Source organism: Perca fluviatilis, chromosome 20, assembly GCF_010015445.1.
Source record: "Perca fluviatilis chromosome 20, GENO_Pfluv_1.0, whole genome shotgun sequence".
Taxonomy (NCBI): domain Eukaryota; kingdom Metazoa; phylum Chordata; class Actinopteri; order Perciformes; family Percidae; genus Perca; species Perca fluviatilis.
Window position 1 is genome coordinate 8,882,113 of NC_053131.1, and position 121,896 is coordinate 9,004,008.

At 40.0% G+C, this 121,896-nt stretch overlaps 8 protein-coding genes across 14 annotated transcripts; 5 read left to right on the top strand and 3 right to left on the bottom strand.

Moving 5' to 3' along the window:
• Positions 1-33,384: 33,384 nt before the first annotated feature.
• LOC120548768 (G-protein coupled receptor 151) lies at positions 33,385-35,156 on the top strand. The gene has a single exon (XM_039785229.1). It carries the CDS (start codon positions 33,669-33,671, stop codon positions 34,797-34,799), a length of 1,131 nt encoding a protein of 376 aa, XP_039641163.1. The 5' UTR covers positions 33,385-33,668; the 3' UTR covers positions 34,800-35,156.
• An 8,046-nt stretch (positions 35,157-43,202) lies between these two features.
• Positions 43,203-51,891, top strand: LOC120549336 (mitochondrial antiviral-signaling protein-like). Its single transcript, XM_039786193.1, has 5 exons — positions 43,203-43,307; positions 44,354-44,476; positions 46,416-46,596; positions 47,805-48,559; positions 48,855-51,891. The coding sequence occupies exons 2-5, from the start codon at positions 44,354-44,356 to the stop codon at positions 49,605-49,607; spliced, it is 1,812 nt and encodes a 603-aa protein (XP_039642127.1). The 5' UTR covers positions 43,203-43,307; the 3' UTR covers positions 49,608-51,891.
• Positions 51,892-54,146: 2,255 nt separating this feature from the next.
• On the top strand, positions 54,147-63,024 carry mavs (mitochondrial antiviral signaling protein). The gene is made up of 5 exons (XM_039786194.1): positions 54,147-54,232; positions 56,038-56,160; positions 57,048-57,228; positions 59,427-60,181; positions 61,484-63,024. Exons 2-5 carry the CDS (start codon positions 56,038-56,040, stop codon positions 62,234-62,236), a joined length of 1,812 nt encoding a protein of 603 aa, XP_039642128.1. The 5' UTR covers positions 54,147-54,232; the 3' UTR covers positions 62,237-63,024.
• Positions 63,025-64,154: 1,130 nt separating this feature from the next.
• Positions 64,155-73,691, top strand: pank2 (pantothenate kinase 2). Of its 3 annotated transcripts, none has more exons than XM_039786353.1 (7): positions 64,155-64,556; positions 65,060-65,412; positions 65,883-66,136; positions 68,118-68,261; positions 69,816-69,939; positions 71,228-71,353; positions 71,457-73,691. In XM_039786353.1, the coding sequence occupies exons 1-7, from the start codon at positions 64,343-64,345 to the stop codon at positions 71,505-71,507; spliced, it is 1,266 nt and encodes a 421-aa protein (XP_039642287.1). In that variant the 5' UTR covers positions 64,155-64,342; the 3' UTR covers positions 71,508-73,691. The 3 variants fall into 3 exon arrangements, with proteins under 3 accessions (XP_039642287.1, XP_039642285.1, XP_039642288.1); XM_039786351.1 differs by having other exon boundaries at positions 64,156-64,556; positions 68,118-68,294; XM_039786354.1 differs by lacking the exon at positions 64,155-64,556 and having other exon boundaries at positions 65,308-65,412; positions 65,808-66,136; positions 68,118-68,294.
• Positions 73,692-75,074: 1,383 nt separating this feature from the next.
• On the top strand, positions 75,075-107,027 carry loxl3b (lysyl oxidase-like 3b). Of its 5 annotated transcripts, none has more exons than XM_039785200.1 (16): positions 75,075-75,467; positions 81,839-82,165; positions 82,670-82,833; positions 86,117-86,334; positions 89,254-89,319; positions 92,617-92,673; positions 93,870-94,077; positions 94,242-94,422; positions 96,975-97,129; positions 98,693-98,848; positions 100,255-100,414; positions 101,198-101,441; positions 102,565-102,680; positions 103,071-103,207; positions 105,889-106,000; positions 106,098-107,027. In XM_039785200.1, exons 2-16 carry the CDS (start codon positions 81,847-81,849, stop codon positions 106,169-106,171), a joined length of 2,367 nt encoding a protein of 788 aa, XP_039641134.1. In that variant the 5' UTR covers positions 75,075-75,467; positions 81,839-81,846; the 3' UTR covers positions 106,172-107,027. The 5 variants fall into 5 exon arrangements, with proteins under 5 accessions (XP_039641134.1, XP_039641133.1, XP_039641135.1 ...); XM_039785199.1 differs by lacking the exon at positions 98,693-98,848 and adding an exon at positions 97,928-98,098 and having other exon boundaries at positions 75,084-75,467; XM_039785201.1 differs by lacking the exons at positions 92,617-92,673; positions 98,693-98,848 and adding an exon at positions 97,928-98,098 and having other exon boundaries at positions 75,085-75,467.
• Positions 107,028-107,997: 970 nt separating this feature from the next.
• On the bottom strand, positions 107,998-110,626 carry mrps26 (mitochondrial ribosomal protein S26). The gene is made up of 4 exons (XM_039785209.1): positions 110,225-110,626; positions 108,934-109,080; positions 108,656-108,779; positions 107,998-108,453 (listed from the first exon to the last, which is right to left on the bottom strand). Exons 1-4 carry the CDS (start codon positions 110,443-110,445, stop codon positions 108,322-108,324), a joined length of 624 nt encoding a protein of 207 aa, XP_039641143.1. The 5' UTR covers positions 110,446-110,626; the 3' UTR covers positions 107,998-108,321.
• A 1,616-nt stretch (positions 110,627-112,242) lies between these two features.
• si:dkey-33c12.3 (uncharacterized protein LOC335380 homolog) lies at positions 112,243-115,548 on the bottom strand. Its single transcript, XM_039785206.1, has 3 exons — positions 114,371-115,548; positions 113,629-113,753; positions 112,243-113,393 (listed from the first exon to the last, which is right to left on the bottom strand). The coding sequence occupies exons 1-3, from the start codon at positions 115,376-115,378 to the stop codon at positions 113,333-113,335; spliced, it is 1,194 nt and encodes a 397-aa protein (XP_039641140.1). The 5' UTR covers positions 115,379-115,548; the 3' UTR covers positions 112,243-113,332.
• Positions 115,549-118,772: 3,224 nt separating this feature from the next.
• LOC120548757 (nanos homolog 1-like) lies at positions 118,773-120,552 on the bottom strand. The gene has a single exon (XM_039785208.1). The coding sequence runs from the start codon at positions 120,426-120,428 to the stop codon at positions 119,745-119,747; it is 684 nt and encodes a 227-aa protein (XP_039641142.1). The 5' UTR covers positions 120,429-120,552; the 3' UTR covers positions 118,773-119,744.
• Positions 120,553-121,896: the final 1,344 nt, after the last annotated feature.

The following is a 121,896-nucleotide window of genomic DNA, read 5'->3' on the forward strand; positions in this document are numbered from 1 at the left end:
TGAGTCTCTGTCTGTCAACAAGACTATATAAGGAGGAAATGGCTTGAAAACTGTCAGTTTTGTTTTACAAACCATTCCCAACTTAGGGTCCACTTGATAGCTTTTCCGTGAGCTTTCAACCACATGATCTATTAGTATCAGTGGATGGTGTTTGCTCAGCTGTCATGGAAATGGATCGGTTGACATGCATGCCTGGTAACTGCACTTTTAGGACTTATTTTCTATGCGGGCTTAGAGTTAGGCATGCATGTTCATTCTTGACAAAACAACCTTAACTCAAGGTCCACTTACTAGCTTTTAACTGTATGGTCTTCTTCCGCAGTTTCACTGCCTCTTCATCTGGATATTTTAGTAAGACCATTACAACCTTTTATGATCCTGATCCATCAACTTTAGAGGTTAAATTGCCCTTTTTAAAGCCATCACACAGTTTCACCTGGAATCGGTGCAGTCCTTGTTAGAGTGAACTAACATTTAAGTACTACTTAAACTGGTGTATATGTGGAGATTGAATCTGCCAAATGAATACTATAAATGCAAAAATGTAAACCAGATAGCAGAATGTGGAGTTACAAGTCTGCATTAGCTGTTATAAGGAGCAGTCAGTTGTTTTCTTGCCTTGCTTTCACACTTTTATGTGACATTTTTAACCATGCATCACTCATCATGGATGGCAAGTTCGGTCTGTCGGTCCACCATTTTAGTCCAGACTGAAATATTTCACTACTACTATTTGATGGATTGTTATAATATTTTGTGCAGACATTCATGGTTCCCAGAGGATGAATCCTAATGACTCTAGTGATCCCCTGATATTTCCTCGCGCCACCGCAAGTTTCATATTTGTGGCTTTGAATGAAATGTCTTGCCAACTATTGGATGAATTGACATAAAATCTGGTACAGGCATTCATGTTTCCCTCAGGATGAACTGTAATAACTTTGGTCAACCTTGAACTTTTCCTCTAGTGCCACCATTAGTTCGACATATTATTTTTGTCAAATACTTTGGTTTATGATCCACACTATCCAACTATCACAACTAATGAAACTCCCATCAGCCTCAGTAATAGTGCTAATAGTGCTAGTTACCAAATGTTAGCATGCTAACAGTGTAAACTAAAATGGTGAACATTATACCTGCTAAACATTGTCATTGTGGGCATGCTAGCATGCTAATATTAGCATTTAGTTCAAACCACCGCTGTGATGACCCTCCCACTCTGTGAATGGCTCTTGACATTTTCTCTGTGAGCTGCTTAGGAGGCAGTCCGAGTGTCAGAGGTGTGGCAGGAGGATGAGCCACACCTGAGTCCTCTCGTCCTGATTGCCCTTCTCTTCCTACTTAAAGATTTAGTCATCCGTTGCATTCAAGCCATTTCCAAAAAGTTGATACAAAGCTACAGTAATTAAGACTATCAGCTCCACAATCTCTCTCTCTATTTCTCAGTATGGCTATGTTCAGAAACTGGTGTCGTTTTTGAGGGAAGAAAATTACCTTAAGAGTCCATCATGTTTTTTTAATCCTCCGTGTCCTCCTTGGCTACTAGCAACTTGTGGAGGAGGAGTGTGTGTGTGTGGGGGGGGGGGGGTTTGTTGTCATTAGAATTCCTCATGGGGGACACAGAAACTACGAACTTTAAGGGCTTGATTTGCAGTACGATCTCTATGTCCACACACTCACCTTCACGCATGCACTCACTACACTACTGATACTACTGAAATACATGTTTTATTTTTACTAAAACACTATTTTATAGTAATATTTAATTTGGCATAAATACATTGGTTTTAATTTAATCCTTAAAGTGATGGTTCGGAGTAATTTCACCCTAAGGTCCTTTGTAATATGACCTGGAAGTAAAAACATTTCAGAGAAAGTTATGTAGGCTGAATAGCTTAGCGCAGGGGCTAACGGACCCACGTTTGTATCTTGTAAATGACCCCACTAATAATGCCCGAAATGATATCAAACTTCTACACTAGTACAAATAGTTTATTTACTCATAAAACGATGGATTGGAAAGTTTGTAAGTACACCAGAAGTTTATGTAAATAACACTTGCCTGTTGGCTTCTCGTCTATGCTGCTGCTGCTGCAGCTGCTGCTGCTGCTACCTAAGGGGCAGTAAGAGTGCTTAGGGCCGTCTACAAATTACAACACCGAAAAGAGATGCAACAAAAATATTTATTAATTTAACTTTTTTTTTTAAGTAAGTGCTGTAGCAGGAGACAAGTTATAATTGAGGTAAGTTTGGAGACATACCTTATTTAATCATTAAATTAATAAATATTTTTGTTGCATCTCTTTTCGGCCCTAAGCACTCGTCTAACTGCCGGCAGCAGCAACAACAACAACAGCAGAGAGCAGAAGCCAGCAGGCAAGTGTTATTTACATAAACTTCTGGTGTACTTACAAACTTTCCAATCCATCGTTTTATGAGTAAATAAACTATTTGTACTAGTGTAGAAGTTTGGTATCATTTCAGGCATTATTAATGGGGTCATTTACGAGCTACATCACTGGATCCATTAGCCCCTGCGCTAAGCTATTCAGCTGATAACGCTACTCTACGCTAACTCTCCCAATGTTCGACCCAGGTGAAAAAAGCTTCTGGGGGGGTGTTTGGCTCGAGGTCATGGTGCAAAGGACCCTAGGGTGAAATTACTCTGAACCATCACTTTAACTATGTGTGGTCTCCCTTTTTTGTTGTGAATTTGAGCTGGTTCATGACAGTAACCAGACTGATCTCATAAAGTGGCGTATGTATGACACGCCAATTTGTATGCCATTTTGGCGTGTTATCAAGACGCATAATCGCTTTTTAGCGTGTTTATCAACGCCATTCGGGCGCCGTTGACCGACATTAGGTGTGAATTTTCGCCGTAGTGAGTAGTATGAAGGGACATAAGTCCTCAGAGGGGGTGGTGGATGGGTAAAACACAGGACTTACACCCAGGAGAGCTGGGATCATGTCCCGCGTGTGGTGTTTTTCAGCCGTTTTCTTTTTTTTTGTTTACATTATTTTTTTTTTATGCCTTCCCCAATGTTTCTTTCCTAAACCCAACCGTTTATTGTTTTCCTAAGCATGTGACGTTGGTCACCGTTGTGTTTTTGTCGTTTTTTTTGTGTTTTTGTCGGGGGGGTTTTGTGTTACTAAAGCCTTTCCCAATGTTCTTTTCCTAAACCCAACCTTTTTTTTTTTTCTTTTTCTTTTTTTACAAGCGTGTGACTCGCGATAGTACGTCACGTTCTCGCAATAACACTCAACGTGGCGACGCCACATGGTGTGTATGTTTACATCCGCTGTATACAGCGTAGACATACACGTGGATAGCTTAAAATGCGTACAGATAACACGCCATTTGGCCAAGTGGCGTGTATGTTTATGCAAAGTCATGATGCCATGTTGCAATATTGTATAGCCTATTAATCATTTTCCTTTGTGAAGCACTGTAGAAAGAGCCCTACAGTTTGATATTCTATTATTATTATATAGGCTAATGTTTATGATCTATATGGTGCAGGGGGTTTAATGGGAATCTGTGAAGCCTAATAAGATAACCATTTGCACCAATTTCTAAGTCAGCACTGCAGGCAGGACTTTCCAAACCAAAGCACCAAAGGTCGTGACATTAAGTCGACCACATTTGACATATACCCGGCTGATATTTTTGGCACATCCTGCTAGTGTTTTCGCACGACGGTTTCACTAAATGTTTGCAGGACATTATAGCAAAACACCATGATTGCAGATTATCACATATTGTAGGATGTTTTTAAATATTCATGTACCGGAACAGATGCTGCTGTTTTTCTGAAAATTGAGTTCTCTGTTAGTGCTTCCTTATGTTCGTTACATGTTTTATTTGCTTGTAGTGTCCTTGTGGCTGCTCATGTCATTTGTAAAGCAGGTTTCTTCTTATCTTTGGCTTACTAGTAGCATTCTTCCTCTTTGTTTTGGTTTCATCCCTTGTTTCCCTCTTCCAAGCTGTCATTGTAAAGACGATTGTGTTCCCAGTTGGCTTTCTTCAGTCTGTCTGAACTGACTTGACATGCTGCTGTGAAAGGCCTGGTACGACCCGGGGCGCGTGAGGTTACGTCTGCCTGAGAGTGACTGATGGGAGGACTGGGCCAGATAATGTTGCTGCCGGTGTTGGTGATGTAGTGCCGAACTGTGCACAGTTTACATGTGAGAAAATCCATAAATGAAGTGAAGAATTTACCACTGCCTGGCCTGAGGCAAGTGGATGATGGCCTTCGCTGTACGTCATATCCCCGCTTATTTATTGACCAGAAAGTGAAAGGGATCATTCATTTAGGTTAGAAGTATTTATTTGTTAATTCATACGCCTTAAAAGGTGTTTGTATCCTTTCTACAGAAGCTGTGATTCACATCATCATTGTCCCACAGGCTTCTTCATAGGGGTTGTGAGGCTCTGAAGACATTGCTACATTCATTAAGCAACTGTAAGAAATATAAATTATTTTATCTTTTGTAAAAAAACAAAAACTGATATCCAGTCTATTATAGTATATAGAGTTCATTCAATTATCTTTTTTCATGTGAAATTAGACAATTAATGAATTCATGAGTCTGTTTTCTTGACTACATTTTGGTAGTCCCCAAAGGTCGTTCCCAAAGGGAGCCAAAATTAGATAGGGTTAGTCCTTACTTGTATGAAGATGACTTGTCAACACTAAAATACTGATAATTCCTTCGAAAAACAAGAATAATTCCCCCTACACAAGTTTAAAAAATAACCAGGGTTGGGTAGTAATGTACAAATATAATAAATAAATAATAAAAATATAACTCTCTGAAAGGGACTATTCTGCCCAACAAATACTTTTACTTTAATACTTTACGCAGGGCTACATTTAGCTGTTTTTGTACTTTTACGTCAAATCTTGAATGCAGGACTGTTACTCGTAACAGAGTAGGCTATTTTTACTGAGCGGTATTGTTACTTTTACTTAAAGGGCAACAACATCTCAATTAAGAATTCCATTATGTTATTCCCATGGCCTAGGGAATAGCTACTTTTTCTCCAGAAATCAGAGAGGCTTAAACTTGTGATGTCATCAAGTATTTAGTCTGGAGACAGAGAAAATAATTGGGAGAGAGATTTTATGGACCCACAGACAGTTTTTTTTAAAGGTGCACAGGCATTCATTCTCCCTTGTGGGGGGAGGGGCTTAGGAGACCGTTTTGGGCTATAGCGGAAAGGGGGGAGGGACTGAGAAGTTGTCGATGTTCACATTTTTTGACTAAGTCCTGGATCTTCGCAATCCTACCTACGGCACCTTTAACCCAAATGAGCACTATCTTATTGTAGTGTTCTCAGGTGTGAAACCGATAATGTACCCATGTTCTCAGAACATTCCCCTGGGTGCTCTCTGTGTCATCTATAACATTTATCCAAATTCATTGTCTACGGCAGTGTCTCCCAAAGTGGGGTCCGGGGACCCCCAGGGGTCCTTGAGGGACTTCCAGGGGGTACACAGCAAAAAACAAGAATCATTCATAATCACTATAATTATATAGTGACATCTGAAAGCAAAACTCGGGTGGGGGTCTGTGGTCTAATTTGTGTCCCTTTAGGGGTCCTCAACGTGAAAATGTTTAGGATCCACTGGTCTATGCGGCGGCTCCAGACTTTATACTTGATGACAACACAATTTGAGATTTGAATTTTAGCACTTTAGTTTTGGGATGTTTTCTAATATAGACCATAGGAATAGCATGTATGAATTTTGAATATGGGAATAGTTAAAAGGTGAGGCCCTGCTTCCTCCACTGTCGATGAATGCTTGTTGTGATGTTTTCTTTATGTAACTTGTTCTCAGGTTTCTTGTGCAAAATGAGTCGTCCTATATAGATCAAACTTAACCACAACTACATCAAACAGTTACACATTTTCGTACCTAAAAGCTTCCTGCATGTCACTGCGCAGCTCCATTAAAGCAGCTGTAGACAAAGTCCCTACTGGTAACTGCCGCCCACATATGAAATATGACATTATGGGCCAATTTGTGCTGACAGGAAGAGGATTTTCTTTCTTTGAGGGTATTTTGACAGAAGCACTTGAGATTTTCCACTCAGGTAAAGACCGAGTAAACAGACTGTTCTCTGAAGTAGCAACCATGGCCTGGGAGGCACTTAACAAATCTTTGTGTCCATGAAATTTCAAGTGCAGGGAGAGTTTTTAGTCCAAAAATGTGGGTGATACAGCAGCCGGCATTTGGGCATATCTGACTAAAACTCCTCCTTCCCACTCCTTCCTCCTGTCATTTATTTCCATCCACAAACCTCCGCAAATACTCGTCCTTTCTGTCTTCTCATTGGCTTATTTCCACCTCCAACAAGTATTTAATATTTGCTTTACAAAGAGGGACTGTGCCAAATACAGTAAAACCATAAGAAAGTTTTATGTGGGAGAACCTTTTTGAATTTTTATATTCAAGCATGTTCTGACTCCCACACGTCCATCATATCGTCTCCCTCAGAGTTTCCTTTGTCCACTGTGGTCACATTATTTCAGATAGCAGGAATCTGTCCGTGATGTTTCACGGGAAGTTCATTTCAGTGGAAGCAGTAATGAGGTTTGAGAATAAATAAGTTCTGAAATGGTGTATTCAAATGTGGAGGGAACAGCTCTCTTATTTATGGTCCAATCTGAGTTATGAGTTGGAAGATGTCACAGGAATATTTTGGCGTTGACAAGATGGCGTTTTGGCTGTGGAAAGATGTGATTTTGGGCAAAAGTGATGAGGCAGGCTAGGTTGGTAGAAGTCCAGATATGTGAGGGCAGCAGGCAGCCGTCATGGTCGCTACGTCCAGACTCGCATCAAACAGCTTTAGCACATACATCTTAATGTTGTGGTTTTTTTACCTCACTCGTCTCGGACTAACATTTGGAAGGGAAGGAAAATGTGGGACATTTTTAAAGATTTTTTTTTAGTGTGTGTATTTGTGTATGCCTTTTGTGTCTAAACTGTAAAAACTAAACTTAAAAAAAAAACCTAATATGCAAAAGTGTGTGGCCTCAGTGTGACTACATCATATAAATCCCTGTGCTGTATCCATGCAAATCAAAACGCAGTCAATGTGCAGGGATGGCTGACACGCTTTGCATGAATTATGAGGGCTTGCTTAGGTTTTACCCACACAGCCGAGAGATTTGATAGACACTTGGAAGAAAACACCCAAATTACTTTATTCTTCTTTATCTTTCTTTCACTGCTGCATTCCCAATCCTGTAAACACAAGTTCTGTAGTTTGCAGTCAGAAGTGGGTTGCCCAGACCCCAGCTGAGGCGTACAGCGCCCTCTGTTGGGCATCACCGGCCACAACAGTTCAGAAATTTCACTCAAACGCTCCTGTTTGGCAGTGTGGACATTATTGTCTTCAGGGCTGCAAATAACCATGTTTTTTTTTTTTTTTTTTTTTTACTCTCGATTAATTAGTTTTCAAAATCAATTAATTAAAGAATGCTCTTTGTTTCTGATATGGTTATGGTTTCCACACGCACAAAAAACAATGAACTAATTAAAAATGACAAACTAAAAATCACATCTACTCATTCTCCCTTATTGAAAAAAATAAAATCAATCGCATTTAAAAAGTTTTACTGCTGGACATACCATGTCTCTCACTTAACTAAAAAGTTGAGTGTGTGTGTGTGTGTGTGTGTGTGTGTGTTGCATACTGGACCATTACGATGTTCAAACTGGGTGTGGTGAACTTACACGCCTTTAACTCTAAATGAAAGGCTAGCGCAGAGACACTTTCAGCCTCTGTGGTGTCAAACTCTGCACGTATACATCGTTCTGCACAGTAAGGGTCAAACATCCAACTCGAGTAACAAGAAGTAAATATATGTTTTTGAGTGGAGGGGGACTCAAATAATTGACAACATCAATGTCAGAAACTTAGTCCATCACAATATTTTAGAACCTAAAAGTGACCTATTGAAACTTTTTGTTTTGTCCGACTAACCCTCTACAGTAAAACCCAAAGATATTCAGTTTATTCTTTACACAAGACAAAGAAAAACAGCAAAACCAAACATTTGAGAAGCTGGAACCAGACAATGTTTTGCATTTTAATAATAGTAACCAAAATATTTTTTACTATACACTCATAGTATACTGTATTATATTTCATATTCTATTGTTGTACTATACTATATATTATACTATATTACATTTGACCTTTTATCATATTGTACATCCCATATATAGGTCATATATTTCTATATAAACACAAACTACAAGCTCCAAATGTTTAATTAATTAATCAATTAATATGGTTTTCATAGATCTTGTTTATGTCAGCTGTATTTCAAAGGTCAAGAATGAACTTTCAGTCTTAATTCTTAAGCCAACGTAGACAGGAAGTCCTGAAAGTGCTCTGAAAATTTTGAAATTCCAGCATCTATACAAATCCATCGCTGATGGGTTAAGGTTAGATGGTGTGACACAGAACAGCTAATAACGGACCCTGTGAAAAGATTGTATCTTTTTCCATGATAAAGTGCCAAATTGCCTATTATTTCCTAATGCAACACAGGCCAACATGAGGGTTTTAAGGCCACCTAGCATCCCTCGGCGTCCTCTAATCACACTATTTGAGAGCCATAAAGGCATCTAACAGGCTCTAAATGAGGGGCTGAAATGTTTAGCAATATTGTTTTACAAACTAATCTGTCTAATTAAGATATTATCCCCGCCAATCATGGAGACGACAGAGAGATCTCTATAGAAAGCCCCGTGAAGAGCTCAGGGCCTCATCAAAGAGAGATTCCTCATCTATTCTGGGAGCCGAGCTGCCAATCATCCCCTCATCAGGCTCACAGATTCATATCACAACAGCTGTTACATAACCACAGCTAATCCACAAGTAAGATGAATATACACACACACACATATATAAACACTCTGGTAGACAATAAAGGTCAGCAGCTGCCATACACACACACACACACACACTTTCTGTGGAGCCAAGAGAAACGGATAGACCAGGCCCTGAGATGGATCCAGTTCAAGCACCGGAGTGCAAATGGCCTACTTAGAGTTTAAACTGGGTAATTAGAAACCTAATCAGGGCTCACTTTCTCACCCCTGATGAAGATAATGAAATGCTCCTGTCCTCGTACGTGACACTCACACCGACACTGATTCACGGGGCCCAAAACAGCTGTCACCGCCTGTAAACACACCGCGCTATATCGGCAATATATCGTGACATACGAGAATAGATACGCTGACGCCAACTATCGATATTTTAATAAATAAAATAAAGCGCTCTGAATAGATTTCCCTGCTCCCAGCGTGGCTGCTTCATGGACGACGGAAACTTGAAGATGAGTTAACGAAGAGGAAGAGGTTCTTAGACAGCAGTTTGAGGATAATAACAGATGGCCCAGCTACATTTAAGTCCAAAGTGTGGACCCATAGTTGCTCTATAATTGCGTCATTTTAATTTACAGACTAAAAATCTTGTGCTGCAAACTATGTTTTCTAACAGTTTGGGCTTGCAGTGAATGAAGAGAAAACCTGCACTTAACCTTTTCACAGGCGTTTTGTATTCAGAGTTAAAGCGATATTGTGATGTATCATCCTAGGATTGTCTAGCAATATATTGATTATCGCAGAATTGCTGTATCGTGATATTATCAGTATTGTGAGCCATGTATCGTGTGTGACATATCGTAGTGTGAGATAGTCCCACACCTATTAATAAACATGTACAAACTTCCTCACATCCGCAAACCATCTAATAAATGTTTACTTTTTGCTTATAAATGCCAAACATGGTGACTTCACGTAAAGTTATACCGTTTAAAGAAACAAGTGTGTATTGTACATGACTATGTGTATGCACAGACACACACACTCGGTTGCCAGTTTATTAGGCAGGTGTGATTGCATCGCCTCCTGTCTGTCATGTCCCACTGCTGGAGAGCAGCAGCTGTTACTGAGCAGTGAGTAGTGGCGATACCGGTGTTACTGGGCTTTATGTAAATCCAAATATTTAGACTGTGTGCAGGAGATCAGGTATCTGCAGGACCATAATGAGTTTGTATCTGGACTGAACAGGAGATCATGGAGCGAGGACTCTGATGAAGAATGACTCAAACTGAACTAAACTCCTCCAAAAGCTTCTGAATGACACGTTCAGTCATTTCTTTTCACGTGGCCTCTTTTGAAATTGGCTCAGTGAAATATCAGCAGCTAAACATGGTGGTGGAGAAAGAAGATCTGTTTCTGATGTATATCGTCTTCTGCACACAAAGCATACATAAAGTCTCAGTCACAGTGAAAAAGAGACGCGCCCAAACATTTGAAAATTCTCACCGTTAAGCTTCGTTGATGCTGCAAGTTGTCGTTTAGTTCACCTCTGTGGTGCTAATGTTCACCTACTGATGAATTATTTGATCAACCAGGGACACAGGAAGGGATTTGGGCTGTCAAAATAAAGGTAGCTAATTGTTAACCAGCTAACCAATCAAAATAAAAAGACTTACCTTTACACAGAGACAAGTCACTTCTGCATGGAAAACAGCATCCACAGTATCCTTTTTTCACAGGGATAGCAAATGTGTCACATGCTGTACTTTGAGGAGTGTACTAATGCATGTTCATGTTTCAGTAAACAAGACAGAAATGTCCTATGTTTTTTTTTCTCCATGAGGCTATTATTCAGTACTGTCAGGAAAGAAAATCAGATCAGAAATCAGAATCTGCTTTAATGGCCAAGTAAGTGTGAAATCTGACATTCAGATCAGCTCTGTGTTTCACTCAGTGAAGGCAAAGGAGTGTTATCCTTTCTAAACAGCACAGGAGAGATTAATTCAGCGCCAAAAGCCATGTAGCCCCACAGAGCAGACAGACCCCCCCCAGCCCGCCCTGCACGCTGCTGCGTTCAGGTGCAGTCATTCAATTTAAAACAAAATGTACCTTCCAAGGTACAGTTGAGGCTGGATGCAATGAGGGAAACCTTGTGGACGTACGTTTTTGGTAACGTCCAGAAGCAGTTTCCGCAGCAGAGAGTACAAGGAGAATACATGTGCATGAGTTGCAGGATGGTTTGACTATATATTTTCCAAATATCACCATATTGCATTCAGTTTAACCTATACAAGAATACCTTTGTGGTTTTTGCACATTAGCGGCTATAATGGCATTGACAGGAAACCCTGTAACAAGACACTGCATCACAAAAGAAAGCAGCTATGACGTTGCAACTATTTTTGTCAGCATTTCATCAAAACAATCACTTCAAACATATCTGCAAAATCTTCCCTGGCAAAATTTTGGACTTTAATGTTTTTGTATTGTTTCTATTTTTACTTCTATTCTTATTTTTATTTTCATTTTTGTTGTATACATGCTACTTCTATGTATTAGTCTAGCTATCTGTCTGGATTTAACCTGCAGAGAATCTGAGAACACAAAGAACACAAAGAAAGCTGAAGGTGACGGACATCCGGCCAAAAATGAGGGACATCCGGCGGATCATCCGACGGCACCTGAACAATCCCCTAAATGAATTGTCGATATAGACTAATCTTCCTGTGACTTGCTCTGTGTGTTGACAGCAACATAAAACCGGAGTCAAGTTTCTTGTAGGCCTATGCGTTCACATAATTGGCCAGTAAAGCTGGTTCTGATTCATGTGTAGTAAACAGGAGGAAACTCATATTTCCGAGAGCCCCTGGACGCAGCGCGCCTCCCGCGGCCGGCAGACAGTTCCGCGGCCCGACACAGCAACATCACGGCGGACAGCTGGCAGAGAGCGGCGTGTTTTTTCTATGCGCTCTCAATAATACGGTGTTGGTTTACCAGCTCTGGGGGAATGTGGGCTCTCCCTTTGTAACGCTTAACCAGCGACTTAGTGCTCTTTGTCCGATTTATATTTTAATTATCTGCTAAACTGCGGCTGAGGGCCATGTGGGAAAGAGACGAGAAGTGACCCCAGCAGCTGTCAATCACCCAGCAAGGAGGGGGCCTTCATATTCATACACACGGTATTTAATGCAGCCTATAGGCTACACACACAATAAAAAAAAATTAAAAATCAGTTGTTACAGGCTTTTATTTCATTTGAAAACTACTTGGCCTACTACTGTGTAAAAATACTTAGTTACAAGTTAAAGTCCTGCATTCAAAATCTTACTCAAAGCATCAAAATATAATTTTTTTAGAATCATGTGGCCTATATTATTGGATTATAGTAGTGATGCATTAATGTGTTCATCACTTTAATATTGCAGCTGGTAAAGGTGGGGCTCATTTTAATTACTTTATATCCTGCTGGGTAGGCTACATCTATCCTATAATAGGCTACGTCATCATTTATTAGTTGATTTATATTTTGTAGCAATAATCTGAATCTGAAAAGTAACTAAAGCTGTCAGATGAATGTAGTAAGGTAGAGAGTACAATATTAACCTCGGCGATGTGGAGTTGAAGTGGGCCTATAAAGAAGCAGAAAATGGAAATACTCAAGTAGTGTACAAGTACCTCAAAATTGTACTTAAGTACAGTATTGAGTAAATGTACTTAGTTACATTCCACCACTAAATAATACTGGGTTTTCCCCCAAATCAGTAAAGTGGTGATAAAGTGAAGATAAGTCTAAATAAGTTTGCTTTTGACGCCATCTGTTGGTCAGGAAACCCAGCTGTGCAGAACACACTCCTGATACATGTTCTTCATTTTCTCACCTCTCATAATACCTTTTTAAGAAATGAATTCATAATAATATATTCATAATAATTCATGAATATATCTTACATTATGAATTCTTTTCTTGTTGTGACAAAGGACAATCTCCTCAGACAGGTCAAATTGGCTGTCTGAGAAGCAGCCAATCAGAAACGGTGCTCAAATGCTCTCGATTTGTCCATTCTACATGTTTGACAAAGTGTCTTATGTTGCTCCAAATCATATTTCCTCCTAAGAAAAAGATATACAAATCCTCCTTTTCCACTTAGTAATTGTACAATAATTCAGCTTGGAAAAATATTTATGTTTTTATATATATATATATATAATAAAGTGATTTCCAACATAAAAACAATACTGGCAGCTACAGTGGTGTAGTCTAATGTATTGTAGTGGGTATACTGTACTGTATATAAATATTGGCCAGAATCTGCATTTGGGGGAGTGGGGGGGAGGGCCATATCATAGTGGGGTGTCTGGGTGTCCTCCCCCAGGGAAGTTTTGAGCATCAACGACTTCATTTCCTTTATTCGGATACACTTTTATGCACTAATTCAGTGGTTCCCAACCTGGGGTCTGGGCACCCCCAGGGGGGGCGGCAAAGATCACAGGGAGGGCGTAAGTCTTTATCTGGTTTGAGTTTGAGGTAAAAAAAAATATTTGCACATGCTAAACAAATTATGATAATACACTAGAATATATAATGTATACAAAAGTCTGTATGAAAACTATATATTTTGTTGTATCCTCGTTTTTCCAGCTGCCACGGCATCACTATTTTATGAATGAAACATGGCGGAGAAAAGTAACAGTGCTGATAACTCCTCTGTATCAAAAAAGAAAGTAAGGCTCTATCTTGAGAGTTACCTCAACTTCGGTTTCGGGGGGGCTCAGCTTTTCTTAGACATGAGTGGGGGGGGGGCGCCAAGGAAAAAAGGTTGGGAACTACTGCACAAATTTACGGTGGAAATCCCTTTATTTAGCCTATGTGAAGAAGAAAAACACAGATGACTATTCAAAATATATCAAAAATATAATGGAAAGTATGTTGTTGCGTGTTCATTGGGCATTTTTAAGAGGGAATATGGAAATCCTGGAGCTTTCTCAGTGGGTATACTGCGTATACCTGCGTATCACATAGACTACACCACTGGGGAGCTACTTATGAACAAAAGTTATATGGTTGAAGTGCAAAATAGAAGTGGTCCCTTTCCTACTCATGTATATGGGAATCTATTTCAGCCATTCTGGCTCAGAGTTATGGAAGTTGTGGAAGTCCTGGGTGGATTTTTGGGTTCAGTTAGTCTCACATTGCCAGATCTATCTCCACAGCGCACAATTATCCCTTTGGCTCCTGATTTATGGTTCTTTACAACAAATCCAAATGGGCCTGGTACCTGTTATGATGGTGTGATAACAGCCTCCAGACATATTCTGAGGCATCGGAAAATAATGAAAGCTCCAGATTTGAACGATTGGGTAAAGACAACATCATTTATGACATATATTAAAGCTGATGGAGTGCCAGATATACCTGATGATTTGTTTTATTTTTATTTTATTGAGGACAGGGTCTGTCACTATCTATTTTATACTTATGATCCTGACTTTTGAAGATTTATTTTCTCTTACTTTTTCAATGTGACCATTACGCACCAAACTCCTAAGTCAAATTCCTTATGTGTCGAAACAGGTTTATTTGAGAAATAAATCTGTTTCTGATTAATTTTTTTTTATTTCCTACATCATGTCCTGTCATAGTGTCCACTCCTGAAAGATTTTATTGTTGCCATTCAAACCACATCCTTAAAATGTATAAAACCTCAATGTAAAACAAACAACAAGACATTTGTCATTCCCCATCCCCTCCTTTGCTGTTACATAATACATCTCAGCCTCCACAGACGTTCCAACAATCATCTCAGTAGCAGCTAATAAGAGATCAAAATGTGGGGGGGAACAAAGACGGGAAGAAATGGAAATCTCAGCCTTCAGCTCGGAGGAAGCCCTCTCCTGCTGTCTGCTTGTCTGTGCTGAATATTAAGTGACGGGCGGATGATTTGTCCTTGTGTTTGCCCTCCTCTGATACTTCCTCTCTGGGCGTGACGCCCCATGAAGAGGCTAATCTGCTCCCAGCGGGGGCTCCTCCCAATGAAGAGCTGAGAAAAAAACACTCAGACATACGAGCTATTGTCCCCCGAGTCAATACAGAGTAGACCAGTCAGCCTTTTACATCGGCAGGGAGCAGCACAGTTCTCACTATATTTAACATTTAAGCTCATAACTTGTTCTGATATTTAGTGCTAGTTTGGCGTTATCATAACAACAGTACTGTACCTTCATTTGTGTTGTTGTATGGCTCCATTTACAGGTCACATGTGTACTCGAGCAGGCAGGAAAAATAGCTAATCACAGCAAGATGAGGGAAGGAAGTCATACAAAACATGGGAATATGTTGCTTTATTTGACCATTTCATGCCAAAAAAAGCCTTTACCAAATACATGCATATTCATATTTTGTACATTGGAGAAACAAAAATGGCCTTTATTCACAGTTGAAACCACGCTGAAGACGTTCTCTGTTTAAACAGCAGATTTATGATGGAAAACCCCAAAACATCTGTCCACAGTTAGAGAAATAGGCTGTTGAAAATGTAGTTTTAAGTCTATTGTTGCGTTTGATATGTTGCTAAATTTGACCATTTCATGCAGGCTGGAGAAACAAAATGGACCCAAAAACTGAAAAAAACATTGGTGCACAGTAAGAAGCATGTCTGTTGATGGTGTTTCTTATTGTAACTGATAACTGGGAAATATAAACAACATGAGTTTACACTGAGAAATGTCATAATTCAGCTACAGAGGGGTTTCTATACATTCACTATTTTTGAGTTTTAAGGAGAAAGTCCATTTTAGACGAGGAAACCCAACTAATTTCAGCACCAATAGCAGCCTCAAAAGACCAGAATGCAATACAGCTACAATAAAGATTTTTTTTAGAAAAGTAAGCAACATTTCCTGGATTGGAAAAGCTCTCAGCCCTCTCCTAAACACCCAGGATTATTGTATATATTATTATTACATTCGTTCTGTGGGCAAAAGGCAACCTGGGAGATGTAGTAAATGTGAACTAGTACATGAGGTAGAAAGTACGTACACTTCACCATGAAATAACATCTTATACAGACACTTAATAGCATCAACAACACACCCATTAACAGGCTTGGATCTGCAGCTATTCTAGATTTATTTCTGAATTGTCTTTTACCCTTCAAATTGTTGTTTTTTTTTACCCACGTGAGCAACAGACCAGTCCTTTAGTCTATCAGCTGAGTCTGTGGTCACCAACAAGCCCAAGAAGATGTCATTTTTAAAACAGCTTTATCAACAGAAGGGAAAAGAAAACATGTAGAGAGCGAGCAGCCTCCTTGCAGTCTTTAGGGGATTGAACTAATACAGTGGAACAAAAGAGAGGAGCAGATCTAAAGTGGAGCGAGCAGGGCGAGTTTAACGGAGCCCGGCTCACTGTTTGATGTCCCCGGGGAACGCAGGAATCATGTAAGCCCCCTGTAATTTACTGTTTGGGGTTGCCTGGGTAGGGTTAATTCCCACGAGGGCCTTGTCCCAGTGTGTTTATAAAGTCTGGATTTGTAAAGCTGCTCTCGTTGACCCCCTGCAGGTCAGGAGGGCAGAAGAGCAGCGTGACCCTCCTTAGGACTGAGGACGAGTGTGTGTGTGTGTGCATGAGATAAATGCCTGGAGAAAGAGACAGATTGCTGGAAATACTTCACATAGAGGGAATAACAATTATTTTAGCAAAAATGTAAGGAAGAGTTTGTGACATTTTCATGTACGTTAATGTCTTTTCATGTACATAAATGTCTCTTCATATAAGTAAATGTCTCTTCATGTACGTAAATGTCTCTTCATGTACGTAAATGTCTCTTCATGTACGTAAATGTCTCTTCATATAAGTAAATGTCTCTTCATGTACGTAAATGTCTCTTCATATAAGTAAATGTCTCTTCATATAAGTAAATGTCTCTTCATGTACGTAAATGTCTCTTCATATAAGTAAATGTCTCTTCATATAAGTAAATGTCTCTTCATGTACGTAAATGTCTCTTCATATAAGTAAATGTCTCTTCATGTACGTAAATGTCTCTTCATATAAGTAAATGTCTCTTCATATAAGTAAATGTCTCTTCATATAAGTAAATGTCTCTTCATGTACGTAAATGTCTCTTCATGTACGTAAATGTCTCTTCATATAAGTAAATGTCTCTTCATGTACGTAAATGTCTCTTCATATAAGTAAATGTCTCTTCATATAAGTAAATGTCTCTTCATATAAGTAAATGTCTCTTCATGTACGTAAATGTCTCTTCATATAAGTAAATGTCTCTTCATGTACGTAAATGTCTCTTCATGTACGTAAATGTCTCTTCATATAAGTAAATGTCTCTTCATATAAGTAAATGTCTCTTCATATAAGTAAATGTCTCTTCATGTAGGTAAATGTCTCTTCATATAAGTAAATGTCTCTTCATATAAGTAAATGTCTCTTCATATAAGTAAATGTCTCTTCATGTAGGTAAATGTCTCTTCATATAAGTAAATGTCTCTTCATATAAATAAATGTCTCTTCATATAAGTAAATGTCTCTTCATATAAGTAAATGTCTCTATTTGTAATTCTCTTCATATAAGTAAATGTCTCTTCATGTAGGTAAATGTCTCTTCATATAAGTAAATGTCTCTTCATATAAGTAAATGTCTCTTCATATACATAAATGTCTCTTCATATAAGTAAATGTCTCTTCATGTACGTAAATGTCTCTTCATGTACGTAAATGTCTCTTCATATAAGTAAATGTCTCTTCATATAAGTAAATGTCTCTTCATGTACGTAAATGTCTCTTCATATAAGTAAATGTCTCTTCATGTACGTAAATGTCTCTTCATATAAGTAAATGTCTCTTCATATAAGTAAATGTCTCTTCATATAAGTAAATGTCTCTTCATGTACGTAAATGTCTCTTCATATAAGTAAATGTCTCTTCATGTACGTAAATGTCTCTTCATATAAGTAAATGTCTCTTTCATAACAAAACAAACTCAAGTTGTCACAAAGCATTGTTGCTGTTAAGTATCTGCCTGTAAGTAATGTAATTGACTTCACAGCAGCCGAAATTGGAACATATGGACGATGAGCTGGGTAGTGGCAGCCTTTAAGTTCATCGAGAGAAAAATCAAAGGATAAGATGTCACAGTTCTGTCAACGCTGTTTAATTGACAGGTGATCTCTGCAGGGCAGAAAAATAGACAATAAATCAAATAAACATATGTAGAAATGACACCACCATAAGCCCATCAGACACGTCTCTCCCCAGCACAAAGCTTCTAAGGAGCCCTCCAGAGAGCTCAGGTACTGTCCCCATTTTCAAACGTCGCCACCGTAGCCATCTCACAAGCCCTCCCCTGCAGCACCCCTTCATTCCTCCATCCTCTTAAAATAGTCTGTCTGGCTATCATTAAACTAGTCTGGACCCAGCTTCTTATGTGCTTATCTATTCCGCTTAGAATCGGTCCATCTCCCAGAACAAATCATCTCGGGCTGTATGGAACCTGGGTCTCTGTAGTCCGACATAGGTTATCATGGTCCAAAATTCCTGGACCTTATCACAGGACCATAGGACATGAAGTAACTGGCCGCCCTCTGTCTTACATTGTACGTTGCTTCTTATTGATAACCACTTGTCCTAGGCGCCGTCGTGCTACCCTGCATATTTCCCATTATCCTTCACGGCAGGCCCGTCTGTCTCTGTCCCATCCCCTCGACTTTGAGGGGGCGTCCAGACGTGCCAGAGGAGTCACGGCGGTTCTTAACTTTCACGGTCAACTCCTCGGCGCAGGAGAAAAGGGAAGGTCAGGATTACGAGGGACTGTTTGCTCTCTGAGGCCCTCCGTAGCCTTCAACCTGCCCTCCACACTGACACACTGACCGCTGCTATTCATGCCACCTTTATATCACACATTCAGAGTATTATGATCTCTCTCTCTTTTATCGCCGTAGAAGTGGAGATGTTTATTTGTAACATTAGCATGAGCAAACAGCAGCATTTGGTCCAATTTACCCTCATCTGTTGCACTTTTTCACAACAGAAGCATGCAGTTTCTCGTTTCGTTTGCAGATTCATGACCCAGTGGCTGCATCTGATGCTGTATTTCATAGATGCAACAAACGTATCATTTTGATATATCTCTCTATATTTGATATATCTACACTTGCTGCAGTTGTATCTCTAAAACCGTCAACATTTCAGCATTAAGAATTCATTGACAACAGTGTTATGCAATGTGATGTCAAAGCATTTGAAGTTTCTTATTATCAGATTTTTATACCACTATGTCCTTTAATTAATGTGTTTTCTTATCTTTTGAGTTCATGGTTCATGTGGTTTATTGAATTGTTTTTAGTACATTTTTATTAAAAGAGAAGTGAGTTTACTATTATTGTTATTATTATTTCATTTTATTGATTTATCTATTTATTTTAATGCAATGGTCATCTGCAATGTGAAAAATACTTTATTATTTACCAAATGTAGTATATGTAGGTATATATAGGTGGTATTGCTGAGCCTTACCTGACATGTATTATGGTTAGGATGAAAGATATCTATGGACTTTTATCCTTTCTGTAGACTTACCCGTGGCACCTTACTGTATCATCAAAAATATTTGTTGTGACATACTGTATGACTGCACTTGATAAAAGGAAAAAAAAAAGTAAAAAAAAAAAAAAGAGAAGTGAGTTTAGTGAGAAATCACTTGAACTCACTTTATTTACAACAGTTTGGTTCTTAAACCTTACTCATTAAGCCAAACAACACCAGTACCGTGTGTGTGTGTGTGTGTGTGTGTGTGTGTGTGTGTGTGTGTGTGTGTGTGTGTGTGTGTGTGTGTGTGTGGACATCAATGTAACACAAACAATACTGCAGAAACAATATAGAACCAACATCAGATATTTGACCCATGCACAAAAATTCCTGTTTGAGAACATTTCTCTTCGTCTTCATTTCTCACTTCTCGTCAATGATACGACAACATAGAGGAGAGAACATTTCACATAAATAACACAGCAAATATCCTTCTTTTTTTTATAGCTGCCAGTGAACCTATTTCTTCAATCGTTTTACGTTTTATAACACCGCAGTGTCTACTTTAACATTACATGTAGTTGTATGGATGAAACTTGTGTGTATCCACCTGATAAAACAATAAGATATGACAGATAAACATACATTTTGAGTTCATTTTGAGTCATAAACATGAGTTTATGAAGGACACGAAAAGCTAAATTGTTTTCATTCATAGGTATCTAAGAGTGTCTGTGTAACCTGCATATGAATAAAAATGTCATGCAAATGTTTTGGTTTTGTTTTCTTACCAGTCTTGGATTAATTACAGCAGCCCAAAATAATCCTTCAATTCTTAAGTCACTCATTTAAAGCGTGTTCAGTCTTATCATCTGACAGTTTGAAAGAGTTCCAGGTGGTTTATAATTCCTGCCTCACAGTGCGTGTTCATGGTCTTTGTAAAGCTGCGCCTGTAGCTCATTATGTGTTCATTTGTTGTGTCCAGTTCATGAAAACACATTTCCTCAACATTTAATACTGTACATATTTTCTAAGTGAGATTGTTTTCCTTATGCTCGCGCAATTATGACATTATTAGAAAATGTACAAATCGGGTCTGTGAAGACATTCATTTTCCCCCAAAAAATTGATTTGTTGACAAAAGCAACCTGAAAGCTTACAAGGACATAATTGGTCGTGCAGGAGCTTAATGCAGCTGAAAAGACAACAGAGATGATTGAGCAGACATAAACACGCTAATCGTGTGATGAGATGGACTCTAATCTGAATTTCAGCAGTGGCCAGTGTCAAAGCCAAAGGCGTTTGTCCGTGTGCATTCATTGACGGGCTCTCTGAGGTTATTTGTCAACACGGCTCGTACAGCTTTGGTAATCTCCCCTCCTCGCCTATACGCTGATTGATAATTGATCCCTGTTCAAACAGGCCTCTCTTTGGGCCACAGTTGCCTTTGAATGCCAAACGAGTCATTGTGCCTCGTCCTCTCACAGCCGCCTATAATCCCATAAAGGAATGGGAATGAGTGTCGTCCTCTGCTGATGGCAACCTTTCACTCTGCCATTTATCTCATACTGTTTGCTGATGAGGCCCTCAGAATGGAGCGCCGGGGCCACTCACTGAGGCCTGCTGCTGCTGCTATCAATAGAAGAAAGACTTACATAAAAACACGGCGGCTACATTCATTTTCAGTGCTGGAAGAAGTACTCTGATCCGTACAACTTTTGGTTGTTTTTGTTTTGTTTCTGTTGCCTTAGAAAGAAGCAGTTTTGGTTTCATGTCAAACAAAAAGGATCTTACTCTTTCATAAAAAGGTCTCTGCAGGGAATGGGATCCTTTTCATTATGTTGTCGGACACTTCTGAGCATGTCAGTGGCACAAACAGCCAATAACTTACATTGTAGCTTGTAGCTTAAGTAAAAGTAGGAATATCATAGTCCAAAAATACTCCATTACAAGTTAAAGGCCTGAATTGAAAATGTTAGTAAGTAAAGTATCAAAAGTAAAAGTACTCATTGTGCAGAATGGCCCATTTCACAGTGTTATTACATTATTAACATTGTTCTGTTTTTATCACTAACAAATACATGTAAGAGTATTTTAATGTTGTAGTTCTTTAGATACTTCATACTACTGGATAAATTAGTATCGTACTGCATCACATCATATAAGCATATCATAGGTTTTTCATCTAGTAACTATAAGTGTCACATAAATGTAGGGGAGTAAAAAATACATTATCCTCTGAAATGTAGTGGAGTAGAAGTGTAAAATAGCATAAAATGACGTACCTCAAAGTTTACTTTCCTGCAGATCCTGCAAACTTCATATTTGTGCTGACAAAATGCAAATATTTCATAAACTATTCTGTTATCTGTTACCATGAACGTTTGTACAGACATGCATGATGGGTTGACATTTGTGGATTTGAATGAAATACTTCAACACATGTTAAATGGATTGCCATGACATTTGTCCCCCTTTAGGATGAATTGTTATAACTTTGGTGAACCCTAAACCTCTCATCTAGGACCACCATCACGTCAACATTTCAATCTGTCCACTAGCCTACTTTGGTTTCAAACTAATGACACAGCTTGTGTTTAGTGCTAATTACTAAATGTTAGCATGCTAACACGCTAAACTAAGATGGTAAACATTATACCCGCTAAACATCAGCGTGTTAGCACTGTCATCGGGAGCATGTTAGCATGTTACTGTTAGCATTTAGCTCAAGGCACCACTGGCAAAAGTACAGCCTCACATGATGTTTCCAGGTGTTTTTTTCATTCGTTTGACGTATAAAACTCAACTTGACTGTGCGGGTTAGCTAAGTTGGTGGAGGGGGCGCGCATAGATAGAGGTTAACTCCTCGACGCAGCAGCCGCGGGTTCGACTCCGACCTGTGGCCCTTTGCTGCATGTCGTTCCTCCTCTCTCTCCCCTTTCATTTCTTAATCTGTCCTGTGGAACTAAAGGCCTAAAATGCCCAAAAACAATAACTCAACTTGACTTGGAACTTGTGTGAGTTAGTTGTATTAGTTAGTTGAGTTTAGTTGTGTGAGTGTGTGTTATATTATTATTGGGCAGTAATTCAGGTGTCAGTGAGTGCATGTTGCTTTTAAAGATTCTGACTATAATTACAATGCAAAAATAACATACCTTACAGGGTTTTTTTTAGGTGCGCATATTTGGCAGGGGGTTTAGGCAGCCTTCCTCAACAAAGTCTTAGGTTTTTCAATAAAAAAGAGAAGCAATTTCCCTGTACATTTTGTCTCTTCGTGGGATTTTGTGTCTCTTTCGTAGTCGTGTGACGGTGTGGTGCATCTTTTTGGTCATTTTTGTTTTGTCTTTAGACCGTTATTATCACCATATCTGTGTCTAAAACGTTGGAAAAGCTAGAGCACATAATAAATGAATGACTCTTAAAAAGCATAAAGACAAAACGTAAAGCTAAAGAAGTCCAACTACAGTCATTAGAACTGAGAAAAGTCTTTTAGTTACATTCATTTGGCTTTGGTGCTGTACCAAAACGGCTCAGGTGCTGCAACCAAAACCCTGCTATCATACAGCTATATAATAATAGTGGACATGAAGCATAATTTCTCCATAATTTCATTTTAATACTGTGTAGAAATTCAGTGAGAAAACAAGGACCGGTAAGTGGCTGTTCTAAGCTTTCAATCGTATCACAAAGACTGACTTAAATATAGAACAACTTTCCACGCAGTAAGAGCTGCAGGAGAGGTCGAAAAAAAAGACATATAGCTATAACTCCTATAACATGGATATTTACACGTTGCAGAGGACTTCATGTTTTGGAAGCTGCATCCCCCCTCTTGCCTGTGTTAAATTTCTACTCTACCTCCACAGCGAAGAGGATAGGTCAGTCAGTGATCAGCTCAGGCCCTGAGCAACACTCTTTTTTTTTTTGTAATGTGCGACACAGGGAATGACATTTAACTTGTTATTATTTCCCAGAGAAGATTAATGATAAATTGTCCATTATTTTTCCTTAAAAGTGAAAGATAAGACCACAGTCATTTGCCCTAAAGCCAGAGTGCCACCACTATGCAAAATGACAGCCAATTATCGGAGCCTAGTTTGGGATAATGACTTTACAATGAATCTTTTGATTGAAATGTAACTCAGTTGGCCCTGGGCAAAGTGCAAAAAAAAAAAAAATTAATAGAAAAGTTACAGAAACAATGAGCACTATATAACTGTGTTCATCTCTTTCTCTAGGTCTCTCTCTCTCTCTCTCTCTCTCTCTCTCTCTCTCTCTCTCTCTCCACGCTCCTCTTAAGAAATAGCTATAGGAGAAAGCCAGAGATATGCATACATTGATGGAAAAATTATTAAGTCACAGAGGGCTTGCAGCAAACATAAATTAGCATATTCAGGGTAAATATGCAGACTATTTACGATAATAAGACCGGATTATTCAATTCAATGAATGTTAAATAGATGAGGAAATGGCATGTGTCTTATCTAGTCAAAGCTTCTATTCATTTTAATCGCTTCCCAATTGAACTCTTCATTTTATTCTCTCTGAGTTATTGTTCCCATTCCAGCCAACGATGGCACCTATGGGTCCTGGGAGATTTCCGCCGGTCACGTGGTTTAAGTGGCGTTCACCTTATTCTCGGCGGAAATGGAGAAAGTCGACGTCACCCCGAGGCCAGCATCACGATAAGCCCCTTTTCATTATGCACAGGGGCCGATGGAGAACAAGATTAGCGGGGCCTTGTGTACATAAAGGCAGGAACATACAAGCCATCTAGATTAAATAAAAACAGCACAGGGCCATAAACAAAACACATTTGCTTTCTTATTGTCTGCATTAAAACTTTAACTTTAAACAGTGTGACATTTGTGTGTGTGTGTGTGTGTGTGTGTGTGTGTGTGTGTGTGTTATTATAATATTGTCTTTCTTGATACACAGACTGCCAGTGCTGCAGGCTTCTCTTCTCTTTCACCATTTCATAAAAACATCATGAAAGACACATCTGAACTAATTATTAATCCGCCTACATGTGGAACAGACTGAATATAAGCCTTTTCAGGTCTCGAAGGGGTTTCAGGTGGTCTTTTTGTGCCCAAATGAAGTGTAATTTGGTTGTTATGTATTGCGCTCACTCCACAAAAAAGGGATTGAAGTTATACACAGAGCAAGACACTGAACCCCAATTTGCTTCCAATGATTAGGGTGTGTGTGTGTATGCGTGTGTGTGTGTGTGTGTGTGTGTGTGTGTGTGTGTGTGTGTGTGTGTGTGTGTGTGTGTGTGTGTGTGCGTGTGTGTGTGCGTGCCGGCGTGTGTGTGTGTGTGTGTGTGTACAAGAAGCAAATTGGATAAAAGTGCTATATAAATACAGTCCAGTCTATTTTATCTTCTCAGATATTCAGACGAACAATAAATCAGTATTGATTTGACATTTTAAAAAAAAAAAAAAATTTTTGGGAATGTTTTTCATTTGAATGATTTAGATAAGCAACTTTTGCTGTATACGGCAGCACGTATTGTTTTCGTTTAAATTCATCATATAAGAGTAAAACTGGTTTATAAATGGAGTCTACTTCACCCCACACAGACAGTGTGCCATCTCCTTCACTGCTGCCATTGAATTCATCCTCTGCACATCCATCACCGTTTGGTTTTGGGGCAGCCACAAAACAGGACAAACGCAGATTACAACACACAATTCGGATCAGCTGAAAAAAATCATTGGTGCCCCCCCCCCGGCCTCCCTCCAGGACTTGTACACGGGTAGGACCAGGAAACGGGCAGAGAACATCGCCAAAGACCCCAACCATCCTGCACACACTCACTTTAACCTTGTCCCGTCTGGCAGGCGCTACAGATACTTGCGCACAAAAACAAGCAGACACAAGAACAGCTTCTTTCCCACTGCCATCACTCTCCTGAACACTGATAAGTGGGGTCATCCCCACTTTGGCCACTCACCCACTTCTCTACACATTACATACTTATTATTCCAATATGCATCTTGCACACTACTTTGCACTATTACTTTTTGCACTCTACATCCCACTCCATGTGTACTTGTCTTGATATTATGTTTTAATTGTATATTTGTATTTTTGTATATTATGTTAATATGTGCCTATATGTATATTGTTGTTTCTATTGTACAGTATGTGTCTATATTACTATTTGTCTATGTATAGGGAGTTAACACCTACCGAAGTCAAATTCCTTGTGTATGTAAGCATACTTGGCCAATAAATCTGATTCTGAGTCTTATTCTGATTCTGACAGTCAAATGTTCTGACAGCTCACTCATATGTCAAAGTCTCCATCTAGTGGCTGAGAGGCTACACTACTTTTGTTGTTATTTATACAAACAGTCATCTGCCGCCACCTACTGTTGATATCAAGATACTGACATTTTCATGAGGAAAACAAATGCTGTTTTTTAACATATAAAATGTGTTACACATGCAAAAATGAAAGTAGTCTAGCAGTATGTCGAACTAAAATGGGGAAGTGGAAAGTCTTGTATGGTCATTTATTATAATTATTATAATATAATAGGCCTACAAAAATGTTAAGAAACTGTGTTGTTGGGGATAAAAAGAACAAAATTAATGTTCTTTATTTTCGCATTTCTATTCTGCTGCATGTTGTTATTTTTCCAAGATATCAAATATTAAAATTGGAGAGAAGAAACCTCTGGTATAACTGCGGTGGTGTAGGTTTTGTGTTTCCCTCCTCTGGCACATGGTGGCACTCTTTTATTAGTATTTCTGCAGATCACACATTGGTGATGATTGTTGACATGAAGCCTGAAACCCTCACAGTATTCAGTATTCTTCATACTAAAATAAAGACATTTTAACACCCTAAAACTGTAGGATATGATGCACATAGCCTTTATTTTGGAAATCAAATGTTGCTTCCAGTAGTATTTGATTTCAATCTCATGGTTTCCAGGTTAAATGATATGTTTTCCCTGGACTGTGTCAAACGGTGTGTAGTCATGTGTGTAGTCCATGGATGTATTAAAGTGATCATATTGTGCTCATTTTCAGGTTCATAATTGTATTTAGAGGTTACATCAGAATAGGTTTACATGGTTTAATTTTCAAAAAATACCATCTTTTTGTTGTACTGCACATTGCTGCAGCTCCTCTTTTCACCCTGTGTGTTGAGCATGGACAGTAAAATTAATGGACAAAGCGACGCCGTAGACTTGCAACGGAGACCAGTAAAGGATATTAGAAGCACTTTTCCGGTGATGGCTGAGCATGCTGCGCAGCCTCAAACTGAGCTTGACGACGTAGATGTGATGTGAGCAACCTGTCTGAAAGTTGGAAGTCTTCTGGTAGCTGTGCCAAGAGAAATCTCAATCATTCCCAATCTTACAGAGACGGAGAGCGTAGGTATATGTAAGGAGATAACATGGGCACAGGCTAATTATTGCTAACTAAAATGCTAGTTAACATTAGTAATTATTAGTAAACTAATACAGCTAATGTAAGTCGAAACTGCCTGTGAGCTTCTCCTGTACTATACAGTAATTCCTCTACTCTGCGACAGTAAGTCGCTTGGTTATGACACAATCGTTAGCCTATTTTTACAAAAACGTCTGCGACGAAGCCATAACGTGAGGTACAAGGTAATGGAGCCTTTTATACATTGTCGTGTTTCTTTAGAAATAAACAATGGACAAATAGAGTCTTTAAACGCTTCAGATGTAAAGTTATTCGCTGTCAAAGTGACGTCAAAATGAATGGCAGTCAATGGAATGCTAACGGCAGGTGATGGCTTGATAGCATCAAAATGGCGCCATAGAAGGTACACTTTGTGGAGGCTCGCTTGCCTCCTGTATGTTGAGCTCTCTGTTTTAGCTACAGAGTGAGGCATCACACTTCTGTTCCATCTTTGTTGGGAGTCGCACATGCGCAGTAGCTAGGTAAGCACTGTTAGCCAGTCAGAAGCAGAGTATGAGGGCGTGCCTTGACAGTAGCTAGGTAAGGACTACTAGCCAGTCAGAAGCAGAGTATGAGGGCGTGCCTTGACAGTAGCTAGGTAAGGACTACTAGCCAGTCAGAAGCAGAGTATGAGGGTGTGCCATGCTAGCAGCTAGGCGAGCATTATAACGTGTGTTACAGAGTGACCACGTTTGTCTCTGAAGTAAAGGCTGGACTACAACAGAGCTGTTTGGAGCAGTTGGTGAACAGTGTTTTCTGTTGGAGATGGTAAGTCCCTTTGGGGGGGACTTTGGGCTTTTTTACTTTGTAAACCTATAACGTGCACAAAAAAGATACATAACACAATAAAGGAAAGGGGGAAAGCCAAAAAGCATAATAGGAGCACTTTAAGAGTGTAGTCTCGCTTTGCCAGGGACACGTTCAGCCCCGACAATACGTAGCAACACGTTTTTATAAACTGACACTGGGGTGCATTGAACACCCTGTTTGGTGCGCAAGCGCTCTGCCTTTTTATTACCACGAGTTTACAGACCCGTCTCTGCTGATGGGTATCACCTGTGACACAGCCAATAAACCAGAGACACACCCACCAAACGAGAGAAAACATATCTCAGTGCCGTTGCACATCGTTTCACACCATTACGAGGAAACTTGTCGTTCAACCAGGAAACTGTAGTAAAACGGTGCACACCGTTTTGAAATTGAATGTACCCCAGACCTTCCTCCACAGCGCTGCGGAGGAGGGTCTGGCTAGTCCACACAGCATGCCGGGATGGGAGAAAAAAGCGCTCTGGTTGATTGGCATTTCTTTAAACCAATCACAATCGCCATGGGTGGCGCTAAGCTCCAGACAGAGCCACGGTGCTGCTGCAAAATAGCCTCGGGAGGAAACTTGTTTTGGTGGAACATGTGTACGTTCAAAAGGTTGTTTTAGTCGTGTAACAGAAAACTCAGATTGGACAGATAGTCTAGCTAGCTGTCTGGATTTACCCTGCAGAGATCTGAGGAGCAGTTAACCATAGTCCTCAGAAATCCACCGGAGGTTAGAATGCCAACACAATGAAAGTGTAAGGTAACGGCGTCGGGTCGAAATGAGTGTCGTGCGGCGGAATTTCCAGCGGCAATGGAGGTTTTGTGGCTTTGTCACAGGTGATACGCAATACGCAGAGATGTGTATGTAGCATTTATGCACGCAAAAGTGTGTTCAACGCACCCCTCATTTCAGCTTAAATCATTGCGTTGCTACGTTGTTTTTGGGGCTGAACGTGGCCTGGGTGTTTGGTGGTGTTTCTTTTGTCACACTACTGCACATGGTTCTTCAACAAAGGGCCAAAAAGACCTCTGCCCAAGCTCTTCCCCAATTAAAAGGTCAGCATGACACAAGTACTTCATAATTGTTGTTGAGTAAATGTACTTAGTTAGCTTTCACCACTGGTTTTTGTTGTTGTGCATCACTTTGGTTTAAAAGAAAACCTGCTTAACTAAATGTGACACTTATTAAGCTATCATGCCATGATCAGTCAAGATAGCAAACAGCAGGCAGGCGCAGTGGGTAGCAGCATAATGGGGACATTTATCTGCATAAAAAAAAACAGGAAAGAAAAAATGAATTATTAAAAAACAGGCGATGGGAATAATATCCACTAAACCCATACTCTCTACAGTATCTGCTAATACCATGTTTCCAGTTGCATGTGTCTTGGCTTTTTTGATTAAAAAAGAAAATCCCCTCCCCCTCCCAACACACTATAAAAAAAAAAGCCTGACATTAATTATTTGCTATTGTGCAGGCGGGAGTCTGCCCTTTTGCTAAAGGGAGTCATTTATCTCTTTGCATGATGCCTGAAACTAACGAACAAAACAATGATGAAGATGACGATGTGTCCTGCAGCTCATCACAAATCCAACACAGGCGTATTCACACGGGCAGGGAAATAAAAACTGATACAAATTATGAATTTCTTCATGCTTTCCGAAACTCGAAGCCAGTCAAAAGTAGCTTTGCAAGTCAAGTGGTTTCCGGGCCACAGGTTGTCGTGGTAACTGTCATTCTTCTCCACCTCTTGGAGAATCTTGATGTCAGCAGCCATCACTCTTCATCTTGAGTTCCGTTTGATGATGGGGGAGAACTTGAAAGCGGACAGTTTTTATGTAAAACAGGGTCGCAACATCATCAATATCAAATTGCTAATCGCTTCTCCACTTCTGGGCAATAACAACATTTGTTTTATGTCTGCGGTTGCTCGGGAAGACCCCTTTACCTTTGATGTCTCTGAATGACGCCAATGACAAAAACCTGCATTTGTTTTCTTTGATACTGTAAAAGCTTTTCTGCATCAAGGGATTCGGGACGGAAATGTAATATGGCAAGGTCTGCTTGGCAGACATCCCTGTGGTCGAAAAGGTACTTCATCTTTCTTTCTAGTCTGGAAATCTCCAAATGGAACGTTGCTGGAGTTCATTTAGACTCTTACCCAGCTCTGGGTTTTTGTTCATGTCCTCCCCTCCTTTTTAATCACTTTCTTTTTCTGTTATTTTGTCCTTCTCTGGCTTTGAAAAAGCCTCGGGGGGATGTGAGGGCTCCAACTCTCACACAATACTGATTCAGTCTCGGCTGTGTGAGTGGTGGATACAGAGATGAAAAGAAAACATATCTCATGGGCTTTTGCTCTTGTATCTTTGTTGGTCTGGGCTGTTTCCTAAGAAAATGCCCCACAATTGCAATCTAAGTACCAGAAACTACACATAGGCGTACACATGATTAAAAAAAAAGTCTTTTATCCTTTCAAGACCCCGCTGAGAAACTCTTTTGTTCAAGATGAGACTGCTGCCATTTAAAAACGGACTTATTTTCTCCAATAACAGAAAATTACAGCCAAAGCCAGCAATTACTTGACAAACATACTTGAATCCTACTAAATCCTACTGATTTTGGTGATTCCCTGACCTTTTCGCTATAGCCACCATTCAAAACATTCAAAGTGCATCTCTGCTTAAAGAAATGCAGATTTGAGTGCTACATTTGTGCTACACCGATAGTTTTCCAGAAGTGAAATCAGTTGGAGCTTGCACAGTCCATAACATCAATTATCCCTGATTACAGAAAGCAGCAAGGGTAGTATAGCTCGTGCTATTATATCATACCTCTAAACACCACCAGCTCCTTTTCCCCCTCTGCAATCACACCGCTGTAACTAGTCATTCATTACAGCTGAAGCTCACTTTAAAGCCTCTCTATCCATCCATTTTTCGCACTACTTCATGGTGCCTCACATCTTCCTAACCCCATACTGTGATGGTGGCTCTGGTATCCTAGCAACCAGCCCTCTTAGAGGAGGTGACAGCATTTGAGTGGGCACCCTCACCTCTCCAAATAACCCCCCCACCCCCTGCCAACTATCACCCTCCCTCCCCTTCATCATCCTGAAGTCAAGTAAACACACCTCACTCCGTGGTGCAGTCTGCTTCATGCACTTATGTATTAGGGTCATTAGACTGATAATGAGTCTGAAATGCCATTTCATCTCACTTCATCCATAAATATTTAAATCAGTAAAAACCTCTAGTAAAACAGGAAAAACAAATGTTCATAAATTATTCATTTGGGACACCAATATTGACTTTATTGACAATATTGACAGGTCATTGGCCATGAGGCGGCATTATCCACATTACTACAGTTTCTTTGTCAATGTCATAATTACATTTTTTTTTTTTTCATTATCAGTTACAATATAGGTCATAGCAGACATCTAACTTAGTGCCACAACAGCCCCTCAAATTACTTTACATCATAATGATTTCTTTTCTTGATTTATTCTAATGAGATACATACAGAAATATACATTTGGGAGTGAACTTTTATAAGATCTGTATCAGCAGATATCCCCAGTTGAGGTTTCAGAATCAGTATATTGGGAGGGAAAAAGCTGGAGCCCGACTTTCTGTTTGGTAATAAAGCACTTATAAATGTTGGTATTCCATCAATAAATACTCAGTAGTTTCTCACTTTCTAATAAGCTGTCAAATCTGCAGTTGTTTAAATGTTGTTGAGACACACACAGATGTCCACAGCTGTTTTTCAGAAGGTTAGGCAGTTAAACAGTTGAGGTCTGAAAAGACAGAACAATCACCATGTTGGAAGTGGATTTCCCACAACGTGCCAATAGAGTCTGACTAATACTGGATGTCAGAAACAGATACTAATATCAGTATTTAAGAGTTTTAAAATCTAATAACAATATATCATATTCATATATTCATTTTTTTTTTACATATAAAATAAAGATAAACTGACATTTTTAATGAGAGATTTTTAAGGATCCCTTACATTTGGTTTATTAAAGAACTGTGTTTAACCAGATCATTTCACATTTGAAAACGGAACTTGTCAGTGCTCTCTGCTGGACACAATTCCTACTGTAATGGAGATACTGTTATTAAATAGCCTCAAACATTTATTTTACTGATATATCTGCAGTAAGCCAATATCAGCCGATGTATCAGCCATGCTGATTTATTGATCTATCTAGTGTCGACTCAAACATTGTTCTTATTATAGCCAGTGGTGGCCTTATGGTTAAAGTGATCAGGGCGTTCCTGCAAAAGAGAGGTTGCCTCTCAGTGAACCTTCCCTAAATAAATTAAGGTTAATAATGGCTTTTAACTGATCTATAACGTAGTGGTAACAGACTTATCAATGATTAGTTGTATAAAGGGTGCCTTATTGGAAAGTGATACCAACAAATCTTCTTGATGCAATTCTTAATTAAGTCATTAAAGTAAACAATAACTTAAAGTGATGGTTCGGAGTAATTCACCCTAGGGTCCTTTGCACCATGACCTCGAGCCAAACACCCCCCCAGAAGCTTTTTTCACCTGGGTCTAACATTGGGAGAGTTAGCTAGAGTAGCGTTATCAGCTGAATAGCTTAGCGCAGGGGCTAATGGACCCACGTTTGTATCTCGTAAGTTACCCCACTAATAATGCCCGAAATGATACCAAACATCTACAAGTAGTACAAATAGGTTATGCTCTCATAAAACGATGGATTGGAAAGTTTGTAAGTACACCAGAAGTTTATGTAAATAACACTTGCCTGCTGGCTTCTGCTCTCTGCTGTTGTTGTTGCTGCAGTAAGACAAGTGCTTAGGGCCGTCTACAAATTACAACACCGAAAAGAGATGCAACAGCTGATAACGCTACTCTAGCTAACTCTCCCAATGTTAGACCCAGGTGAAAAAAGCTTCTGGGGGGGGGGGGTGTTTGGCTCGAGGTCATGGTGCAAAGGACCCTAGGGTGAATTACTCCGAACCATCACTTTAAGGGAAGCCTGTCACTTGCTGAAGCCGCAAGTGGAGCGTGTAGGGTAATTAAAAGAGCTACCATTAGCTGTTGGTCATACCAGACCAAGTCAAGCTGGAAAAAGCAAAACTCTTGAGTCATTGAATTCAGAAAAAAAATTAGTTTTTTCTTCTTCCAAAAGTAACTTTAAATGTTTTATAAATGGACTAATAAGTAAATTAAAGGGCCACAAATACAGAATTGGATCCTCAATGGCCCAAGTGTAGCCCTAAATGCTGGTATTATTCTTAATGTTCTTTGCCCTAAAATGGTTGTCTTGATCAGTGCTTTGTCTTTACTGAACTTGAGATCGTTTTTTTAAAGGACATTTCTGTCAGTTTGCAAAGTTAGAGACACTGGAGCCATTATATAGCGATTTAAAAGAAATGTTGGTAGTGTGCATCTTTTACGAAGACATTTGGCAGTAGTATTGCTTTCAGATATTCAGTGTTTTGCAGCATGATTGATGATTGTTAATTCAAACTTTTCATAGGGCAGCCATGTATTTGTCAGTGATCCCAGCATAAATCAGAGCTCTTGTTGCCTGTTTTCATTTTAATCTAAAGAGATGGCTAACATTCAGGTCATTTTGTTACTTTGACATATCTCTGACACGCCACACCAGCCGTGACCCCACAGAGGTTCTGAATGAATGTAAATCACGTCACGCTGCGCTCACATTTGGGCTGGCTGCAGCCTGGAGCCACACTGATAAAAATGACGCGAGTGGTTGGCGATGCTAAATGGCAGCGCTTGAAATAGCCTACCTGCCAGCCTGCTCACCCACTTGCTGATGCGATCACGACCCCGTCAGCAGCGTTTCAGCACCGCGGCGCCCTGGACAGCTCCTCCGCCTTCATTCCCCTCCGGGACGTTTAAATCTGCGGAGAGAAGTGGAACTCAAAAAAAAAAAACACAACAACATTTAGTTTCGTTTGTTGACTGCGATTTTTCTTTCACTTAAAATCTTAGCGGAGGAGATGGATATTGATCGACCAGCCAATGTCTCCTTTTTTGATTTCGTTGGCGGAGTCCAACTTCTCCAGGGGGAGGACACCAGGACAGCCCTGCCGGTCATCCTCATCGGGATCTGCGTGTCCGGAGCAGTTGGGAATTTGCTCGTTTTGCTGATTTTCCTCCGTGACTTTAGAAACGGAAAGGGCTCCGAGGTGAAAGCGCTCCTCGCCTCTCTGGCCTCCGCGGACTTGGTGATCCTGCTGCTGTGCGCGCCCGTGCGCGCCATCACCTACTACAAGCAGACCTGGACCCTAGGGAGTTTTGTCTGCAGCACCACGGACTGGTTCCAGCACTCGTGCGTGGTTGCAAAAACTTTAATCCTTGCAGTCACCACCAGAGCCAAACACACGCTGGTCCCCAGCGCCGCTGGGCCCCTGTACTGCCCGACGTGGATCCACGGAGCTCTGGCGTCCATTTGGATTGTGTCGATGATGTTTCCCATTCCCCAGATGCTTTTCGCTTCTTTGGTGCCCCATGGCCGCGACACTATTTGCGTCTCTGAAATGCCAGCGTGTGCGTCTGTCTTCATGAGGTTGTTCTACAAGATTTATCCAACTGCAACCTTTGTGGTGCCGGTCATCTTCACCCTTGCCTACTACACCAAAGCGCTGCACGCCGCGGTGAACCACGCACCCAGCCCGCAGCATCAGAGCAAGGTTACCCTGGTGTTACTGTGTCTCAGCGGCGCCCTCGGGCTCATGCTGCTGCCGGAGTGGGGGACTTTCACCTGGATCAGGCTCGGGTACAACAAACCTCCCGTTGGTTTAATCATCTTTGCGCAAGTCCTCCTTTACGCATGCAGCTCCCTCTCTCCGGTGATCTTGATGACAATGTACGACGACGTGCGCCAAGGACTGATGACCATCTGGTTCTCCGCGACCTGCAGAGGCTCAAAGCACCCCCACAGCAACAAGTGTCCCCAAACGGAGGGGAACGGAGCAGAAGTGGGTGCCAACGCAGTCCCCAACGCGGTCTCACAAGAGAGGGAGAAGACCTTCCCAGATGTGGAGCACTTTTGGACAGGGCGCAGGAATACGCACGTCGAGGAGGCGCAGGATCCGGTTCCGTGGGAGAGAGAGGAGAAAATGTTGTAGTGAATAAGATGTGAAAGTGTCTCTTTTTTATTCTTCTTTTTTTTTTGTGCAGAAGAGTGCAACTTGTTCTCAGCTGGTTTCTAGTGTGTTGACCCACAGTGCAGACCCTCGTGGAACGGCTGTTTGCTGTCGTGAGCTTGATTAGATGTGAAATATACACTCTCACGTTTTGATGTAACACATGTTTTTATCTATTTTGAGTATCTGTTCTCGCCTGCAGCATTGCTGCACTGTCAAGTAGAACACCTTTATTAGAGAAGGTTTGTACAAACATGAAGCCAGTGTAAATAGCCAGGACACACTGTGATCGTGTACGTGTGATGCAAACCATGGATATTAAAACATTCACAAATATGAGGACTGCTCTGGTTGTTGTTGTTTTCTCTCCAAAGGCTATACAATCACTCAGCCTACCTTAATCACGGATAAAACACAATGCGACCATCAAATCTCTTCATTTAATTCAGACGGTTATTAGAGGGCACGCAGAGATCATTTCTCCATATTAAAATCACAACTAATCCAGCTGCATGTTTTAGGTCAAACATCATATTTCAGCGAAAGCAGCATTTTGTGCAAGTAGTGGCTTAAAAGCTGGTCAGTAGTGAATGAATGACTGCAGAGTCTCAGTCACACAACAGTCACACTAACAGCCAGATTCAGTAAGTGGGCATACAAGTGCACAGTGCAGTAGTGTTGTCACACTTTAGATGTTAAAGAACCCTCAGGAAGTTTACCCCCCCCCAACACAACAGGACCTTGAAAAATAAAGATGTGATTTCTTGTGATTTTGACTTTTATGTAGATTTCAACTTTGGAGCTTTTTCCTTTCTTTCATTCTCTAATATATTTGTTGTTGAGCTGTACATGATTCCTAAAGAACTGAAAATGCAGAACGTTTTGAACAATACAGGAGAATAATAACTTTCTATATATAAAGAAAGAAATTTGAGCCGATGTTGAAACAAAACCTACGCCCTTGGTTTAAACAAACTCAGGATGTACAGTGAAAAAGCCTCTGATCTTTAATGCCACATTGTAGAAATACTCTGTTACAGATAAAAGTCTGCACTCAAAATCTTACTTCAGTAAAAGTACAAAAGTATAAATACCAAAATATACTTCAAGTACCAATAAGTAACTAATTGTGCAAAATAATAATTCCAGGATCATATGTATATATATATTAGGCTTTATTGTTGGATTATAATTACGGATGCATGAATGTGTTAATCACTTGAATGTAGCAGCTGGTAAAGGTGGGGCTCATTATAATGACTCTATATCCTGCTGGGTAGCTTGTGGATTTCCCCCGGGGATTAATATAGTTTTACCTTATCTTAACCTATGATACGTCATCATCATTTATGTGTTGATTTTTTTTTCAAGATTAGCCTACATGGGGCGCATCCTCCCTGTTGATTATATTTTGTATTATTATTTGGAATCTGCAAAAAAAAACTGAAAAAAATACATACATTGCAGTAAAAAGTGCAATATTTGCCTCTGAGATGTATGGAGTAGAAGTATGAAGTAGCAGAAAATGGAAATACTCAAGTGAAGTACCTTGACACTGAATTTAAGTACAGTACTTAAGTAAATGTACTTAGTTACCTTCTCACTACTGCGTATACTCATGTAATAAAGGGTTTTATAACACAATATAATGTAGCTGTAGGCAGCTGGACATTTTCAAGAGCATTACATTATCTGTCAACAATTTGAACTTCTCCTACGACAAACACGTTAATAAACACTTATATCTGTGTACAACCACATTATATGTGTTATTATGACACATTTCTTAAATGTTAATATGCTGCAACATTTCTGCTTTTAACTACATTATAATGTGCTACAAACATATTGTTAATTAACTGCTTATAGATGATAAATAGGGAGGGTTGTTGTTTTTCATTTGTCACATTATTAAATTAATAAGTATTTGGTCACTTACAACCTGATAATTAAGGCAGATAAAGTAAATAAAAGTACAAATAAAGTAATATAAATGTCTCGGAGTCATCACTGAAGCCTTTATTAGACAACATGAGCTTGCAATTTGAGTATGTTTATGAGCTTATCCACATGTGACACAGTTAAGATGTACAATAATGTTGAATTTCTTTTGGTCTGAGATAGAGTGGATGGCCCAGCAGCCTGCGTTAGCAGTCTACCCTTTCAGCGGTGGTGAAAGGAAACCTGCTTTTAGTCGTCTGTGTGTTTACCAGTGAAGCAGCGGCCGCCTGTGGCTCCGACGCCCCATATGACATTTTAGTCTGCTTGAGTGAAAAGAAAGGTTACAGGTCGAAGAGAATGAAAAAAAAAAAAAAAACAAGCTTCCAAAGCTCTTCATCATAATTGTGCTCCGGATTTATTCATTGACAATAGACCGTGTCTCCAAATGTCTGCCCTTGGGTCGCTTTCCGGGTTTTTTCATTTTATTATTCTCTTTATTTATAGAGTTCTCCCCCCCTTATAGGAGGAAACTACACTGAATAACAGACATGGTTTATTTCTTCTCAGCCAATCAAGAAGTCTATTTAATAGATAAATCTACTAAATTAACTCTCCCACATTTCTCCTACTACACTAATTAAAGATAGAGACATTGTCGCGGAGAATAATGTGCTCATAAGCTTTCAGGGAATAAATTATTACGTAAGAAATGTAAAATAGAAAAGAAAACCGCTGACTGACTTGAAAAGTGTAAAAGTAAGCTGACTGACACGACAAACCTTCCAGAGCAGTAACCTGTTATTTACAGTTTGATAAGATCAGATACATGTCTTTCTCCCATGCAGGGAAATTAAATGCTGTTACATCAGCAGAGAAGTACAAACAGTGTCTGATTAGCATGGTTTATAGAAAACATACTATAAGGATAGATGGATAGATGATATGTATACACTGCAAACATTGCTTTATACAAAAAAAGAATAACTGTAGTTCAAGTGGAAATACAATTTATAAAGATAAAGATCAGCGCCCTGATCAGCATACAGCCAAACACTATGAACAGGATAAAACTTAATCAAAGGCTTAGGGGCAACGTTTTCAGCCATCTTTTAAAAGAGGTCAGCCTTCTGGCAGGTGATTGCAACAACTCTGAAGGTAAAATCAGCTTCAGCAGCTTTCAATTTAATCCTTGAAAAAGACTTTTCGAAGGATCTGACAGGCTTCTAATAACCAGGCCATTTATAGCTTTGCAGACAAGCAGCAGGAAAGTTCACTGCAAAGATCACCAGATCCCCTGTATAGCTGTTTAATTTACTTCTCAGTTCATGTCCAAAAGTAATAAAACAGAAATATTGCTAACTACCCTGACAGATGATCTCTCTCTGTATGCTGGGGAAATTATCAGACAGAAATCCAGATTCTCAAGAAGATAACTACACCTTTAAGACGGATCAACCTGATTCTGAAGCCTTCATTTTTCTGTAGACATCGCTGTTGTTACTTCTGTTTGTTCCCTTGTTCACATTTACGTCTATATTTTTAATGTTAGGGTTAATATCCAGTTTTTATTACAAAAGCAAGAATTTGCTCTGCAGAGGGAAGTCATAACTAAACTAAGTAAATTTAAAAAAAAAAAAGTGTGGAAAAGAAGCTCACATGAAGGTTTGCAATACAGTCAGCATTGTGCATTGTACGTGCAGTGGAGTGTATGTACAAGGGCCCCGAGTGGACCCTGAATGTTCATGTAGGTGTACAGCACGGCCATTTTAACATGGCACTTAACACTGCTACCCTGCTGATACACTCATCCCTCCACCACCCTATATCCTCCTCCTTATGTGCTAGATTTTTGGTATTGTTGATTTGATTAGGATTTAACGTCTATGCATCTTTATTTTTTTGTCATTCACATTTTTATTTATTTTTTTAAGATATTTTTTGGGGCATTTTAGGCCCAAAAAAGAGAAAAGAACAACTGAGCAGAAGAAATGGAAAAAGAAGAACAAAAAAAATAGAACAGACAAATAGAAATATATACACAAGGTAAGCATTGGTCTAACTCATTACCATACTACCTTTCGTGTATCATCACATGATAAGTATACTGTTATTATCGTGCTGATTGTAAAGATGTGGGTAAGTCTTGATGAGCTCCTGACTGCTATTCACATATGCAATATGCAGTCATCACATCACTTTGTTGTAATAATGGCACCTACAGTATATGCGTAAACAACATCGTCCTTGCATCTTTCTTAAAGGGAATTAGTTCAACAGCACAATTATGTGCCAGTGACATAATCGGCCAATTCCTTGATGAAAGTGCTTTTGACTGAAATATTTGCCTTTACTTTTCTCCACTTCTGTTTGTGTACTGCTGCTGTTGTTGGTTTGAAACCCCTATAGAGTTCCAACCTTTAACCTTTTATTGTGTTAGTGCATGTGTGAGCTATCCGGGACCCAGCTCAAATGCACTTAACAGCAGAGAATCAGGGACCAGGTTGATACACTTTCTCATAACCCAGAGCGATCTGAAACAAGTCTCCCTGCGGAGTCCTCATCCATGTCACTGAAAGATACAGCTTTCCTCACCAAACATCCCCCACTATCACATAAAGGAGACTGTTCTCAGAGATACATTAAGTGGTAACATCACAGTGTCTAAGAAGCAATAATCAAGCCTGTTATGTAATGGTGTGTATGCAGCCACAATGCTTGGTTCACTAGGCTATTTAAACATGATGCTGGCATCAAAGCAATCAAACTGCCTTTGGGGGATAAAGTCAATAAGGTCCCATTAATACTCTATATGTAAGCTTTAAAGAGGAGGAGGAAGAGCTTCTTTTAGTGTGCGCGCATAAATATATCCATGAAAGCTGTCTCATTCATCATTTATACAGGCCAGCGAGCTTCTTCATACAGTATGCTAAGGTTGGCAGTTTCTGCTGAAAACTGAACTGATGATCTTTAACCGAGATTGGAACTCGCGCAAAATGAAAAAGCAGTCGGTTTTATTTTGACATTAGCAGACGGGAAAGAATCAGGGTGTGAGTTGATCACACTGTGAGAAATCATGTTTTGATCCCACAAGCTCAGGTTTGTGTTAATGTACAGTACATATACGCTGGGTTGTATAAGAGCTAAAAAAGAAATGTTTCTCACCCTCACCGACCTGCAGGGGTGGAATGGGACTATGCTTACTCGAGTACTCTGTACTAAAGTCCAGTTTTGAGGTACTTATACTTCACTTGAATATTTTCTTTTCATGCCACTTTTTACTTCTACTCCACTACTTCTCAGAGGCAAATGCTTCTTACTTTTAGTTACTTTACAAATGAAGACATATGCAAAATATGAGTTTATAAAATGTGATGTTTTGTTATACCAACCGTGGATGTAAGTACAACTGAAGCGATTAAGCGATTGACACATAATTAATTGCCAACTATTTCGATAATTGTTATTAATATTTCATGTTTACAGCTTCTCAAATGGGAAGATTGGCGGCTTTTCCTTTTATTTTATTTTTTTTATACTGTTGGTTGGACCAAACAAACATTGTGAAGGTGTCCCTCTGGGCTCTGGTAAGTTGTTACAGCATTTCTCACTATTTTATGATTTTTTACAAACCAAACAATCATTCGACTAATGGAGAAAATAATCAGCAGATTAAGCCACAATAAAAATAGTCATCAGTTAAAGTTCAAAATAAGCTCCACCTCGCCTACAACAGTAAAATCCTGCTTTTACATTAATGCATGAGTAATAATAATCTAACGCTATAATATACAATATAATAATCTAACAGTCACAGGGGACATTTTTCTGCATTGAGTACTTTTACTTAAATTACTTTAATGAATCACCTCTAAAGCTTGAGTTGAACTATCTGTGCCGAGGTACATTAGAATCTAGCATGTCACTTTTTCTTACCAGTGTGCTGTAGTTTTAAAGCTAAAGGCCTCTGAAAAGAGTAAACTCCTGCTCTTTTATGGAGATGTACATGGTATTTTTTTCTCCCCGCTCAACCGTGAAGGATTGTTGAAACTGCCTCAGGCTCTCGCTGTGGCTTTAGTTGTATCCTTCGTCTTGCAAAGGAAGGATTGCCCTCCAAGATATGAAAGGTTTGAAGCAGACTTGAGTCAAAATAGGACTTACTAATAGTTTAAGCATTTGTTCAGAGCTGCATGGAGAGTTACAGGGAAGAGATTTCACCATATGAAGATGGTTTAGTGTTGTTTAATGTCAGGTTTGTTCTAAACTGACTTTCATATTCTCTAATATTTTTCTGCTCACTATGTTGCTGCATGTATTAAACCCATTTAATCATTTGCATTTAAGTCATTAAAAGCTGATTCAGCTACACTTCATGTTTGTACATTCAGTGACAGACACAAAAAAGAACTACTATAACCCTGATAAGTAACTGTCCACTCTGATGTCTAGCCTGCAGGTCAAATGTGAACAGTGCTGTGGCTGGGTTGGCTCAGTGGGTAGAGCAGGTGCACGTATACTTCGAGGCTTATGCTTGACGCAGAGGTCCAGGGTTTGAGTCCAACCTGTGACAATTTCCTGCATGTCTTCCCCCTCTTTCTCACCTAGCTGTCCTATCCATTAAAGGTGGAAAAGTCCCAAAAAATAATCTTTAAAAAAAATGTGAGCAGTGCCTTCATAGAATATCTTAAACGCAGTAATTGTCATGATAACAACCACATTTTCATGCAAACACATTGGTAGTTTCCTACTTATATAGGGATGCAACCTGTGTCTAGTTGACATTTGCTTTTCTAACCACCCACTGTCTCTTCTGACACTCTTCTGAAAAATTCATCTGCCAGTGACATGCTTTATATGTATAGTTCAGTTCAAAAATAAACACAAGAAGTTGAACAGTAATGTAGAAAAATGATAAAGAAAAGAGCACCAGAGAGAGCAAGACCTCTCACGCAGGACCCAAACTGTTTGAACGTCCCCCTCACTTTCTGGCATGAAGCTGAGATCCATCACAACCAAAACCTCATGCCATAACAACAGCTTCTTTCTGACAGCAGCTGGCTTTATCAACATGGCCCAGTGACCCCCACTGACATGGACTCTTATGTACACGGGGGTGCGAAGGAGATCTGTCATGCGTTAAATGAACGCACCTCTGGGACTATTCTCCCTGTAGGCCTACATTGCACAAATTCTCTACACTGTGAGGTTTGGCATATAAATCATGGACAAAACTGTACAGCTTTCTAACTCTCAAACTGTTCTATTTTTACATATTAGGTAATAGTATTGTTATGGTATTTTAATAGTAGGCCTACCTTTTTCATATTTTTATTGTCATTTTCTATTCTATTATGTTCTTGACTGTTGCAGTACTTTGCTTTTATTTTTCACTGCCTCTTACGTGTTTGTTGTACCCACCAAACACCAAGGCACCTTCCTTGTATGTATAAACCTACTTGGTAATGAATCTGGCTCTGATTCTGACAAAAAGAAATGATGGAAGAGGATGTCAGACTAGAACCACCCACATGGTTTGATTGACAGGTGCAGTGCAACCACAGTAGTCCAGTTTGTAAGGCTATTTGTGATGTCCTAAGGCACTTTGGGAGATGTAGTTTTACTTTAGGGAATGCATTTACAGTAACATGAATAAATGCAATCAAATGTAAAAGACACAATTGCAGGATAAAGAGCATTTAAGCATAAAAAAAACCTTTCTATTTAAGCAGTGCACGTTCAAGCCCTGTTTAACAGACCTGCGGTATAATGAACTAACATCCTGCCTGATGTCATTATCCTTCCCATAATCATCCAGTAATTCAGATCACTGGATCCTGTTCATGTTGTTGACCTACCTTCTGCACTAAATAAGATTATTGTCACGCCAAAGACGGATCTCCTGTTAAGATCCTTGGAGGCATGTTCATTTCACTCAGGAGGATTTTTTGTGTGAATGCATAGCCTACTGTGTATAACTGCACAAAGGTCACTGCAACTGACTCAGTGAGTGAGTGGCGCCACCTTCTGTTATGATATGAGCATACCATAAGCAATGATTTCACTTGACTCAGTCATATTCCTGCTCTGGTGTTATAAACTTGTGTTTAAAGTCATGTCACTTTTTTGTTTATAAAGCAGATCACGGGGGGAAATACAGACTATAGCAGGTCTGTTTGTTGCCTTACTTATTGTTTTGTCCCTTTACAGACTTTATTTTACACACTTAATTACACACTTTTCCCTGCATGGGATCAATACATTTAATCTTATATTGTTTTTAGGGAGGTCTGCGGGGGTGCGCTACCTCAGAACCATAGACTGCTCATTTTACAGTCAATGCTCAGAACAAGAAGGTTAGGAACAAGTTACGACCCAAATTCTCAATCCTATTGGTCCACTCTTTGATTGACGGTGGTTTCGTCCAATAGGGATAGAGAACAGGGAGGTCAGCTCAAAACCACTGCGCAGATGTGTGCGCAGGTTTTTAGTAAGATAGCTAGATATTACTTTTGAGACGGAGACGCGAACGGCTTCGGCACCAAAACACGAAAGGTGAGCGCTATATTATGTAACATTACGATAATTGAACCTTAATTCATTGTGTTATTAAATATAATTTGTGTTTCATTTAATGTTTTTGTCAATAATAGAGTGCCAACACAGGAAACATGGGCTAAGTTAGCTAACGTTAGGTTGTGCCGTAAAAATCGATTTAAGCTAATTTTTAATGCTAATTATTGTTCTTATTTTCACGATATATTTCAATTATTTACAGGCATGCATCAGTCTTTATAGTCCTTTTTATTAGTGTGCAGCCTTTTGGAAGCCTTGTTTTAACGTTACTCCAAAACTTCCTTAATGAGTTACTTCCTTATGCCTTGTCAACTCTCGCAAGCGTGTCCTTCCTTGCAAGCTTGCTGAGACTAAAAGACTTCAAGAAGTAGTTGTGAGATTTTTTATGAAATGTTCTGCGTGAAATTTCCCCCAGAGTCTAGGAAAGTCAGGGAAACTGGCAGAAAGAAATAAAAGAAAATATTTATATTTGATCCTGAAAAGCCATACTAATGTAACCGTGTGTGTGTTCGATTTGGAGTGAGGCGTTTGAGACGTTCATGCTGCTGCACATTTGAAGTTCAGATATTAAACTGGAGTCTGGAGGGGATTAATCAGTGACTAGTCAGGTCCCGGTTCACCTTCTTCGTACTCCAGACAGCTGCAACCTTGAAATGTAAGTGTTGGCCTCCCCTTGAAAAAGAAACAAAAGGGTTTCCAGCTGTGCAGAGAGTCACATCCCTTTAAAAAAAAAAAAAAGAAGATATGAAACGGAAACTGAAAGGGACATTTTTAACAATTTCCTTTTCCCCCGAAAGTTGCCGGACGGCTGATCTTCACTTTCACTTTCAAAGAGAAAAAAGCTCCCAAGTGTGTCTGTGATCATTGCAGACAACAAAGAATAGCTTTCCTTAATGTGTTTTTCTTTTTTGGGTACTTCAACACCTCACATGTAGTAAAAGTACTACAGTAAAAATTCCACTGTACAAACCTGGCGTGAATATCCGGAGTGGAAATATTAAAAAGAATGCTTTCTCATTTCACAGATGCCATTTGCCAGTGACAAGCTATACGATGGATACTTGCGGCGGAATATGGCGGACATTGTGTATAATGTGGAACCGACACAAATAATGATCCGTCTGCCTTGCTTGACTTCTCATGACAGGGTAAGTTTCATTAGGGACAAGCCATCTCTATAGTAGGGGTGTGAATCCTTACTGTTCCCACGATTCAATTCAGATTATTCTGTCAATTTGATTCAATATCATCATGCATCACCTCCTCAATATTATTATATATTACTACACATGGTTTTCATCAACAAATTCAAGCAGTCAGATATATCTGAACTCCCCTTTTTATTGAATCTGCTCTTAAAAAAGACACTTCCTGAATGTAGCGGAGTCTGAACACCGCAGACAAAAGACAAAAGGCAGAAACAAAAAAAGCGGTGACCGGAAAATAAACAAGTAACATCATTAGGCAATAATCGATTATGGTCTGTCACTGCATCGATGCATCCAGGTCCGCAATCGCAATGCATTGATGCTGTGGGTACGCGATCCGTGCTGCCCGCACGATCCGACATGCGCAAGATGTTCGCGCATGCGCAGATGATAATCCTGTTTGACGACAATTTACGACACTGCACGATCTGTTCCACGCTTGTGCACCTTTGCGCCGCGAGAATTTCATTCATTTCACAGTGCTCTGGTGTTCGTTTCGAAGTTAAGTAGGCCTAATACCATATAGCAATGAATCGTAAAGGGGAGTGTGGAGGACACTGAAGGTTTGCAGTGACAGAAAGACTCAGACTTCATTCCACATGTAACAACTCCTTTATTATTTTGGATTGGCAACTACGTAAACCCCTCGTAATGCATAGCATAAGCTACATTTCAAAACATCACAACATCCCCACGCTACATGTCACAGAAATAACACTGTCAGCACGGTGGCTCAGTGGTTAGCACTTCTGCCTCACAGCAAGAAGGTTCTGGGTTCGAATTCAGGTCGTCCCGGGCCTTTCTGTGTGGAGTTTGCATGTTCTCCCCGTGTTTGCGTGGGTTTCCTCCGGGTGCTCCGATTTCTTCCCACCATAAAGACATACAGTTGAAAATTTGCCAACTGGCCAACACTGGCGCATTTATAGAAATGTCACAGAAATGTTGATTAATGCATTGTCCTAATCAAATAAAACTTACAACTTACGACTGTCGTCAAGGTGTTGTACACGGACGTCGATATGCATAATGAATAACATAAAATGTAGCCTATATGCCGCCAGTTGTGCCGCCTGGCCGTCAAGTCTTTCAACGCATATGTAATACAAATCGTGTAGGGAAACCGTCACTTTTTCTACTACGTATTTATGTGCATGCGCATATTGGATTGTGCAGGCAGCGCAGATGGTGTACCGACAGATGCAATGATTCATTTCAACACCCCTACTCTATAGTCTAGGTTACGCTGCCACCTTGTGGAGATCCCAATAAACTACAAAGCAGTCAACCTGACCTACTGTATGAAGAAATGCTTTATATCTGCCAAAATTCATTTTTGACATGACATCACATCCCCTAATAAACATTTTTGACAAGGACGCTCAAATTTGGTTATTGTTAAGTGAATATTGACAAGTAAATAGTAATAATAATAAACTTTTATTTCTGTAGCTCTTTTCTAAACAAGGTTACAAAGTGCTTTCCAAAAGAAACAGCAGATAAAAACCAACAACAATGAAATAAAGTACAAAAAGAAACAGAGGTATCAAACTATCAGACTATGAAAAATATATGTAATGCATACATCAAATATATATTTATACATACTGTACATATCCACACACCTACACACATTCATGTACATGTGCACAAACAGATATACATTAAATGGGCAAGGCAGGGTGGGATGGTAAAACCCAACAACATATTAAATGTTCATAAACTCTTTCCTATAAAGAAAATTTTGAACCATAACTTTATTATCACTACAATACAAAAAGCCATTAACTCACTGAAAGTCATCAGTAACTAACAAACAACAAACCAATAACAACTCTGATCAATCGATTCCCTCTGCTTCTTTTATGGAATCTAATTTTAGGAAACCATTCAGGCAAAAAGAGATATTCGTGGGGACATTGAAAGCATGGAGTTACTTCTGAAATGTCTGAAGAGAAGAGAAAACTGGCCAGAGCAGTTCATCGCAGCACTTGAAGCGTGTGAGCATTCAACTTTAGCAGCTGAGATTAGAGCAGAATACAATGCTCTGAGAGTCATCCACAGTAAGTCATTTAGTCAAGTACCTAGTACTGTGAATTATTGTGTAGAATTGAATGTCTTGTTCTGTTATATATTAAATATAAATATTTATCACCACCTCAAACTAGTTGTATCAAAATCTTTTTCAGGTTCTCTATGATGAAGTAGTATGTAATATATTGAAGGAATAAACTACATATAATGAAATCCTTATGTACGTTGATACTGAAGTTTATTGGATCACCACACAGTGCAACCACAATTTCATTTTAGCCTTGTGTTGAACAGGACCACGTTGTTAGCCACAAAAAAATGACCATTACATTTTCAGAACAGCTTGTTCAGAATACTCTTAAGTGTTTGAGGCTAAACATTTGTACTGTGGTTCCCAAGGTCCAATATTTTCATCATCATCTAAGTGATACTGTACTTTCTGGTTGAGTGTGTGTACATTGTACACAGTATATTGGACTCATACAATACAGTACATTGAAGTAATGTATATAATTTTCCCCTTATTCTGGAAAGGACCAAATTTGGAAAAGCTGTTTCCATGGCTAATGAAAGTGAATATTTCACTTATATTCCTGTTTACATGCAGTTGTGCAAAATAGGATATTGACCGTGCAAACACTGCTTTCCTCTTTCGTTCCTTTAACCACCTTCTTGAAAACTATAATTATTACTGAAGGATTTCACACACATAAGATAGGTTTTTTTAGTGAGCTTGGAACTTTATTGTCCACATTGTGGAAACTTGTCTTCCGCTTCACCACACAGCATTAAAAGCAATAGAAAAAAATATGACAATATTAGAGGACTGGTGTTGACAAACCGCAGGGACACAGTATCAACACAATATGATTTAAACACATTTTTGATGGCTCTTATTTTAAAAACATCTCCCTGAGGTAGGGGATTAGTTAGATACTAGATAGTTATTAGATAGTTAGCTGCATCTTGGGCTACGCTTGACTAGCTATACTTTCTATTCTCTGAAATTTGTAACATACCCCTAACAAACCTTTTATATTCACGTGTAACATTAGTATGATTTAAAAGTTCAAAATCATATTATACTTAACTTAACTTCAGTGCACTTTTGTGTGACATTAGAGACTTCAGTAAATGTGTAAATACTGTATAGTTACAGTGTCAGCTAGTCCCTCAGGAGCTTTAGTCATTTGCACCAAAAACAGATTTAATGACAACATTGTTTGCTCTGCCCTAGATTCCAACCCCAGCTCCCCTCCAACGACTGTCAACAGGGCACACGTCCACCCTGCACCCTCTGCCAGTCATATGTCCCTCCCAGAGGGTGGTGCAAACAGTCAGGCTATTGTTGATCCACCAGCTGAAGCATCAGCTCCTCCACAGCCAGCTGCCCAGGCCTCCCCCCCTCTGGAAACCCCTGTGCAGCAACAAGTCCCCCAGAGCTCAGCAGCCAACGTTCCTGAGGCAGTTTCCCCATCTGAGCCTGTCTCTGAGCCTCCACAGTCAACTCAGAATGAAGTGATACCCCGTCCAACACCTCCTCCTTCCCCTGTTACCCCACATAATCAGGCCACTAGAACCCCACCGCCTCAGAGGGAGATTAGATCTCACCAGGAGCCGGTGGAAAACTCAGAATCAGACATCCAGGATATCTCTGGTGGTATTGCTGTGATCCCTGATCAGCTGATTGCAGGGAACAGTGAGGTATCGATCAACTCTGTGGCTGCTCTTCAACCATCCCGTCCTGTTGAGCAGTCTGAAACAGACTCTCCGTCCCACCCAGATCCGGTCCAAACAACAACAACCGCCACAGAGGTCAGTCCACCACAGAGTCCCTCTCCAACTCAGATAAACTCAGATGGGACCGATGGATCCTCTTTCCCCATGATGACCCCAGAGAGGCCTCCAGTCCAGGACACCACCCCTCCTGTTGACCTAAAACCTGCTGCTGTCCTGCAGCCTGAACAGCTATCAGGACCTCCTGCTACACAGGTAAGTACCAAATTATACTGAGAGATGCTGATGTGATATGATGTGTAACATTTTTTGAGGAATCTAATACAACTTTTGGGCAATAAATTCTGCCTCTGTGAAGTTTATAATGTTCAGTTCTTAACAGTTTATCAGAGGGTCCATTAGACTAAACTTTGAGGCAATAGTCCACACCAGCTTCCTTTTTTAAAAATAAATAAATAAAACAATTTGTTGGAGAGCTGCTGTCCAAAGACAATAAAACATATTCTATTATATTCTATTGTATTCAATGTGAGATTAATTTCCCCTGCAGGTCGTTGAAAGCAGCCCACAGACAGAAACTGCAGCTACAACCCCCCCCCTGCCTGTTGCTGCTGGGATGGACGCCTCTCTCTGTGATGACAACACGGTGTGTCTGAGCAAGCCTGGCCAACTCATCAGCATCCCCCCACAAAATCATGAGCGCCCTACTATCCCTGCGCCCAGCTCACCGGTGCAGCCCTACTCAGGGAATAGTGAGCGTCTGGAAATGAGCAATGCTGCAGGTGACACTGTGACCTCTGCCTGCCTTTCTGCATGCTCTGCTGTCAGCTCCACCACCGAGAGCACAGTGTCTGCACTGCCATGCCAGGAGAACGGCATTGCTCTTAACCATAACGAACCGGAGGAAAACCAGTATGACTCTCCTTCTCAGAGTTTGGGAACACAGGAGGTGCTGGAGAACGTGGTGCATGTATCCGAGGAGGCGTCTATCCTTAACCTAGACGGCCAAAGCCCACCACCACAAGCTCAAATCGTCAATGATGAAGCAGCCAAGGAGATCACGCCTGTACCACCACCATTCACCAACACTGTTGATACTGTATCGAGTGTAAACACCCCCTCCAGTGAGAACTACCACCCCTCTGAGCCTGCACCTGCTGATATTTCACCACAGCCGAAGACACTGCAGGATTTAGAGAAGAAGGTGGCCTCTGGCACCCTGACAACTAATACAAAGTACATTCTGACCGCTGCAGGAGTGGGCGCCTGTGTACTGCTGATGGCGTGGAGGTTTAAGAGATAAGGGGATTTAATACTATAGTTCGTCGTTTCTGTCTCCCCCATGAAGAATTCTAAATAATGACAACACTGTCGGTGCATCCACATGACGCAATCCTTCGGTGAACATGCACCACCCCCACCCCTGCTCCACGCGGTTGCTAGTAGCGTTTCTCCCATCAAATTAAGAAGGACACGGAGGACAAAAAAAAACCATTATGGACTCTTCAGAAGAGGTAATTATATTGTAATTTTTATGCAACAGAAATGATGGTGATGGCTTTTGACGTTCATTAATGTAAAATAGTCACGCACTATAGCTTTAAAGACCCCCTATTATGCTTTTTTGGATTTTTCCCATCTTTTAATGCTATATAGTTTTTTGTGTATGAAATAGATTGCTTTTGAGAAGTACAAAACACATGTCACTGCAAAAGGACCTATATTTCCCACAGAAAGCACTTTTTCTCAGCTGCCTAAAAACGCCTCGCCCACATTCCTGTTTGAAATTCCTCAACTAGTGATACCACTGATTGAGAATGCCAGCCCAGTTTTTGCATATGTGCTGCTCATTAGTGCTGCCTTAAGGCCGTTTATGCTTCTGCGTCGAATCGACGGCGTACCCCCGCAGACCCCTCTGCGTCTACACCGGACCCTACGCTGTAGCCTGACGTGAACCTCTCGAAAAATGTAACTACACGCCGCAGCGACGCTCAGCCGTGGCTTGGTAGCGTTGCATTTCCGCTGACTCATTTCCTGGTTCTCCTTCTCCATAAACAACATGAAATCAAGGAGAGGGTTAACTTCTCCTGCTCCAGATTTCCCACCTTGGTCAGAAAACACAGGGGAGACACTTTGTTTCTCTTGCTATGACTATAGACTCGCTACTCGCTCACACACTGTTATGGTTATGGCGCCTTATTGTAGTCACTGGACTGGGATGACGTGAGGCATCTGTTTAATAATTACCTTTAGTACCGATAGCTGACTTGCCAGGCCGTTGATTATGTGTATGTTGTTACGTTGGACTATGTTTTATCATTTTACTGTTGAATGAAGTTGACCCTAAAAACCAAAACTACACTTCTTATCCTAGTTTGGAAACGTAATGGATCTGGGTTGAGATCTCAGGTTTTTTATGGACTTGCTGCAAATAAGTGGTTTGTAAAGATACACTGATGCTGTCTTTTATTGATAGAAATGTTTGTATGTTCACTTGTCTGAAAAGCACTTTCAAGATAAGACTGCTGGCTGTCATTCAGTGAGGGTTATTCTACCAAGTACCAGTTTTACTGGATGTGAACTGCGGAAGAAAGAGTACCAGCATCCCACTCTGTAAATGATGGCTAGTGCACTGTCTGTATTTATTTGTACATACAGTGTATGTATAGATACATACAGCATATATACATACAGTGTATATAAAATTCCCCACTACCCCTATCCTGGGTCCTAAGGGTTCTGGGCAGTATCTTAGCTGTTCCTTGGACTGCACTCTTCTGGACCGATACCTCAGATGTTGTTCCTGGAATTTGCTGGAGCCGCTGTCTCAGTTTTGGGGGTTACAGCCCCAAGTGCTACCATTACCACTGGAACCACTGTTGCCTTTGCTTTCCACATCTTCTCCAGCTCTTCTCTAAGCCCTTGGTATTTTTCAAGCTTCTCGTGTTCCTTCTTATGATGTTGCTGTCGCATGGGATGGGTACATCTATCACAACTGCCTTCTTCTGCTGAACCCAGTTTGGTTAGCCATCACCATTATATCAGTCTGGATCTGAAGTTCCACAGAAGCTTAGCTTGATCATTCTCAGCCACCTAAACACACACACACACACACACACACACACACATATATATATCTGAGGATATGATAAAACATATTTATTTGCCATGGCTGTCTTCTTCTTTGTATTATATGTGTAATTGGTGTCTAACTCTGTGTATTTTTCTCGTTTTTGTTTTTTTCTTGAGCGGAGCTGCTCGGAATACAAAATGAATTTCAGTGTAACCTGACAAGTTGTATCGTATGGTGCATATACTATATACAGCTGATATATGTATTTAAAAAAAGAATCTCAAAGAATTCTCAAAGAGTCACTTCATAATAAAATTACATACTTTGCAAATGTATTTGTAAATCCAGACCAGTTGCTCCCACACTTTTTAAAACCATGGTATGTCCTGTGTGTTAACCGTGAGCTCTCATGTCATTAGTAGCATATTTAACTGGTAATGTAAATTGCTTCGTTTTTTTCCGTTTTAATGTTTGAAAACCTCAAAAGAATAAAAATGTAGTTGGTGTAAGCGTCGCCTAGTTTTTTTATTTTATTTTTTTTAGAAAATCTTTTGGGTATTTTTAGGCCTTTTATTGACAGGACAGCTGAAGAAATGAAAGAGGAGAGAGAGAGAGTGGGGAGCAACATCCAGCGAAGGGCTGCAGGTCTGAGTCGAACCCGGGCCCGCTGCGTCGAGGAGTAAACCTCTATATATGGGTGCCCGCTCTACCAACTGAGCTGTCCTGGCGCCCCATCACCTGTTTTTTTTTTTTATGCAGGCAGGAAAGCATTGAGCATGAGAAAACTGAGACGTGCTGCTGTCGCTACACCTGCAGGACCACGTCAACTTGTAGCCAAGTAAAAAGATGATGATGCAAGGCCTTGTATTTATAATAGATATATCATTTCTGAATTCTGCGCCTCCAGACCCACAGTAGTTTGTCTCGTTCACATCTACTGCTCCGTCGCCGGTCCCTGCAGAGAGAGAACGCTCATATACATATTTATAGTACGCACCGACACCAAGGCAAATGCTCATATGTGAAAACTCCCTTGGTAATGAATCTGGCTCTGATTCTGACAAAAAGAAATGATGGAAGAGGATGTCATACTAGAACCACCCAAAAGGTTTGATTGACAGGTGCATTGCAACCACAGTAATACAATTAAGGCAATTTGCAATGTCCCAAGGCACTTTGGGAGATATGGTTTAAAGTAAGGCAATGCGTTTAACATGAGTAATGCAATCGAATATGAAAGACAAGTTTGCAGGATAAAGGGCATCCAATCATAAAAATACTTTCTATTAAGCAGTGCACTCAAACATATTCAATCCCTGTTTAACAGACCTGTGGTATAATGAACTAACATCCTGCCTGATGTCATTATCCTTCCCATAATCCTCCAGTAATTCAGATCACTGGATCCTGTTCATGTTGTTGACTTACTTTGTGCACTAAATAAGATTATTGTCACGCCAAAAACGGATCTCCTGTTAAGACAGATCCTTAGAGGCATGTTCATTTCACTCAGGAGGGTAATAGGGAATGTTTTTGTAAATGCATACTGTGTGTTACTGTGCAAAGTACACTGCTACTGATTCAGTGAGTGAGTGGCGCCACCCTCTGTTTAGAAATCAGCATAGGCGGAGGGCTCCCAAAGACCTCAGTTTCATTGTTTTTTTTAATCGGACTAACTGCACATTTGTTTAGTAATATGCACCAATACATGAGAATATACACTGAAATCATAGGGAGCTTTAATCATTTGAGCTGAGTTTGGTGGCCCTGTCTTCTAAAAAAGGATACACAGAGGGAAGTATGGATTAATGATGAGGGTAAGTACCAAAAAAAAACAATATACAAATGTTGCCACTGCAGTCGCTGCTAGTTGTCTAACACAGATTAGTCATGACTAAATGTGGATAAGTATATTTGAAATATATGCTGCATACTAAAATACATATCTGTATAAAATAATAGCATAAAGTGTAAAAAAAAAAATAGCAGTGGTGGAATATAACTAGATACATTTACATAAGTACTGTACTAAAGTACAAATTTAAGGTACTTTACTTGAGTATTTCAATTTCATGCTACTTATTACTTCTCCACTACCTTTATGTCGTTAATTTGCAGATAATTTTACTTAAAAACCTATGATCAGTTTATAACCATGTGAGTGTTATTTGTAAATATAACATTAGATTATTATTATTATTATTATTATTATTATTATTATTATTGTGTGTAAGAAGCATTTGCTGCTGTATTAGGGTTAGGGTTACTCTACAAACTGTTGTCAAATAAATACAGTAGAAAGTACAATATGTCTCATTGAAGTGGAGTATATAAAGTACTCAAATGTGTACTTAAGTAAGCTACTTACATGCTACTACTGTCTGTTTCAATGCTCCTGGATTATCTGTTGTTAAATATCATCTTCATTTTCATTAAGAAAAACAATTGTAATGGTCATATTGGTTTCATATGTTCTATTCCATGATGCATAAATAACACGGTTTGTCCACTGCCCGCTCTGTGTGTGTCCATGCGAACGGATTAGGATCAGGGATTAGAGGCAGATGTAAACCAGAAATCTAGATCCTATCTAATTCTGCTGCCATCCCATCATAGCACAGCAAAAGTCACGGTTAGGGTCAAGATTAAGCACGACCACCTTATTTACTGCCTTACTTAAATCCTATTGGCCTACTCTTTGATTGACGGCGCTGTCGTTCAATAGGGATAGAGAACGGGATCTCCGGGGGAACCGCTGAGCAGATGTGTGTGAAGAATACAGCGCAGGTTTTAGTGAGAGCAGGAATAGATTTTGAGAGGGAGTCACGAACTGCTGAGGCACCAAAACACGAAAGGTGAGCATTATAATATGCGACATTACGATAAATTAAATTTAGCTAAATAATTATGTAATTAAATATAATTAGTGTTTTCATTGAGTGTTTTTGTCAGTAATAGAGTGCCAACTCAGGAAACAGCAAGGACATTAGCCAGGTTGTGTCGTATTTATCAATTTAAGCTAACTTTTAAATGCTAATACTTGTTCGCTATCTTATTTTCACAACATATTTCAATAATTTACAGACAGGTATCACTCTCGGCCCTCCTTTTTGTTTGTATGCAGCCTTTTTGAAGTCTTCCCAATCTTCTTAGTCAGTTGTTTTACCAATAAATAGGCCTAAAAAGTATATTTCACGATGTATTTTAATAGTTTACAGGCAGGTATCACTCTCTATCGTCCTTGTTGTTTGTGTGCAGCCTTTTTTTTTTTTTTTATTCTGACCAAACTGCTTATTCACTTGTTTTACTCCAAAACTTGCTTAATGAATTATTACCTCATGCCACATACTGTCTCTGCTTTCCACTTCTGGTCAACTCTCTCCATCTTGTCCTAACCTTGCGAGCTTTCTGAGACTAAAATAAGACTTGAAGCCGTAGTTATGAGATTTAATGTGATGAAATTTGACCCAGACTCGTGGAAAGCCAAGGAGACTGGTAAGAAAAGGCCTGTCATGACCTGCCCGTGTAGAGGTCATTCATTTGGCTGAGCTCTGCATAATTCGTCCTCGTGTCAAGGTGCTTTTCCCCCTCTCACACCACCTTCCTTTTCTTGTTAATTTGCAATCTCTCATCACTTTACACTTACAGATGCATGCTTGAAAAGAATACAACACCGTTTATCTACCTATTAGGTCAGTGTGTGTGTGTGTGTGTGTGTGTGTGTGTGTGTGTGTGTGTGTGTGTGTGTGTGTGTCAGGTAAACCATGGCCTCTGAGGGCTAATGATACAGTGAGGAAGACTTTGGTCTTTGGTTTCTGCCTCTGACATTGATTCCAGACTGCTGCTGCCCCACGTACTGTATATACACTAAACTTGAACATACTGCTCCATTTGAAGTATCTTGTGATCTTGTGAAACAACGTTCCCGTTGACTGAACCTCACAGCAGATTACTTCACTTGACTGTTTAGGTTCAAACAAAGTGAAGGTTTTAAGGTGTATTCTATACAAAAAAAAAGTGTGCCCAAGCTTTATATTTGACCCTGAAAAGTAAAGTAAAAGTACGAATGTGTGGGTGTGTTTGAAGTGAGGCATTTGAGACGGTCATGCTGCACTTTTGAGTCTGGAGGGGATTAATCAGTGACTAGTCAGGGCCTGGTTCACCTTCTTCGTACTCCAGACAGCTGCAACCTTGAAATGTAAGTGTTGTCCTCCCCTTGAGAAAGTAGTAAAAGGGTTGCAGCTCTGCAAAGTCTCATCCTTTAAAAAAAAAAAAGATTTAAAAAAGTTTCTCGTAAACTGAAACGAAGGGGAAATGTTAACAATTTCCTTTTTTCTCCAAAACTGCAGAATGGCTGATCTTCACTTTCACTTTCTGTTTCATTGAGTAAAAATCCCCCAAGTGTGTCATAGATCATTGCAGACAACAAAGATCTGGTTTCCTTAATGTGTTTTTTTGGGGTACTTTAGCATCTCACATGTAGTAAAAGGGTAGAAATTTGGAATCTTGGCAAGGTGCCTTGCCAACTGAGGAAATCCCCTTTAACAAAATGACACTGTGTAAAGCTGTCGTGAGTATCAGGAGTGGAAATTATAAAAAGAAAACAAAAAGTTAAAGTCTTTACTTTCTCTGTGTTTTTGTCCACTTTCTCATAACACAGATGTCATTTGCCAGTGACAAGCTGTACAATGGATACTTGCGGCGGAATATGCCGACCATTGTGACTAGGGTGAAACCGACAGAAATAATGATCCATCTGCCTTGCTTGACTTCTCATGACAGGGTAAGTTTCATTAGGGACAAGGACCTAGGACTAGGGCTGGGGATTGTTTGAATAATATTGGATTAATATAATGTATTGGCTCTAGTATCCACATTTTTATATACTGTACTATTGCCAATACATCACCTGGGTTTCGGTACAGATATAAAAAAAATAATACTTGCAATAAATAAAATGTAAAAAAAAATACAATACAAATCTGACATTTGATACCATTTTTACGTACTTGACAGTTTTTAATACTCAATGCTAGCGACAAATTTCAGTCGGTACCAAAAAGTAGTTTTGATACCCAGCTATAATAAAAATAGTTATTTGGGTATTCATTGCACTGTTTACACCATAAGACATTTTTTAATGTGTTGTAGTGCTGTCCTTTACCTGCTTATAATAACAATAGTCTGGAAGTAATGCATTTTCACAACAGATGGTCTGGTTTTTCCACAATTGTTATCACTGATGCTATTATTTATCATGACTTTATAGGCAAATATGTCCCAAAAGGGCATTTTTTTAATTGCATGTATAAGAAGGCATAGCAGAGAGCTCTTTTAGCAGTAGAACCTGACCAATACTGGATTTTCTAGGCCAATATTTATATTAACAATTGAGAGTTACTAAAATAATAATATCTGCCAACATTTGTTTTTGGATATAACATCTCATCCCCTAATAAATCCCCGAAATTTTTGACAAGGAATCTCCAATTTGGTATTGTTAGGTGGGATATTGACAGTTGAACAATAAGTTGATTATCACTCATGACAGTAACAGTACATTTTGAAGATTAAACTCCACTAAAAATCATCAATAAGTAACTAACAAGAAACCGATTACAACTCTGATAAATTGATTCCCTATGCCTTTTTTATGGAATCTAATTTTAGGAAAACATTGAGGCAAAAAGAGAGACATATGGGAACTATGACAGCATGGTGGTTCTTCTGGACTGTCTGAAGAGAAGAGAAAACTGGCCAGAGCAGTTCATCGAAGCACTTGAGGCGTGTGAGCATTCAACTTTAGCAGCTGAGATTAGAGCAGAATACAACGCTTTGAGAGTCATCCACAGTAAGTCATTTAGTCAAGTACCTAGTACTGTGAAATATTGTGTAGAATTGAATGTTGCAATGTTGGTTTCCTTTTTGACTAGAAAATATTTAGCACCACCTCAAACTAATTGTACCAAATAATATTTTTCCGGTTCTCAATGATAAAGTAGTATGTGAGATATTAAATGAATCCTTATTTAAGTTGATACACCACTGAAGTTTGTTGGATCACCACACAGTGCAACTACAATTTCAGTTTAGCCTTGTGTTGAACAGGACCACCTTGTGAGCCACAAAAAAATGACCTTCTATTTTCTAAGCACCTTGTGCAGAAGTGTTTGAGACTATACATTTGTACTGTTGTTCTCAAGGTCCAATAGTTTCATTATTAAAGGGTAACTACCGTTTTCTTTCTTTCAACCTGGACCCCATTTCCCCATGCATTTGTGTCTAATAGATTGATGTGACCAAAAGTCTTTGAATGTGGTCCAGTATTGAGCGAAATTGCAGTAATGGGCAGGCACGAACAAAGCTACAATGTCTACAAAGCTACAAGGGTCAGATTGTTACTAAAAGTGTCTGACAACATTATCGAGCTCAGGACGTGACTTTTTGCGCTGTGGAAAGTGAAACGCGAGACGAGAAAAAGGCATTCAGGTAGTCTGTTGTTTCAGAGTAGGCTACAGAAATCATAGGCTCATGTTATCTAAAAGATTTTCAATGTAATGGCTGATGAGGTTGTTATAATTGGATGGCTGCCCGTATTCATTTGAGCCAGAGTAGGCTATAGGCTTTGGATGAAGGGTTAGGGGAGAGGGAGAGATGCTGCAGCTGCGCGCAGTGTTTCGTGCGGCAATATATATATATATATATATATATGGTTTTGTGTTATCTAAAAGATTTTCACTAAAAACAATAGTTTGTATTTGCTCATGTCTCACAGCCCTGTTGATTAGAGGAAGAAATCCTCTGACGTGGGAACACAGCATTGTGTCCTAGGTATATCACTGGACACATCCAGACCACAGATATCTGGCAGCAACTGGTCCCACTCATAACAACGTATTCTCTGGGCATATAGGGGTACAGCACCCACAGGAGCACTACCGTTATCAGTCTATTAGACACAAATGCATGGGGATATGGGGCCCAGGTTGAAAAAAACAGTAGTTACCCTTTAACTCCTACTGTAATTTCTGCTTGAGTCTGTGAGCAGAGTATATTGGACTCATACATATATTCATGTGGAAAGTAAATGTTTGCATAAATGTTAATATGTGAGTCTATCTTTGGCATCTGCGTGGAAAGTTTACAGGTGAGCAAGTGTACTGTGTCCTACAGAGCTTTGTAAGCTCATTCATACAGTTGAAGCAACACAGTGTCTCCTTGCTGTGTGAGCTTCAGAGGTGATCTTCTTGACCTGAGCATGAAGCTCCAAATTCCAAAATCCTAGATTTAAAAATTGTCAGGGTTAAATTTACTGTATGTGTTTTGGATCAGCAAATGATTATTTTACTGACGGAAGGATTTTACCCACATAATATAGGTTTTTTTAGTAAGTAATTAACCGCTCAGCGTTAAAAACAATAAAAGACAATTGACAGTATTGGACAACTGTTGTGGACAAACAGCAGGAACACAGTATTAAGGTTTTGGTCCTGATGGCCCGCAGCCTCCTTCCAGAGTTGAGGGGTTCAAACTGTCTGTGTCTGGGGTGAGCGGAATCGGCCACAATCGTTTTGTGTTACATTAGCATTATTATAAAAGATCGAAATCATATTATACCAAACATGAGGTTTTGTGTTATTTTTCCTCAAGATGCTTCAGGGAATAACTTCAATTTCAGAACCTGTGAACTTCAGTGCAGTTTTTTTGTATATATATATTTTTTTATTGTATTTTGGCCATTTTAGGCCTTTATTTGACACGACAGCTGAAGACAGGAAAGGGGAGAAGGAGGGGGATACAATGCAGCAAAGGGCTGCAGGTCAGACTCAAACCCGGACCGCTGAGGTAAGGGCTGAGCCTTAGTACATGGGGCGTGAGCTCAACTAGGTGAGCTACCAGGGCCCCAACTTCAGTGCACTTTTGTGTGACATTAGAGACTTCAGTAAATGTGTAAATACTGTATAGTTACAGTGTCAGCTAGTCCCTCAGGAGCTTTAGTCATTTGCACCAAAAACAGATTTAATGACAACATTGTTTGCTCTGCCCTAGATTCCAACCCCAGCTCCCCTCCAACGACTGTCGTCAGGGCACACGTCCATCCTGCACCCTCTGCCAGTCATATGTCCCTCCCAGAGGGTGGTGCAAACAGTCAGGCTATTGTTGATCCACCAGCTGAAGCATCAGCTCCTCCACAGCCAGCTGCCCAGGCCTCCCCCCCTCTGGAAACCCCTGTGCAGCAACAAGTCCCCCAGAGCTCAGCAGCCAACGTTCCTGAGGCAGTTTCCCCATCTGAGCCTGTCTCTGAGCCTCCACAGTCAACTCAGAATGAAGTGATACCCTGTCCAACACCTCCTCCTTCCCCTGTTACCCCACATAATCAGGCCACTAGAACCCCACCGCCTCAGAGGGAGATTAGATCTCACCAGGAGCCGGTGGAAAACTCAGAATCAGACATCCAGGATATCTCTGGTGGTATTGCTGTGATCCCTGATCAGCTGATTGCAGGGAACAGTGAGGTATCGATCAACTCTGTGGCTGCTCTTCAACCATCCCGTCCTGTTGAGCAGTCTGAAACAGACTCTCCGTCCCACCCAGATCCGGTCCAAACAACAACAACCGCCACAGAGGTCAGTCCACCACAGAGTCCCTCTCCAACTCAGATAAACTCAGATGGGACCGATGGATCCTCTTTCCCCATGATGACCCCAGAGAGGCCTCCAGTCCAGGACACCACCCCTCCTGTTGACCTAAAACCTGCTGCTGTCCTGCAGCCTGAACAGCTATCAGGACCTCCTGCTACACAGGTATGTACCAAATTATTCAGATTTTAAGTGCTTAAGTTTAGGACATAGTAATAATAAAAAACATCCTGCCTACTGGCGTGATATTGACAGTTGATATTGAACGTCTGGTAATCACTTTATTTGTTTCTGTCCCCCTAATTGAATTAATTACATGTATAATTCGTTAATTTGACCTGTTTGAGGACTGAAATGACATTAACAGACTACAAGTAGCCAAGAGTGTGAGAGATTTGTGTTTGATTCACAAAAACATTTTTTTTTCCTTATACAACGATCAGGTAAACTTTGTAGTTGTAATTTTTACCTGTTAAAACTTAGTTATAACATAGCATCTCCTTTAATCGATTTTCCTACCTTTCCCCCCTGCTGCTTCTCTGAAATGTTTTTATTTCTGTTATAAACCTCCATTTAGCTTAACTAGAATTATGACGTGACATTATACGTTTATTTTTGAAAATCATCTATGAAACAACAAAACTATTCCACTATTTTGTCAATAGTATTGAAGTGTTATAGGGTAGATTTTTTTGGTAGGAATGTGTATCACATAGGCGCGTACTTGTGCTTGTGCATGACGAACAAAACGGGGACCCGCTCATAAAACCCACCCATTGCGCTTCCATTCATCGAGCATTCCAAAGGGTACCTTTAACAAAACCTATTATATATACAGTACATTACCATGCAAATCTTCAGTCATAGAAAATTTCAAGTTAAAACAAGTTTTTGTCATGGTGTTTCCCCCCCCCCCCAGCTGGGCAATCAATTATACCTCTGTCTGTTATGATGTTGAATTATTAACAGTATATGAGAGAGGGGTCAATTCCACTAAACTTTGAGGCAGTAGTCCACACAAAGCTTCCTTTACAAATATATATAAACTTGGGCTTGATGCTTGCGTCGGGTCAAAAGCATCACACAGGACTCCTCCCATCCAGCCAATCACCTTTTCACCCTGCTGCCCTCTGGGAAGTGATACAAGGCCATGAAGGCCCGCACATCCAGACTTATGAACAGTTTTTACCCATGTGCCATAAAAGAACTGAACACTAACAAATAATGGTGCGATAGCAGTCTTTCTGCAAATACAAATGTGCAATATCTGACTTTTTATTATTTTTTATTACTGTATTTACTATATTTATTGTTTTTATTCTGTGTCTTTTGCCTTTAAAAGGGTAATGTCATTTTATTTGTGTACCACTGAGAATGAGTTGCGGAAAAATTTCGTTGGAGAGCTGCTGTCCAAAGACAATAAAACATATTCTATTGTATTCAATGTGAGATTAATTTCCCCTGCAGGTTGTTGAAAGCAGCCCACAGACAGAAACTGCAGCTACAACCCCCCCCCTGCCTGTTGCTGCTGGGATGGACGCCTCTCTCTGTGATGACAACACGGTGTGTCTGAGCAAGCCTGGCCAACTCATCAGCATCCCCCCACAAAATCATGAGCGCCCTACTATCCCTGCGCCCAGCTCACCGGTGCAGCCCTACTCAGGGAATAGTGAGCGTCTGGAAATGAGCAATGCTGCAGGTGACACTGTGACCTCTGCCTGCCTTTCTGCATGCTCTGCTGTCAGCTCCACCACCGAGAGCACAGTGTCTGCACTGCCATGCCAGGAGAACGGCATTGCTCTTAACCATAACGAACCGGAGGAAAACCAGTATGACTCTCCTTCTCAGAGTTTGGGAACACAGGAGGTGCTGGAGAACGTGGTGCATGTATCCGAGGAGGCGTCTATCCTTAACCTAGACGGCCAAAGCCCACCACCACAAGCTCAAATCGTCAATGATGAAGCAGCCAAGGAGATCACGCCTGTACCACCACCATTCACCAACACTGTTGATACTGTATCGAGTGTAAACACCCCCTCCAGTGAGAACTACCACCCCTCTGAGCCTGCACCTGCTGATATTTCACCACAGCCGAAGACACTGCAGGATTTAGAGAAGAAGGTGGCCTCTGGCACCCTGACAACTAATACAAAGTACATTCTGACCGCTGCAGGAGTGGGCGCCTGTGCACTGCTGATGGCGTGGAGGTTTAAGAGATAAGGGGATTTAATACCTTTAACCGAAGACAAGATTAGACTTTGAGGCTTTTAAAAGAGGATGTTATGGTTATGGCGCCTTATTGTAGTCACTGGACTGGGATGACGTGAGGCATCTGTTTAATAATTACCTTTAGTACCGATAGCTGACTTGCCAGGCCGTTGATTATGTGTATGTTGTTACGTTGGACTATGTTTTATCATTTTACTTTTGAATGAAGTTGGCCCTAAAAACCAAAACTACCCTTCTTATCCTAGTTTGGAAACGTAATGGATCTGGGTTGAGATCTCAGGTTTTTTATGGACTTGCTGCAAATAAGTGGTTTGTAAAGATACACTGATGCTGTCTTTTATTGATAGAAATGTTTGTATGTTCACTTGTCTGAAAAGCACTTTCAAGATAAGACTGCTGGCTGTCATCCAGTGAGGGTTATTCTACCAAGTACCAGTTTTACTGGATGTGAACTGCGGAAGAAAGAGTACCAGCATCCCACTCTGTAAATGATGGCTAGTGCACTGTCTGTATTTATTTGTACATATATGAATACGCTATTTAGGTATCTATGTATTTTAAGAAGAAATGATTTGTCAAAAACATTCCAAAGTACTCATAATATCTTAATAAATCAGTCAGCTAAAAATGTTATAATTCAGTTAAATACTGAGTCCAGACCAGTTACTCCAATTCGTTTTAAAACCATGGGACGTCCTGTTTATTTATTAGCCAAAGACACTGTTACCGTAGGTCATCATGTGATTAATTGCATATTAAACTGGGGTTTTAAATGGTAATTTTTGTGGTTATTCCCTATTTCCCTATTAGTTTGAAAACATCAAAAAATAAAAATGTAGTTAGTGTAAACATTGCCTAGTTTTTTGTGCAATAAGATAATTAAAAGAATTCACAATAAAAAATTTCCATTGGTTTTTTTCTCCTTTAAAATAGAAACAAGTTTGAGAACTAATGTTTTGTGAGATGATATTTTATTGTAAAAAGCTTTGTCAATATAAAAAAACAACAAAAAAAACAACAACTTAAATTTAGGAAGTGTTACACAATTTTAAGAGGATATTTGAGTTGCAAAGATGGGTTAGATGCTTTGTAGATTAAATGTATTGTCGTTAATGATACACATGTAAATTGTAATCTCAGTTTAAGGTTTATAAAAAAAAAATGTAGGCACTGTCTCTAGCTATGCACTTTAAAAATCATATCAATAAACTGAAATTCCAAAAATTCTTTGATTGAGTGTGCACGTTGATTTCCCTGCAGAGAAACCACAAGTTTATGTCAAGACTAAAAGTGTACTATCTACCCTGACTTTATTGGACTTATGTCACACAGAACAAGGGACAGAAACATAATCGGAATCCATTTTATTATTAGTTTTTATGTAAAAATAGTTTAGCAGACCTTTGGCACTTGGACCCTAAAATAATAATCCTATTGATTTCAATAGATTGATTTCAAATTGATTTCAATTCTTTGCTCACCAACGTTGTCTGTGCTCGGACCCTATTAAATAATATATTAACCACATTTAGAAAGCTTGGACGTATGGATGTTACCAAATATAATTAATACATTTAGGTTTGTTTTATTTTCTGGTTCTTGTTTTCATAACGCAGAATAACTTCTTATATGTTCCCTTAATTGCATCATTTGTTTTATGAGCAAAGTAATTATCCATCTTCTTCCCTAATGTGGAGAATCGGTGGGATATACTAAATGTATAAAATATTTAGGATTTTGTACATTTGTTTGTGATTATAAAACGGTGCTTGTTTTCATATTTATGCATACGATGTATTTAAATGTGGAAAAACGAAAAACTCAAGAAAAATGTGACATCAGCCTCCTTTATCTTCAGACTGGCGGGTTCGCATTCTGATTGGTTCTAGGTCCTTCAATCACCAACTGACCCCGCCCACCCTTGTCTTGACAGCGTACATAAAAAGGACATGTACCGTTGCCGTTTACGACACTCATCTACTTAGCTAGCTAGCTAGCGCATACAGCCTTGGACTTCATTGTCCACATACATCTTTGAGGTGCATTGGTTTTATTTATTATAAACTGCAGTATATATGGAGTGAATTAGTCATTTCAATGGCGTTCAATGGCCACCTACGCGACGATGAAAGTATCGACGAAGACGAAACGCCCACGAAGCAGCCGCGGTCCAACAAGGAGATGCCCGGTTGTTTCATTAACGAGCCCAACAATGAGGCAGCTGCGTCCGCAGGAAGAGCCACATCCGACCGGCGTACCTCCAACTTGACGGCGAGGCAACGGAGCGACTCGTTGAAGAAAACAAGGCCGCGTAGGTTTTACCGTTACTAGCATGGGCTTAGTGTATTTACTGGGAAACGCCTCGTTGTATGTATACAAAAATCAAAGGCGTTCCCCACAAAAGGCAGTAAAAATAACGTTACCGATTTGGAAAGAAAATCTTGAAACTGTTAACGGGCTGCATACATTATTCTAAATGTATTGTATTGTATATAGATTATATTGATTGTCCTGGGATGATGCTAAAACAGACATCATTTTGGTATTACAATGTAATATCGGTGAGTTGTAGTGGCAGTAAATAGCCAGGATCTGGTTTGCAACAAGATGGCGTTCGCGGTACACACTGTACTTCTGCTTCTGTGGATGAAGCTGCTTGCCGTTATGTCGGCCAACACAGACATCAGCTCTAGTTATCCTCTGTGTCACTAAGCATTTAAATATTACAGATATATACAGAGATGTTATGATTCTAGGTTAAAAAAAAAATTGAGTGAATTTTTGTTGTGGCATTTATTGTCCCATACAATGCAGCATTTCCCTGGTTTGGGATGGACATTGGAGGCACCCTGGTGAAGCTGGTGTACTTTGAGCCCAAAGACATCACAGCAGAGGAGGAGCAGGAAGAGGTGGAGAACCTAAAGAGCATCCGGCGCTACCTAACCTCCAACACCGCCTATGGTAAAACGGGCATCAGGGATGTACACCTGGAGCTGCAGGACCTGACTCTGTGCGGCAGGACAGGCAACCTGCACTTCATCCGCTTCCCCACGCATGACCTGCCGGCCTTCCTGCAGATGGGCCGCAACAAGCACTTCTCCAGCCTTCACACCACCCTCTGCGCCACAGGAGGGGGGGCGTACAAGTTTGAGGCTGATTTCCGCACGGTGGGTCTGCATTTGTTCTCTTAGGTTTGCTTTTGCAGGCTGGACAGTGAAGATTCACAGGAAGGAGGGAGAATTACAAAGTCGTAAGATATTTGTTGGATGTGTGTAATCCTAACAGAATAGCCAGTGATGGAGAGCACCTAACACATTTTTGCCTTTTGGACTATGATAAAGCATCAGTTAATCAATCTGGACACATAAATCACGATTATTGCACTAAAGGTCCCTTAAGTGTTTTTTTTTTGTTTGTTTTTTTATCAAACTGTGGGATGTACAATTGCACAATAACCCTCCTAATATAGGCAATGTGTTTTCTTTTTGGTGAGATTTGTTCCAATAGAATTTTAATGAAGGTTCCTGTTTTCTTACCCCCCCTGCTTTCCCTCCTCCCCCAGTTTCCCGCCTCTGTGTTCTCCTGACCATATCCCCTCAGTGATGTTATCAGTGTTCTCTTTCCTCTCACCAAAAAGATGGCAGACCTGCAGCTTCACAAGCTTGATGAGCTGGACTGTTTGATCCGGGGGGTGTTGTACATCGACTCGGTGGTGTCCAGGGGACCCTCAGAGTGCTACTACTTTGAAAACCCCACTGACCCAGATCGCTGCATCCAGAGGCCATATACACTGGAGAACCCCTATCCTCTGTTGCTGGTCAACATAGGGTCTGGGGTCAGCATCCTGGCCGTCTACTCTGAGAGTAACTACAAACGCGTTACAGGGACCAGGTAATGATCAGTGATGGAGATCTACTGTGAATTTGCACTGATTATTAGTCATATAATGGACTTGTACACATTTAAGTATTATGTGCTGATGATTCTTATGTAGGACCTTAATGCAAATCCACGGGGCCTGCTGCAGTTTGCCTTAAAGGAACACACAGACTTATTGGGACTTTGTCTTATTCACCGTATCCCCCCCAGAGTTAGTCCATACATACCCTTCTCATCTCTGCGTGTGTCGTAACTCTGACGCCCCCACCGCTAGCCTAGCTTAGCACAGATCCTGGAGGTAACCGTCTCTATCTAGCCTACTGCTCCCAATAAGTGACAAAATAACGCCAGGATCCCAATAAGTCGGCATGTTTCTTTTAAAGTCATGGTTCGTAGTAATTTCACCCTAGGGTTCTTTGCACCATGACCTCGAGCCAAACACCCCCCCCAGAAGCTTTTTTCACCTGGGTCTAACATTGGGAGAGTTAGCGTAGTGTAGTGTAGTGTTATCAGCTGAATAGCTTAGCGCGGGGCTAATGGACCCAGGTTTGTATCTCGTAAATGACCCCACTAATAATGCCCGAAATGATACCAAAGGTCTACACTAGTACAAATAGGTTATGTACTCCTAAAACGATGGATTGGAAAGTTTGTAAGTACACCAGAAGTTTATGAACACTTGCCTGCTCTCTTCTGCTCTCTGTGCTGCTGCTGCTACCTGCAGTTAGATGAGTGCTTAGGGCCGGTTTGGTATTATTTCGGGCATTATTAGTGGGGTCATTTACGAGATACAAACGTGGGTCCATTAGCCCCTGCGCTAAGCTATTCAGCTGATAACGCTACTCTAGCTAACTCTCTCATTGTTAGACCCAGGTGAAAAAAGCTTCTGGGGGGGTGTTTGGCTCGAGGTCATAGTGCAAAGGACTCTAGGGTGAAATTACTCCGAACCATCACTTTAAGCAGGCTGCCCCCATTTCATAAGATAATTCAAATAGAACACAAGGCCCCTCTATATCTTATATATTAGTTTGCTGAAAGGTGGGGCCCAGAGAGAGGACAGGGGCTGCAAGCGTATACTTAAGACACATACCACATTCAGTTTTTAGAGGAGTATTTAATTTATGTTCATGATGAGTTAAACTTTCATCTAACACTGATGAAAGATTAAACATGCCATTTGGAGGTGAGATAATATTCTTAAATCTTCAAAATGAGTAAAAGAATGAGCAAACGAAAATGACAACATTTTATTTTTGTGTGCAGCATAACACAATCAAAGCTATTTAGTTTTGCTTTGTGTGTCACTGGTCACAAATGCCAGCAGAAAAACTAACTGAAACGGGAGATGTGACTTGACACTAGCGAACCATACACATGCTGATACCTGGTGAAAGTGACGCAGGGTTTTCCAGGTGGGTGCACTCCGGTCAAGTGGGTGGCTTGGTTAGGTGACGTCTGCCTCTGTGTTTCCCTAGTGCCTTGGTGTGAAAAGTAGCAGCATTTTCTTCAGCTGTCAGCTACCAAACCACTTTTTATTTATTTTTTTAACCACGCTGTTTGCTTGTGAGTTGAAGCAAAATGGTTCTTTGTTAGTTTGATTTGGGAGTAGTTTAAAATGTTCAAACTGTTAGTTGAACTGACAGTTTGCCCTCCTTTTCTGTTTCTCTCTCCACTGGTTTGTTTTCACACGTGGTTTCTCTGTGTGGTGGCTTTCAAAGGGACTCATGAATGCTTACTTCTCCCTCGACATAATGGCCCTTTGTTCCCAGAAAGAAACACTAGAGTGTTTTGGAATTTGGAGTCTGTAACAATTTCTTTTTTTTTTTTTTTTTTTTTTTTTTTTTTAAGTGGTCAATAATCCCTTAATTAATAAAGTCCCTTCATTTCAGACTCCATTTGATATGTTACAATCCCTGGAGTTCAGACTGATGTATTTTACACTAGAATATGAATGGGTTCTATATAATCTCTCTGTTAATCTGTGTGTTTACAGCCTCGGTGGTGGGACCTTCCTGGGCCTGTGTTGCCTGCTGACTGGCTGCTCTACTTTCGAGGAAGCTCTAGAAATGGCTTCTCAAGGGGAGAGCACCCGGGTGGACAAGCTGGTTCGGGACATCTATGGAGGAGACTATGAGAGGTTTGGGCTGCCAGGCTGGGCTGTAGCCTCAAGGTGCGGTTTACAGCAGCTTTTCTTATCTTTTTTTTTCTTTTCTTTTTTTTTTTACTGTGGGTCACAAGCCTGCTTTTAATGAAACAGGGAAACCAAGAGTGCAAAATTTGATTATTACGATTATCCTGTCAATGAATCGATTCGATATCACGATGCGTCATCCCTCAACCGTGTTGGGCAAGTTACTTCCAAAATGTAATACTTTACAGATTACTAGTTACTGTCATTTGAGAGTAATTGGTTATATTATGTACTAGTCTCTGAATTGTAATGCTTTACACTACTTTTGTGTTACTTTTGAGTTACTTCCACCAAAATAACAGCGGATATAGGCTATGACTTGGCAGGTAGCTTGTGAATTTCAAAGTCAAATCTTTATCCACTTTAATACATCATAGTTTATTCATAATATTTTGTATAATGAATATGCAAAGTAACCAAAGCTATAAAATAAATAGTGAAGTAAAACATATAATAGGCCTATTTGACTTTGAATTGTGGTGGAAGTATAAAGTAGGAGAAAATGAAAATACTCAAAAGTAACTTACAGTTGTATTGAAGTACGGTATAGTTACTTTCTACGGCTGATAAAATGCAATGGTATATTACGTGTAGCAAGCCTAAACATTAATTCCCGACATGTTTCTATCTGTCAGCAGCTCGGACACACTGCTGTCCGCGCTGATGTACCGTCACCTGTTGGGACACAGATGTTGTCCGTACCGTCTCTGGTCCTGGCTCTGATCGCGGGAACAGAGACGGGACAGCACCACGCAGCGTAATAACTCCTGAAAATAATGTCCACCTTGCAAATGTATCTGTCTCTGCAGTCATCTCAACCATCCAATACAGCAACAGGACATTAACACTCAGGCTTTTTTTCCTGTCAAATGTTTGAACTCTTCAAAAAACAAAACTCCACTAAATGTTGCGTTGTAAGTCGCGTTACTGAGCTTGTAACTGGTATAATATTTATTTAATTAGTAGTGAGTTTTATTACTCCATTACAGCAAAAAGGAATAAATTACTGTAATTGTAATTGTTACTTTTGTAACGCATTACTCTCAACACTGCTCCTCAATATTATTGTATATTGCTACACATGGTTTTCAAGCAGTCAGATATAGCACATTGCGCATCACCACAAGCCTGTAAACAGAGGCTTCAATGAATATAAAAAATAAAAGACCCTTCCTGAATGTAACGGAGCCTGAACACATTAGACAAAAGGCAGAAACAAAAAAAGCAGGGACCGGAAAATGAACAAGTAACCTCATTAGGCAATAATGGATTATGGTCTGTCACTACATCGATGCACAATCGCCCAGGTCTGCATCGCGATGCGTCGATGCTGTGGTTCATTTCAACACCCTTAGTGAATACTAACAGCTACCTGCCAGTTTCAATACGTGTAGCTTCCAAATATGTTTCAAGAAGAAGAAAAAAAAGAATTTGGCTGTACACTTGGCTCTTTGATGCAATTGATCATCATCTAAAATGGCTCGTGTTTTGATTTGATAGTTTTGGCAACATGATGTCCAAAGACAAGAGGGAGTCGGTGTCCAAAGAGGACCTGGCCAGGGCAACCCTGGTCACCATCACCAACAACATCGGCTCCATCACCAGGATGTGTGCTCTCAATGAGGTTAGTATTGTATTAGTAGTGTTCTACTGGCAAAAAATAAATAAATCCAAAGTAGATGGATGGATGTCCAGATACAATGGTGAGGAAATAGTCTCAATTCTGGTACAGGGACAACACTGTTATAAAATACAGTTAAAAAAAAAAAAATAATAATAATAATCCGTTCCCCTTGAGTGTCCCTGCTGGCCATTTCCTCTTTGCGTTCAGCCTCTTTACGGTGCTGCCTTGTGGCGTCATGATCAAGCAGCATTGTACAGGGCTATGAAGGCGTAGAGGAGGTAAACCGCGTTCTCCACGTGTCTATCATCGGCCAAAGCAGAAGGTGTTCAACTCAAAAACCAGTTAAAGACACAAACCAGCAATAACGAATGCGTTTTTATTTTTTTATTTAGCCGTCAAAGTAGAATGTTTCAAATGCACAACCTTATTCAGTAGTCAAATATATGTATTTATGTCAGGGCTGGGCAATATATCAATATTGTGATTTGAGACTAGATATCGTCTTAGATTTTGGATATTGTGATATGACCTACAGTAAGTGCTGTCTTTTACTGGTGTTAAAGGCTGCATTACAGTAAGGTGATGTACTTTTCTGAACTTACCAGACTGTTCTAGCTGTTGTAGTATTTGCCTTTTCCCCACCTAGGCATTATGTCCACATTACTGATGATTATTTATCTAAAATCTAAGTGGGAAGATATTTAACCCTAGAATATCACTGTAATATCAATATTGAGGTATTTGGTCAAGAATATCGTGATATCTGATTTTCTACCGATCGCCCAGCCCTAATTTATTTATAGTTACATTTTTAAAAACAACAAATGTTGACCAAAATGCAAGATGCAGCTAGATAATTTAAATGGATAAAAAGGGAAAATGTAAGTATCTTGGAGAGAATTGCATTAAGTAATATAGGCATAACAGTTTTATGTCAGTATGATTTATTAGTTGAGTTAAGAAAATTAAGTATTTACTCCCTTATTTGGGTAAAATTACTTCTTTCTTTTTTTTCTACTACTACTATTGTTACTACTTGTGCTGTAACAGTAAGAAGTAATATCATACAAGTGAATAAATATTACAAATAAGTAATATCAGTATCAACATTGGAGGAGAAAGGCTTTGACCAATCAGACTGCTTAACTGAAATTTGCAGTTGTATTACTGCCTCAACAAATATCACAGTTTGACACCCGGATAATATTTGTCATTTGTGTTTATGCTGTTTTGAGATCATACGCTTATTGCCCCAATAATTGTATCCCCGTTCTCTGTCATTACAAAGAACATAGAGCGAGTGGTGTTTGTGGGTAACTTCCTGAGAGTGAACACTCTCTCTATGAAGCTGTTGGCCTACGCCATGGACTACTGGTCTAAAGGACAGCTCAAGGCGCTCTTCCTACAGCATGAGGTAAATGACTCAACCCCTTATTGTACTCGGAGACCACAAATGTGGTGTACTGCGTTGATGGGCTCAACGATTTCTAATTCGATGTCCTTTTCTGTTTTTGTAGGGTTACTTCGGAGCGGTTGGAGCCCTGTTAGAGCTCCTGCATCCGTCCTAATCTGTCTGAACTACATTCAAAGAAGTTCTGGTCAATCTGCTGCAAAGACCATTAGCACTTTAGACTGTCCATAATTAATTCCACAAAGGGATGTTATGCCACCCGCCAGCCAGTTACTGGTAAATTTTGGTTGTGGCCGGCACATTTGTTAAATATTTGGAGGTCCTGTTATGTTCTCAGAAATCGAGCTGGTTTGAGAAATGGTGAAAGTAGCTTCTAAATTGTGATTCACATCTGCTGTTGTGGGCAGCGGATTAGACGCCTGTTTCCTTCCCTGACCTCAGTGTTATGCAGCAACGTTGACAAAGTAATTATTTGCAGGAACCAGCCAGGTTTGGTCTGAAGACATCTTCTGGAAAGTCACCACGGTTGCCTGTAATACTTGGGTTTAAAAAAAAAAAAAAAAAGTACTGGCCATCACATAGTCTTGGCTTATGGACTGCATTTAACGTGCACTGGGTATCAGGTCCTGGGTCAGATATTTCCACTACTTGGGTACCAGGTGGATGGGCGTTTGTTTAATTGAACTATGTATGAGTTGATATGATGGGTGGTACATCTTAAAGATAATCGCAGGGAAGATTTTACTAGAAAAGCATCATTCATCATTGTTTATTTCCTGAATCTGTTGATTGATTATTGGTGTATAAAATGTCTGAAAATAGCTTAAAAAAAAAATGCCTGACTTAAGAATCCAGAACCAAAGATGACTTATTTCAAATGCTTGTTGTGTGATTCAAAACCCAAAGATATTAAGTTTACTATCCTATAAGAGAAATAAATGCAAATAATTCTCATATTTCAGAAGCTAGAAGCAGTAAAAAGGATGCAATTATGTTGCAGGTAGATTTTCGGTCTATTCCTCCACTAATGCTTTCAGCTATACACACCTGCAGTTCTAAATAACATCTTGTGAAAGTCATAGGATGATCACTTGAAAGTTGAGAGGATTTAAACTCAAATAAAAAGTAACCAATTTAGCTGTTCAACATATCGTCGTGATAGTACTCCCATCCATCTGATACTCTTAGTAAGCTGAACCCCCCACCCCCCTCCCCCCCACTGAAAAGCTTTTAAACCACTTATTGTTATTGTTTTATCATCCTTGAGCATTTACTTGTCACTAATTGAATGTTAAATGAGTGTGTGATTGAAACAAACGCACTCGCACTTAAACTTGCTTTTCAGTCTTTCTTAATTGACACCATAATTGATAAAAAAAAAATGCACCAAAGGTCACCATTTCATCAGATAAATTTTTTTTTTATGGAAACATTCACTGTTACTGTTATAGAGGTCTTAATGTTTATAAAGTTTATGAACCCAATTGTTTACTCCAACTACTGTGTTTTTGCAACATTGCTGGTATCGCAAAATCTGTACAATCAGTTCTGGGGTTAGTGAGACTGGACTGTATTGATAAATGTAGGTCCTGTTCTAACCCCAAACCTCTGTCCTGCTGAAGTGCCCTTGAGCCACTGCAACCCTCTCCTTGTAGAGGAAAATCAGAGCAAGTGAAAGATAGATATTGATAAATATGAGTTATTATATATAATATAAGGTAAAATTAGGGCATTATGTTCCCCAGATTTCACTAAAAAACGTATTTAAATGCATAAACGTGATGCATCCCTCCAATGGAGGTTTAAGGTCCTGTGACCCCAAACGATTTCTGTCTGTACTTAAATATTAATGTTTTGAGTTCAATGTACGTTTTGGTCAGGCTTCCTGAAGCTTTTGTTTTTCTAGAGGCATTTAGCAAGGTAGAACTTGAAAACATTTTCAACCTTGTGTCTCTGATGTGTGTTTTATGAGTTATTTGTCCTATCATTTCGTTTACTGGTCATCCGTTCCGTTTTAATGTCATCTGTCATCGGTCCATCGGTGGATTACATGGACCATAATAAATCATCAACTACCCAATGAAGAGATCTGACTCCCCAAACAGTTTAAATTAAATTTAGTGGACACAGTTTTTTCAGCTGTCAGTTACTTGACATAATGTATCTGAAAGTTCTACATACAGTAAGTTGATAAAAAAAAGTGCCTGTCATGTTTTTGTATAGAATACAATAATGTGCTCAGCAATGTGATTCAAAATGAGACAAACGTCTCTAATTCTATAGGTTTCCTCTTTTGTTTGCTTGTCATGTCCCATTGCAATAAAAACTACTTTTTTTGTAACGGAGTCATTACAAATTTCTTGTGTTGTCCCTGTTAAATACAAACTTTTCATAACTTTGTGACAACTTGCGATGCTTTTGTTAGAGCTTTTAAAGAAACGTTTATTTGCTGTCTTTATGTTTACCCAGTGGTGGAAGAGCAATACCAGTGTAAAAGTACTGTCTTACAAGTAAAAGCCCAGCATTCAGAATTGTACTTAATGTGAAAATACAAAAAAGTATTAGCATCCAAATATACTGCGTATGTACTCATCATGTAGAATGGCCAATTGCTGAATAATGTGAATTATATTTATTGATATGTGTGTACATACAGTATATGTACATTACATTAATGTTGCATCTTGTAAATAATATTTGTATTATAGTGCCAGGTAGCAGTCAAGTCTTTATCCATTAAAATAAATATTAATTTGATTATATTTTGTATTATTAATCTGAATCTGCAAAGTAATGAAAGGTATCAAATAAATGTAAGAAGTACAATATTTGATTCGTAATGTTGTAGGGTAGAAGTATAAAGTAGCAGAAAGTGAAAATATTCAAGTAATGTACAAGTACCTCAAATTTTACTAAGCACAGTACTTGAGTAAATGCACTATTTACTTTCCACCACTATGGTAACCGACGCGGGAATTAACTTTATGCAAATGAGGGCGAAGTTCACCTGAAAACCGCGTAGTGATTTGCCGAAAACCGACCATAAAGTGTCGTAGTTTGACAAGACCTTCAGAGTTTACCTGCGGTGAATGTCTTCAGGCAGAAGAATACGTTTGTTGTACCTTCTCTCGTTCTTTTGTGGTGTTTCATAGTAACAGATACAAACAACAACTAAGTAGTGCTTGGAACAACGTCACGTAAATTATGGGAGAAAGCGCAGTTCGCTTTGCACAATATAATTAGCAAGCTAACTTTCGCTAGCTTGCCAGCGCTAAGCCCACTGCTTCACGTCGAGCAACAAGTTTCGGAGGCGATATTGCGCGATTTGTTCGCTTCCAGTGGGTCTTCTCAGCAAAAAATAAGCATAATGTTATGTCCCAAAAGAAAGTCGAATTATTCTTTTAAGTTAAAGGTTAATTGAAAGAGCTAACTTCTCACATTTTGAAGCTATGGTTTATGGGCTGCATATCTTGTGAGATATTTCTGCTGTTTTCACCTCATGGTTATTTAGGTTAACATTAGTCACATTATCTAAACTGCAGGTAAATGTGAGTACATTGTATTGATATATATATATATATATATATATATATATATATATATATATATATATATATATATATATATTATGGAATACATATATACATTATATATGATTTTTTTTCTTCCAAAAAGCTGGTTTTCCGGTTGTAAATCGTTTGCTTCGTCAGACACGTAGCCTGCGTGTGAAATAAGTGCAATTCACGTTTTTTGGGGATATGCAACAGAGGACCGCCTGTTACAGAACCATCCATGAAAGAGTTAGTGTCTTTCCAGGGAATAAATCCAGCCCACTTCAGTCTTGCAGCCTCTTCCTCCTCCGCCTCAGTGAGGGCTGCACAGCTGGCAATTTACAGTCAGTATCGCTGTAAGGAGTAATTGGTTGCTAGGTGGACTACTGCCCCGCAAATTGGACCCGTGTTTGATGGAAAATATTTATTAGCACAAGTACTTGGATATTTATTCATCTTCTGTCTTTAGGGGGTTCAGTTTATGAACTTCTGGATCACCACGATTGAAGACCCAGCTCCCATCTTCGTTCCACGGGACCGTTATAACCTCACACTGGAAACATAAGGTAAGGCAGATTAGTTTGAGTTTAAAATGAACAGCAAAACTCAAAAACAAGCTACATTTAATATACTCATAGTCTGGGTATTAAAAATACACGTCATATGTTGTATTTCGGCACTGATTTGATAACTGTGAGGCAGCATTGTGCTTTTAAAGTTGCTTCATACAAATTCAAGCCCCATTCATAAACTGTATACTAGTAAAACAAACGCTTTCACTTTTAGGATACTCAATATCATAGGTGAAAAAATGTGAGGAATGCTGCAACAGGAAACGGAATGTTTCCCCAAAGCCAAATATTGACTAAAATAGTCTGTTGTCCCTGCTGCCAAATATCTGGTGGTAATGTGTAAAACAAGTACAACTTTCTAATAAGGCACATTCATAAAGGGTAAATAGGTTGTAGCTATGTAATAATGTCAGTAATGTATTATAATGCTTTATAGATCAGTTGTACACCATACATTTGGGTTGTAAAATCCTTTGAGATAGTGTTTTCTATTTGCTAACCAATGTTCATAATGCAGTAATAAATCCTCACTTTCTGATAAGCCTTCAAGCCTGCAGTTTTAAATGTTTATAAATTGTTAATAAATGGATTTTGTCCAGATGCTCTGCAGCTGTTTTCCAGATAGGTGTTGAAGTAGTTGAATAGGTTGGGTTTTTCTGATGTCTTAATGTTTCTGTTGAGTAAAGATTACATCCCGAAGTTTACAAAACAGGTGGACAAGAAAGCCTGCACACCATAATTGCACTTTCTTACAATTTCTAGGAAATGTTTTGACCACCATGTGTTTCCATTTTGAGCAGCTGTGGTTATATTGTTGTGGATTTTCTTAGGCCGATTTGTCAGAATGAAAGAATCTTCAGGGAGACTGGATAGTGCAATAATAAGATTATTTTCTGCAGGAAAATGACTGACCTTACTTCTTGTAACCTCCTTTCTGAAACATCTCCTTGTGTTCATCTAGAGTATAATGTAGTTTCTTCCATCATCCGTTCACTCCCTTTGATGTGGGTCATGTGTACTGGTTTATGTGTAAAGTTTCACAAAGTTCCTCTAAAGGTCAACAAGCTGCAACAAGGCAGGAAAACATTATCTGTTGCCCAGGGAGCTTTTACTCCCAGTTTAACAAAAGCACAACAAAGTACAGACCTCTGGTAGTGATTAGCAAACCGATTTAGAGTCTGTTGTTTGTTTTGGTGGGAATGTGTGCATGCAGTGTCTCAGGATAAGACTTTGTGGTGACCAAAAGTGTTCTGCAAAGAGTCACGCTGATCCGGAGAACTGCTGCTGTTGCTGCTGGTTGATTTGAGCCTTTCACAAGACCTGATCCATGAGCACATTGGTATGGAGAGTCCCTGCTTCAGTGAGAGGCGAGAGAGTTCAATGTGTGAGCGAGAGATTGGGTTGGTTTGAATTAAAGTTGGACTGATGCATAAGCACATTAAAATCAGATGCTTGCCAGGTTGTGTGGCCTAATGTGATGAAGGAAACCTTTAACAAAAGTGACAACATCAAAACATGTTTAATTATATATATATATATATATATATATATATATATATACACTCAACTAAAGGATTATTAGGAACACCCTACTAATACCGTGTTTGACCCCCTTTTGCCTTCAGAACTGCCTTAATTCTTCGTGGCATTGATTCAACAAGGTGCTGGAAGCATTCTTTAGAAATGTTGGCCCATATTGAGAGGATAGCATCTTGCAGTTGATGGAGATATGTGGGATGCACATCCAGTTAACGAAGCTCCCATTCCACCACATCCCAAAGATGTTCTATTGGGTTGAGATCTGGTGACTGTGGGGGCCATTTTAGTACAGTGAACTCATTGTCATGTTCAAGAAACCAATTTGAAATGATTTGAGCTTTGTGACATGGTGCATTATCCTGCTGGAAGTAGCTATCAGAGGATGGGTACTGGTGGTCATAAAGGGATGGACATGGTCAGAAACAATGCTCAGGTAGGCTGTGGCATTTAAACGATGCCCACTTGGTACTAATGGGCCTAAAGTGTGCCAAGAAAACATTCCCCACACCATTACACCACCACCACCAGCCTGCCCAGTGGTAACAAGGCATGACGGATCCATGTTCTCATTCTGACTCTACCATCGGAATGTCTCAACAGAAATCGAGACTCATCAGACCAGGCAACATTTTTCCAGTCTTCAACTGTCCAATTTTGGTGAGCTCGTGCAAATTGTAGCCTCATTTTCCTATTTTTAGTGGAGATGAGTGGTACCCAGTGGGGTCTTCTGCTGGTGTAGCCCAGCCGCCTCAAGGTTGTGCGTGTTTTGGCTACACAAATGCTTTGCTGCATACCTCGGTTGTAACAAGTGATTATTTGAGTCAAAGTTGATCTTCTATCAGCTTGAATCAGTCGGCCTATTCTCCTTTGACCTCTAGCATCAACAAAGCATTTTCGGCCACAGGACTGTAGCATACCGGATGTTTTTCCTTTTTCAGACCATTCTTTGTAAACCCTAGAAATGGTTGTGCGTGAAAATCCCAGTAACTGAGCAGATTGTGAAATACCCAAACCAGCCCATCTGGCACCAACAACCTTGCCACGCTCTAAGTTGCTTAGATCACCTTTCGTTCCCATTCTGACATTCAGTTTGGAGTTCAGGAGATTGTCTAGACCTGGACCACACCCCTAAATGCATTGAAGCAGCTGCCATGTGATTGGTTGAATAGATAATTGCATTAACGAGAAATCTTACAGGTGTTCCTAATAATCCTTTAGGTGAGTGTGTGTGTGTGTGTGTGTGTGTGTGTATATATATATATATATATTTTTTTTTTTTATTATTATTTTTTTTCTTCTTTTCTTCCATGTTTATCCGAGGTGTAGTCGGAAGAGATGTGTTTTTAGCCTTCGGCAGAAGATGCGTAGGCTTTCGGCCATCCTGATGTCAATAGGGAGCTAATTCCACCATTTTGGAGCCAGGACACTGAACAGTCGGGATTTCGTTGAGTGATTAGTTGTCCCTCGCTGTGAGGGGGCAGCAAGCAGGTTGGCTGATGCGGAGTGGGCGGGTTGGGGTATAGGGTTTGACCACGTCCTGGATGTATGGCACATGCAGGCAGGCCAATCAGGAGGGAGTTGCAGTAGTCTAGACGTGAGATGACTAGAGCCTGAACCAGAACCTGAGCCGCCTTCTGCGTTAGAAGGGGACGTATCCTTCTGATGTTATGCAGCATGTATCTACACGATCGGGTGGTTGCAGCAATGTTAGCAGTGAAGGAGAGTTGGTCGTCAAGTGTCACACCCAGGTTTCTAGCAGTCTGTGTGGGGACTACCACAGAGTTGTCAATTGTTATAGTCAGGTCTTGGGTAGGAGAGCCCTTCCCTGGAAGGAAAAGGAGCTCAGTCTTGTCAAGGTTGAGTTTCAGATGGTGTGTGGACATCCAAGAAGAGATGTCAATGAGACAGGCCGACATACGTGCTGCTACTTGAGTTTCGGACTCCGCAAAGGAGAGAATTAGTTGGGTGTCATCTGCGTAGCTGTGATAAGAGAAGCCGTGTGAGTGAATGACAGACCCGAGAGAGTTGGTGTACAGAGAGAAGAGGAGGGCAAGGCAAGGCAAGGCAGCTTTATTTGTATAGCACATTTCAGCAACAGGGCAATTCAAAGTGCTTTACATAAAACATTAAAGAGCAGTAAGAAAACAATTAAAAACAATTTAAAAACATTAATAAACAAATTATAAACATTAAAAGACAAGAATAAAATTGATAGTGCAGTATATGAATAAAAGTTACAGTGCAGTATAAGAAATTAAAGTTAATAAAATAGATTATTTAAAGAAAAGCAACATCAAAAAGATAGGTCTTTAGCTTAGATTTAAAAGAACTGAGAGTTGGAGCGGACCTACAGGTTTCTGGGAGTTTGTTCCAAATATGTGGAGCATAAAAACTGAACGCTGCTTCCCCCTGTTTAGTTCTGACTCTGGGGACAACAAGTAGACCTGTCCCAGACGACCTGAGAGGTCTGGGTGGGTCATAATGTAGTAGCAGATCAGAAATGTATTTTGGCCCTAAACCGTTTAGTGATTTATAAACCAGTAAAAGTATTTTGAAATGGGAGGGGGACCCAGGACTGATCCCTGAGGAACCCCAGTTTTGAGTGGGCAAGGTTCTGAGGTAGATCCTCTCCAAGTTACCCGGTAGCTTCAGTCTGTCAGGTAAGATGTGAGCAAAGAGAGCGCAGAGCCTGAGACACCCAGGTCCTGGAGTGTCGAAATGAGGATCTGGTGGTTCACTGTGTAAAAGAAAAAAAATCAAGATTGTATATTTCCTCCTCACTCATTCTTTGACATGTCTTGTAGATGTGTTTGCGTCCTCAACTATTTGCTGATTGAGTTGTTGGAGAAATCGTTCTCACTGACTGTATAGTAACAAAGTTCCTCCTCTTTGATTGTTGAAGATTTGTGTTAATGCGGTTGCTGCTTTTGGAAGGACAAACTGTAAACCAGAATCTATTGCATCAGCTGGAAATACCTGGTCATTATGTCACAAAGTCTAGTTTGGATTTGGGCCTTCAAATGAATTATCCATCACACATGAACAACACCCATCATCCTTTTGATGTATTTGATGCATTTTTAAAGGATGAGTGATGGAAGTTTCTTCTTGTTATTTTTGTTAGTTTGTGGGGAGATTTTTCCCTTTTTAAGAGGCTGAAAATGAAAAACCTATATCAACAGAATACTTCAGAATAATGTGAAATACACCTTTTTGCTCTCTTATCAGTTTCTCTCCGTGCATTGCCTAGAGATTGGTACAGGGTAAGTTTAGCCTAGCCTAGCACAAACACTGGTAGCAATGCATATTCTCATCAAACTCCCAGTAAGTAAGCAAAATATTTCCCAAAATATTGGAGTATTCCTTTATGTTGAGTTTGGTTCAATTATGGGTATCTTTGTATATTTTGTCCCTCATTCTCCCTGTTTGTTCCTGATCTCTTCATCAAAAAGGCAGAAATTTGTCAAAAAGCTTTAAGATACAGAATATGTATGTGGCACCATGTAGCTTTCAGTTCAGACTTAGTGGCTATGTCTTTAAAAGCCCTCTGCTGACTAAAGCTTAGTGTGAATGTGTGTGTCCTTCCATACACTCAGACGACGCAGTCAGTCTCAGACATGTTTTGGAAAGGGCACCTAAAGTTTGTGGTTTCTGTACAAACACATCACACTACTGTATTTGTGTCTCTGTAGGAACAACCCCCCACCCCACTCGCTTGAAGCTAAGAAGGAGTGTAGCTGTCAATTATCAATAGCAGGCCTATTTAGCAGTTGTATAGAAAGGTTTAAGAGAGCAGAGTGAAAATTTTGTAGGGAAAAGTTGGCTTGTTGTATCAAGAAATATGAATAAATATTAACCTATGGTAAATGTCCTGAATGATAGTGATGTCTGCTCAATAAAAACTGGACATTAGCAAGAGAAGAGTGGGGGAAAAACACCTGACAGAAAAGCTACAAAAAGGGACAAACATACTGTGAAAGTGCAGCTGTAACATTTGTACCTGATTGTCAGCCTGATCGTTTGGCCATTGAAGCCAACACATTTTTTTAACAGTTTTTTAAACGTTCCTGTTATTCTTCCCTACATCTGAGTCAAGTAAACACTGACCAGATGGTTTGAATCAAACTGCTGGAGCAATTCTACACGCTTACATCAGTCTTACTTCCATATGCTGAGCGTATCTCAGCTCCTCTGTGTGAACCCTCTTGGTTTTAGCTACAGCTATTTATAAAATGCATTCAGAATATCATATCAGGGCTGACCAGAGTGCCTCCAAAAGTATATTTGGGCAGACCGGAGGGACATTTGGGGGGGCAACTACATGAGAACTTGGGCTACTCAAAGTCGTCATTTAAAAACTGAAGCATAAAAACGACATGTTGTGGTTTTATGGAAAGTAATGTGTGTCAGACTATGCAGGCAATGGAATTAGTGTAATTCCCAAAATGTCAAACTATTCCTTCAATGCTCATAGTACATATTCATTTAATCATATTTCAATAAACTCTGATGTGCACTGTATATGCGTTCATGTAGTTTTTGCATACGAAGAGTTAAAGGTGAAATTGTTGAACTTATTATCTTTTAGTTGTTTGATGTTCTGGTATATTAATGTTGGTTTGTCAGCTCTGCAATTAGTTTGTGCACCAGAACCTTAGATACATAACAGACTTGGCTGTTTGTTGCTCACCTCCTAAACTGATAATCAGACTACCTGAATGGCCCCAATATTTAGTATTTAGATTTATAGAAAACCTGAAACAGTCTTCTCATTTAAACGTGATAGATTTGTCTTGACATTCCATTTTTCTTTTCTTCATGGGCAGCTGAAATAATGGAGAAATCAAGGCGCAGGCAACAGTTTGCATTCAGCCTTCTGTTAAGCTTGTGGTTACCTTGCTGTTTGGCCCAGACCACACCTTCAAACGCAGCCACACTGTCCCCCTCCCCCCAGACCGAACGGCTAAAGGTCAGACTGTCCGGATACCCCCGAAAACACAACGAGGGTCGGGTAGAGCTTTTCTACAAGGGAGAGTGGGGAACCATCTGTGATGACGACTTCTCAATAGCTAACGCCAACGTGCTCTGTCGCCAACTGGGCTTCGTCTCAGCCACAGGATGGACCCACAGCGCCAAATATGGCAAGGGCCAAGGTAAGAGTGACCTCAGCCACTTCCTGAGATTCAGTTTCTGGTTTAATACGCTGTGCACTCTCCTACACGGGTATTAATGGTGTTTAAAATGACATGGATATACACACAGGATATTCAAATATTCCAATCATAGAATTGTGTGTGTCAATGTTATATTTAAACAGTCTAAACTTTGGCAGTTGTAGGTGGAAATCCCCAAATATCCTGTTATCCAAGTAGGTTAAAACAAAGAAATCATACTTTAATTTCGTAAAAATTGAAAGCCTCAGGTTCATAAGGAATACTTTTAAACATATTTGACTACATTTACATTTTAGGCATTTAGCTGATTCTCGTATCCAGCCTCTTTTCTAGAATAAGTGCAACTGTGGAGAGCTTGCTGCCATAAGTTCCCAGAGCACCAGTGTTATAAGCATCCAAGTGTCACTTCCAGGCCTGGGCTGATTACATTCCGCAGGCCTGGGAGTGTGCCGGAGCCACACTGACAGTCTGCTGCCTGTCCAGGGAAAATCTGGCTGGACAACGTGCTGTGTAACGGAGGTGAGAAGAGCATTGAATTCTGCAAGTCTCGCGGCTGGGGCAACAGTGACTGCACTCACGATGAGGATGCCGGAGTTGTGTGCAAAGACGAGAGGATTCCTGGCTTTGTGGACTCAAATGTTATTGACGTAAGTTGATAAATTACATTTAAAGAGGTTTTTGTAATTTTGTTGCAGTAAAAATGATGTTCATTAAGAAGCTGTTATAAGCCCTTAAACTTGACTTTTGTATTAACAGCGCTACTGTTCCACAGCCTGTAGAGTTTAAGATTTAAGAAGACATTCAACGCCTCAGTGCTACTCCTGTAGCTGCACACATATGGTGTTGATTAGCTCTGCTCTATGTGTCTGAGCCTGTTAAAAGCAGCAGCCTCTCAAAGTACATTAACCTGAGGTGATGTAGTGTGTGGAGAGCTTCCTCAGTAAACCTGACATACCTTCCATAACAGAGGGCAGCATCAGTTGCTTCGTGACCTCAGGGTCATTGGTTCAGATGTGAAATCCTGCTGTTGTGATGTTTTCCCCTCCTTCAGCAGCCACTCTCAGTCAGGGTTTAGTAATATGGGCAAATCGTATAGGATTAAATCACCCATCCAGTAGAGATGCACCGATTGACTGGCCAGTGACCGGAATTGGCCGATTTTCACGTGCTCGGCCATGACCGGCGACCAGCGGGTCAGTCTGACATATGCCGATTTTATGCCGGTCAAATGCACTCGGGCGCACCGCCACTCAATCAGCTGTTTATGAAATGTTATAAAGTCGTAATTATACACGGCTCTGCAGAGCCGTCTGCTCTGCTGATCTCAGCCGCTCTCTCTCTCCCCTCTGAGGCTGAATAAGTGGAACATGAAAACCGCAGGTCCCGTGAAATATGACCGCTACAGTTTATTGGAAAATAGCGTTGGGCACACTGACTTTGATGAATTTAATGTTTATCAGACCTCAAATGAGACAAGAAGCTGATGTTAGCGAACGCTGCGGTGACTGTCCCTCTGCCTCTGACGTCCGGCTGCAAGAGACGCTGTATTAAAAAAAAAAAAAAAAGAGAGACGCTGCATTCCTCCGAGACCATTAACGTTACTGTTTAAAACGCTTTCCAGGTTAGTGGGGATGCGTACCGCTCAAAACCACATTAAAAACGTAGTAATCTTCCCTCAGCGTTTAGTTTTGTTGGTAAACTGTGTGTAAAATGAGTGGTGACGTTTATGTTTTCAGGTAACGTTACTGTTGGGAAAATAAATATTTGTGTGTGCTGTAAAGTGGTTAGAAAAAATGAAATCAAAATCGGTATCGGCTGGACTAACTCAAAGAAAATTGGAAATCGGAATCGGCCTAGAAATTGTAATCGGTGCATCTCTACCATCCAGATAATATATCCATCCAGATCATTTCTGTGTATCTTTCTCCAATTGTATGTAGATAAACAGATGTGTGACATGCCTTTGGTACACAAGCAAGTACAGTTTACTGACATTGCTCTGTTCATTCTTCAAATAGGTCTGTGTTTTATCAGTAAACATTGCTGTTTTTTCCAGCAGCAGTGGCAGCAAAAACTGTCCTCTCCTGTTAGTAGTGTCCTGTACACTGTCCTGTGACTCCCAGGCACTGTCCTGTGACTCCATGACTGTCCCGGGACAGTCAGACACTGTCCTGTGCACTGTCCTGTGACTCCCAGGCACTGTCCTGTGACTCCATGACTGTCCCGGGACAGTCAGACACTGTCCTGTGCACTGTCCTGTGACTCCCAGGCACTGTCCTGTGACTCCATGACTGTCCCGGGACAGTCAGACACTGTCCTGTGCACTGTCCTGTGACTCCCAGACACTGTCCTGTACACTGTCCTGTGACTCCCAGACACTGTCCTGTGACTCCCATGACGGAGTTACAGGACAGTGTACAGGACACTACTAACAGGAAAGGACAGTTTTTGCTGTCCCTGTTTCTCGTTTTTTCCCGGTGATTGGCCACTAAATACGATTGAACTCGTATGCATGAAGCTCCAAATATCAGCAAAGCACACAAAATGGTCTGAATGGTCTAAATGACATTTCAAAGAACTGATACTCATCATATCAGAATCAGAAACAGGGTTATTGCCAAATAGCTTTTCACATACAAGGAATTTGCCTTGCTATTTTCATACATATGGTCACAATACACATAGTACACAAAACACATCGTCACACGTCAAGAATCATAAATATAAAATAGAAATTTACAAGAATGTGCAGTCGTTCACCGTACTCGACGAGGAATATGTGCAGTGTCTGAAAATAATAACCAAAGATTTGTGAAAAACAAAACTGTGGTGTAAACCGAGAGATATGCTGGGATCAGACTACGGTACATGATCTTAGTCGGGAGCAAAAAAAGCATTGTGCACAACAATTGCGTACTTTTGTCCTAATCATGAATACTGAGCAGTAAGTTGTTCTTCATATATGTCCTGACAAACCTTCCTAAATGGGAATGATAATGATGTCTATTAATTTCAGCATTATATAGACAGACAGTAAATGATATTGAATGTTGTGCCCTTGAATGAGGAGACACTTCACTCCTACCACCTCCAGTGAATTTATTCTAGTGAGTGTTTGTATCCATGTACTCTCAGGTGAGAATGATGGCTGAATGAATGTGAAGCAGAGTGTTTCTAGAAGACAAACCCTCCTTGGTTAAGTAAAGATTCAAAGCTAAGGGAAACTGAACTAAAAGCTGTTCAGTGGGATTTCCAGCTGGTCATCACTTTTCCATTTGTCCTCTTTGATGTCTAATTGGATAAACGACTGGTCCGAGGTGAACAAGGTTAGACCGGGGACTCGTCTCCACAGACCACTGTAAACGGCTTGAAAGACTGGATTAGTTCTCTCTGTTTCATAGAAGGATCTTATGAAAAAAAATAGTTTCATAAGAGTGAGTGGGTGGACCTTCGGATGCATAACTACTCTCCCTTCTCTCTGCCTGTTTCTGCGAGTCAGGCTCAGTCAAATGTGGCATCCAGACTCCAATCTGTGACCACAAACCCAGTTTTTTCCTCAAATAAACCACAGCGGAAGTGACTCATTGCAAAGCTGGCAATCAGAGATAGTCACGTTTACCACTTATGTGGTGTTGAGACCTTAAATTACTTTTTGTGATAGCTGTGATTCACTGTTTAGTCTGTTCCTCGCATTCATCTGTCTCAAAGTGTGCATGGATGTATCAGTATGATATATATATATATATTTATAGATTTACTGTTTAATATGTGAAGATTTATATAAAGATTTAAGTGCAAGAGTGACGAGTAATGGCATCAAGGTTTCTTGACTACATCTGTATTGTGTAAAAAGTATGTTTTCAGTCAAATTTAAATCTGGAATTATTTTAATTGAAAAACAAACAGTCAGCCCTGATTTTCTCTGAATAGGCTCAGGTGGATGAGAACAGGATAGAGGAGGTGCGGCTCCGGTCCGTGGTCACCATGTCCAGAAAGAAACTGCCCATCACGGAGGGTGTGGTGGAGGTGAAATACAAAGACGGATGGGCGCAGATCTGCGACCTGGGATGGACAATCAAAAACACACATGTGGTCTGCGGCATGCTGGGATTCCCACATGAGAGGAAAGTAAACAAGAACTTCTACAAGTAAGTGAATTAATCGACTTCAGCCATTAAAGATGGAGATGGAGAAAGATGCAGATTGTTTCCCAGTACCAACAGTGGGAATTAGGCCACTTAGCAAAGTGTCTGTAACTTTCTCCATCCCTCAGAATGTTTGCTGCACTATCTTAGTAGTATCTTAGTCTTTGGGAGGTTTTCCTCACCACTGTCGCACTAAATGCTTGCTCTTGGGGGAATTACTGGAATTGTTGGGTCTTTGTAAATTATAGAGTGTGGACCTACTCTATCTGTAAAGTTTTTTGAGATAACTCTTGGTATGATTTGATACTATAAATACAATTGAATTGGAATTGAATTTGTTTGGTTAACCAGAATAAGAATACTTTATTGATCTCCTCAGGGAAATTGTTCAAAGAGTGGACATTTTAGGACTTGCTGTTAACTGTGGATATGAGAGGGACTCGGTATAGACTTGATCTATCATCTGCCAGAACTGCAGCTCTACAACAAAGCACATGAGCCTCTGATTGTTCGGTTTTGTTTCTTATTTCTTCCTTCCGAGGATGTTTTTGTTTTTCTTTTGGATAGACCCCGGTCGGGTCACATATTTCATGTTCTTGGTCTCTGTTAATTACTTTGCAGAGGAAGTTGAGGAGTGATTATTAACTGCCTGCAGAGATGGAAAAGTACAAACCAAAGTGTGTGTTTTGTCCCATGTGCTTTTACATCTGCAAGGCTTTGTTTCGCACAGATCTTTCAGAACAGGCTACAAACTAGATTATCTTCTTATCATTCAATTTGTTTAACTAGCCAAAAATGTCAAGCTCAAATGTGTATGCAAGTATTTTAAATTGGGTATTTTTGAGTTTTGGTCGGTTGGACATAAAATATAAGACATTTGAAGACATCATCTTGGGTTTTCAGTTCTTATGATTGGCATTTTTCACATTTTTCACATTTTTCATTGAGTTTTTTTCTCAATTAATCAATTAATTGTTTGGTCTATAGACCTTTCCACAGATGTAAACATAAACATTCTAAATGGACCCAAGTTGATTTCCTGTTGCAGTGTATGTGAATGGCATCAACTGACAGGAAGTTAACAAGTCAAGTCAAGGCCAGGCTGTTGCCTAGCAATGGAATTCCATTGAAAAGGTCTATAAAATGTCAGGAAATAGTGAAAAATGTCCACAATTTACGACAATTGGACATAATTAACAGATTAATGGACCAATTACCAGACCCAAATGGAATCCTGCAGAATTTATTTCACAGTTTTCAGCCGTGATCCAGAATGTCTGCAGAACCTAGCGGACTGATTTTCTGCTTGGGGTGGAGATGTGTAAACATTCTAAATTTTATTTTTATTTTTTTAACTCGTTTTAAATCGGCGGAATTCTTCGTCTGCAGATTCCGTACTGCCCTGCCAATTACAACACTTAAGACCTATTCACACTGTTTAATAACACATTAAAACTATATGGACTCCAGATTGAACAGACCACTGATTACTTTGGTGGACTCTCAGACCTCCACTTTTTCTCTCCCAGTTTGTCCTTCCAGTATGACTGCACACATTCCTGGCCACGCTCCAGTTGGAGCCATTTTATTCATCCCCTGCAGATAGTTCACAGTAGTACGAGGGGAAATGTGTGTTTTCTCTCAAGCGTGTGTGAAGGCAGAGGGCAGGGAGGTCACATAATGCACAGACAGCGACTGGAGAGAAGTCAGCCTGCGTTGAGCAACGGTCAAATTGTTCTTTGTTGTCTCTGTACTTTTTTTAGACTTTTTGGTTATATCGTATGAGTGTAGGAGGGGCTGAAGATGGACAATCAGCTTTTCACAATTGTCTTGATAACTCCAATCCAGGTTTAGTTTTAATTAGTTATTTTAATTAAAATGTACCTACTTGATATAGAGTTTAGGTGTTTGAAGGCAGATACATGCAAACAGGCATATACTGTGACTATTTGCATATCAATGATTTTTGTGACAGTACAGTAGTCATTCTCCAAAAATAAGATCATTTTAATGCCAAAAAATATGTATGGCTGTCAGGGTGGAAGAGCTTTTAAAACCATTACAGGACACTAATGGTGTGGACACATTAAGCCGATTATCGGCCGTTGGACAGTCTGGCAAGGTCAGTGACTCGAATCTGTTCGGTGTGTCCCGTGCCGTCGTTAGTCTGGGGGGCTGTTGGCGTTCATTTTGGCCGACCTGACATGTTCAGTCGCCGGCAGGGCAGTCGGGACTCACCCGGAAATGGCAAGCAGAATGAGGTGATTAGAGTCTCTCAAAACCTGACGAAAATCTTTTAAACTGACCTTTGTTGAGCTGAAATGAAGACAGTGGGTAGAGTAGGCGCACATATACATAGAGTTTCATGCCTTGACGCAGAGGTCCAGGGTTCGACTCCGACCACTCCATGTCTTCCCCCTCTCTCTCTCCCCTTTCTCACATAGCTGTCCTGTCCATTTAAAAAAAAAAAATCAGTATTAAAGAGAAATCTGACAGGTTTAACTGGTTATTACTATCCCTGCATAATCGCAGCATTGTCGCACTGCACGTCTATGGTATTGCCAGCCAATAAAAGGTAGATACAGTATGTATTAATGAGGTGTTGTAGCTGCTGAAAGAGACTCATTTGGCGACAGTTCTGAATTCTAAATAGTTGGAATAGCTCTGTAATGGTGATCATACCTTGGTGACCTGAAGTCTGTAACATAATATACTGCAGACTTGTGGAATGTTGAAAATGTTATTCGCCACTGACCCCCCAGTACTTTTACCTGAAAGAAATGTGTGTTTGCAGCCCAGAGACATTGTGTGTGTGTGTGTGTGTGTGTGTGTGTGGATATATATGCAGCCTGTGTGTATATGTGTGTGTTTGCATGCAGTCTCTCTCCTGTATGTGATGGAATCTGACTCTCACTGTTGCAGACGTCTGAAAAAGCGAGCAGCAGAGAAGGTCTCCAGGCCAAAGGTTAATGTTTCAGCAGGTGGAAGGTACACTGTCACCGGGAAAACCCACCGTCCACCTCCGTCTGCACTGTAGTTTTGACAGTGGGTTTCCTGTTGGTAGTAGACAATAACCATTTAGCTCCTGTTTTTCTAGCTAGTTGTCCCCTCTTTCTAATATCATATTATTATGATGTGCAGCATGTGAATGGGTTGTAGATTTTTATTTTACCCTGCTAAAACTCATTGTTGTCTTGTGTGGAGGTTTAGTTTTTCTCATTTCTGTTTTGTGTCTTCCTTTCACATTTTCACTGGCATGGCACAGATTGTAAAGACCTCATATTAGAATTGGTATTAAACTCAGTAAATGTACAAGGATTATTCTTCTTTGCTCTTAAAATAATGTTAATTGTTAATTGGGTGTTTTATCATTTAGACCTTTTGAGGCCATGTTTGATGGGACAGATGTCGCCAATCTGGGCTGTGTCAGTGACTGGGGATTCATTTCCCCACGGATTAGTCCTTTAATTCAACAGCTTCAAATCCCATTCCCCACTATGGCATGCTTTTTGCAGGAGGTCAGACACTTTTCATCTTGGGTTCTTAAACTAAAAAAGTCAAGAGTCCTAAGTCCACATGACAAGAACCGACCTGTGTCTGGTAGAATCTGCAAATAATTAGAAGCATTTGGGTGGAGTTTGCCACATTGGACAAAGAGAAACAGTTAATTATGTGACACCATTTCTAAAGTGTCCTGAGGTTGGAAGGTACACACTCTCAGGAGATAAAAAAAAAACGATTTACAGTGAATAACCAATAACAATTCATATTTTCTTATATTATGAATCTTACCAGATGATTGTGGTGTGGATACTCTAACAAAAATAGAACTTAAAGGATAAGCCTGGCTTCCTATGTTTACCTTATTGTCAACAAATCTAATGAAAAGATCAAAACCAATTATCAAAGGTTTAATCACTTTCAGGTTTGTTATTGTGTTGGAGCCATATTCACATTCTGCCTTTTGCTCCAGATATGTTAAAACAAGTTATTACACAGCTTGGTTGAATACTTGATTCTGCTATTTCTATGTAACAGACCGTTGCCATGGATGGAGTCCTAATCATAGACCATTTTTAAATCAGTATTTGTGCTCATACGGCGCTCATAACGCTCATCAGCGGATCACATAGGGAGAGAGAGGGTGGTTAGCTTACTCACCGGGGCGGCATGGTTTCCGCCGGAGAGCCGTGCTCATCAGCGGTCAAGTTAACCGGGACTCAGGTGTCATCCGTGGGTAACCTCTGTATGAGTAGATGTGTAATAAGCAGAATAATGTGAAGCGAGCCGGTCATTACTGCGTATCAGAACCCAGGCAGGGTGATGCAGGGTCTTGAAACCGCCTTAAAGTGATGGTTCGGAGTAATTTCACCCTAGGGTCCTTTGCACACACGATCTCGAGCCAACTTTACAGCCCCGAAGCTTTTTCACCTGGGGAACATTGGGAGCGGCGTTATCGAGACGTGAGCGTTATCAGCTGAATAGCTTAGCGCAGAGGCTAATGGATCGGAGTGTCTCTTAACATTACCCCACTAATAATCGCCGAAATGATACCAAACGTCTACAGTAGTACAAATAGGTTATGCACTCATAAAACGATGGATTGTAAAATTTGTAAGTACACCAGAAGTTTATGTAAATAACACTTGCCTGCTGGCTTCTGCTCTCTGCTGCTGCTGCTGCTGCTGTTACTACCGGGCAGTAAGAGTGCTTAGGGACATTTACAAATTACAACACCGAAAAGAGATGCAACAAAAATATTTATTAATTTAATGATTAAATAAGGTAATGTCTCCAAACTTACCTCAATTATTACTTGTCTCCTGCTAGTTATACTACAGCACTTACTTTAAAAAATAAGTTAAATTAAAAAATATTTTTGTTGCATCTCTTTTCGGTGTTGTAATTTGTAGATGTCCCTAAGCACTCGTCTTACAGCAGCAACAACAACAGCAGAGAGCAGAAGCCAGCAGGCAAGTGTTATTTACAATACCTTTTTGGTGTACTTACAAACTTTACAATCCATCGTTTTATGAGTGCATAACCTATATATACTAGTGTAGACCTTTGGTATCATTTCGGGCATTATTAGTGGGGTAATGTTAAGAGACACTTCGGATCCATTAGCCTCTGCGCTAAGCTATTCAGCGGCTAACGCTACTCTACGCTAACTCTCCCAATGTTAGACCCAGGTGAAAAAAGCTTCTGGGGGGTGTTTGGCTCGAGGTCATGGTGCAAAGGACCCTAGGGTGAAATTACTCCGAACCATCACTTTAAGGGGTTCGCTCCTCTACATTGTCAGTTTCATAATAATCATTTGCAGATTCTAAATGACTTAGGTCTGGACCTGAGTAGTAAGTGAGTGAGTTTAAAAATCAAACTACACTTATATTCTAAGAGCTGTACTGAAAAAGTTGAAGAACTCATTAACATAAACTGTGTGTGGTTTGTGATATTACCATGTGATATCATGCTTTAAATATTACCCCTACCTCTGTAATTTAAAAGCAATGCTGTATGTCAAACAAAATCAATGTGGTAACTTGAGGTTCACATTGGTGCAGTAGAAAAACTCACAGTAGCATAGTTTGTACTAACAAACATGCTAATGATAAGCTGTACATGTCATACACTATGTGGCCAAAGGTATATGGACACCCAAACAGTACACCAATTTGTTCCACTTCCAGTTCACTCCAAAAGGGGGCTGAGGGCTCTGTTTAGACCAGACCAAACTAGGAAAATAATGTTCTTATGAACCTGGCTTTGTACATACAGGCATTTTGATGTTTAAACAGGGAAGAGCTCACTATTGTTTAATATACATTGTCAAGCTATGGCATTAAGATTTCCTTAATTAGAACTAAGATGCCTTCCCCAAACTATGAAAAAACAGCCCGACCAAAAGTACACAAGAGTATGTAGAAAAGATTGTCCACATACTTTTGGCCATGCACTGTGTATGAGCCTGTGCTGATGAAACGTGTCAAAATAACTGATGAATGTCCACATTGTCACATTTGTGTTTATTTAAAAAAGGATGTGTCACTTTCAAAATATCTGTGTGTCTTATATATAACATATAAAAGTATACTAGGAATTACATATTATGTCTTGACTGTGTTTAACAACCGCATTGAATGAGACACATCCTTTTCGAACAGTGTAACTACAGTTTTTAACATAATTGTGCATCATGTAACCCTTTGTTACTATGATTTTTCCACTTTGTCACCTCATGTTTCTTCTCCTAACTGTGCAGTCTAACCCGTGTTTACATTGCAGGCAGACATCCAAAGCTAAAGCTAACTCTAAGTCTAAACAGAGCAGCCCTGGCAAAAGGTAATCTAAGGATAGACAGTTAAGTGGGTGAATTCAAGCTGTCTTAAAAGACCCACACACATGCTGCCTCCACAAGCCTTACAAACAAATGCTATTTATTAACAGATAAGAAAGTCTGGGAGATTTGCCAAAAAACATTGTTTGTGTGTTCCCAAGAACAGAAAAAGCTAATTCTCAAAGCTGCATCCATCCCCTCCAGTATGAGCATTTGACCTGCACATGTGTCAGAACGAAAGCATATAGCTAAATCCAACAAAAGTTGTTTAGATGTTTAGTCAAAGTACTAATGTAATGTATGTGCAGAATAGTCTTTAAAACAACTTTATGTATGGGGTTGTTCTATGAAAATGATTCCAATGATTTTGACCACAAAGACGGATATAAAAAAAACTTAAGGATATACTTAGACATTTTGGAAAAATGCATATATTCACCTTCTTGCCATAAGTCTTTATGCTCTAATTAACGGTTTTGCAAGTCAAATGTATACAGTCAATCATTTAATATGTGGCTGTTGGTACCCAGAGTCAGACCCAGGCACCAAACATCACCAAATATCTGTGATAGTTTATGCAAGCCTGAATGATATTTATTCAGACTGTAGCATGAGATGATGGACGTGCTTGTTTCATTAACAACCGTAGATAAGTTTTCCTAGATGGGAAGGATTATGTTGCCTAATTTTTCTTTTTTTGTTAATTCTTAGCATCTGTAATTGTCACCATACTGTAAATACATCTAAGGCATTCATTCAGTCATTTGATTAACTGCAGTGTCCCAAACCATACTACATACTGATTCTAAGCAGGTTTTGAGTCTGTAGTGTGTTCACACTAGAAAAGAGACAGTCAAAGCAGAGAGCATTTTTGAGTGTGCTGATGGACACCATATCCCACAATGCAATGCACAAAGAATATAGAGAAGCCACTCACAGCTGGAAATGTTTTTTAACAACACAACAAAAACATGGAAAACAAAAGAATATGTATTTAATCTTAACATTTCAATGTCTTTTCATGAAGTTTGAAGTTTAATTGGCAGTAGCTTTCTACCATTAGTATAAAATAGTAAAGCATATTGAAGTTTTTGGTATGCTACTGTTTAAACAGTATACGATTAGTACATAATGTATAGAATTAGTATGGATTTGAGAAACCGATAATGTTTCCTTCATCACTTGTCTCTGCTCCCTCCAGGTTGTATTTGGACCGTCAGAAGAACCACTTCCACATCCACTCTGTGGAGTGTACGGGCACAGAGGTCCACCTGGCAGCCTGCCCTCTGGAGTTCAGCAAGCGGAACGCCACATTCACCTGCGAGGGCGGCATGGCGGCCGTCGTCAGCTGCATGCCGGGGCCATTGTTTATGCAAAACAGTGGCTTGAAAAAGAAACCAAAGATTTCAGTAAAGTAGTCTGAAATTTGCACAATTATCAAAACTTATTAGCCGATACTAAGCCATCTAATAACCTGGCCAAATTACTGTAGATAGACTGTCTGCCAGGCTGCTCAGAAGACTGACCTGCCAAACGTAGATTAAAATGTTTCACCCATCTGCTTGTTTTCTAGAGCACCGTGAGGCTGAAGGGAGGTGCCAGGCTGGGCGAGGGTCGGGTGGAGGTGCTGAAAGACAACGAGTGGGGAACTGTGTGTGACGACCGCTGGAACCTGCTGTCGGCCAGCATTGTCTGCAGGGAGCTCGGCTTCGGCAGCGCCAAGGAGGCTCTCACGGGAGCCCGCATGGGACAAGGTTAGGAAAAACCTGATTTTTGGCTCTACCTACGGAGGTTTACATCAGCCAATAATGTTTTTTCTGTAGAAAGAGTAAACTGTAAAGCCTGTGAGCCCTAATTAGATCTTAAACACCTCAATACAAATAAAAAAGACGTAATTGAACTTGGCAGAAGTAAAATATGTGTTTAAAAAAAAATGTGATTTTTACTTGTATGTATGTATGTATATATATGAATTGATTTTTGGAATTCTATGAATTGATTTTGAATCGCGATACGAATGTGAATTGATTTTTTTGCACACCCCTAGTAAACACGTCAGCTGAGACAGGATGTGTTTAGAACTGTCTTCAGACAGGATGTCAGTCATCAGCTGTCTATCTACAGCCTGTTTTATCTCTCAGGTCATCTCAGATAATCTGCCCTCAACATGGAGGGCACATTCCTACACGGATTATTCATTTGAATCTTTATTTTAATTAGTAAAGGAATGCTGTGCATGTAGAAAGAAAAGTAACAAAGACCAAAAGACATGAAAGAAAGACACCCACCATGGCAAATAAATATGCTGATTATTTTCTGACCATCTTACTACAATAATTGCCATTATAAATATGTCTTTTTCACAAATGCAAGGCATACCCCCACTACATTCCTGACATGAATTCTCCCATACTGTTCCTCATTCATTAAAAAGCTTTTTCCTAAGTCTCTGTGAGGCATTTTTAGAACAGAAAACCATCTGTGTTATTCCAGCGAGGCTATGGACCATTTCATGTGAAAATTAGGCCGTCAATTTTATAAATCCAACTTGTGTCTGCCACACGAGTAACGAGTAAATATATTTTAAGACACAAATGACTTTTTCTGGTCATTTTACTGAAAACACTATATGATTAGAACTGACATACTATATATCAAACAATTTTAATACCCAGTGTTCAAAAGTACAGTTAATAAACTTACAGAATTGTGTAAATGATATTGTAAAATCAAAACTTACAGCACGAAGAAGGTCACAGAAAGTGAAACATTTCTGTGAATAATTATTCTCTAAACAAAAAAAAACGTAAGTATTGTGCCATTGCTGTCATGTCACTTAGAATGAAAGAGCCAGCTAAAATATTAAAATATTCATCCTAGTGTGTGTGTGTGTGTGTGTGTTTCTCATGAGAACATGGAGGTGTGTGTAGTTTTTCGTTAAACTGCTCCAAGATTCCATCAAAGAAGAAACAAGCAGTCTTTTGAAGGGCAGTTCTCAGACACGCTGGGTGGGGATGTCTGCTCTCGTGTGTGTACATTATGATTTCTACCACAGAGGAACTCGGTCTTTGAGGCAGCAGCATAACCCGCTCAGTGCTCAGATGGATGTCAGACCACCACCTGGCTGAATTAATCCAAGAAACATTCCTAAACGTCACTGCTGAAGGAATTCCTTTCACAGAAATTTCCTAATACAATCACCTCATGGTGCTGTGACTTCGTAGTGATGGAGTGAGAGTTTAAAGGGTGAACGTAAACCAGGGCGTCGCTGACAGAGAACATGCATACTCAGCAAACATGCCTCGGGTTTAAAACAGAGCTATATGAGGCATACATAACTCTGGACTGCCGGTTCTCTGTGGAAAGATGTTAAAATTTCCCATTAGAGCAATAGAAATCTGAAATAATATCACAGCTAAATTCTACAGCAAATATACTGTACATCCTGGGCCTCTGTGTGCCTTTGTATGGTCCTATCAGCTGTTATGATAAAAAGTAAGTTACCGGCCTACCCTGGTGGCTTACCTGTTTGGGCGTGCGCCCCATGTGCATAGGCTCGGTCCTTGCCGCAGCGGCCCCTGTCCTCTTCAATAAAGGTCTAAAATGCCCCAAAAATAATCTTAAAAAGAAAAGAAAAGTAAGTTACCTGTAAAATTTTATTAAGTACAACATGGTTGACACCATGATGAGAAACCGATACCATAGCTAATAACTAACACCAAAGAAGAGAAAGTTGTTGAAAGTTCCTTAACAGAAAATCTAAGGGAAAAAAGACATCACTGTTTCTTTGTTTTGGTTCCTTTTCTTACGAAGAATGTCAGCAGTGGTTGTTCATTCGTTTTTACGAACCCAGATTTTCAAAATAAGTCAGAGACTTGAAACCAGAGATTTGAAAGGGTCCAAAAAACAGGCGTTAACTGACCTAGATTGTTCTAATCTCATTAAAAGGGTTCAGGCTCATTAATTGCTGCAGTGGTTGCAACACAAAAAGAGCCTGTACATCGGTAAAACACTTTTATTTCATATATATTTATAACCTTTAGTTATATAGTCATCTGATAACAATAGATTATATGTTTCCACATATTTGAAAGTTATTTTTGAGAAGCTCTAAATGTATAGAAGTGGAAAAAAAATGGACCTAAACCCATCACTTTGCCTCGGAACTCATCAGGTTCTGGCAGAACTTCCAATTATTCCATGAACAAGTCTACCTTCTTTAAATTTGAAGATGCTGTCTGCCTATGTGACTGTCTGTCTATGTGACTGTCTGTCTGTCTGTCTGTCTGCCTTCCTGCCTGTCCAGGAATGGGTCCGATCTACATGAACGAGGTGAAGTGCCTCGGCCAGGAGAAGTCCATCTGGAACTGCCCGTTCAAAAACATCACATCAGAGGACTGTCAGCACACGGAGGACGCTGCTGTTCGCTGCAACCTGCCCTACATGGGATTGGAGAACTCGGTCAGAGCTGAACCTCCTTACTACGATGTTTCATCTTAAAATTGTTCTGTTAACTTGGAGAAAAGTTGATTGAATTGTTTATATTATTATTATACTATTTATTGCATCAGATAGCACATGAAAGTATATGGATTATTGGTGAAAATTGGTTAGCTGCATCAGATTTTCTTCTGCTTTGATGAATGTAGCACAGGAAAGTTGAATAATGTCTCATTTAATACTGTGTTTATTGTATTATCCATTCATTTAGTTCTTTGCTGCTCTAAAAGTCTTTTCAGTTTGCCCTAAATTGTGAGATTTAGAGCTGATATTTAGAAATCTCACAATTTCACTCTCGACCAATACTTCTTCACTGCTGTCACAAAAAACAGTCATCAGAATCAGAATCAGATTCTGATTCATGTCATGTTTGTTCTGAATTATTTTTCATTGTTTTATACCAACTCTAGAGAACAAATTTGTTGTTTGAAAAATTAGTAAAAAATAGTTTTTTTGTGACAACAGGGATTTCCTCTTAACATCGAGTATATCTGGTTGTGCAGTTTGTAATTTACCAGATCATATTCTTCCATGTTTCCTGTAGATACACATAGAGGCCGGACTCAGTAGGATAAAAACTCAGGATACACTTTCATATTATCGATAGTTTTCAATTTGAGTTACATTCATGTAAACCATGTCACCTTTAAGATTTTACACCAACAGAACAGCTAACCGATTAAAGTAGATTCCTATCCAGCCCGGCCCTTGTGTATCTATGCTCTGCTCTGTGGTCTCTAACCCCTCGGCCCAACACAGATCCGACTCACAGGAGGACGGACCCGTTACGAGGGCCGTGTGGAGCTGCTGAGCTCCGACTCTAACGGGACGCAGAGCTGGGGTCTGGTCTGTGGAGAGACCTGGAGCACCAAGGAGGCCATGGTGGCCTGCAGGCAGCTAGGCTTGGGCTACGCTAACCAGGGCCTGCAAGTAGGTTATTAACAACACTGACTGACCAACTTTCTGCAGCAGAGCTGCCTTTTGGTATATTTGACATATGCAAATATAATATACTGTCATGAACACCCAGATAATCTAATTTCTATCATTCCATTACAGTCAATACAGTTAATTATATGTATGTTCAAATATATTCAATATTTGGGTTCAGTCACATATTATCTAATATGTGCAGCATACTAGTACTAATACTTTGGTGTATATATTTGTGGAATATACTTGAACATGTATGTCTTAATGTCTGACATGTTATAAGTTCCATATGGAGTAGATGTTTCTTTTCCTACATGGAATAACACAATACCGTTTTGGTCTTTGCTGTGTGGGCAGACCAAAACAGACTCACTTGAAGTTTCTAATCAAACTCAAAAGCCACTCACCACTAAAGCCAAGTGGTGACCTCATCTGGAAACCACGTTGAGCTCTCCACGCCTAGAAAAGACTAACCAAAACTACTGCTTCAACAACACATTCTCCACTGCCAAAGAACAAGTTAGTTTCAGCCCAGACAGTTCAAAGGACAGGAAGTGTGTACCTTCACTGACTCCCAGCAGGGCATTTCAGATCCGGATAGCGGGCGGCCGCAGCAGTTATGAGGGCCGGGTGGAGGTTCAGGTTGGCTCCAAGTGGGGCACAGTGTGCAGCACAGGCTGGACCACAAGGGAAGCCATGGTGGTTTGCAGGCAGCTAGGGCTTGGCTACTCCATGCATGCCATCACTGTAAGTAGGACCAAAGAATGAAGACATTTGTTCCATAATGAGATGTTGAACAAATGTATTGTTTACAGGATGAACTTCTCGAGATGCATCATGAACAAAATGTACACAATATGCAGAAAGTAAACAAAAACAATAGGATGACGGAATCATTGTCATGATTCTTAATGATAATGACAAAAGTAAACATTAGTAGCAGGAGCAATTTGAAGTAAGAAATAAGGCTAGTTTTGATATTATGGGTTTAACTTTACAGTTACACAATCAGAATCCTAAAACAAAATGCTTTTTTTTTTTTTTTTTACATTTTCCTGTAGAGATTCAGGCTACAGAGAAGCAAAGCCTTAAAATATATATTGCAGTATATGACTGTTAAAAGTGATTCAAATAAACTGGGTAATTAAAAGGAGCACAGATGAACACATGTAACTGATTTAGAGAGACTTAAAGATAACAAATCAATTCAAGATCTTCATACATATCACAATCATGGGTATGAAATTTACTTTAAAAATAAATCTACATAAATTATTGTTTATTTATTTTGAATCCCAGCTCGTTGTTGAAGCCTCGAAACTCAGCTGTGGACTATGTTGAGTTTCAAAGCAGTAAACTGGGAGGAAATTAGGGATTTGGGTGTACTGATGTAAACTAAAACAAAACTAGGGAGTGTACTTTTAAATATCAGCAATAAATGTCAAGTTTTGGTGTCAGTTCCCCAGAAAAATCCATCATTTAAGAGGCACGGAGACCAATTTCTACACCCTCACAATAAAACATACCACAGTTAGCAGGGTAAAGACTGTGGCTTCTTGCAAATGTAGTAAATCATTGCCTGAAGAAGAAGTAAATGAGGAAGGCTGTGGATAAGTGGGCACACAAAAACTTACATAACTACCAATCATCATGACAATATTACACCTGGAACACAGGAAACATCACAAAGTATGATCATTTTCCTTTAAAGACTATTAAGAGATTTAAAAGTATAGTTAACGCTACACTATCATCCAACAAGGTTATTTAGCACTGTAGACACAAACTCTGAATTTGTAAGCTGCATAGAAAAGCAGCATGATACAAAATACTAGTATGTGAAAATGAATTTACCTGCAGCATTTATAATCAGTCTATAATTACATTTATAGTGGTGTGGAATTGACAAACCTTAGCAATATGATTATTGAATCGCTCAGTATCTGCAAAATATTATTGTCCTCCAGTGATCATAAACTCAGCATCACGCTGTCCTCAGCCAGTAGCCAAAAAAAAATGAGTCACGAACATCTGTTTTTCAGAACAGTACACTGAACTCTCCGCAGCTCTGTTTGTGAATGACTCTTTCCTGATCGACCCACTGTTTGTTTTCTGTTTGCATGTTTGTCTGTTTGTCTAACCCCCCATCTAAGGAAACGTGGTATTGGGACAGCAGTAATGTGACGGATATGATCATGAGCGGCGTGAAGTGCACGGGAAACGAGATGTCCCTGAGTCAGTGCCAGCATCACAAAACTGTCAGCTGCCAGAAAGCGGCAGCAAAGTTTGCAGCGGGAGTCATCTGCTCTGACAGTGAGTGACCGAAACAAGTGGAAACTACTCTGTTGACTGACAGTCTTCATACACATCTTGTGTTGACCTGTTAAAACTCCAAAGGCATAAAGAATCACAAAAGAGAACATCAAAAAAACAAGATCCAACATATATTTATGCATGAAGTTCTTAATCTTTTTCCTTGTTTTTACAACTTCCTGTTTTAGAGGGGAGCTCTGTCTTTAAATGTTCTCTTCTGAGCTTCCTGCCATTTTTTTTTCTGATAATGTGGTAATAGTAGAAGAATTTAATAAATCAAATTAAATTGTTTTTAGTCAACATTGCCATCACATCATCAATTAAAAATGTTGCTCCTGTTGTGAAGTAATAATCACTAGTCAAAGCAATATTGTGATGATGGTGAAAAGATGTAGCATTAGCAGGTTTTATTACATACTGGCAGGGGTGGCAGTAGCTCAGTCCATGGGGAGCTCTTGAGCAAGGCACCGAACCCGCAATTGCTTGGCGCGCCTTCCAGCAGTCGCAGTCCCCTCACTCTGACATCTCTCCAGTTGTGCATGTATAGGTACTGAGCATGTGTGTGTATTTCAGGCCTGTGTGTAGTGTGTTCTAACAACAGAGTGAAAACATTGTAATTTCCCCCCTGGGGATCAATAAAGTATAACAAAAAAAAAAACACTGATATTTACAAGTAGCATAGATGTATGTACTTGAGTAAATGTACTTAGTTACATTTCACCACTGCATTATAATATGAGGAACGTAACTCAAGCCAAATCCTACTACTACCTGTGTACGCAGCGGCCTCTGACCTGGTCCTGGACGCCCCTCTGGTCCAGCAGACAGTTTACATCGAGGATCGTCCTCTGCACATGCTCTACTGTGCTGCTGAGGAGGACTGCCTGTCAAAGTCTGCAGCCAAGGCCAACTGGCCCTACGGACACCGACGCCTGCTGCGCTTCTCCTCCCAGATCCACAACATCGGCCGGGCTGACTTCAAGCCGAAGGCTGGGCGGCACTCCTGGATCTGGCATGCCTGCCATGGGTACTATTATCTTCATTAACATATTTTCTGGAGGACGGCTCTGTTCAGACAAACTGCCTCATCCTAATAACAGCAGACTGGGGTTTAAATGATGCAGTGATACAATCTCATCGGTTCTCAGTGGGGAAACAATTTAATTTATGCCAATGCAGTAACATTATTTTGTCATAAATCTTGAGTCTAATATCATATTTCAGTCCTAAACGTGACCCCAAAACTCCCCCCTACATTTGTGTTCAGTAGTTGTTCAGTTATTTCAGACAAACTCAGAAAGACTAGTTGGAGAAAGAGTTCCAAGTGTATCCTTCTGTAGCCTCTCGGATAACATAGTGTGATAATAGTGGAGGAGAAATTCTGTTCATACAACAGCTTTGCTGGCTTGAAATGAAACTCAATGTGTGAGATTCAAATGCCAGCAGCAGAGATTCAGCCGGTGTTAAGAGCTCACTGAAGTGTTTTAGTCCAAGATGATACATTATATCCACATATCTTCATTTTAAAACAAAAATATTACATATTCTTTTCAGATTTTTTTCAGATTTGTATTGCAAATTCTTCCATTCTACATTTGTTTCCTGACTTTGCACTTTTTACTTTATTTTCTCTTGCACAAAAACACCAAAGCCAAATTCCTTCTATGTGAAAACATACTTTGCAATAAACCTGATTCTGATTAAAACCATCATCCAGTAATAGTATCACAGTATGAAAGTACTGAAGTATTAATTAACTAGTGTCTTTACCGTGTGTATTGATTCACTAGCAATCATTGTAGAAATTGATTCTCTGATTTTGTAACAAAATCAAACCCTTCTCTCTTGCTGTAAAGTCTGCTTATTTTCACTGAAACACCTTGCCCTCTAAGGCATGAAGAACATTTAAGATTTTAAAACATAGGACTCTATATTTCAGGAAAAATCAGGTCTCTACCCAACATGTTTCATTCAGAAATGTATCAGACAGCTAAAGTAAAATCATAATTTCGTGGGACCTTTAAGTGTCTTTTTTAAAACACATTGGTTTTGAATGGTGTGGAATAAAAAGGTGCTTGTTTTGTGTTGTCAGTTATCAAAGGAGGTTATCATTTTTTAATTTATAACAACATTTTCTCTGTATTATACAGCCACTACCACAGCATGAATATTTTCACCCACTATGATCTGATGAACGCCAACGGTACCAAAGTGGCCGAGGGACACAAAGCCAGCTTCTGTCTGGAGGACTCAGATTGTCAAGAGGGTGAGTCTGATGCTTCACATTAGACTCCCAGCACAGGGTCTGTTTTCATTTGTTGAGAGAACCAGAAAGGGTGGAGACAGAAAGTTCCGTACGTCCCACTTCAGGACACTGTCTGAGCTTTCCCACTTATTGAAACAAGTGATAATAATGACATAGATACAGGTTGGATTTTCTGCCATCTTTAAGGTTTTAGGTGTATATAGGCAATTTGTGAGTAAATCAAATTACATGTTTGGAACAGAATGACCCTTTTTATGAATACCCTAATTAATGTAGATCACTGAATCAAAGGTTCATTTCTAAGGATTACTTCATATGTAAATATTCTTATTAAGTCTGTGTTTTATGGATCTAGTAATGTATCTTAAATTAAATCTTTTTGACACTCAGGAGTCTCTAAGCGGTACGAGTGCGCCAACTTTGGCGATCAGGGCATCACTGTGGGCTGCTGGGATTTGTACCGTCACGACATTGACTGCCAGTGGATCGACATCACAGACGTCAAACCAGGAAACTACATTATGCAGGTGAGCACATGCAGCTTAATTTGAGGAACACAAAGAAATAACTGTGCGGTTTCTTAGTGCTAAAAAACATATCAAACTGTGTGGATATAACCTCATAACCAACACAGCAACTTTTGTTGACTAATAGATACGATATATAGCTACAATATTTGAAGCTGCAAATCCGACTATCGTAAACTTCTATTTGACCTCTGTGGTTAAAAAGTTATCCTACCTCTCGTTTTTCATTCCTCCTCTCCTTCTGTTTTATTATGTTTATGAATATTTGAATAACAATAGAGTTTATAGATGAAGATATAAATGGATATCTGCCGCAATTTCCAAAACCAGTCCAAATAGAACCAGATTCACTCTCCATAGAACCAAACAACACTATAGAAAAGACTACAGGAAGTAGTTTGCACTCATCACTTGTTAGATAATACATTTTCCTAAGGGAAGATAATTTTGGAGGGAAAAGGACTGTTAGGGTACTTATTCTTATCATTATTGTTCAAAGAGTACCTGCGGTGAAGTGTGTTGAGCAGAGATGGCAAAAGTACTCACTTCTCGTACTCAAGTAGAAGTACAGCTACTTGTGTTAAAAAAATACTCTGGTAAAAGTAGAAGTATTGATTTAACTTCTTTACTCAAGTAAAAGTAATAAAGTACAGGCTTGGAAATGTACTTAAAGTATAAAAGTAAAAGTAGCCTTGCGAATTTTTTATGCAAAGCTACCTGGACCACACAAATGTTACTAGAGTGCAAGCTGAGAAACTTCAGTGGACATGGAAAAAAGGCTCTTTATGTGCCATTGCCTACATTTTAAATGGATGTCTGCCAGTAGGCCTAAAAAATCACATACTGTATATGATTATTGTGACAGAGACTGGGACTCCAGGTTAATACGATTCTGACTGAGTAGCAATATATGAATTAATTTGTGATTCTATGAGAATTCACAGATCCAGTTTCTCTTTTTTAATCTTCCCTTTAACATTTAAAGGAATCTACATGTACTATATGTGTGTGTGCTCAAATATGGCTTCTGGAAAGAAAATAAAGGATCAAATATGAATTACTAAACAGACATTAATTAAGAAGTTCCCCATACTTTTAGAGTTATGCAGCACATTCACCAGGAGTCATTCTTGACTATCTCAAACATCTCTCTCAGATAAGGCCGAGGATGATTGGGAATGTCTTGCTGCTTGTCTGCCGAATCTCTGGGATCTCCGTTTTCTTCATTTTCAATCATGTCACCGTCCATACTACTAGTGCTAACGTTACCGCCATCAAGCCGCAATGATTTGCCACCGAATCTGTTGAGTCGTCTTGTAGTGGTGCGTCAAGTGAAACCTATATTCCCATCCAATTAGATTGAACTCGGTACTGAAGACGTGAAAAATAATAACGGTAACTCCGCTAAAATTATTTGAAACTTTTTTTTGTAAAATGTAAGGAGTAGAAAGTACTGATATTCGTGTTAAAAATGTAAGGAGTAAAAGTAAAAAGTCGCCACAAAAATAAATAGTAAAATAAAAATATCTGAAAAATCTACTTGAGTACAGCAACGAAGTATTTGTACTTAGTTACTTCCCATCTCTGGTGTTGAGTATTTGGAGAAGAAAACAATATGTGTTGCTGAAGGAAGTTCTTCAGGAATCTGTATCGAGACCCTCCTCTCACCCCAAGACCTGAGAAAAACTCAATCAAACCCAACAAATAGATCAAAATAACTAACTGAACTCATTGTTAATGGGACGCCTGACAACAAAGCCCCGGGTGAACATTAATCCACTTTTAAAAAAACAGTTTATTAATCCTGTCTGTTTCTTGCCTAACATTTAAGAAATACATAAGAAAGCCAGACATCAGCTTTTAATCACAAATGGGTTTATGGTTGTGTTTCAATGTCTGTGATTGTCTAGTCTATATCCTTCGCCTTCCACTTCCAGGATTGCTCCGGTGCTGCAGGAAATTCTGCCGGATGCATGCGTTTTCCGTTTCCTTTTGCTTTCTTTGTGTTGTTATTCTAAACTCTGGTGGATTTGTGAGGACTATGGTTAACTGCTCCTCAGATCTCTGCAGGGTAAATCCAGACAGCTAGCTAGACTATCTGTCCAATCTGAGTTTTTTTCTCGCACAAGTATTTTGCAGCGCCTCTGTGCGGAGTTAGCTCCGCCCATGACGATTGTGATTGGTTTAAAGAAATGCCAATAAACCAGAGCATGTTTTCCTCCCATCCCTGAATGCTGTGTGGAGTAGCCAGACCCTCCTTCAGCGCGCTTTGGAGGAGGGTCTGATGTGAGGAAAATATCTCATTGACATTATTTTGACTGATGTTGCGATTGTGATATGATTCAAGATATTGGAGGGAATGATTGTTTTTGTATCATTATTGTAATTTTTATTGAAAAAAATAAAACCGATTATAGTGTGATTTTTGCGAGGATCTGTACTAAACAAAGCTGTTTTCTGTAGTCTCTAGGATAGGATTTGTAGGCCGGGACGTCTCCGCAGCTCCACAATACTTCATTTTAGAATGGTTTGACACAAATTTGTCTTTAACAAATATTACGCCCCTGTGCGATTTCAATATTGCACTAGTCCATATTGCGATTTCGATAAAATTACAATTAATTATGCAGCCCTACTATCCTGTTATAAAAATGTTCATTTTATGTTCCTCACCTCTTCAGATTGTTATCAATCCAAATAATGAAGTGGCTGAAAGCGACTTCACCAACAATGCCATGAAATGCAACTGCAAATATGACGGGCATCGAATCTGGCTCCATAACTGCCACATTGGTAAGCAGTCAGTAAAGATACCAGATGTTTATGCCAAATCTGGCTCTTATATTTAAACTTTTTTGACTGCTTTGTTCATTGTTTTTAATCCCAACAGGTGATGCGTTCAGCGAGGAGGCAGAGAGGAGGTTTGAGAAATACCCCGGGCAGCTGAATAACCAGATTAATTAATCAACAATAATTTCACAACAAATATAAGACCTAGAGTCGGGTGTTGAATGAATAAAAACACACCTCACTAGCTCAAAAAGCAAGACATAAACCTTTTTTGTTTTCAGGTACCAAAATGGATTTCCTCACATATTATTTGGGATTATGGAAGAAGCCAACAGTATTTTCTTGTGGTGAATGTGTTGTATATTATACTTGAATATTCAAGTGCTAATGTTTTTTTTTGTCAGTCTAATGTGAGCTAATGCTATATTTTTTATTACAAAATAACTATTACTATTAATGAATGTTCTGAGTTATGAATGAGGTGCTATTTTTTTTTACTTGGAGAAGCATGTTAAGAACTATGTGAGGTGTTGGCATTAGCTGTAACACATTTAAAAACTAAAAACTGAGGCATGAACAGGACCAAATGCAGCTCTGTCAAAGTCTTACTGGTCTTCATAGTGGGTATTATGGACAGAAGAGATAGACTGTCCCATTTCCCAAAACCTGCAGGTGCTTTAGAGCAAAACATTAAATATTACCTTACCTGGATACATTTCTCTGGATTAAAGGTTTTATATCAAATACTGTTCAGTTTTCTGCCATCTTGTTCACAGAAATGGTTTGGGTTCCACAGTTGCAATATTTTGTGAATGTATGTATTGCTTATATCAAGGTGCTCAAGAACAACATTTAGTTTGAAGTGCTTTGGAACCAGTTTGAAGCCAACTTCAGCTTGTATGTATTATTATTAATAATCATTTAGGGTCGGAACATACAGTAGATGTACAATTACCTTCAAGAATGTCTGTACGTATGCTGATGTAATCACACCCGCTGCACCGAATAAAAAGGAGAGGAATAATAATGATGCTGCATCTACGAGACTTATATCGATTAGAAATTGTTAGGTCAGATTTTTTACATTTGTGTCACAGTCTTCACACTATTTTGTAAAAAGAAACCGTAGACTAGACACCATCCCTGCGTTCCAATAATCCTACTACCATACTATTTAGTTTGCCAAAAAAAAATAAGATATGGTATGTCCCAATGCATAAAATGTCAAATGCAGTATGCCAAAAATACCAGGATGTCCTACTGCATCCAGTCACATTTAGCAGTATGCAAGCCAGCATGCTGTTCTGGCTAATCTGACCCACAATCCTTTGCACAGCATATATCAAGAGGATCAAAATTCAAGGTGCAATGTTATGAAGAATTAGTATGTCCCAATTGTATGCATACTGCCTGCAACAGTACATACTTTATAAGGGCAACGGCATTACGTACTAAAAGAAAAATGATGCTATTTTGAACTCTAGTCATCTTGCGATGGGATCACACCAGCTGCAACGCCAAATCTGGCCAGGGGCATAAAGTGGAGGGGCCCCTAATCCTACCTCTTACCTCCCTACTTCTGGTGCCCTTGCTCGGGCCACACCCATTTTCAAACTCAGCCTTAATTTCAACTCTCATCTGCACACCTGTAAAGTTCTGTGAAAGCATCTTGCACGGTTGCGATGCTGTCGCGGTGACAATCTCTGGCCGCAGACATAAACACCTGGCAAAGTACACTAAACCGCATCTGTGGTAGTTGACGCTACAGTAGGTGTCTCCAGGACCACATTTTACCACCACGACACACACAGACTTGCAAAGTTAAAACAATACAAGCATCACTGTTGCAGCTGGTAATTATTAGACAGTTTTCGAGTAGCTCTTATTCAGTTTTGGAGACTGAGTAAGTGCACTGGAGAGAATGGAGTCTAATTTTTGTTAAGTAAAAAAAAAAAGGGAATCTAATTTTCATTGTTAAAAGAAGATTCAGACTAATTCAGTGGGAACTCCAGTGAACATTCATTTATTTTACATACATCACATATCCTGAGAAGACAGTAATGATAACAGGAAATGTTACGGTAACATACAGCACTCAAATAAGGAATAAAAATAAAGGCAGGTAATGAAGCTTTCCATCAACAGTCACTTTAATCTACAAATTATCTACTAATGAAAAAGTCTCATATTTCTTGGTTTTCTCATGCTAAATGTTTTCTGTGTTTATTTGAAGAAAATGCGCTTCCAACTCGGATCCCAGTCCTGAATGACGTTCATCCGTCTTTCTTTATCTTCTGAGACACATAACAGGTCGGTCTGGTGTTTTACTGCAGCATTGTCTGTTTAACAACTCTCCCTTCTTTGTCAATGGCAAAGTTGTAATTCTTTGGATTGTCCAGAGCTTCTTCTATACGCTGATCCAAGTTCTCCAATGTGATGAAGTTCTTGGCCTCCTCCTGTAAGAGATTGAAAGTAAAAAGTCACATTAAGTTTGTTTAGGAATATAACCAGGATGCTATTTTGATGCGGGATTTCAAATTTCCACTTTTTTGTATTAGAATTCAACATTTTTAATATAAAATTTCCACTTCAGTTTGGAGGTAACAAAACAGAAAGAAGATAAACAGAGATTGAGAATAGAAAAAAAAAAAATCATACCTGCAATTTTAAAATGTCCCTCTCTTTTTCTTTGATGGATTCTTGCTGCTCTTGTTCACACTGAATGGCAGCTTCTACCTTCTTGCGCTCAGCTTCCTCCTTTTCCTTCTGGATCCTCAAAATCCTGAAAGATACAGAGGAGAAAGTGAGCTTTTACTTTTGGAAATAAAGAACAAAATCTTGTTGTTTTTTTAAGCACACAGATGGAAACTAGACACGGTTGACCGTATCTTTGAATGAGGTTTTTACTCATGTTGTAATTTTGAGTCTATTTTTACCGGAGTTTGAGCATGCGGAGGTTCTCCTGGTTGTTAAAGGCCATGAGGGTGCGATGCTCCGTCGCCTCCTGCCTCGCCCTCTCCTCCGCCAGGGAGCCCGTCTCCTCCTCGTACTTCTTCCGAAGCACCTCCTCCTTAAACTCCAGCCTGACGAACACAGAGGAAAGAACCACATCAATTCAAAAAGGAAGTCCTCCTGCAGAATCAGTAGACAGTAGTAGTAGTAGACACGTGTAGTTTATAGAAGGGCAGGACTACAATTCCCAATATTTAAAAAAGAAACCAGTCGGAATGTTAAAATATACGTGTTTAAAACTGTATTTCAGTGTCAAAATTGATAGTATCAACTTCAAGCACACAATATTTCATAACTCTGACAACATGATGTATGACTGTATGACAGAAATAAAGATTAATGATAATCACAAATTCCTAGACCCTAAGTTGAAATATTTAAACTGCTTGTCTTGTTGGACCAACAGTCCAAAAGGCAAATACGTTTACTTTACTACTATTCACATTTGAAAAGCTAGAAAAAGAAGAAATATCTGCATTTTTACTTAAAAATCACAATTATTAGATTATCAAAATTGTTGCATATTCACTTTCTGTAAATTGACTAATCAGTTAGTCGGTTAATCATGCTGTTCAAGTTAATGGAAATCAAATTGATTGTTTAACTACTTTGCAGACAAGAGTATGTTGTATAAAATGTCTGCAGATTATGTTACAATTTCAACCATACTTGGGACACACACACTACTATCCATTGTCTCGCTCTCTGTTGGACTGACTGAATGAATGAATGAGATATATATATATATATATATATATATATATTCACTGCTGTTCTCCTTTGTGTCTTTAATTGCTCATGTATAGTTTCTATGTTACCATTATTCGTTTTACTTTCTCTATTTATCTGTATACTTCTGTATATATCTGTGTGTTGCTGCAAAACCCAAATTTCTTATTCAAAATACATACATCAAGAATGTTGATTCAAATTAGGGGATGCAAATTGAAAGCATTTTTTTTTTTTTTTTATTCCTTACAGATACTTTGACAGAACACAAATTTGGAGTGCAAATTTTGGCACATTTATTGGATGGAGGTTGAGGGTAAAACAAATGTTATTTTGAGAATAAAGAAATGTTGAAAGTTTGGGAAACAATTTCCAGCACCGCAGGGGACACAGATTTTGAGCAGGAAAACTGAATTTGCCACAACACCTGTTAACGTCCGAGACATGTCCGCTCCTACGGTTACTAACAGTGGTGATTTAACGTACCGAAGCGCCCTCATCATCATCTGGTACTCCGTGAATCTCTCCTTGAGGACGACCATCTCCACCGGGTCGACCGGGGGAGGAACTTTGATTCGCCCCTCTTTAGACTTGGCCACCGGGTCTGTGCGGGACTTTCTTCCCCGGACAGCCTCCACGAGCACGGCGCTCCTGGGTACGAGGAGCCGGGCCACCTGGATGCTCCTCCCGCCGATTACCTGGAACATGGCGGCGTCGAAATGTGGCTACAGGTGAAAACTATTACTCGCTCTGTTTAACCGTTAATCAAAGCGTTTGAAAGTTAACATTGAGACAGACATGTTATCGACAGAAGCAGGCGGCAGCCATGTTGGCGTCCTCTGACCGAAGGAAGTAATTTGCAACGTAATTTTGCTAGACGTTGTCTAGCCTCTACCGCCATCTGTAGGTAGCAGAAAATGTTTGTGCATATAATACACAAGCTGTCTATGATAATACGTCCATATGGTCTGTGCTCATTATTAAAACTGAGTTGTCCTACACCAGTGTTAGTGTCGAACGTCGAGTCAGTAAGATAACTATAGTGGCAGATAGCTAGCTACGAAGCTAAGTAGTTAGCATAGACTAATCTATGGTAGTTAGTTAGCTTAATTAGCTCAGCAGCCAGGTACATTTATAAACAGTTACCCTGCCATGTGCATGTGAAGTGGTGGAAGAAATATTAAAAAATATTTTACTTTAAGTAGAGAACAATTAATTGTACATAAGTATAAAAATACTTTAAGAACCAAAATAATTCCTGCAGAAGCAGAATGGCCCATTTCATATTATATTGAATTATAATTACTGATGCACTCGTGTAACGTTACAACAACGTTTAATGTTGCAGCTGGTAAAGGTGGGGCTAATTATTTTACTGCTGGATAGCTTGTATACATTATACATATATACATTATCATTGTTTTATTGATTATATTTTGTATTATTAATCTGAATCTGCAAAGTTACAAGTAACCAAAGCTATATAAATACATGTGTGTAGTGGAGTAAAAGTATAAAGTAGCATAAAATGGAAATACTCAAGTAAAGTTCTGATACCTCAAAATTGTTATTGTTGTTGTAAATGTAAATCAAATGAAAATCCAATTCAAAGGAATTGGAATTACTTTAGTAAGTTTCTTAAAAAACAGTTAATTTCAGTTATGAGAGTACTTCTAATTACTTAAAGCTTGTGTTAAATATAAGTTAGTAAGTTAAATATGACGTCAGCAGAGACCAACTGACTCTTGAAAACACTTAATATTTGGTATGCTGAGCTATTGTTTTACACTCACAATATGCAGTCAAAATAAATGTGAAAACTGCATTTTGTTGTGTTCCTTCAGGGTTCAGTGGGATGCCGGGTGTCAGCCTGGTGACTGATGATCCTGCTGAGACAAGGCACCGGCACATTACAGCTCCAGTCGGGATGCCAGGAACATGGAATGATGGGAAATGGCGCAGTGCTGTTCATTGTGACATTGAGAACTGTAAGTAAGGAGACATTTTAGCAGGATGAAGAGACGTGTTTTGCCATTGTTATACGTTTTTTCTCGAAATCACACATCAGAATCAATCATGGGATATATTCACCATTCTCAGCAGTGTTAGATTCAGCCTGCCAAGTCCCTTTAGCTTTTCACTATTAACCATTACTATATAAATTTCTATATATTCATTGCACCTTAGAGGCGCCTCATCTTTAATATTGGATTTCGTTATAAAAGACATTAGTTAACATTTTGCAGTTGTTTGTAGATCTTCACTGATGTGGTAAGAAGAGCCCCGTGATTGGAATCTGGGTCATTATGACTGAAATATTCACCTTGTTTGGATACGCAAGAAGTCTTTGCTGATTGCTCTAAAACTAGACAAAAATAGACAAATCATTTTGTTGTACATGAGAGCTACAGTGGAGACCCAACATCGAAATGAGCTCTTCTCTTCAACCCGTTGTAATGTCCTAAACATCCTCAAAAGTGTCAAATGAAAACCGGAGATGTGAATTGATTTGCAGGTCAGTTATATGTTTATTCAGCTTGTTGCCGGCCGTTACAGGTACACCGAGCTTGATGGTGCAAACTTTGTATTAGTTTCACAGATGTAAAGCACCATTTAGATCTAACATCAGCAGACAGACAACAAGGAGCTCCTGCACTTCTCTTTCAGTTTAATCATTTAGCTTTGAATGAACTCACAGAACCAAAAAAAAACTAATCGAATGCAGATAAGCTGTGAGACACACTGCATGGATATATACGGAGAAACCAGTAACAATTAGTCTTCCACAGCATTTACATGTCCAGATGCTTATTAGAAATTAGAAATTTAAATAACCGGCCAAATAGAAACGACCCAAACTCCCTCTGGTTTTTAAACCAACCAAACTTGTAGTATTTGTGTAAATGCAGAGGAAGAATAACTAAAAAAAAGACAACAATGAGTTTTAATATAGTGAAAAGAATTCTTTTAAGGTTACTGTTTCACTGACTACTAGAGAGCCAGGGGTGCAGGACAACGCATGGATCGATTGGTAGAGTTCCCGGTCAATAATGCTGCAGGTTTCTTGCATCAGTTCAAACACAGATAAAGTCCAAGCATCAAGAGATGAATGGGGGATTTATCCTCCTTCACAAACAATTGGTCAAATGTTTGCACAACGAGGGTTGACAAGAGTCAAATAGGAACTCTGCTGCTTGGACCTTAACGTGCGTGACAGAGAGGAACTCGGCCAAAAACAATACTGCCGTCCGACTTAGCTATGCAACTAATGCAGCGCAGCCACTCTGCGTTTTTACAGTTTGCCATCTCCTTGATGTGTGGTGTCAGAACGTGTGTAGAAGAAGGGGGACTTCTGGTGGACCTCTTGTTTTTCACAAGGGCGCATCTGTCTTGAGAAGGATGAGCTTTGGATTGCGATTTGGGAGGAGTAATGGAGTATCTGGGAGGGGGGGGGGAGATAACAGAGGAGATAATGTTAAAGAAATGAGAGAGGAAGGGAGGGAGGGAGGGAGGGAGGGAGAGAGGTGATGTTCAGGACAGGAAAGAAGGGGAATGAAGTATCCAGGTTGATGCCAGGCTGGTGGCATTTAGGTTTTAGTTAAGAATGGCAAGGGAAGGGTAAGCCAGACGGATCTCTTCTCCCTCCAGGAGTTTCCTGAAAAGAAAAAGAAAACCGATTATGCTTGAGCTTACTGTGCATTTATTTTGTGCTTATTTACGGAAAAAGTGTGATACATTACTTGAATATGTGAAACTGTTATTTCTGTCAGGTGAGATTAAAAAAACCAGGTCTTTTTTTAAACGTGTTGCCCCAGAGTCATATAGTCATACATATTTGTTTAAGATAAACTAAATGTCCAATATCAGTGGAGACAAAAGCCAGATCTCACCTGTACGCAGCTATTTCAATGTCCAGCGCCATCTTCACATTGAGAAGGTCTTGGTAATCCCTCAGGTAGCGCGCCATCTCCTGCTTGGCGTCGTTGATATCCCGCTCCAGCTCACTTATCCTCATCTATGAATGCAAATAAACAGTCATTCATTATCAAATATCACCGTTAGTGATGCTAGACACAAGGATACATACAACCTTTGATACACATTTTATTTTAGTTTGGTTTTGCTTAAAGAGATTTGCTTCAGTAAAATAACATATAACATTTAAATCCCTGGTGTCTTTTTAGAGTGTGTAGCTACGTTGTGCTCTCTGACTTCATTCAGACAGTAACCTTGCAGATTGTTACCTATGCTGTGAGTCTGCCATCATTTCCTGCTGAGCACTAAAGTGTGGGGAGGGTGTAGCTGCTGCAGAGAATATATTTACATCTTGTTGCAAAAAAGAAGCTTCTTCCTGCTGTTTCTCTACTCTCTGCACGTAGAGTGCTGTCTTTGATTCTGGTGTCTACTAATATCATTCTCTCTTAAGACCCTTTACATGCCATCTTTCATCTTTCTGTCTTTTCCTGCCCCTTTTCCCTGTGGGTGAAGAAGATTGCTTCTGTCAGAGAGCACCTCTCATGTCATATGCGAGCACAAATGGGCAGATAAGCGGACCAGGCACCACATACTGGTTCACATTCCCCTACTGGGTGAATATTCATGCGGATCAGGATCCAAATAGCCCTCATTCACCTGGTACTTTGCCACCTCTTTGTCCTGCGTCTCCTCCAGATCCTCCAGCTGCTTGTTCAGGGAGTCAATGACGTTCCGGAGAGATTCGATCTCAGAGGAGCGGGACTGAAGCAGTCTCCGGTACTCCATGGTCTCCTCCCGGATGGCGTGCACGGCCTCGTTGTTTTTGCTGGCCATCTCCGCCACACTCGCGAACTTGCTCTTGTACCAGTCTTCGGCGGTTTGCATGTTCTTGTTTGCCAGCCGCTCGTACTGTGCCCTGATGTCCCGCAGGGCAGTGGAGAGGTCAGGACGGGAGACGTCCACGTCCACGCTGATGTTGGCCACCTGCAGCTGGGCCTGCAGCTCCGCTTGCTCCTCTGCAAAGACCTTCTTTAGGAACACCATCTCATCGCAGAGAGAGACCACGGTGGCCTCGGCGTCGCAGTTGGAGAGCACGGCCCTGCTGGCCTTCTCCCTGGCCCTCTGCAGGGCCTCCTCAGCATCTATGCGCCGCCTCGCCTCCTCCTCAAAGCGTTCCTTCATCTGCTCATACACGTCATGCAGGTAGTCTCTCTCCGCCTCCATCCGCATCTTCTCGCCGTTCTCCGAGTCGATCATGGCCCTCAGGCTGCGCGACTGCCCCTCATAGAGCGTCTGCAGACGGGACGGCTCGCTCTGCCGCCTCCTCAGCGCCTCCAGCTCGGCCAGCAGGGCTCGGTTCTGCAGCTCCAGGTGCCTCACCTTCTCGATGTAGGTTGCGAAGCGGTCGTTCAGGTCCACCAGCTGCTCCTTCTCCTGGGAGCGCACGCCCAGCAGCTCTGTGTTGAGGGAGCTGGCATGAGCCAGGTCCATCCGCTCAGACCGGTCTGGCAGGGAAGAGGAGGCCAGCCTCTGGATCCTCTTCCCGGACGGAGGAGCTCGAGGAGAAGCGTAGAGGGAGGAAGACATCGAGGATTTGGTGGTGGTTTGGGAGCCTCTGTAGCTGTCCCAAGGGCGGCGGTAGGAGAAGAAGGTATCATAGCTCATGATGAATTTTTTCTTGTGGATTTTTTTTTTGTTTGTTTAAGAAAAAGGATGTGGGATTTTTTTTTAGTTTCAGAAGGTTTTTTTTAATGTCCCCCTTGTTCTGCACACCATCGGTGATGATGAGTGGGCGTTTTGCACTGCACCAGCTCAGTGATGCTGCAGATCCCTGGCTTTTATAGAGTGAGGCTGCCCCCCGCCCCCCTCCACCACAGAGAAACATCAGTGCTGTCAGCATCCACCAGGCCAATAGCAGACTGCTGCAGTGAGAAGACAGGAGGTTGGTTTTCAGACTCCCTCTCAGCCTCAGCAGGCCGGGTTGGCGTGGTAGAGCAGGTTTTCTTTTAATCTGCCCTAAAGATCGCCTCGCAATCAATTACTCTCATTACTCTATGCCCTTCTGGAGGCACATTATACTCAACTTTATTCCCTCAATGCATTCTCAGACGCATCTCACAAGCAGTGAACACGTCCTAATTAAAACTGGGGCAAACCTTGTGAAAAGGACTTGAAACAAAGTCTTTTCCACAACCCATTTAGAGAAATCAAAGACATAGTGCTTAAAGGGGCATATACTTTAACACACCGACACTTAAGGGTTGATGTTATAGAAAAACAATAAATGAATTACCACACCGATTGCTTGGTACTTAAATAGATTGATGTGGTTGATAAGTGCCCACTGCTTTATCTGAATAATATGAATGATGATGTTGATGAATAATCCCACAATTAGCCAACTTGCACAGATATCAACAATCTTTCCTGCTAATTAAACATTAAACAGATGGCTGGTGCTTTGTTTTGTTGCTTTATACTTTATATATTTTCCTCTTATGCACTTATCTTTTTTCATCATCTCCTCTCTCCATTGCTTCCTGTATTGCTATGAATGTCCTTTATAAGATAGATACCCCTTCGCCGTGCTCTATATACTGCTGTTGTTCCCAGACTATCTTTAGATGTGTCTGTCTGATCTATTTAGATTACAAATTGATGAGTCGCTGATGTCCTATCTATATGTGCTGACACAGAGAAACACTCCTCCTGCTTAATACCCATGATGACTCAGAGGGTGCCTTAAAAACACCACTAGTAGCCTATTTGTTTGAAAAAAGAGGCTAAAAGCAAATAGGTAGCTTATACAGGAATCGATTAAGATCTCTGTACAAGGACACGTTTTTGGTGGCAGACATTTTCACACTGATGACAGTTGTAAGACAAACAGTAAAAGGAAAGTGATTAAGATTTCTAGCACAAAATTACCATAATTTACCAGCAGTGTTGATTTAGTAGTATTATCTTTTCATTATATACGTCATGATTATTTTATTATTCTCATTAACTTTGAGAATGACTACACAGGAAATATATCAAAATTGCCACCCTGATAAACGCAAGAAAGCCTTAAAACGTTTTGGGGATATAAAGCCCCATGCTTTATTCAATTTGATAGAAGAGGAGTCTTGGGAAGAAAACTATGGCATCCTCTGAAGTTCTACTACACAGCCACCAGCAAGCCTACAAAGCAAATAATAAAGCAGTATTATTATGCCAGTAGGTGACACCATTTAGCCAGGTAAGACCCTCCATCAGTTTTTGTTCCCAAACTGAAATCTTAATACCTGCCAAAGTAAAGGGATCTGATCCAATTAGTTAGAAAATGGTAACATTATTGTGTTAGTTCCAAAGGCTTTTGTAGAGGGAGGTGCTCTAAATTCCATTGATGGTGTTGCAGTTCTTGCTAAAAGAGGTCAATGACGCTCATTGATTGCTCAACATTTAAAGGGACAGTTCACCCAAAAAGACTCAAAAAGATGAAACTGATTCTCTCCACCAGCTTATTTGTACATTTGAACATGTATACAGGGTGTCCAGCTCTAGCCCCTGGCTAGTGGTAGCTGGAGTAGCTTCAGTGTGGCTGCTTGATTATTCAAGCTGTACTGTTTTTTACCCAACTGCAGATAAGCCTAAAGGCGTTTGATCTGTAGTGCTCACAGCACCAAAAAAAGAGTGTGCTGTGAAAAAAAGCCTCTTGTTACATCCGAAGGCTTTTATAACTTGAATATATAACTTGTAGGATTTAACGGCAGCTTAAATGTACGTGCAGTCAGGGTTACAGAACGGTGTCGCCTGTCAGTAGATCTGTGACGTCATGGCCCGATACGCACTGCAGGACTAATGATGGGTTAAAACATCATTTAACATGAGTACTGGGCTTCCATAGAAACGCTCACCTCATTTTTGGCACATTTTACTGTGTATTGTTATCTTTCGTAGAGGGGGATAAAGTCCATTTAAACTGTTGCAGTTCTTAGTAGCTGCCAAAAGAGGTCGATAAAATGCATCGATTGCTTGACATTTAAAAGGGACAGCTCACCAAAAAACACAATCCAATCGTTTCCCCCCTCTTTTAGCAGGAGTGTTTTGGTGCAACTTTGTGAGTATTTTAGCTATCAACTGTAGTTAACCCAAATAGTGAGTGAACAAGATTTTTCGTGCCCACAGCACCAAAGAAGATGGCTCTCAAAAACACTTAGCGGCAGTGCAGTATCCCAAATATGACATGGTTACTCACAGGAATCCACAGATCTCATTTCGAAAAGTTTCATCTAGAACTATTGCTACAAATTTAACTAAATACGCCCACCAGCCGTTTTTCTCTGCACATAAAGAAAAATCTCTCCCCAATAAGGCCTGTGAATAATCACATATAACATTTAAAGTATATATAAAGGAAAAACGTTTACTGTGTTTCTTGGTGGCCTATCTCTCAATACTAAAAGGTTATTTTTGATAAGTGAGATAATGTTGCATGTAAACATGATTTAAAAAGAACTAAATTACAATTACTCATCAACACGCAAACATGCCTGGACTTTAGGGTACAAGGAGCTGCTTTTAATTTCTGGCATTGAAGGGTGTTCACAAGTTGTCAGTCCCAGATATGTGAGGTATCACACATTGTATCAGAGCTGACTTTAAAAGAACTTCCTGATTTTCTCTCACATGGCTAAAACCAATCCATCATAAATTATAAAAAGCATGGTCTTGGCTCAGTTCTCATTCATTTACACACTCCTTCACTATAGATCCATTTTGTTAAATAACCCAGTGCTCATATGCAAGTCCAGTGTAGATCTTTTAATAAAGGTGATTGTCATTGAAGGTTTTGAACACTAGGTGGCGTATTTGCATCACACGTCAGTGTGACTATTTCACATACTGTAGTTATTTCAGCTGTCTTCAGATGAAAGACAGTTGTGAAAATGCCTGTTCAGTCATGTGTGACAAAATAATCGTAACCCAAAAAAAACATATTCAGTCATGTTATCGCTGCTGATGGGTGAGCGATTGATGGTGTATTAAAATCAGTTGCAGTCCCATATAGTCAAAGAAAAATGCAAATTACAAGTTTATTCAGAGTCATTTACAGTGAATATATTTCCCAATGATACGCAAGGTAAAAATAAGTACATAAAACATTTCTATTGACAGATAAAGACTTTGGAATGTCAGGCTTTTCATTGCTAAAATTGTTCACCCCTTTGATACATTTACAAGAATTGCAGGAATATATTTCCACGTGGAAAAAAAAGAAAAATCAATTCAGTGTCTGTATTTTTGAACAGTAAACTAAAATGATATAGCTTGGAGCTTCTTGGAGAACATGTAGGCCAGATCTACCTTCCACTGTTTTACATTCAGTTGAAATCTGCAAAATACTATATCCACATAAAATCACACAAAGAATATAAGACATCCAACATATAAACAATACAGAAATTACCTTTAGGCTATAGGTTTCAATACAAAAGTGTATTCCTTTGGTACAAAACATTTCTCTCAGAAAATAACTGTGCTCGATGTAAAGAAGAATATATCTTGCATGGCCTGTCAGACTTCTTACATCCAGGGCCAATGAACTATGGGACTAAACATTCCTATCATATCAGGAGTGCTGCATATTCATTTATGTTGGCATCTCAAAAAAACAACAACAGAGCAGCCCCGCTGACATGCACAGGGCTCTTTGCACTGGCACTGTGCTTCTTGAAACACAGCAACTTCTGATTACAGTATGAAGGTGGTCATTCACAGGTCGATCTGTACAGTACTTTGGTTCATTTTTTTATCACCAAGTCCCTAAGAGTGCTGGGGAGGGGGTATACTATGTGCCCATAGAGTTACAGGATGACGAAAAACATTACAAGTGAAGCAGACATACAAAAACAAAATCAATAAAATCTTTCTTTTTCTTTTTTTTTCTTCTAAATCTTTGTCTCCAGACTTGTCTTGTGCATGAAATGGGGCAAACATGACTGCCATACAATTTACAGTGCAACTCAAACTTCATACATCTCCTCGACTAGAAGATCTTCAGCCTTTTGCCAATCGGCCTGCCTCCCTTTGCCGCTCTCTGGCTCGGCTGGTCTCTGGAAAGCGGGCAGTACTTGATGGTGTGCGCATTGTCGCCGTTAGCACTGCAGAGGGGACAGGTGTATGCCCGGAGGATGGGGCACAGGACTCTGCCGTCCGCTGTCTTCAGGATATGGGTGCCGTAAACTTCCTCCGGGGCGCCGTTATTCCGACAGAAGACGCACACCTTCGGTTCCGGCTTGCCCCTCTGAGTCTGTTTGCGCCTCCTGTCCATGGAGAGCAGGTCGAGGCCGGCGAAGCTGCCCCTGTAGGGGGGTGAATCTCTGTCTCCCAGCGGCGAATCACCAGCAAGGTGTTCGTACGGCCTGAGGAGCGAGAGGCGCTCCTTGAGATCATAGATGGAGATCGGCGGGGAGCCCGGGGCCGCGCAGCAGCAGTCCAAGTGTCCGTCGCTGTCCCGGCCGTGCGCGATTACGCAGGAGCATACCGGGGAGTCGTCCTCCAAGCCCAGGGTCGCTTTAAGGGACTCGGTTATAGAGTTGGGGCTGCAGGACGGGCTGTTGATTTTATTTTTGGCGACAAGTGTGGACAGGCCGAGGTAGTCGTTCCAAAAATTAAAGGTGTTATCATAGGGAGAGCGCGCGTCCAGGTAACCGCTGTCTAGAAAATCCATGCTGTCGGAGCTGCAGAGTTTAACGTCCACAGTGGTGAATAGGCGTTTCGGATGGCGTCAGCATGGATAGTGCGTTGAGGTGATCTACTCTCTTCTCTCGCTGGGTCTAGAATGCAGAGCAGTCAACATGTAGGCGCTGATAAATCCTCCAGAATAAAAAAAAAAAAAGGGGGAGGCGTGGTTTGGTTCAAGTTGATTATCTCTCTGGCCCCATAGGAGGGTCTACACAGCAGAGCAGGGAGTTACTGAGCTGAGAAAAAATCAGTTTCCCTCCCAGGATGTGACTGTTACCACAGAAAGAGCGTCTCTTTGTGTTGCAAGATAACTATTTATCCTGTCGGTTGAGAGAAACTGGCTTTTTTTTCTTCTTCTTCTCAGAAGCATTTATTAAGTTGTGTTGTTCTTGTGTTGTTGATTTTTAAGAGAGAACTAAAAAAAATAATTCTGTTTTGCCTTGACACCCGTGGTGTTGGGTGGTTTTCTACCGATACATTTAACCCATAACTGCATTTGTGCAATATTGACACACATTTGGTCAGCGAGTTTTGTGATTTTTAATGTGTACTTAGGAAACCACTATTATTCAATTTACAGCCAGGTCATAAAGGGTTTTTAACAGACGTGATGCTTTGTTTGGTATGTAAAGGGAACTCTCCACTGATTTTGTGTTGCACTTCCATGAAGTTAGGGGACTTGATAAACAGATTTTTAAAAAGAATAGTCAATCAATGCAGCAGAGGCCACGACTCCTTGACTGTTTGTCCATAGTTTGTAAAAAAACCCCGGGATCCTACATTTTTCTCATAGCCTCTCACCCTAAACACATGGTTTAGAGTCAGATATCGGTCTAAGCTAAGCTCAGAAAGCCTTCATTACATCATCAGGGTGATTTTCTCAGACCCGACAATGCTTTTACAGCCACAGGAAATATTATAAACTGTTTTCACAGACTAAGTAACCATGATCTTCTTCTGTAAAATCATTTGAGTTTCCCTTTTAAAGATCTTTGGATAACTTGGCACGACACAGATAAAATGTTTTTTTTGCAGTCTGTTTCTGCTTCCCGTAACATTACAGACAAGAAACAAGAATGTGCCACCTGGTGTTTGCAGATCAGTTTGGTTAGAAGAAAAATGCAGAGTAGGAGCAATTCCTGTGCGGCGCTTCAGTTTCTCACCAGCGTAATATCTCGGACACATTTTGTTTCTTCTATTATTAGCTTTTTTTCTTGTAAATCACCAGATAATTTCACCACTTCAGGACTCTAAACATTATTCTGATAACACAATCTGAAAATAAGGAGTCACGTATCGCAACTTATAGCCGACCTGACAAGGGGTCACATAGACACAGCTTTGTTTTAGGGTGTCACATGCCGCTAAAAGTTGGGAGCCATTGGCCTACACTCTAATTTATAAGGAGTTTCTAAGAGTTTTACAGGAGAGGTACACAGTTTTCTGAAGATTTT

Coding starts and splice junctions, on each gene's coding strand:
- LOC120548768 (XM_039785229.1), top strand. CDS start 33,669: ATGGATATTGATCGACCAGCCAATGTCTCCTTTTTTGATTTCGTTGGC.
- LOC120549336 (XM_039786193.1), top strand. CDS start 44,354: ATGCCATTTGCCAGTGACAAGCTATACGATGGATACTTGCGGCGGAAT. Junction 46,597..47,804: donor TGCTCTGAGAGTCATCCACA/GTAAGTCATTTA, acceptor GCTCTGCCCTAG/ATTCCAACCCCAGCTCCCCT. Junction 48,560..48,854: donor CAGGACCTCCTGCTACACAG/GTAAGTACCAAA, acceptor TTTCCCCTGCAG/GTCGTTGAAAGCAGCCCACA.
- mavs (XM_039786194.1), top strand. CDS start 56,038: ATGTCATTTGCCAGTGACAAGCTGTACAATGGATACTTGCGGCGGAAT. Junction 57,229..59,426: donor CGCTTTGAGAGTCATCCACA/GTAAGTCATTTA, acceptor GCTCTGCCCTAG/ATTCCAACCCCAGCTCCCCT. Junction 60,182..61,483: donor CAGGACCTCCTGCTACACAG/GTATGTACCAAA, acceptor TTTCCCCTGCAG/GTTGTTGAAAGCAGCCCACA.
- pank2 (XM_039786351.1), top strand. CDS start 64,343: ATGGCGTTCAATGGCCACCTACGCGACGATGAAAGTATCGACGAAGAC. Junction 65,413..65,882: donor TTGAGGCTGATTTCCGCACG/GTGGGTCTGCAT, acceptor CTCACCAAAAAG/ATGGCAGACCTGCAGCTTCA. Junction 71,354..71,456: donor CGCTCTTCCTACAGCATGAG/GTAAATGACTCA, acceptor CTGTTTTTGTAG/GGTTACTTCGGAGCGGTTGG.
- loxl3b (XM_039785199.1), top strand. CDS start 81,847: ATGGAGAAATCAAGGCGCAGGCAACAGTTTGCATTCAGCCTTCTGTTA. Junction 82,166..82,669: donor CAAATATGGCAAGGGCCAAG/GTAAGAGTGACC, acceptor CTGCCTGTCCAG/GGAAAATCTGGCTGGACAAC. Junction 100,415..101,197: donor GGGAGTCATCTGCTCTGACA/GTGAGTGACCGA, acceptor CTGTGTACGCAG/CGGCCTCTGACCTGGTCCTG.
- mrps26 (XM_039785209.1), bottom strand. CDS start 110,445: ATGTTCCAGGTAATCGGCGGGAGGAGCATCCAGGTGGCCCGGCTCCTC. Junction 108,780..108,933: donor CTCCGCATGCTCAAACTCCG/GTAAAAATAGAC, acceptor TGTATCTTTCAG/GATTTTGAGGATCCAGAAGG. Junction 108,454..108,655: donor GGGACATTTTAAAATTGCAG/GTATGATTTTTT, acceptor AATCTCTTACAG/GAGGAGGCCAAGAACTTCAT.
- si:dkey-33c12.3 (XM_039785206.1), bottom strand. CDS start 115,378: ATGAGCTATGATACCTTCTTCTCCTACCGCCGCCCTTGGGACAGCTAC. Junction 113,754..114,370: donor AAGAGGTGGCAAAGTACCAG/GTGAATGAGGGC, acceptor TTGCATTCATAG/ATGAGGATAAGTGAGCTGGA. Junction 113,394..113,628: donor ATTGAAATAGCTGCGTACAG/GTGAGATCTGGC, acceptor TTTTCTTTTCAG/GAAACTCCTGGAGGGAGAAG.
- LOC120548757 (XM_039785208.1), bottom strand. CDS start 120,428: ATGGATTTTCTAGACAGCGGTTACCTGGACGCGCGCTCTCCCTATGAT.